Raw genomic sequence first — 127,188 nt, forward strand, 5'->3', positions numbered from 1 at the left:
TTCTTCAGTAGTTTGTGCTTATAATGTGTATTCTGTAGAAGACGACATGTTTTGTATGTGGTGTTATTAGCATGTAAGACCTGGAGACATGCTATCATACAACACTGATGAAGTGCTTCACACGAGATAGCTGTTTGGGATATGTGTAATGCCCAGCTGCTTGGACATTTCTACTTCCGAGCCCCCTTTAAAACATCCATTTTTTTAGATCTAAATGTTTAAAACATGTCAAGGTCAATATCCGTTAACCGTCTTCCTGCTATTTTAAAATGCCACAGATCTCCTTCAGCTTGAGCTGAAGTCAACAGTTTTCGCCGATGCAGAATTAACTCATTTTCAGTGCAACTTCAGTGTCTAATCTTTGGTTTCAACCAGGTAGCCAAAGCAGAGCAAGTACCCTACTGTGCTATTTTGACCAGATTAGGGTGATTATGGCTCAGAACTATTGATGTGTTATTGAGGCTGCGATGGACAAAAAAACAGATGACTCATAAACACATGATGTGAATGCTGACAGCCTGTTGCTCGAGACTAAAAAGAGGTTGTTTTTTGAGCTGTGACTCCTAATCCTGATGACCTCCTAATCCTGATCTCTGCTGGGGTCGCGTCAGACTGTCGAGGTGGAGCAGTCCCACTGAACTGGAGGGGGTCAAGCTGGCTGCTTGAGCACGCAGGTGGTGTTTGAAATCAACTTGAGGCGCACACAAGAAGAGTTTATTAGATCTGAGGTGGGGATCACCACTCAGCAGCCATGTAACTGACAAAAATGACAGATGTGACGTTTGGTGTGAGGGCTCACAGAGCTCAAACAAGGCTCATTCAAAACAAGAATAAATGGAAACCAGTGGCTGCCGTGGAAAGACAGAAGACACAACACAAATCCTCTAAAAACCGACATCTCTTCTTTAGAAAGTCTGGAAAGTTTATATGATTTTCAATTAAGGAGGCAAAGCTTGTGAACACATGGCTATGGTCTTGCACCCATCAACAAATTACATACTGAATACTTTAAATCATTGGTTACCATTTTCTAAAGCATACCAAGTGTTTAGCCTGATTTATTGGAACAGGCATTGTTCCATTCATTTTTACTCAAGTATGACATTTTTCTTGGTCAGAGTTGAACTTCCTCGAACATTTCTCTGCCATTTGGTTTCCTGTCAGAGGGACATGCTGCTACGCTGTGCGGTAATGCTGCTTGGAGCAGGAACTCTTCCTCTGTGGTGCCTTCAAGGAAGCTTCGACTTCCAATATTTACATGTTGGCTGTCAAAAAGCATTGCTTTCACAAGCTATGTTGTCGGGAAATCAGACCAGGAAGAAGAACAATAAGCAAACATGGATGTCCTGGAAATGACAGTGAATTTGGCACAGGCATCAAAAAGGTTACTGTTTGGCAGCTGATTCTTAAGTGGTTTACAAGGCGAAAACAAAGTGAAAAAAACAGACATGGCAACAGAAATAAGAATTAAAATAATAAAAACAAACAGTTTTAATACTTGTGATAAACTGACTAAAGTTCTTGGGTCTCCACCATGAGATATGGCTGAAAGCTCTGGAAAAAGGTAGTAAATGACCCTTGAGTTCAGAATATTTCATTTACAGATATGGTTAACTCTAATTCAAGTGACACTTAAAGGTCCAGTGTGTAGGATTTAGTGGCATCTAGTGGTGACGTACAGATTGAAACCAGCTGAATACCCCCTCACCTCATCTTCCCCTGTGGTAGCCATTAAAAACGTGAAAGCCGCTCCCTAAAGTCAGTGTTTGGTTTGTCCGTTCTAGGCTACCGTAGAAACATGGCGGTGCATCATGGCAGACTGTGGAGCAGGGCCTGTTCCCTCTGTAGACACGAAGAGCTCATTCTAAAGTAATAAAAACACAACTTCAGCTGATGATACATGGATGAAATCATAACTATGAATAATGTATTCGACACCGTAAAATATTATTGAGTTGATAAGGCTAACACATTAGCTTCTTACTCAGGCAACAAACACAGAACGACATTATAATCTCATTGAAGTCTTGTCACTTTGTTTGTTTTTGCTATAAACTGCTTCCTGTTGTTGCTGGAAATGAAGCTGATGAGAGCTGCAACACTGAACCAAACAGTGGGTGTGCCGTAAAATGACGACAACAACAAGCTAAAAGAAGCTAAAAAGCCTCATAGAGCTGCAAATGTGGGTTGTAATTCTTTGTGGTACAAGTGAAAAAGAAGCTTTAATATATGTCTACAAAAATAGGTTTCAGAAAATCATTTTTGTGAGGATGTAAGTCTGATCTCTGCAGGAAGAGTCCTGGAGCTTGAAAACACCGATATGCTAACCCTCACGTTTGAAACTGACTTGGGTGCAGCTAAAAGGCAGTGACGCGAGTTAAGAGTGGTTTAATACAGCAGTGTGGTACACTGTGGAAAATGGTGGGAAGCAGCATAAAGTAGCCATGATTTGAAGTGATTAACCTCAAATCTGAACAGTGGGGTATTCGGTCCCTCAGCACAGGTGCATTAGTTTATATTGTGTCTCCCTCTGTAATGTCATTAATCTGCTTGAAGTGCTCTTACGTAAAAGCCCGAAGCTGCACTTTCTGACACTCTTTAGGTGTGTGCTGCCTGCAGCTGCATTAATAACAACCGCACACCACAGCGTAACCTTTACCATATTCCAACTCACAGGTATGTCGGTAACACCCTGTTTGAATTTGACAGCAAAAACAACAGGGTCAAGGTTCAGAGTGATCAGGCTGACTCACTCTGTTATTATGAACATGCTGTGACATTCCTGGCTTATTTGTGTCAGACTGCAGCGTCTGTAAGAGGCGCAGGAGACATCTGAGAGGCAAATACAAGGAGTTCTTGAATAATGTGGCCCTGGAGGAAAGAAGTTTAGTATCCAGAGATGTTGGGGCCTTGTGTGTGAAACAGCCAGCACCCGGGGGCCCCACACCTATCCCTGAGTTAATCGTCAACCACATACGGGAGGGAAGTCACATGAGGAAACACTGGCGGCCTGCATATAGAACATGGGAAAGCAGGCATTGTGGCAGAGGTTAGTGACAAACCCAGGTTCACACAGACCTGTTTGACTGGAAGAACAATGAGGTTCACACATGATTCATCCCGGGGCTCTTCCTAGACGCCAGCGCACTACACTTCTCCACCACAGGAAAGAGGTGCTGGCGTGTGTCAGGGCCGACTGGGACATCCACCACTGGGCCTGCTTCCCCTTCCCAGTGCGTCTGCGGGGCTCGAGGTGTACGGCTCTAAAGAAAGATTTCTTCCTGCTGACATTTACAGTGTTTGCAAAGACAATACTTCAAGTTTTGAGGCAGGGCTTGATGGATGCGCTGCCTCTCTGAGGTTAATGGACGCTCACATTTATAGTAACGCCGCTGTGGACTGTGTGTGGCCTCCAGCCAAGTCCAGGAGGCCAGCTTTCAAACATGTGAGCACTCTTCCACTCTCATGCACCTAATTGAAGCCTGGAAAGTAAATGTGCTATGACAGCGACTCTGCATCACAATACATTCCAGCAGCTCCCCTAAATAGTCACATGGCCCCTTTTTATCCCCAACACGAGCACAAATAAACGACGGGGCAAACACTGGAGGGGCTCCTGCACTCACACTTGCGCCTTGGAAGTGATCTGAGCAGCTACCCTCTCTAAAGCACTCCAAAAAGTTGCTCTTGTTAAAACATGCCCAATCCTTTCCCTGCCAGAGAGCTGTTAATCCTGACAAGGCTGCATGCCCCTAATTCCCGGAAAGCTGAGAACCTGCCGTTTGTTGATGCGTTGTGTAGCTACAAGCACTGGAGGCAGCAAAGTTAAAGCATTCATCCTTCCTTTTAGTGCCACAAGAAAAAAAACAAAACATATATATATATATATATATATATATATATATATCAAACATGTGTCTGCAAGTCTCCATGTGTAGAGAAAAAACTAATCAAAGTGTGATATAAAACAGTAGCGAGGTGGTCATCTTTCTGACACGACCCACTGGATTTCTGAAGGCCACATGCTCCAGTATGTTCAGCAGTTGGTGATTATGGATGCTCCATAAGAAACCCCACTGTGCTGATGAGTCCATCGTAATTAAATCCACCTCAGTGCCCAGCGCTGTTAGAGGGCTCGTCAGGAAACAATGGGCATGGATTACAGTTAAGACTCTTATTATTATCTCCTCTATCCGAGGTTAAGACCACAGAACACCTGCTGCTCCATGTGGACACTTTGCCTACATCATCATATTGCAGCAGAGAAAAGGAAACAGCAGTGTGCTCAGGCATGCAGAGATTATCCTGGAAATGCAGAGGGAAATGTGCCACTGGAGTGACAGCGGCTGACGAGCCTTCACTTCTTAGTCTTCAGGTCAACAAATCTCTCAAAAGCAAAAGCGAGAGTGATGTGAAACACCGTTAATCTGGTGTAGGACCATGTGAGGAGGGAAGCAATGCGCTGGGATTCATGGGAAGGATATTTTGTGATAGAAAAAAGCCCTCATTTACATTCATATTGAACTGTTGATGTCTGTATTGAACTGGAGACCTCTCGGTTTAATGGAAGCATACACACACGACATAAATCCTTCATGAATGTATTAGAATTAAAAATGAAGGATTTCGCACTCAGATTCAGCCGGGAAGCTTTCCAATTAACAGGTGACAGTTTCTAAATAAAGCAACATTTCAAAAAGGGGATGGAGTTAAAACTATTGATGTACAAGCAAACGTGTCTGATCATGTGGTACACACTTATGGTAAGCAGATCGATCCCTAAAGTATCCGTCAATAGGTCCCAAATCCCCCCCAAAAAGGATCTTTCTCACCATCTTTGATCATGTTTTGGGCACATGGATGCTCTAACATGCTTTTGTGTACATGTGGTCTTATCAATTACTTTATTAGTTTGGTGCACTCGCATAATAAACATTTATTTACCATACAAATACGGTATAAACAAATACTTAATTGTGGTCTAATGATGAGCTGATAATTATATTTAGAACTATTATTGAACACATTTCTCTCCTCTTCATGATATTACAGTAGCTGGAATTACTTGATATCGCACTGAAATCAATTTTTGTGGCTTCGTCCAGGCCTGGTAGACACTTGTTCGAGGAACGTCGGGCCTTGTTAAGGATTTCTGCCAGACTTTGCTACTGTCTCCATGTGGCTTTAATAAAGAAAGGCTCAGACCACAGAAAGTAAATGAGCTTAGGTCTGTGCATTAATAACAGCTGAGGATATACTGGAGTGTGAAGGTGGAGGAAAGCATTAGAGGAGCGCAATCAAACTCTGAAGGGTTTGGATTACTCAACAAACAACCACCAAAGTTAGAGCATTAAACCAAACGTCTGGTATTAGGAATACGAACTGTTTGTAATGAGATCTAATGGGATTTAGCTGCCATTTAATTTAGGATCTGCAAACATGACGCTGAAAGAATTATTGGTTGCCTGCTTGCGGAGGCTCCTTCTGATCACTCAATTAGCTTTGGCATAAAGACGATGCTCGGCCCAAAACCCACAGAGGCAAACGCACACATTTCATTGTACAATAAACCTTTAATAAATAGTTTGTCATTAGTTTCCCATATTTACATAATAACCACCATTTACTTATGTTGCCATACTCATTTCTTGGCTAATTTTAGGCACACAGAGAGGGGGTTCAGGCCACAAACCACATTGTACTAAAAACAGGAGTGGCTAGCAGGTAAGTCTTGAGAAATATATAATAATAATTGCACCATACAACCAAATAGACCAAGAGGTGGCCGTCTCCTTGAGCAATAAATATATACATTTACTGTACGTACAGATGATTTTTGTACATTTACAGTCGTTGCTTGGAAGCTGTACGAGTGCACATGGGGCTGGTGCAGAATCTTACCAATTTAAGTAGGATCTGAATTTATGGGTTTACCAATGCGTTGGTCCGATAAATGAGTAATTAAAACAAACAAAACAAAACAACAGTATGATATTCAGAGATTAAAGCAACAGCAATGGCCTCCTGTCTAGTAGTCCCCCCCCCCTCCCAAAAATAATAAAAACTGACAGGTCAAGTCAAAACGTTGAGGGTATGGTGTGGTCAACATGTACAGCTTGGCTGGGGACATTCAGTGACTTCTGTTATGCTCTACGGATAAATCAGGGAGAAATAAGCTTATCAAATGTAACTCACCACGTTGAAATGCTTGTTATCAACTGAAGACCGAGACTGAAAACAGACAGATGGACATTCGATAATTTACCACGCAGCCACGGTGCTGAAAAGATTCCTAAAAACTGGACGAAGATTTAAAAAGCTACAAAAAAAATAGCATTAAAACTTAAATCTTCAGCCAAAGAAATTAAGACAAGAGAAAACAAAACAAAAAAAATATCCAAATCACTCAAGTGCGCACACATACACACACATTATGAAAAAGCAAACCAAAAAAAAAATTAATTTGGCACAAAATATGAGACGTACATTTCTCTTCAGATACAGTAGATGTTAAACAGCATGAACCCACCGTTAGTTACTATTCCTTATTGTAGTTTGGCTATTTAAATGCACTTGAGGCATTTAGAACTGTTAACAGCTGCTGACACAGTACGTGAACAAACAGTGTCACTGATGCCAAGCACCAAAACCAGGCGCAGCCAAAGTTATCCAATCATAAACCCGCAGTTCAAGGTCAACCTACGCCACCGATTGACAAAAAAAGGTAACAGCAGCGGTTCGCACCTGCAGACAGACGCGCTGATATGCACCACCTACAGGCAAGTCAAACTCATGGAAGGTTTTACATTTCTGGATCATATTTACTGACGAATGTTGGGATGACGGCAGTTCACAATCCACTCAGCGTCATCGTGTAACCTCTGACCTCAACCACTGTCCTCCTGGTACTTTTGTAGATTTCTATTAGAAGACTGAATATCCACTGGAGGCCACATTGGAGGCCATGGGTGCTCTGTTATTTCCATGTTTTCATTACTCTGTAAATCTAATCTTGAACTTTAAGCGCCAATTCTTACTTTCGCATAGCTAGATTGTGGAAAGCGTAAAACCTTAAAAACACTCAAAAACATCAGCTTTTATCCAGAAAAACGTGCTAAAATGGGAGCAGCGTTCACCTTCCTTGCCTATAGGGGGCGACAGGCATCTTTTTCCATCTACAAGTTTAAACTACTTGTAGAACCTTTTTTCCTATAGGTGGCGCAAGTTGGCATGTGTAGAACTGCTCTGACAGTGACCAAACAGCTCCCCCTTGTGGGGAATCTGAAGCCTGTTTTAATGTCAGCTCCATGAGCTGCCGACCATCTGTTGTCAGTTACAGTTTGAGAAATGTGCAGTGGCTGTTAACCGTTTGTACGGAAGCTTAAATGTCAAGCATTCAGTGAAACTGTTTCATAATTCATATCCGATTACCACTGTAGAAATCTTCATCCACCACATGACATCACACTTTGAATTATCTACTGCAGCAGCACGAGTGATATCCTGTTGAACCTAATGATATTAATTCAAAGACTCCGTATTAAAAAGTCAGTGCCAACACTGGCATGCTGATAGCGACGCTCTAGCTCCAAATGGTCCAGAGGCTTTCAAAATAAAACCACGGTTCTGTAAGCCTTAACCCTGATGGTGATAAATGTCAGGAAACAAAGCAACAGGAAGGGCATGAAAACAAAAGGAATAAAAAGTGTGTAACGGCTCCGATGGGAGCGATAGCGTAAGATTACAGAGCCTTCTCAGACCTCGGTCTTCATACAGGTTACGTAATTAATATATATATACATATATATATTAAGTCACTTTGAGGCAACATTTGTTTCTTGAATAAGAACTTGAAGCACAACTAGCCTTCAGTTTGAACAGAGAAAAATATACAACCCAAACTGTACTACTTATCTAGAGAATGGCAAGTAAACATTGAAAAACAGTTTCAGCTAATAAAGTGGTCTCTCTTGCACACTTCCCTCTGTAAGAAGTGTGTTGTTTCAACAAAGTGTGGTCTTGCCAAGCTTTTTATATCTGAACTGATTGACCCATCCTGGCCTAGCTGAGGCAGCGCCTCTCCTCTCCCCTCACAGGTATCCAGTTGCTGCGCTTCCCCGCCGCGCAGACAGGGGAAGAACTGTGTTCCCTTCTTGGATGCTTTGACTGAGCTGCGGCCGCGACGGCAAGCCTCTGAACAGATGTTAGACAAGTGCTCCACTAACTGCTTGTTACACTGTCGCTGGACAAACAGGCGAAGCTGCCACTTCACTGGCTACAGAGGAATATGAAGAACCACACAGGAATTTAGTGACACTGGAGATAAACCGCACTCACGCTCTAAACCAATCACTTCTGTTTTGTTCTGCACCGTGACGGGGGGCGGGGGCAAGCTCCACTCTGTTGCTGCTTTATCGAAACCAATGATTAGAGTCCAGCTCGGCCAAGTCACACACACACCTTTCCACCGCAGCCCGAAAAATACTCAACACACTCTCTTTACACAGGGTCTTCAGAGAGTCCTCACAATACCCTGCTTTAAAAAAAGAAACGAAAAGGGCTGCTAAGGAAGGAGTGCCCACGTTTTGTGCTGTGGACACGAACACCTCTTCATGGCACAGGAGCCTGACGTGTGCCTGAGGTGACAGTGTGTCGTCCATGTGGTAAAATGTGTGTATCTGTCCATGTGTGCGGGGGGGAGGGGAGGTGTTTGGTTGGAGCGAGGGTGTCTGCCCCCCTTAGCTGAGGTTATACACTGCTGTCCTCCAGCAGCGGCTCCTTGCCCTCGGCCCCGCTGCCTTGAGGGCTGTGGGAGTGACTCTGTGCCCCGTTGCTGTGCTTCTTATAGGCGCCGGGCCTCATGCCGGGCCCCGTGTGCTCCGGGATAAACAGGGCCACCAGCAGAGACAGCAGCACCGAGCATGCACCAAACAGGAAGGGAGGACCTGGGATGATGGCACTCTGAAGAGACGACAGAAAAAAAAAAAAAAAAGTTCACACACTGCTAAAATATGTGCAGCTGATTATTCGTGCTGTGGAAAAAAAAGAAGCAAATTATTGATCATGCTCACCTCATCAGTGGGGTTAGCCATGTTGGATTTGGCACCTTTCTCAGAGCCGTCCTGGTCGGACAGCTCCACGTGGAACAAGTAAAAGACAAAACCGTAGAGAGCAGGGCCCAAACCGTTACAGAGCCCCCGGATTCCAGTAATCATCCCCTGGACAACACCTATAGACATACACAGAACAATGTGAGCAAAATCTCTGCCAGATGCCAGTGAGAATTGTTGATATCCCTCCATTGATTGTTGAATCAATGGAGGGATATTTCAGCTGGATACCTGCCTGATAACATGAGACCACCTTCGCTATGAGCGGATATGTGTACCTGTGTTAACGGTTGAGAAACTCACCTTGTTGGTCGGGGTCTGCGTTACGCGACACGATGGCGCTGATGGCAGGGAAAGTGATGCTGGACATGGCAGCAACAGCCCCGGCAGCCCACATCATCCTACGACCAGCAACACACATTTGTTAATGACACAAACAGAATTCTATTTGACCTTTCAAAAATGAGATAAATACCTGTCCTTGAAGGGCAGTTAAAGGCCATACTCTGGTCAGAACCTTGTAACTGTCTGTAAGCAAACCGCAGCTATACAACAAACAGCGACCGAGTCTGTAAAGTCCAAAATGTCAAAGCTAATTTCACATACAGCTGTACTTCTTATTTCTTTTATGGAAAACTAAAACCATAACCATGATAACCAGTTGGATGTTTTCCATCATCAATTGACTGCTTTTGTGAACCTGGAAAGGCCTCTTACCTTAATATATAATCAGGGTAACCTGACCTTTATTTAACTTAATTTACTGGGTACTAACCAAAGCAGAGAGGAGAAACAAGGAGACATGTTGTGAATGTTTTCTTTCAGAATCAATAGATATTATGCTCGCTCTGCCTTCCTCCTCCAGGCAAAAACAACAGGAGAAACCGGTTGTTTATGATCTCATCTCCAGAGAAATGAAACTGATAGTGTGACCTGTGTATATGGCTGGTGGCTGTTGGTAAAAAGCCCCTTTCTTCATATTCACAGGTTTCAGGTGAATGAACATGCAAACACAGCGAGCTGTGCTACTGTTGCTGCTTTTAAAAACATGTTTTGAGAGGCACCGAGTCTCAAATTGAAATGTCCAAGAGAGTAAAATACGTGCTCATATGTTGCTCACAAGACCTCATTTTAGCATTTACATTCGTCAACCGAAATCTTTCAAGTTAAAACACTTTATGGAAGCCTTTAAAGAGACTCAGTTATCAGGTTAGTGTCACTTCTGAGCTGGTCACAGTGCCATTGCATAGGGCACTGCTCCCCTCTGGTGGCTTGTTGTGGTATTACAACAACAGACAATAAGAAGAGATTCTAATGAGAAAGAAGGGCTCAGGGCCTGTATGTGAGCAGTGTCGACTGGGGGGTTAGTCATAAAACACAAAGGGTTGATTAGGCTTTATTGATTCTGGTTATTTGACTGTGTTTCAGGTTCTTGGAATATCATTTGATTAGTAAAAGCAAACCAAAGTACAATGAAAGCCTATTGTCAGGTGAATTGACCTCCACGTAAGTATTTTGTGTTATATTTGAAAGGTCAAATGAAAAGGAAAAATAAAAATTATTTCCATCTTGTCATACAAGTTAAATATCTGTCATTTCACTGTGGCTGAATGAGGCCCCATTAACTGATTCACAGGCATTATGACTTCAACTGTGGTTTTTCACCATGCTACAGGAAATGCTTAGTCATCTTCCTTCCTTGCATGAATTAAATTCACTGAGTGATTACATTTCACCGTATCACAACTATCTTTTGTGAAGCTTGCCCACTGAGCTCCATGGATACATGCATAACAAGTGATACAGATGGAAACACGGATGGTCCGAAGCCTTCTTTCAAGAATCAATAAGGGGAAGTGAACATGGAATTTCTTAATGAATCTCTGGTTCTTATTCTTGGTCCTTTGAATGAATGTAGTAGAATGTGTGTGTGTGTGTGTGTGTGTGTGTGTGTGTGTGTGTGTGTGTGTCTGTGTGTGTAGGGTGGAGGTTACTGACCAGGGCTGCGAGCCGAAGCCGTACCACGCCAGCTGGAGGATCTGGAAGCCGAGCCCGAGCAGGATCGTGTTCTTATTCCCTATGGAACGCATCAGGATCCCCAACACCACCGTCTGTACAGACACAGCACGGAGGTCACACAAGACATAAAGTCATGAAGCAAATAGTTTTTCACATCACTCTCGAGCTTTGACTGACGTAGAGCTGAAATGATCAGCTGATTAACTGACGGAGAGAAAATGTATCTGCAGTAATATCTGAAGTAAATGTTCAAAATGTGAAGAACTGCTGCTTTTCTCTGTCTTCTCTGACAATAAACTGAAAAATTTGGGGTTTGGGGGCATTTTTGGATCTAAGGACGGAGGGTATGGTGTGCTGTACAGATACAGATTCTTCAGTACCTGAGCTAGTATTGACAGGATCCCAACAACAGCAATGAAGGCAGCCACTGTCTCTGAAGAGAAGCCTATGACCTGAGGGTGAGAGAGCATTCAGATAACACAGGTTAGGACAAGACAAGCACAGTCAGAGACGAGCACAAATCTCAAACAAAGACCCCCACCCGTTTTTCACCTAACACCACAGAGGACATCTGTTTGTTTGTGGCCTTTTGTAAACACATGCTGTTTACTACTGTACCTTTAAACAACAGAAAGTGCCTCTCTTTCAACTTGTTTTCTCTGGTGTATTTAGGTCAAATATGCAGCATCAGGAGTAAGCAGCTGGTGCGAGGTGTGTATAATTCATGACAATGAATGTGGGAAAGATATACGATAAAGAAACTTCTGCATAAAGGAGAGAAGGAGGAAGTTGTGTATAGCTCTGTTGGCCCTCACGCTGCAGACCTACTTTGCTGTCTTTTTCAAGATGGTCACAGATAAGTGTGACACTGAGTGTGTCAGACTTGCTCGACTGGTTCATCTGACACTGTTTACACAAACTAAACGGTCCTTTTTCGAGCAGTTTAGAAAAAGATCTCAAATCTTGCCAGTTCATGTCAAAGCTGGCAGCTGCTTCCAGATGCTACTGTGGCATTGCATCACAACTAAAGCTGTCCATTTCTGTCTACTGGTGCTTTAAAATACATTAGCTTTCCTGCGTTAGCATTTTGCTGAGACACACTGAAACAGGCTGCACAGCAGACCTGCTGATCCCATCTTAAAGCAATGTAGGTTAAAATGTGTGTTGGGCACATTTCCCTGAGCTTTGCAGTCGTACTTTTAGCCGAAGTATGATGCCGTCATATCGTACATGCACTCTCACTATTAATAGCAAATTGGCCTTCTTAGCAAACTGCAACTTAACCTACCACAGAGAAAGAAATTAAATCCGTAAATAACAACCCAGCGTCACACTGGGATGAGTAGGTGCTGTTATGTAGGTGCGTACACGATGTGTCTAAACAATATTTGTGTGTATAATCCAGTCATTTTTGTGGCCTTTCTGCAAATGTGTAAGCAGGGAGAGCAGAGTGTTACCTGTCTGAGATAGAGGAAGAAACTGGAGTACTGGCCAGCCTCGGGGAGGTAGGAGAGAAACACTGTGATACAGATGAGGAGCACCGTGGAGTCCTGGCCCACCTTACGCAGAGACTGGCCAAGAAAACATCAAGAAACTATTTAACTTGTTGAATAGCTGCATGATTTAAAACATGAGCAACGTCAGCAGCACCTCTGCTGCCCAGTGTCCATTATCACCACGGATATTCTAACTGTCATGTCGATGATATTATGTGAGAAAACTAGAGCTTTAAAAAGCATATAGTCAAAACACCATGGGTGGTGCGGATATGAACTTTGCATTCGAAGGTCAGGTTGACTTTTTTTTTTTAACTGTCTTAAAAGAATATCTATACACCAATATGTACATTGAAACAGGTTTTGCTTGCTGTAATCATTCCTTCTTAACACTAAATGTATCCTCACTCTTTGTTTTGTGAGTTCATCAAATCAACTGAGTATCACGAACAGTTTTTAAAGTCAGTTTCTTTTTTAGTACAAAATTTCCTCCTTTTGTTTTTTGGGGCAGTGTTTCTGTGCTGAGCTGCAGTGGAGAGACAGCAACAAGAAAGGGGACATTTGTCCTAAAAAGGCTGTAACTTCACTGGGGCTGTCACTCTCAGACTGCTGACTATTAGCTTTAGATTAACTGTGGAATTTCTATATATTTATATAGTGGCTTAACCTTAAATCATTATCTAGACAAACATGCCTTTATAACAATGAGCCATCTGTTACTCACAGCGAAGGGGTCTGCCTGCTCCCAGGAGATGGGTGCTCCCCACGACGCTGGCCTCATCTTCTCCGGCAGCGACTCTGGTACGGCCACCAGGATGAAGCAGATGTCGAGCAGGGCGATGGCTGTGGCCAGGATCACCACCAACGTGTCACCGTAGGCCACAGACAGGTAGGCTCCAATGGCCGGGCTGGTAACCAGGCTGGCAGCAAAGGTAGCTGATACCTGGAGGGGGAAGCAGAGCTGAGGTGAGCAAGACAGACGTGACTGATACTGAGAACTTGAAGACAGGCGTGACTCTTCACAGATAAATACTTCTTTGGATTATACAATCATTGTGGAGGTGTTTAAAGACACATATTTTGGTCAACCATCTCCTTACCAAACCATAGGCTGTGCTCCTCTCATGCTCCTGCGTGATATCTGCCACGTAGGCAAAGATCACAGAGAAGGTGACGGCAAAGACGCCAGACATGGAGATGACTGCGAAGTACCACCTGAAAGACGGAGAGCGTTTGGTTTGTCCACTCGGACAAAATAAAATGACTAAAATTCAATCTTTTCACATTGTTCACCTTTGTGAAAGTTATACTGTCAGTAGTTCATTTTAGATCTGAAGTTTATTCTGCAGCTGTGTTAAATTGTGTAGTGTTTCAGCAAAACAAGACTGAATAGCTGACTGCGTAGTTGTCTGTGCTTTGCACTCACCATGGGCTGATCTTCATCAGTGGAATGGGCGCACACGTGAAGAAGACCGTAAGCAGCAAGAAGGACTTGCGTCCCCATACGTCTGACAGCGCTCCAATCAGGGGAGCACTGAGAAATGATAAAAGGCCCTGCAGAGGATGGAGAGAAACGGGGTGGACAGGGACGGACAGGGTGGTGGGTGTATCAGAAAAGTGCTCTGAATGGATAACTGGAGTGAAGTTACCACTCAGACTCACAGGCATGGAAGAGGGCAATGTACAAAACGTGACTTTAATCTATGCATGAAACTGCATTTTTGACTAAAGCAAGTGGAAAATTAACACCAGGCACACATTTTAGCTTTTTGTCTATAGCCACACTAACACAAAAGCAACCAATATCTCTATTATTAAAAGATATTAGAATTATTTCTATTGTTTGGGCAATCTTGGTGCCTAATTATGGACTGTGAAGTCTGGTATCATCGAGCTCTTGTAGCTGGCAGACTGGCAAGAAAAGCTTTTCCCACTCCGAGTAAAGACATGAAGCCAGAGAAAACAATAACAAAGCACCTGAGGCCTGCTGGAGTGAGGTCTGGTTTGAAGTGAAATCACTGGGGACATACAGACTGACATACGATGAAGGCCAGAGAGCACAGAAATCTATAAAACGGTCTTATCTTGCTCGTAAAAATAACATAATATATTCTGTGGCTGGCTGGGGAACCAGCAATGGTTACTGGACAGCTTGAAGGTGTTAACGTGTCACTGAATTAGTGTCAAGCAGTGCCTCGCTGAACAAGAGCACACATGCACAGAAAATCGTACATCTCAAGACAAACGTGGAGCGCAGTGGAAGGATGTGACATAACAGCAGCAGTGGTACATAGTGCAGGCATGCCTTACTGCACAGCTTCATGTGACCAAGAAATACGTACATTTAATACAAAGGGGGCAAAAAATTAGATTATTGCTTATTTCTTACAAATCAACTCCCTATCATTCAGTTACAGTCACTGCCTATCAGACAACACAAATTTTGCTATTGAGATATTGCCAATAAAAAGAGATAACTTGCTCACATACAAGCAGGACTGTGTTTCGGTCAACTTCCGCGTGTCACTGTTGAACTGCCATCATGAGAGAGAGAATATTGGACTGAGTTATTCTGTTTGTGTGTACTGAAGTCTCACCTTGACACCATGGATAAGCCCATTCATCAGGAATGTGTGTTGGGGGAATGTCTGGTGTAATACCTGGAAAACAAACACAGATAACAGCACATGAAACCACTTAATCTACGTAGTCTGCAACGATGACCTGCAGTGGTTTATGTGCTTTGCAGGGTTTCACTACAGCTAAAGAGAAAAACCAGCGTGACGCCATTGGACAAATACAAAATTGTACAGATTTACTAAAATATGTAATTTCCACTCCATTAAATAAATGTTTTTACACCTGTTTTGTAATAGATTCTCACTTTATCCGGTAAACTGTTCCAATGTACTGACATTCAAAAAATTTTGATCCAAAAGTACCAAATCTTTGAACTGAACTGTGCCTGTACTGGTCTCCAGTACGCTCACACCTGTAATCAGTCTGGTGCTGGAGTTAAAAGCCAAGCTCGCACTGGAGATAAACATTCCTCAAGTGAGCACTCATAAAAGCAACAGCCAACCCTTTTGGTCTGTACAGTCAGATGTGAGTTTGGATTCGAAACACATTTTCAGCCCAGTCACTGTCTTTCCACAGTTGTCTCGAACAGGTTTTATGTTCTGGGACTACAAGTCATCCACACTCAGCTCGAACACATCAAAAAGACAGAAATTCATCAGGAGAGTTTAATTCATTCCTGACAGATGCACTCACAGAGTCAGCTGTGCGAGCAGTCGAGTGACTTAAACAGTTGTACAAAGTTTTGGTCTGAATCATCATTTCGCTGCTGTCATGGATGTAAACGACATTCATGGTGATTGCTACACTGAATGATAGAGCACTTTTACATGTTACAAACTGCTCATTGCCCTCTTCTCTGTTGAGGGTGAACAGTCAGTCTGAGTACGGCCACAGAGACAGAGCTTCACAGGCTCGTTCTGATGGAAGAACTTAGCAATGAGAGCTGTGTGATGTCAAGGAGCAAAGGAATCTCACCTCTTTGTCAAAACTCTATGACATGTTACAATATTTGACTTTCAGTGACATCCATTTGATGGTTTTTAGGTGATTAATCATTTTTCTGCAAAACAACTTGGTTATCAAACTATCATTGTAAACTAGGAAGTGCCCACAGAGTGCATACCCCCGCCAAGGCTGCAAAATCCTTTAAATTTGACTTGAATTGTAGAAAATGTTCCGCATTTTCTTAATTTGTTATTTGTCAGCCAGATACTCATTTCCATAAAAAATATGAAATCATAAAAAGTGAGTAGAACTTTTTTGAACATGCTTAGTTTACAGCTGCTGTCCCACAAATAAAAACAACCACAGTAAAACATGTCAGGATACATGCAGCCAGACACTGTAATCCTAAAACCTCTGTGGGAACATAGGTGAAAGGAGTGTTCACATAGTTAAAATCCATGAGCTGTTCAGATCAAAGTCCATGATATCCGTGTGCGGCAAGTATGGAGTGGAGATGTCACTGACACTGATGTGGGAACATAAAACCTTGGTTTACTTCAGGGCATGTGACGCTTGACAGAGGCTGAACAACAGGATGTGGTTATTGTTTAGGGGTACAGAGGGAAAGCTAACGGCATGGCTAAGAATCCCCTCTCTTCCTCTGGGAGTCAGTTACCCAACACACACAGGCTGTGAATGCTCAGTGAAGACTGTTGCTGCTGGATACTAATGAAGCAGCGCGCTCATTGGGAGCAGTGAAGCAGTCCCTCTCATCTTCAAGCGCCCTCTGATTAGTCCAAAATGCAAATCCTGCCTCCGCCCAGGGATCTTGAGGGCAACAAACCCCAAGTAATTAATGCTCCACAGTTACACATACAACAACCTCTTCAAACAACAGACTGCTGGAAAGCATGCGTTGCATAAGCCGGTCTGGTTCACATCATGTGGCTCACAGATGTTTGCTCATCATTTGTTTGAGATACCAGTTTCTACGAAACGAAATTCACCTTGGTAGAGGAAAAACATGTGGGTTAACAAACTGGACAGGAATTCAATAAATGCAGAGCTTGGCAGAAAAATGTCATGTCAGAAAAAGGAAAACTATTAATACACAATCCCTGCTGGTATGAAATGAAACACTCCATCATTATGAGTCATCTTCGCACTTTCCTTACAAATTAGATCTGTTTTTGAGGAAACTACCATCTCAGTTTTATTTTTAATTACTGGCCAATGATTTGCCAACATTTTTCAGGAGCACAGGTTACATATTGGAAAGAACATCCTCTAAAAATGCTATTCGGGTTGCTTGTAGCGCATACACTACTGTGCAGTGCACTGAGGTGAATGTGTGGTGTTTGCCTGGCAGCCATCTGTGCTCTGGCCTGACAACACGAACCAGTGACCCCCTGATAAGCCTTTTCAACAAAGACCTGGTGCTTAGACAATACGATTGTTTGGTGCCCTTTTCATATTTCTCAGTCCATTAGCGCTTGGCATAACATCTGCCAACACATACGCACAAAAAACAAAACTGCGTCAGACAGGGCCTCGCTCATTTGATTAGGAATTCAATCGTTCATAGACACTGATGGGCCTTGTGTGATTCCAGTCAATGGGAAATGCCACTCTTTGGCTACATTTCCAGAGAACAGAGGTGTAGGCGTATGAATACATTACAAACCGTCATGTCAGTTTACATAACAGTGTGTCTTGTGCATTAGGGTTGGGTGATATGTTAAAATTTTTCCAAACCAGCAGCTCAACATTCAGAGATTGCTACTATATTGGTGCAAGTGTGTGAGAAATACAACCAAACACCTTCTTAATTCAAGTTTCTTTCTTTTACCAGACAAGAAAAGACAAGCTTAGCTGCCTTGTTAACTCATCGTAAAACACTTCATTCAAACTCAACATGAAACTGAAAGAAACTCACTAAAGTTGTCTTGGTTGGTCCTTCCACTATTCCAACAATCACCAGTTCTGGTTTAATCAAAATAAACCCTTAATTCATTGAGTTGAATGTGAAAATATCTGGATGTACAAGCCGTTTTCCACCAGTGCCTCTCTGAGCTACTGGCTTAGCTCTCTCAACTCTGTCTGAGCAGTGGCTCTCACTTGTTCATGGAGGCAGACTCCATTAGCAAATGAATTAGCAAAATAAAAGGACAAATATCAAAATCACAAAGAGCCCCCCCAAAAACGGACCCAGCCATTCACCAGTATACTCATCCAATCACCCAATCCTAACATGAGTGTGTGTATGCATCCAGGCTTACCGTGAGCATCGGGGTGGTGAGGAGACCCCATGCAAAAAACTCCAGGAAGATGACCACCACAGCATGGTAAACACTTGGCTCACCGATTCCCTGAGGCTGGATGGAGACAGAGGGAGACATACAAACAGAAAGGTGACTATCTAAGAAGCAACAAACAGTTAAGCATGCAAAGTGCATGTTAATGGTAACACATTAACAGATCGACTGTAAACTGGAATCTATTTCAAGCCAACGTCCATCAAATGATACGAAGACTCTACATAACCTGATCCTGCTGCATAGCCTGCAGTTGGGTAATCTCATCTCAATTCTCATACCCAAGTGTAGGCTGTTCAACAGAAGACATTTTGACTTAGCCAACACAGTGCTCAATGACGAACTAAAGAAGCCACCAATCATATCAGGCTGCAGTTAGGAAATAATAACATCATGAGAACGGTATAATTTTCTACACTGATAAACTTCTACACAACCTCATCACCAAACTAGAACTGAATATAACTATACACTGTACATCAGCTGCCAAAATGAAGCCGTTTTATTTTTGCACTGCCACAAACTAGTCTGCTATTTTTTCTCAAGCACACAGCTTTGTATCTAGTCTACAACATGAGCTTTGCTGTGCCTGCACAGTATCAAAATTGCAAATCCCAAAACAAAACCACTAAGCTGCGTACATGTCATGGCTAATTTGAAAGCAGGCAAACACCGTGGCTCTATTACTCCAGTCATACTTACTCTCTAATTACGCAATTAATGTGAGCGAGGCAACACAGTTAAGCTGTTTACATGACATCTGCGGTATTAGTTATATTGCCTTACTCTGATTACAAATTAATTTTGTTGAGTACAAGTAAATGCAGAGACTAAAGCAAGAGAAGAGGATTCATTGAATTTCACATTCACAGTGTCATCAGTGATTGTGTTGCCTGTTCACGGGGAGCAATATTTCATTTGATTTTTAAAATCAATTATTAACAAAATGCTTGAGTATTTAAGTGAAGTGTATCTTCATTTTATTCTCACAACCATGTTTAATATAACAGGTAAATACTCTGTGCTATAGTTTACTGTGTCACTCTAAATACAGACCTATATCTGTAATGACTAAAATACAAATAGGCATCCTTTCAATTTGCATAAAACCCATCCCTGGAAGAAGAAGTCACTTCATTACAGCACAGTAAAATCTATCAAAGTCTGTAAGGTGAAGAGAAAGTATAATGGCATGAGGATGGATGCTGAGCTTTGGCAGGAAACGTCGTGAGGTGTGATAATTGCGGAGACTGCAAAGTAGGGCAGGGCCAACTTAACAAAGACACTTGCTGCTAGTTAGTCCCTCGAGTGGTTTGTCATTTCCCCACGTGGAGAGACTGACAGCATCATAGAAAACCAGTCTACAGGTCTGGGAGTGACTGACTGGGGTGCAAGAAGCGAATCAGAGGAAACTATGATCACACCACCTGCTCAACTGAGAAAATGAGGAACAATCTGTAACTGTCTCATTATATGGATGTCGCAACTTCCTCTCCATTGAAATAACAACCAGCTACAGCTCACATTTTGCTACTGACTTGTGAGTGTCTAAGCTGATTAGATGCTCTGGCTGGATCAAGGGCTGGATGTGGAGAGTGAAATCTTAATGGCTGAGTGGTCAGACCTAGCTGTGGTAATACAGTAAGGCAACAACAATCATCTGAACTTAAGACTGCATTGGAGTAGAGAAACATCATGTCAGGTGTTTAAAAACATGTACAGCGGCCATTAGGATGCCAGGGCCGTTACTGAGGGAAAACAACAGTTTCTGGTTTTCTTCATTATGATTACAACTGTGTGTCTTCATATAAATATCCAGCATGTTTGGCATAGCTGTCCAACTGATTACATAACTGATGCTTCACAGTATTTATAACAATCCTGCTATACTCACTCTTTGGCAGTAGCCTAATTTGGGACAATCATCACTTACACCATCTTAGTAATCCAGTTAACTAGAATTACTGATATGGTAGTTAGTTAACAATTTGATCTGCTTAGTGAGGAAGTTTGATGCTTCCGGTTAAGACCATCGTATCACTTGACGGGTTCATCATGCCTGGACTCCAGGTGTCATTGACCGATAGAAGGGAGTGAGAATGTATCAGAAACAAACCCAGTCGGATATTTACCCAATCGTTAACACCATACAGTGTCTATTCTAACAGCTTTTAATATCCTAAAAGCTATGTTACGTTACACAGCTGATGTTAGCCTCGGTAGTAGTAGCCTTCCTGGAATGTTGACTTTACTGCTGTATTTTCTTATTTTCAACCAACGCTACCAAACCCAGGGGCGAAATGTCTTGCCCTGGCCCGTTTATAAACCACATTGTTGTCTAGGGATCTCTTACGTTGTCTGACAAGGTACCTTACTTTGTCTCTTAAACAATTAGCTAAGTAGTACAAAAGGTAGCTAAAAGCTAGCTAAATATATTAACTGTATGTTGCAGCAGGGTAAAAATAACCCCACTTACACACATATGCTAGTGAGCTAATGTTAACCTAGCGCCAGTTGGTGCCTCTTAATGATGCACTGACACGAGTAATTTCAACAAGCTTTGAACAAACGTGAGGTAACGTTAACATTAAGTGCTGGATTAAGCTAGGTAAGCTAATATTGCAGGGCAACTGAATTACTGTGGAAAGATGAAGAAAAACAAAGCTAACGCTGACATTAGCCAGCTAGCGTTACCTGAGCTGACGTGTAAACGACTACAAACGCAGGCCGCTAACATTCGCGATAGCTAATACTAGTTCATAGCTAGCTGTGTTAGCCAGTTAGCGAGGCGGACACAGCTAACGGTTAACATTATCCACTGGAGCAAACAATCGACCACGGAAAACCACGGACAAATATGGCTTTGAATGCTACGTTTTCATCAAATAAACAAGGTTGCTAACTTCAGCGACTGAGAGCCAGTCTGGCTCAGTGGCAAGCTAAGTTAACGAAGATAAATAAATATTTAACTCACACTTCCTCCATCTTTTATTATAATTTTCTTTGCAAGAAGAATGCTGCGGTTCAGCCGCTTTTTCTTCTTTTTCTCCCCCGTCATTGTTAACTTATGTCCATTCTTGATGTCAGAGGGCCATCGTTCCACCTATCGAAAGTAAAATAATCTACAGATTTCGGCTACTATGCTCATAACGCCCCAGGAGTCGGCTTCAGGCAGCTAGCAACGAGCTAACTGATGATTTCTCATCCCCACCTCACTTCATTCCGTCTTCCTGAACTAAACATCGACCCGCCCTCCCAACGCAACTTCGTTCTACGATTGGCTGCCTGTTAACGCTACAAACCCAACCTATGCATCTGATTGGTTTAGAAAAACGTTGGGTGCTACTGATCCTCAAATGGTGATTTGTGAACATCACACCGCGGGTTTGGTGTACAAAGAGGAAATCCCGTATATGGCGAATTGCTGTGTTTACGGAGGAAGTGTACAAGATGTTCAACGAAACTTCCCAGAAGCCAATAACAACGATTCAGCAATTGCATACACATACAGTTAATATATATAAAAAAGTTCCCATTCTACAAGATATTTGAAATTGATTGCTCAATCTCTTTAAAACTTGATAATCCTCCGAAATTCACTTTAAAACGACTGTCATCGATCAAGTAAAAACAAATATAACCAGTTTCAGTGATCTAAGTTTATTTATGGGTAATAAATACCACATGCTTTGTTGCAGATGGAATGGAAGTCCTACAATGTCTCTTTCTTTTACATTAATTTTTCACATTTGTCTAAAAAGTCTAAAAGCCCTTACATAGAATAGATAAATGTCCTTTTCTGGTACCTGAACCTGATCATTGAAAGCATCCACTCTACAACTACACCATTATTTATGTAAATACTTTTATACCTGTGCTTTTATATCTATTATATCATTGTATCTTTCTAGATTGTACTGACAAAAAGTATAACAGACAGACTCTTATACACTACAATCAAATACAAAACTGGGACACAATAATAAATGATTAATATCTGCTTTGCTAATGTTGTTAGTGTAACAACAGATTCAAAATATCTCAAAATGTGCTAAATTAGGTAGACTCTCTTTCCATTTATACAAATTAGGTTTTGTCCATAGATAGACAAATTAACTGAAATATTTTAATTCGTGTAAATGAGCACATCAGTGCATTCTGACACAATATCCATAATTTGAGAGGATAAGCAAGAACTACAGAAAACAGAATCCATGAAATACGTTTCAGAATAGATAGGAGTGGTGCTCACTAAGTTTAGATTCCTGGCAAAAGTACGTGGAGGGAAATTATTCAAAATGAAACCTTTTGGGCTGGACAGCTGCCACAGGGTGTGTGCAGCTGCAGGAATTCATAAGGAGTCACTAAAAAGAACTGGATGATTGGACATCTGGAACGCCTGCTTTAGTACAGCTCAGACTGGGGATGTTGAATCACAAAGAACGAAAGCCTAATTTAAAACTTTCTTATCTAGAGAGAATAATTTTACCAAGAGCAGAAAGGGTTTCTGACCAGCCTGTAGTCGAAAAGGTTTGCTTACATTAGTTTGAGTTTGGGATTCATATTTAATCAGGATTCATGACTCAAGATTAACATTGACAAGTTATTACATTTTTGAAATATATTTCCATTTTATTGCAGTTACACTACAATGACATGTCAGTTACATTAAATAGAAAATGGTTTGCTTAAGGTATTTTCATTTATGATCTCACTGACACAGGAAGCATCTTTTTTTCCCCTTTACAATGTGAAGTACAATTTTAGCTTCCTCACATATAGAAGTTCCATGGTGATTCCAGATGTGATATAATCATCTCATTTGTTATTCAAAATAAATATTACGTAGTATCAAAATGTAGCAAACCATGGAACAAATGTAATAAAGTATTTCAAGATACTAATATAAAATTGGATTTTTTTTTTTTACGTTTTCTAAAATAACTGATACTATTCAAGCTTTCTCTTCTCTTTCACTATTTTTTTTTTCTGGTTTTTTATTTTGACCAGATTTTTCACAATAATATGCTGTATACTGTTAAGACACTTGTTGCTGTCAAGTGTAGCCATCTGCATTACAGCAGGAAACATTGGAAAATTGTCAGTTTATTTCAGGTGGTGACAAAATGCAGACTTCACCCCAGTATGCATTATTCCTACCCCTCACAGAATGGACGTGCATATTTTTTTAAAAAATTATATGCATAGACACATCCTTTACTTGGTGAAACAGCACAGCCTTGCACTGACATGGAAAGTGACAGAGGGAAGTATTTTCAGTCAGTCTAAACTGCAGCAACATGACCATTCCCTTCACAGGTATAGTGAATCAGTGGTCAGTCACAGCAGCTATTTCCCAGAGGAAAATGAAAAGCAGAAAAAGACAGCTGAGACATTTCAGATACACAACAATACACTCAATGAGAGCCCAAAATGTAACGTCAATCTGTACAACAGAGAATCTGATTCTCCTATAAGCTTTTCTTGTACACTTCACTTACTGTACAAGACATTTTGTCCACAAAACACCATAAACTGCCATTAGTACCACAGTGGTCGAGCTCACAATAATGTCCATTAGTAAAGAATCTCATATCCTCAACTGCTCCTCATCACAACGCAGCTGGTCATACAACTTTACAGAACTGGTCCAAATACCTTTTATAAAATGTGTTCTGTACAATTCTGAAACATGTTTAAAATCACAAACAGTGTCTGGCATGAAGAGGCTGAGGAGTCCTTGCTCTTGGGTCTTTCTCCAGATCTGTCATAAAAGCCATGAAGGGACTGTCCGTATGATCTCCCATGAAAATACATATAAATTCTCAAAGCACTTTGTTTCAATAGCAGCACTGACAAATGGGAATGTCTATAAAACAAAGTGCACAGTTCCTTTTTAACACAAGCCTTCTATTAACACATACTCGAGAATATTCCAATTATTACAACTTGTGGTGTTCTGCTAGATCTTCATCCTCATCGATGAAAGGGATGTCCAGGTCGTCAAAGCTCCCATTCATAGTCTTGCCAGTGATCTGGGGCTTGTCGGCTGGGGACGCGCTGTCTTGGCTGGGCAGGAAACACATGGATTGGGTAACATCTGACTTTAGTCCTGGTAAAAACAGCCTCTGTTCATCATCTGTCTGAGCCATCAGACTTCTGACTCTCTGCGCCAGGTCAGGAGGTTTCGGCGGGCATTCAGGTTTCTGGGTCTTCAATTGCATGGTCACCTTTCCTGGAAATCCAAACATCAGAAAATATGTGCTATAAGCTTGTAGTACACAGACAGTAGTTCAATGCCTATATCTAATCAGATCGTCTGCTCTGTGACTATTTTCTCAGGGCGTCAGGCGACTTCAAACAAAGAGCTTGTTGGATAATCTAAAGGCATCAGTATGCTCTAAAAAAAGTATTTCATATACACTAGAGGGGCTGTGTTCGGCAGACAATCTGAGAATGACGCCTGGATTCTTGCCACACTGTGTAGTGGAGTGATCATGAGGCAGGGTTTGAACTTCTCTCTCGAGCTCTATTTCTTCTTCACATAATTAATTCCATTAATTGTCATGTGAGCGACCAAGCGCAACAAAACGAGTGTCTTTGAGGACATGCCAAAGACACAAATGAGTTCTATGGCCGACTTTAGCACTGCCTGATAAAACCTGTTGGACGCCACATTACACGACCCACTGCGGAAGAGGAAGGTGAAGGTACCTTACCTCCCTACTGACCTTCCGAGTCCAGGCTCCCCAGGCGGTCCTCCAGGCTCTCTGAGCTCATCGATGATGATGTGTCCAGGTTGTCATTGTCAGAGTTCTCTTGCTCCAGCTCGGGTAACCTGCAGGCCAAGTCCACCCTGAAAATAACATAAGAAGATATTATTCAAGCTCATTTTAACAGTGCATTTGGCTCCAATGAAACAAATCTCCGCTTACTTTTCTTGCTTGATGGACTTGATCCGATCGATGAGGGTCCTCTCGGTTTCATCATCTGTCTGTGTTTGGTCTGGAACGTCCAGCTCTGAAGGCTTTTCAACAATCTGCAGAGATCAGAGCAGTGGTTGGTCAGCTGATAAATGAAGACAATGGCTCCTGTTCCAGAAGTTTAGCTTGAGTCATTTAAGTCCATAAAGCTGGAGACTTTGAGTTTCTTTAATATCAGTGTAAATGTTTGGATGTTAATTTCCTGAATGTTACTTTCCTCACACTTATATGAAGTTAAAAATAACTGCTGGCAGACACAGACAATCAAGAAAGCGCCTGACAGTGAATTCAATACCGTGTTTTGTCTCCTCAGTTTGAGCTGATTGACAGCCAGGGCCTCTGCGAACTCCAGCTCCTGGATATTCTGCATCTTCTCATTGTAGCGCCTGAGCTGCTCAGAGATGAGGATCTCCACACACCTGCAGACAACACGGTCAAAATGAATTCACCTACACCAAAAGGAACTTCACCTAAAGAACGCGTGCAGTGGTTTGACTTCAGCTTCTTGAGCAGGCAAGAAAAATAAATATCTAATCAAACTTCGCGGAGAGAGTGGAGTGTTATGGGAGTGTGCAGTTTGACTCACATTGTAGTCTTGGACACATCCTTCATACCAAGGAAGGGGTCCTCAATATCAGGTGATCGCAGGATGCAGGGGGCAAACACGATAGCGAGAGAGTTTGGTGACATCTTATTGTGCTCCTCCTCCTTTGAAACCCTAAAAAGACACACAGATCAAGATCTCACAGGGCTTTTCACAGAGAAATAAACAGCAGGATCAACTAATCAGCAAAAAATATACTGGGGACCTTTTTGTTTTGCCAGCGCACAAGACATGAGCATTACACATGTTAAAGAGTAGAAGCAGTAGGAGGGAATAATAGAGATCTTCTTCCTACCGGACAAGGTGAAAGATGAGCCGCTCTAACGTGTTGAAATTAGCAGGAGGAAGTTCGTCAATCTTTTGGTATACGGCCCGTATTCTCTCAGCTCTCTCTGGAAGCTCTGGGGGTAACCAAATACGGAGATCAATAAACTTTAAAAAGTTGTCAGAGTAAGCATCCATATTAGTTTTATCAATGCTAATCAGACCTTTCTGGCTTAAACTTGAAAATTTAAATACTATCAATATTTACTCACCCACAGCGTGCAGGAAGTCACTGTAGAGGGAAAAGGTCATGAGGGGGTCCGGCAGCTCTCTGAGCCAGCGTTTAACCAGACCTGTGATGGTGTGGATGGGGTAGTTGTCTAAAGATGTTGCCTCAGGATCTGATGCCACAACACAGAACACAAGCACAAGCACATTATTCTATTGGTATTGTTATTATTACTATTAGCTGACTGGATCTGTTGGGCTCCTAAGATAACATTTTGTGCATTTCAAGCTTCAGCTGGTGCACTAAAAATTTCTTACTAGTCTGCAGAATCTGGTGGAGCTCCCTCGCTCGACAGGCCGAGCCCGACTTGCGGTAAATACCCTCCGTGTAGAGGCCGTTCATCTCCACGTGCATCAGCAACAACTCCACCACTTTGGGCACGGGGGTGGCTTTACTTGTGAGGACACACACATGCACCCCAAAGTGAAGGGAACCTGGCATACTGTCATCCTGTCAGAGGCAAAGAAAAGAGGGGTATTCATGAGAGATTAATGGACAGGGAGTCTTGAGATATTGATGAGTATGTTTTAGGGTTACTCAGTCATACTGTAGTATTTGTAGGAGTACTTAAAATGTCGGTTCCTACCTGCCTGGCACACCGTGTCGAGCAGTCTGTGATGATTTTGCTCAGGCATTTCTTATGACATATTAACTTGCAAGCTAAAATGAAAGACAAAAAAAAAAAAAGGTCAATTTAATTGTGTCCCTCTATTATTTATTCTAAAATGCTGCTACATTTTGTGGTCTTGCAGCTCTCTGAACTCACCACTGCACATGTAGGCTTTCTCCATTCCCCAGATGTAGGAGCCACACAAGTCACATGACTGCATAATGTTCACCTGGTATGTGCTGAACAGGTGATCCAGAGGGCTATTAGGCTGTAGAGAGATGAACAAAGAATGCATTGGGATGATCCACCTGGATGTATAATGGAAAAACTTAACTCAGAATATTAAACTTACACATTTGTCCTTCTTCCTCCTCTTCTTTGTTGTCTTGGTGGCCTGACAGAAGCCAGATGTGAGACATATGAGTGAGTGATCAGAGTTTAGAGACTGACAAATGAAATAAAATTGTCAAACCTACCTTGGCTGGCTCCAACTCCACTCGTTTTATCTCGCCCCTGATAAAGCCGTCCAGCACAGACTGAAACAAGTTGACCACCAGCGAGACTTCTGTCTTATTCTTGGACCCTGCTAACATGCTCACTTTGTTGTGGTAGCCCTTCATCAGATATTTGTAGCTGATCTGGGGCTTCTGTTGGTCACAAAATGTGAAGAGAAAATACTGTTAACGACCACTTTCCAACATTTCTAAAAATGTTCCTAAATGATCATGAAAGGTAGAGATGTGCTATTATAAGACTGTTCCCCCTACAAGACTAAACTTTATATTGTACAAAGGAAGATGCTGAACTGACCTTCACAGAGTACATGCCTTTAATGGTCTCTCTGAACTGCATGGTGGCTGTGAGGAAGATGTTCTCTGTTGGCGACAGCTCTTTTATTCTAGTCCGCAGCTCATTCACCTGAGGATAAAGATGAAGAAATAATGAACACATAGAAACTGGATTTTTTTATTTGATTTTCACTTTCATTGGATGGGGAGAGAGTGGTATGACGTGCACCGAATGTCCCTGGGTGGAATCAAACGGGGAACAGTCATTTGGATTGTGCCTTAATTTTTCAGCTGCTAAGCTCAAGGAATACAAGATTATTTAAAAGAAATATCCAGTATTTATTGTCCATCCTGTACAACTTGCTTGATTGGTTTCCAAAATGCTATGTAGGAAAAAACAACTATTCCACTATGAAATTGTACAAAACTGGACAAGATAGAATTAAACACATAAATAAGGCATTATAAAATACAAATATAAAATATACATTTACACACGGGTAGATAAAACTGTATAAAAAGGACCTCTCAATGGTTTCACTGGAATTACTGTAGTAATTACTAATTTGGTTTTGAGATTGTGTAAAATAACTGGGCTGCAGTATGTAGCAAAAGTACAGTAAAAAGATGTGAGCCATATGTGTGTCAACACTCCAAAGTGGCATAAATACAACCTGTATTGTAAACCTGCTGTGTTTCAGGTGATGATCTCACCTGATTGCCGAGGAATTCGTCCAGATTCCGCAGCTCTTTGGGGTCGGTGAGCTCACGGTCCAGAGAAGCATTCCACTGCATCACCCGCGTCGCCCGGCTGATTCGAATGGTGGGGTTTCTTTTGACCCTGCTGTCCTGGTTTGGCATGTGGTAGGGGTGTGGGGTGTAGCTGGGCAAGGTGACTGTACACAGACAAGGGAGACATGGCATCATTAGTCTGACATGACTGTTGACAATTTAAACACTAAAGCTACTTTATCTACTAGTGATGTTGAGGGTGCTTTCAGGAAACATCTAAATACATTTCTTTGGTCAGTGGAGTCTCTTTAAACTCCCCAAAACTGCGTTATGTTATGATATAAAGATGTTTTACACCTGTTGCTCATCTGCAAAGAGCCTGCAGATGGCAGTAAGTAGAGAAATGTGTTAATCAATAATGTATGATGGTAAACCGTGACCTCCACTTGTAATCAAATGAAAGCTGTGACATTCTTATTCTTTCCTCTTCCCTTTAGATCTTGCCCTTAAGTAATTTCCATTTTGTTTATACTATTGTACATAAATGAACTACATGTGCAAATATAAAACATCTGCATTATACAAATAAATACATTAAGGTTGCTGCTTTGGGGAATAAGTCTTTGAAAACTTTTGGTTACCTGCTTTATCTGATGGAGAGTCATTGTTTGGGGAATTTTTAAGCGCCCGCTTTTTCAGGAATCTACTGAGAAACCACATCCTGTAGAAAAAACGGTCTGTATCAATATCATGCAGCAACATATCAAATACGTTACGTATCATTCAAAACAAAGTTTGGTTCTGAAAACTCAAAACCTTGAGAGCTTCCTTAAAACTGTGCAAAGAGTTTTACTTCTCAGGGGTTGTGAGCTGTGATTGGTTCGATTCCTGTTGTCCCGAGTCCTCATTGGAGCTCCTCGCTGGTAGACTGAACCTCGACCCATCATGTTCTGATGGTATCTGCAACAGTACCAAACCACACACATGCTCTTTTTCAAAGTGTAAAACTTGCAAACAAACAGCTCAGTAAACAGTTGGTCCTCCTTCCCCACCATGTTCCCCTGCAGCAGCCCCACCACAGCTCCCCCATCACCAAACCAGACTGCATAAACATAATAAAAAATCAGCACGGCAGTTGTAGTCCTTCACCATTTTTATTCATCATGCAAAGCTTCACTGTCTCCTGCCACCAACTGAGCTTTTAACTTAGTCTGCTTTAGTTAGTGTGAACAAACTTAGTTCATATATTAATAAAACCGTGTCAGTGTGTTATGAACATTTCTTATTTACACACACAAGTGAGATTTAAAATACAAATTCACAGTACTCAAATCTTATTCCCATGTTAGATTCATCATGTGATGTGATGTGATGTGATGTGATGTGATGTGATGTGTGTGGCTCGGTGCACTGATTGTCTGAATGCTTTCACTTTTGCTTCAGATTTCTGTGAGCAATCAGTCAAAGCAATCAGTGATATCCCAGGGATTTTTACATTACCGTACCATGATTGTTGCTATAACTTGAAGAATGTGGGTTCATATGAATGCTGCCATATAGTTTAAGGTCAATATACAAGTTGGTATGTATAGTTAAAAAAGCCTTGAGGTGGCCAAAAAAAACACTGACATAAAAGCAAGTCGTAATAGTCTATAACTCTAATAGTCTGAACTACATCTGCTGACCTACGGCTCATTTGCGCAAAGAGACGAAAAAAAAAGATAATTTTGTTTTTCGGAAGCAAGAGCTCATTCTTTGTTGTCCTGGGATGCAGGGCAGAAATATGAAGGCCCAGAGCAATGCAACCTTCAACAAATTTGGGGCATACACATGCAAGGCCTGCATGCAGAGGAGAGCCGCGGTTGGTCAAAGCGTCTCTTCGGTCAGTACCTTGACCGCGGATTTGAGGGCCCGGACATCCACGCTACTGGCCGAGTTCTTCAGGGTGGGCACATGGGGGCTGATGGGAGGCAGCGGAAAGCTCCAGTACTCGCTCTCCTTGGAGCCCCCAAAGTTAATCATCAAACCGCTGCGGGCGTAGGCTAAGCGCCGCTTGCGTTTGGGCTGCTTGCGGTAACGCACTCTGACCTAATTGGGCCAGGAAAGGTGATGAGGCACAGAGGTGGGAGGCCTTTGCTAATTCATGTGTAAGGAGCCTCCATTCACGTGTTTGTCAGGTTACACCACACATACAGTAACCACAGTATTTTGAAAAGCCAATGCCATCATTTATTGTTGTGCAAGACACTAACAACTATATGAGAAGCAAACGACACAGTGTTTTGGATTACGCAATAACATATCACCAAAGCTTACCTCACTGGTAGAGGGTGAACTATCAGAGCCTGATGAGCTGATCCTGGACAGTTCATCAACAGACATGGACTTTACTTTAAGCCTGTGTTGCAGAAGGAAACGAGAGCACAGCTGTGTGGTCTATTGTGGAACGAAAACACCAGCATCATTTTGAGAAATCACTGCCACAAAAAAAAAAAAAAAACTGGTTCAGATGCTTACTGATAATCATCTTTCCTGTTGTCCAATCGTCTCCGTATTTCTGGACTTGAGTCATCGCTCTGCCTTTCCCTCCACCTCTCGGCCTTCTCCTTGATGCCGCCCATGTCCTTGTAGCGCTGAAGTGGGCTCTTAGAGGGGCTGGTGGAGCGATCATCGCGGCCAACTTTAGGGTCCAGTGGGAGGGAGAGGGGTCTGTTGAGAGGGGGAGGGGATCCTCTGCCCTCTCGCTTCTCCCGGCTCCTGGCCCTCTGTGCAGACTGGCCGTTGACTGGGTCAGGCTGCTCGGTCCTGCTGGGGCTGAACTCCACTTTGTGCTGCCTCCTCAGCTCACCTTTTTTCTTCAAGCTGTTATGTAAGAACCGCTAAATCAGACTGGCAATGCAGCAACTGTATCCATAATAGAAATGCTGATGGTTTATCATCTGTTTTGACTGGAAATTTACCTGAAATGCACATAAAGTAAACTGAACTACAATGATCTCATTGTCTAGTTCAAAGTACTGGATAAAACCTGGGCAGACACTAACCCATCACATAGCTTGTCACAGATACATTAGTATCAAGATGTACAGTATGTTGGCCTGTTAGTAACAAGAAATGCTGATGGTTTATAGATGTTTTTCAATGACTTCTGTGTTTCAAAAGAGAAGCACACCCTTTAAGCTGGTTATTGAATAAACACTGAGTCAACCTGTGGTTATAAAGTCCTGTATTTCAGTTGGGTGGATGGTGTGTGGTGTACTGGCATGCAGCACCTTAACCCAGTACACCAAGTTATGTTAACAAAATAGACCTAATTTTTACACTTTGAATTTACAGTAATCTCTGGAAACCTGCATTAATACAGGACACATGTTGAAATCATGAAGTTGCCTTTTTACATCTGTTAAAACAGGTTAAACTCGACTGAAGAGAGATCTTATCATATTCAAACAACGCAGTGCAGGTTGAATGGCAGGTATACCTGTCCCGTCCAGACCGGGGTTTGGACGTCTTCTCCTCGTCCTCCTCCTCATGCTCTGACCTCTTCAGCGAAGTCCTCCATGCCGCCTGGATCACTGTAGCAGCTCGGTTCTGTTTCTCATAAAACTCACGCCAGCTCCTCTGAAAAAACATCAGCAACCCTCTTGTCAAATTGAGTCTGCTGTTGTGTTCTTCATTTGAGACTAGCTATCCACAACATCCCTGGAAACCTGTGATTGGATGAGTGTTTTTATTGACTAGAAGACCTCATGAAGAGATTTCCAATTGTCTTCTATTGTACAGTATTCTATATTATAAATGGTACCTGTATAATCATGGTGGCATCTTTCTTTTGCAGGAAGTGCAACCTCATCAGACAGGAACGGAACCAGCGCTGCAGGACGATGATGTGACGCATCACTTCTTTGTTCACAGTGTCTTGGAGCAGTTGCCTCTCCTTCTCTTTGAGGAACACCTGAGTAGATGAAAGAGAGGCATGATGAGACAACTGGTACTGGGTCATGTGAGGTACATTTCAGTACACGCATTACTGCTTAAGTCACTTTAATGCATTTTTATAACTTTATGTAAATCATGAAGTCTTTTTCATCCTCTGGACATTCTGATACACATGACAAAGGTGAGTTAAGATCAGAATAAATTACAGATATACTAAAGAATATTTACCTGGGTTTTTCCTATTTGATAGGTGGTCTTATCCAGCTCCATCCTCTCGAACAGTTCAGTTATGTGCTCTGGAGTTCCCGAAGCTCCATTTGGAAGCAAAATTCTGAACTTCTCAACAAATTCCTGTCATCAAGAAATCAGATGTGCAAATTAACTTTCATCTCATTGACAGGTCCAGAAGTGATAGATCAGTAATGAGAGACGTGTTTTTTGACTTTCTCGCTTGCTCGATCTCTAAATTTGAAAAACAACCCGTATTTCATGCTAGCTTAAAACAAATATCTGTATCAGGTTGTGTTGTGTATGGATGCTAGCATGTTGTCCGAATTGCATTTACACCTACCTAAGATTCAAACACAATGCAGGCCAGACAACCTCCAAATGTGGTTTGGCACATTCAATCACATTCTGATCATGATGCATTTACCCCTTTTCTTTACCCAGATAATGTGTCCAGATACAGATCACAATTCAATACCAGATGTAAACGGGGCCACCATTAAATCATCTGTTGAATAATTTGAATGGTCACTGCAACCTTTCTGACCTTTGATGTGAGCGGCGGTCAAGCTGTACTGATTAGAAGACCTTGGGGCCTCTACATTTCTTCAGATACGCTTGTTAAAAACTGATTCTGACTGGAGCCTCATTTTTTTTTTAACCTTGGCTGCACGGGTGGAACTACGCTACTGGAAGAATTGTTTGTCAAACAAACCCTTTGCTGAATCTGTGTGTGGAGTTTTGCTTCCTGGTGCCAGTACTTGTAATCCAAAACATTCATGCAAGTGTTGAACAGAGGGTGTTTCTTTTTTCATCAGCTGCCCACCTTAAATGTGTATTTGGCGCTGTAGCCAGACTTCTGGATGTGAACCATCTGCAGTATGCCCATGTACTTGATTTGCTGCAGCACAAGTTCATCATCAAAATGCAGCTCTTTCTGTAAAAAAAAAACCAAAACATTCCCCCAAATGATGAACTGTGGTTGTACAGCCTAACATGCAGGACTAAGTTTGCCAGGATGATGTTGCAGATTCACAGACGATGTTACCTTTTCAACATTGGAGCGAATGCAGAAAATAAAGAACGGCTCGGCTTTTTCAATCGTCTCCATCAGTCTTCTGAGTGAAGCCTGTGAGACACAGACGTGCAGTGAGTGATCGTTGATGCTGAATTCTTCTGATAGTACATTAAAAAACCGGCAGTCAACATGTTAGAGACAAACATGCACTGGTGTTTTGCAATACTGTGCCACAATTATGCACTGCACAAAAAAGCAGATACTACAGCTATAGCTCAAGAAACATTTGTAAATGTTTTATTCCAGAATGTTGTCCTGTATATCCCTTATTTACTGAGAAGAAAAATGCTTGAAATTCAGTTACAGTGTAGAAGTGACTCACAACTTTAAAAGCCTCCCATAAAGTCTGACATTTGTCCAAGCAATAAACTGATAAAAGTGAGCATCGCTAAATCAAATAGTGGATATTTCATTTTCGGATGACACAATGGCACCTTTCCCTCCACAGACATGTACGTCAAGATGGACTTTATGACAGAACTGCAGAGAGGACAAACCTGAAACTGAGTGCTAACTGTAGCCGGCTTTGTCTTCCGATGAGGGTGGAAGATGAATTTACTGGTTCGGTCATGTGCAGCGAGATCAACAATATGTTGGAGTGAGTGCAAATCCATGAGGTTCTGTTTAATTAAAGACGACAAAGCGAAAACAAAAGGACAGACACATGGATGAATGAACAGAGTGACAGACAGATGAACTGATCAAACAGAATTGATTGATTATATCACAAATGTACAAACATCTACGTGGAAGTTCTGCTTCTGAAATGACTTAAAAAGCTTCATCAGCACACTTCACCTTTGGAATGAGCTGCTTCTGTCGACCGCTTCTACTTTTCCTGCAGAAGATACAAACAACATGAGGCTCTGTTCAACACACAGCTCTGGAAATATGAGGTGAAAAGGGGAAGTTTAGCATATCATGTTATGTTTAAACTGTGTTTTAAATTAGGCCATATGCTCCACTTACTTTCTCTTTTCGTAATTGGCAAAGATGTCTTCAAACACGTCAAGAGGCAGTTCATCAGAGCGATCGAAGGAGAAATCCAGAGTCAGGCTGTTGCTGTGAATGTCAGAGAGGTACTTCATCAGCTAAGAGGCCGTTTTTCCTTTTAAAGGTGTATTTGCCTTTTGACAAGCATGTGTACAGGCCTATGCTCATAGTAAGTCACGTACAACGTCCCATCTGGATCATTATTTTGTCTTGCGTACACAGAGGGAATATTAGTTGTGTTCTGGGACCATTTCATGTATGTGTGTTTTTTTAGTCATGGATGGAAACCATGATGATGGTGTTTCTTCTTGGGAAAGACTCCCACCACAGTGTAATTAAAACTAGAGCCAGATCACAAGATCAGCTAGCTTTAAAAGTTCCTCATACCAACTCTGAACTGGGGAAGACTGGTTTGTTTCCAGTGCTATGCATCGTACTACTGGAATGAACTGTGACACAGCGAGAGAATTTACAGCTTAATTAGCTTATTCTTCTAATAATATCTGTGATGGTTATAACTCGCCTGGAAAATTTTTTCTTGTAATGATGATCCATGTGTATATGTCATTTGTTCTCAGGTCTCTCTTGCAAAAAGATCTTGATCTCAATGAGATTTCCTGAATAAAAAAGCTTAACTAACTAAGACTGAATGACACGATGAATGAATAAATGAAAAAACAGAAAATGCCAGTCTGATTCAAGACCAGTGGTCAGTTTGAATACATTCGGTTGTATCACAATGAAAATCAAGTGCAAGAGAGACATGTCAGCGGCAGTAAAATCCACTATAAATGCACCAGTGTAGAAAACTTTACCTTGACAGTCTGTCCACAGTACTGCTGCGCTGCTTCAAGTCTTTAAGGGACATACGGGAGTCTTTTCTGGTAGCAACTGTGGTGACAATACAAGTCAGTTGTACAGTACATTATCAACAGAAAAAAAAACATGCCAGAGAGATGAAGGGTGACTGAGTTGTTCACAAAAAGTCAGTTAAACAAACATATAATTCCTGACAAGCTGTGACTAGTTTGTCCTGCAAGACACATCCACAGTGTTTTTTGCTGGATGCAGCTGAAAAAGCAGCTGGATGAGCAACTAAAGCGACTTACTCAATTCTGCCCGCTTGCGTCCCATGTTCTTGAATACTGTGAGGATGCGGATGGTGGCTCGGAGGACCCCCCATCTGAACTGTGCTTCTGGGCTGGATGCCACCAAGTGATGCAGGAACGCCCGCTCACTGCTCCGTAGAAGCGATACGACCTCAGGAAGCATGTGCTCGGTGTTTTTCTGACGGAAGTCCTGAAGAAGCAGAAGAATCATGATTACGGCGCCGAATGCTTTTATTCCTGCTGTATTCACACAGGAGGGAATCTGTGGCGCTCCACTTTCACTGCATGTATTCACATCTTTAAACTTCACAGGGCAACAACAGCGATCCCGGGGGAGGGAGCAGCATTAATCATTCACTTAGTCCACAAAGATTTTCAAGGATTTTCCCAGAGTGGCTTATCTACCAAGGCTACTGAGACCCTCACTATGCTACAGTGGTCGAGCTGAATGATGGAACGTACATAAACTGAATTTCAAATGTAAAATTACTCTTTACTTTGTAGAAAAAAGCTGTTTACGGTGTGGGAAAAATACTCCACCTTGATGTGATATTTAACTCTCCCAGCAAAGTGCTGAATGACAAAAGTCAGCTCTGTGTTTGAAGAAGTTACAAAGAATGGATTGTCCTGATGCTGCAGCTTTAACTTGTCCAACAGGGTTTCATCTGTGGCCTGAGGGATGCTGAAGATACACAAAGAGAAGGACAGAATATCAATACAAGCATGTAATATCTGGGAAACAAAACAAGACTGACTTCAGTAAAGAAACAGTAGGTCAGCAGCAACAGAAATGACTGCATCTGTCGACTGGGGGGCTGGACAGGCCACGTAATAACCCAACATCACATGCTGATATGATGATATTATGATATGCAAGAATGAATGAGTTTTATTTGATAGTAATTTGAAATACTCATGTATGCCACGTTGATCTTACATAAAAAATAGATCATCATGATTCAACTGTATCATCCAGTAACACTTCCAGCCTCCATGACGTCACTCATAGGTTTCTGAAGGGCCATTGTGAAGCTCAGTGACAGCGGCTCTGACCATCAGCATCTTGGCAGTGCCCGACTCTGCCTCACTCCCAGTTTATCCAAAAATGGAGGTGGAGTGTGAGTGGAGGTGAGGCGGAACGAATGAAGCCTGGTTGCTGAAACCTAGCAGCTAGCTGTCACTCACTTGTTGGCATTTATTGTTCAATACAGGAACTATTCCTTGGACCTTTTCTAAAAGATCACAGCTAAGATCAGTCAGACAGGCCAGTCTGCCACGACACTGTGTTTGAATGTCTTTCGCCTGGATGTTCAGTGTGAGAAATCACAGCAGGGACGTTAACCTACCTGCTCTCCTTATCGAGCAGGTCAAAGAGTCCGGTTGACTTCTCGCTGATCAGCTGAATGCAGCCACTGTTGTCAGAGTAGTCGATGTTTTGCCAGGTAAGGCCCTCTGACACGTAATCTTCCTGGAATGTATTTTAATTAGATAATCAGGTTACTCAGCTGAAGTAAATGTAGATTGGCTTGTCTCAGAACAGAACTGAGGACATAGAGAAACATGCAGAACCATCAGATGAAACAGCCACAGTTTTAAGACTCTTTAAAGCCAAAAATAATCCACAAATTCGAAACTGAAAACAAATGAAAGCACCATGAAACACGACAGTATATCTGAGACCATATCAGCACTAAACTTTGATAGTATAATTTCAGATATTTTAAGACTTTTTCAGGGCGGTAACTGTGAGAACACCTACCTGCTCAAGCTTGAAGATGTGCTGGTTGATGTAATACTGCATTTTCTCATTGGTATAATTGATGCACAGCTGCTCAAAGCTGTTTGTCTGGAGGTTCTCGAATCCAAACATATCAAGGACGCCGATGGACAAACACTACAAACACAACAGCAAACAGGACAATTCTTAACCAGCACACAAAAAGACAGCACTGGATACTTGATAATGTACTTAATTAGCTGCATATTTCCTGCTGAAACTACAGTGTATTTTTGATTAATAATGCAACTATGATCTGACTTCAGATACATGTGTGTAGTACTTCAGAGTTGCAGGAGAAAAATAACAAGCAATTGATGATAATTTGATATATTTAAATAGAATTTGACTTTTAAATTTGAATTCAGAGTAACTTTGAGGACGACTGAAAACATTTCACCCTCTCATTTGACTAAAACTGTCGGCCTCCTTCAGTCAAAATTTCACTTTTTTGTCCTTAATAGTGCAGCCCCAAATTACATAACGTGACTTACCGAGACTGACTCCTCCATGTCTCGTCTATTGAGCATCGCATGGTTGATGTGGAGGATGATCCAGTCAAACAGAGCGCTGTACAAAGACTTGGCCATGGAGTCCCGCACTGTGGAGGCCTGAACGCACACAAACATCAAACAAAGCCAATTACAACTTCAACTCACATGAACACAAAAAAGGGTGGTAACAACTTTAAATTTCATGCTGACCATGATACCAAACAAAACTGAGCGTTATGCAATGTGATGATTCGTCATTATACATAATGACATAATAATTAATCTTTGGGGGCCAGCCCAAATACTAAACTACCTCTTGTAGTGTGTACTGTGAATCCACGCTGGCGTTGGCAGTCACTACTCTCCTCTTGGTCAAAGTCTTCACTAGTAGCTCCTTTTTTACCTACGAATAATAAAAAAACTGTTAAGACATCCCTACGATACAGTAACATTTTTAATCCACAAGAAAATCACTACCAACTTCTGTATTGACAAAGAGAGCAGGCTGAAACATGTTCGCTCTTAAACAATACACACAGCTATTTTAGGCGCAGTGATGACGCACTGCACAAGTTGCTCTGCTCACTGAGTCAAAATATTTTGTAGCTAATAAGATTTTCATTTCAAGTGTAGGGTTTTGTTGAACTGGCACAACACAGGAAATCAACTGGAGACTGATTTAGCAGCGCGTATCTTAGCTTTCATTATCAACCGTTTAACTTTAGGAACGTACTTTGAGGATGACGGACAGCGTGGACAGAACTTCAGCAGGTCCGACCTCCAGGACTTCAGCGTCCTCTGACAGTGTGTACGTCACGTTGCCCAAGAGCAGGATGGCAGAGAGGATGGAAAATATGCTGCATAGTGGAAATACACACACACACATACCCACACAGATGGCATTAGGTGGGCTTAACACACCTGGCAACCACAATGGAGGTCCTCAGTTCTAGAATAACAGGTGAACAACTAATTGCAACACTAAGTGTTTAACTTGGCCATCCCACCAGAATCCAGTGAAACTTTCAATTGAACACTTTCTCGATGATCAAACTGAATTTGTGTTCAAGTATTTCATCCATTTCAACAACTAATCTGACGGACTTGTTTCACTTATTGTTAACTATCTGTCCTTCAAACCGGCCTTCAGTTTCAACACGCTCCAACTTTATCTAATAACTTTTCTCACACTGAATATTGGCATCGTATGTCAGCGCTTGTGCACATGTAGTCAACTAACAGTGTCTGGCAGGATAACATTGCTGTGTTTATGTAAACATATCAGTGTTGCCTTCTAGCATGCACATCTAGTGCTGCAGAAACTGTAGCTGATAGCAACATTATCCATTTTCCGATATTATCAGCTAGAAAGACGAGCTGTGCAAGCAGTCAAAAGTTACAGAGTAACTTCAACCCATTGTAAATGTAAGTAAAAGTATGCCTTATCTGAACTTTCATATCTATTTCTATTTTTATGCACTTTACTTTGTGCACAACCAAATCTGCACTGGACCTCTGTGACTGCTCGAGCAGTTTGTTAAGGAATGTACGAACCCTTTATTAAAGACAGATAACTTCTACTTTCTGCCTGTTATGTTTGCAGTGTTACTGTACACTGCTTTGTGGATTGATTCACTGTAACAGTTACTGCGCTCTCAGTGTGTGGTTATGCACCAGGGAAGCAACCTGAACAGGTTATAAACTATGCTGCCAGTGCCTTTATGTGTACGCTGTGTCTCGAGGCTGTCGGGCGCTTGTCAACATGCTTGCTGCATATTTTTCCCTGCTTGACTTGACAAGCTCTGACCTGTCACTGACACCAATGCAGACAGCAGAAACTCTTCGACAGTGAACACTTCCATTACAATGTACTTTGCCTACCTAGACTGTTTTTAGATTGGTGCAGCTTACTGAGAGTTGTGCAGCGTCACTGTAAACACTGTGAAAACAGTGAAATGTTGCTTGCACAGCTAACATTTATTGAAATCCCTCCTCTTTGAAGACTGAGTGCTCTCCTTTAATAATACACGTTCCTGAGACGGTCTAAACCTTCAGGCATGTACTGTTGTGTCCCTGATAACAAATCCCACGTTATTGACAGACATTTTTGGCCTTAAATACTGAAAATTTCCAAGTCTTATTGTTTTTTTTAGAGACAAAGAGTTTTGCAGACACATTTTACACCGATCCTTTTTTACTGACCTTCCCTAAAGGTTAAGTACAGGTACACTAGCTGGTTTGACCCCAGCCTGCAGCATTCCAGTTGTGTTATTCATTATCAAACTCGTACATACTGTTTCTTAGTGGAGGCCAAGAAGCCAACCATCTCCATAGCTTGATGGAGCCGCTTGTACTCCTGCCCAAGTTTCTCCTCATCGTCTACATGGAGGTCTTCCTGCAGGACAATCGGACGAGACACGGAGAGAAAGAGGTGGTGAATATTAAGCATGGCGACAGCGTCAATCTAGTAGTTGGTCCACGCTGCATTGTCTCCACATACAAAATGGCCCAGGTTGCTTGAAACTTAGAGACAAACTTTTTTAGGTGGTGCGAGTACATTTTCAGTCCACACCAGGGTTCAATCAAACAACAGCATTTTCAAAAGACATAAATAAACACGATTACATAGACAAAGATATCAGTGGGTGTACATGGTCCTAAATTCTAAATATAATCAAACGATTTTGAGGGAAAGCAGGTGCGCGGTAATCTCAGTTAAGGGAGGTAGGTTTACAGTTTTATGTGAGTGTCTGTTTATTCACTGCGCAGGGAAAACTTTGACGGGCTGCAATTTACTCTTGAGAAGTTTCTAGATGTTGTGGGTCTGTTTCTATACACATCTACCACTGCTTTACCCCATCTGACACCATCAGTCACACATTATGTCTTACTGCTGCTCCTCCCCTTTCTCTACGACTGCCTCTGTAAAGTGTGTGGATCAGACGTACCTGCTTGAGGTAGAAATAATCTTGCGGCTTTAATAGATGGAACTCCTCCTGCTCGTCTTTGGACGCACCCATCAGCAGATAGTAGAACACGTGGTAGTTCCTGCGGGTCACAGAGCGCCGATACAGTCAATCAGCGCTCAGGCTGGTTTCATTTTATCTGTTACTTACACAGTGCTGTAAAGGCTGTTTGAGCCTTCTCCAATGTGTTGTGAGTGTTGACTGCTTTTATTCGAGGTCAAGGTTCAGGTACAAATTGGTGATAATGTGAGTGAGGTTTCTATCAGTGAAGCATTCATTTGTCTCATTTATACCTTTCACTCTTATCTCTGGATACCAGGCGGGACTTTTCTAGTAGATACTTCTCAATAACTGCCCTGCATGAAACAAACAAGAAATGAATGTCAACAAAACCTGTGAAGCTTGACGTGGTAGCCAACAGAAAAGAAGAAAAACAAACTTGAACACAGAAGGTTGCTGAGAAAAATGAAAGGCCATGTCTTACCCTCTGATGACACCACTCTCCAGATAGTTGAGCTGGATGAACTTCCCAAAGCGACTGGAGTTGTTATTCTCTGAAGTCCTCGCGTTGCCAAAGGCCTGTTTAAAACACAGGGAACATAAGTTTTCCCTAAAATAAACAGACAAATTTGTGGCCATGTTTCTCACAGACACTGGCACCCAGGCCTAAACACTTTTCATGTTTGCAGAGCAGATATCAAAATAAATCACTTTGGTTTGTGGGTGGCAGGAGAGTGTTTTTGTTAGCAACCTTATGCAACATTGAAGATCAAGTTGGTAAAACTCCGAACTGGAGCTGCAACTAACATCGATCTTCATTATTAGTTATTTATTTCAGCCTCTTTGCATGGACTGTTGTTCTCTGTGTTGTCCTCCAAACCACTCTGCTAGCAGCAGCACGGACTCTGCTCAGCCGCTCTGTCACACTTTCTCAAAACAATAAATTAATTATCAAAATACTGAAAATCTAAGTCGACTAATGGATTAATCTACTAATTGTTGCAGCTTTACTCTGAACTAATTTAGAGGAAGCAAAACCACTCTCATCCAAGAATGACTCAGTATTAACACAAATGAGTCGAAAGCTGAAAATACTACAAAGTACTAACTGATGATCTAACTGATGTACAGTAAGTACTTTGAATATAAAACGATGTGAAGGAATTGTATAAAACTGAACAGCATAAATGCATTAGGTCTCAGTGTTTTCATCAATAATGCAGTTGAACCCGGAGACTCACATCTATTATGCACATGGTTAAGTGGCTACAGGCATTGAAAATAAAAGTGTTATTGAGCAGCCTTTTGTTAAGTTATCAATAAGGTTTCCGCGTAAATGGAGAGTTTCATTCCCACTTAAAACACGGTTCCGTCTTCAGAGGTTTTTCTCTGTGTGGTCTATTACCAGTGGAAAATTTCTTTCTCTACCGCAGAGCCGATAAAGCTGGAAAACTACTACCCCAATCATCTGGTGACCAATAAGTTAATCAGCAATTCAGAAGGAACTATCAGTTGTCTGATTGATTAGTCAACCAACAGAGAAGACTGACAGCTATCTTAACAACTGATCAGTTTATCATTTGAAATTATTTATCACATAAGAAATGCCCAACATTAACTGGTGAGCATTTGTAATGACCTTCAAGCCTAAACAATTAATTGAAAACTAACTGTTAGAACTGATGACGAACATTATTGTTGGCTGCAGCCTGAGAGGAAACGTAACACTGATGTCACAGTTTGTTATTCTGTGACTGGAGACAGTAACTAAGGTTCACTAACAACAACACAAAAGACTCCACCCAGGCAAAGTCACTGGGAAAAATGCCGCTCATTAGCTGCAGCTGACTCTGGATCAGCTTCTACTTCCCAACAATTAACCTGTAACAACGGAAAAGAAAAATACAAACGCCAGCGTCTAAGGCATCGTTTTCCTTCATTCCACTGTGAGCTGCTGAGGGTCGTGTTGTAACAGGTCAGAGTAACGCTCATGCAGACTGAGCTAGACCTACATACTGTACAGATCGCACTCTGGCAGGTAAAGGGTTGATTCGCTGGAATGTTTGAAGACAGCACACCTTCGTAAACACAGAGAGGCACGCATGGTTTTCATTTTCAAACAGATCAGACTTTCGTACAGATGTCGAATATGGCGGGGAAAGGGAGGAAAGGCATGTGGAGAGATCAGTGAAGCTGGTATGAGGAAGAAGGAGAGAAACAGGTGTCCGCCAGATCCCAGCTGAGGGGCTGGATCCTCTGGAGGACACCATCATGAGGAGGGCCAGGCTGAACTCGCCCCTCTTTCCCAACAGAGACAAAAGCTATTCATTCAGGGAGACCTGGTCCTGTGAAATCAACAAAATTCCACATTTATCACCGGAAATTTGGCCTCAAAAAAGCAACCAAAACCCAAAGTCTCACGATACCCGACTTAACAGAATAAGCTGTGATATTTCACTTTGACTGACAAAGTGGCCGACAATTTATTTTTTTAAAACTGATTTAGTAAGTGATTGTGGCAAATATTCCCTGGTTCTCAGTTTGATGTCACCTTGGAGTCTTGGTAACTGTGATGGGCATTTTTCACTGTTGTCTGGAATTAATTCAACAAATAATCTATAGTTTCGCTGATAAAGAAAAGAGCCATTAGATTCAGCTATAATCCATACAACAACCATTTATATGTCATGCTGTCTGATAAACTACAAAGTCAGTCAGGCTGCTTAAAAGAACAAACAATGTCTACTGTGCACCATCATCACCAGTTACATATGATGACGGGTTTTGACTGGATGACCCAAAGAGTGATTTTTACCCTTTTATATTACAGACATTGTTTGAGGCCTTAAGGTTTAGAAAATAATCTTGCGTATCATGAATGCTTCTTCTGCTTCTTCTTATTCTGGGAAATGTCTTTTGACCCCTCAAATTGATCCTGCTACCGCCTGAGTTGGTCTTAAGCCCCACTTTGGGAACCACTGGTCTAGTTCATTTAATACACTTCCTGATGATATAACAAATGGGACAGAATTCTTGAAAGCAAACCTCAGAGAATCCACGATCCCTGACTTGAAACTCAGCGGAGTGAAGAGGGAAGGAAGAAAGAGTGCAGGGTTTAAGCAGAGACAGAGATTTTTGTGCGATTTACACTTTGTTGTGTCGGTTTGCCAGCAGACCTGGCTGAGCCTGTTCTGACACGTTCCAGTTTCTCTCCTCTCTCTGGTGCTCCCTCAGACAACGCCCTGCACATTCGCCCTGTGGAGCTCAGCTCTCTGCTTCCTGATCACCAACCCCCAACACAAACCTGGAGCAGCAACAGCCACCCAGTCAGTCAGGTAACTGCTACACCTAATGAACGCAAGGTGCCATCACCTGCTGCAGATCGCTCTCTGATTTTAAAAATTAAACAACTTACAGTTTGCTTTCCATTATTCATCATGTATGTTTTAAAAAGGCAATCAAAACATGAGTCAGGAGCTGTTACGTTGCACCAGGGTGACTAAAATCACGTGTAGTTTCCGTTACGTACTGATGTGAGATAACATTGAATTACAGTTTGGAGGGAAAGATAGTGGTCATGATGTTCTGATTTCGGATAAAGAAGATAGTAGTAGGGTGTGACTCATGTACACAAAGGGAATCTCAAGATGGTAACAGGCATTTTGCAAAACTACAGAACCATAAAACCCACAAAAAACAAATTAATTCAAATTAATGATTCTCATTACTAAAATAGAAATCTTATCTATATAGCTTGGCCTCTACTGATATTCAGCTTTGCTGTAAACACACTGAACAAGGCCTCCACTGGTTTAACCTAAGGCTAGATAATGTGTCATGACCTCTGTCTTCAGTAAGCTTGTTTCTTCACAGATAAAAAAAATGTAATCATACCAGGATCAATCACAACAAACCACTTTCTGTCTTCAAGCTAAAAGTCTCGGACTGTCTCCTGAGACAAGAACACAAAACAACAGAATGCCAGAAAGCTCAAATGACAGGAAAAATACTTCAACTGTTGCTTCTTTCAAGGAGGAACTTGTTGGACTTGTTCACAAAAAGGAAGAATCCATATTTAGACGCTGTCTAAAGAAAAGGCGGGCCCCTTTGTGTGTGTGGGCTTGTGATCAGGAACAAAGTGGGCCACGATCCTTTGTGTGAAAGGTTAGATGGTCTATTGATGGATAGATAAACCGTGCAGTGGTGCTTTGGAAAACAATGTGAATAAAACAAGTTTTTTGTTTTGCAAAGGGTACAATGCGTAAGAATCAGTCACCGGTCGAAGGTCAGGCAGGAAATCACCAGAGGAACCGCTAACTGCTGCTCACTGTACTCTTTGCTGGAGTTGTCCATGGGTGTAGCTACTAGCTGTCGTTAGCTAGTTAGCTCAGTTAGCTGTGCAGCTAGTGGCCCTATTAGCTGGCTTGAGTCTGGCCAGACTGGACTTTGCTTCTGTTTAGTCTGAATGAAGTGTGTTTTATGATGAGTTAACAAGACAATTAAGCTAATCTTAATTCAGATGGTGCAAGTTAATTTTGCTTATTTTTGAGACTACAGAAGCTAAGAGGGCTTGTGAAACGTAGCAAACTCGCCGCCTGCATACATCTTCGAGCTGGGGCTAGCTGGTTAGCATGCTAACTTCAGCAGATAACTCTACAACACGATACACAGACGTCTTTGACGTAAAGTCAGAACTGTTACCTCTTCACATTCTGTTGATAATGTTCTTTTTTTGAATGTTTTAAACTATGCACATGTTACATATTGCACCCTTAAATGAACTGAAACCAACTACAGCCTTCCTCCAGGTTGCTGGGAAAAGAAATAACAGTGTTTGTCCCGTAAAACACAAGGTTTTAAGTCCCAGGGAGGCAGGCATTTCCCTAAAAAGACATTTGGCCTAGTTTCAAGTCAGTTATCATTTAAACACATTGTGTAATCTAACAGTCAACTGAAATAGAAAGCGGATTTCACAGGAAAGTGTGGGCAAGAGTTGCTGGGTCGCTCACTGACACTGTTACGGAAACACAACTGACATGAAAGCCAACAAAGAAACCTCTTAATGTGCGAGACTGAAACTGAAGTGACGTGGCAACAAAGTGGGAATTCCCAGTGGACAGACAGTTTCACTCTTCGGTGCTCTCTGATTTGATGAAATGACTGTGAGAAGAATATTGCAAAACAAACGGATGATCAAAACTCAGCACAAAACAGATTTCCTGCCTTCGTACTCGAACTGGTGAATGTTTGCGGTCCTTCATGATCTGTTGCATTTTCTCTGACTAACAAGACACAGAGTCTTTCATGGTTCACATCATGCAGCTGTTTTGTGGTTATTGTTGATTACACTGATGTCTTTGTTGCAGGAAGTGCAAAACAAAGGGAGGGGTTTCTTATTTTTATACACCAATTTCTATTTGTTAAAAGAAGGGACATCTAAAAGGGATATGAGACTAAAGACGGCACTGTGTATGATGCAAATGAAGTTTCATTTAGACTCTGAACCCTGACCAGAGCCACAAAACAAGAAAAATAAAAACCCATCCAAATTAATCTGGTGATGAGCAAATTCATATCATCACCATGATTCTGTGAAGTCCCGATTCATGGCTCATCGCTGTCTGCATTCTGCAGCAAAGGCAAATGACTAGCTGGTTTAAGTGACTGGTTTTGTCAACTGAACTGAAAACACCCCCACCAGCTGGGGCTTCTTAAACCATGCATGCAAGTTAGTGGGGTCAAGTGAGGTGAAAGATTGGGGCTGGTCTGACAGCTGGAAAAGCCTGAAAAATATTTTCAATTAAAAAATGGAGGGTCAGATCAGTTTTTCATAGCATAGATAAAAATATCAACCAAGAGTACAAAAATCATAAATTTATACTAATATCAAGCAGTAAATACTTAGATTCAAGAGGCAACAGCTAGGAAATGTTGGAACATTTGCTTGATAAGTGATATTTTTCATTCAGAGTGTGGTAATTAATGAATCCTTCTTGACATATAGTCCAACTGAAAACAGCACAAAGATGATATATATAAAGTTTGACCTGATCAGCTTCATTGATTTTTGTAAATGTGTGCTTGGTCAGCAACACGTTTCAAACAAGTTGGGACAGGAGCAGCTAAAGACTGGGAAAGATGTAGAATGCTCCAAAAACACCTGTTTGGAACATTCCACAGATAAACAGGTTGACTGGTAACAGGTGATAGTGTCATGATTAGGTATGAAAGGGGTATCCTGGAAAGGCTCAGTCGTTCACAGGCGAGGATGGAGCGAGGTTCACCACTTTGATTGATTGTATTAATGATATTACTACATGGGCTCAGGACCACTTCGGTAAACACAGTTTGCTTGCACATGATCGCATTTTGTTTATTTACATTTTACACGGCGTCCCCACTTTCTTGGAATCAGGGTTGTAGTTGCAGCTCTAGTTTAAAAATGCGATGACCTGACCTCTCTAAGACTTGCAATAAGATATTAAGAAGTAAATCCTGAAACCAGAAAATGCTTGACAGTTACTTAAATCTTTAAGTTAAAACTGTGGACTGCTACAACAGACTTGCGGTCAGTGGTTTTAGCAGTTGGCCAGCTTTGCATCACAGTGACCTACCTCTAGCACCGGGCCAGCCCCTAGGATGGTCCGTTTCAGCCCACTGGAGTACGTCTTCTGGCTGAGGGCAGTCAAGCAGTGGATGAGATAACTGCTGCTTTCAGTTTTCCCTGAGCCACTCTCACCAGATATCACAATACACTGGTTGACCTGCCTGCTCAGCATGGCACGGAAGGCCACGTCTGCTAAGGCAAATATATGAGGGCTCAGTTTGGCCAGTGGCTGGTTCTCGTACATCTTGATGTACTTGGGATTGTAGTAAACAGGCAGGAACTTATTAGGGTTGATGGCCATGAGGATGTTGCTGGCGTAGGTGTAGATTTTGAACCTGTAGAAGCGCTGGCGTAAAACCTCCACGATACTCTCCTCGGTCACAGTCTGGAGGTTGCAGAGGTCATCACAGTCCTCTCTGCTAGCTTCTACTTGGTTGCCTCCAGTGTTTGCTCGCTGCAGGATGAAGTAGTACCCGTGAGTCTGATGGTGCCACTTCTGTGTCTCTGGTGGCCACTGCAGGACTCGCTCCAACAGGCAATCCCCTGCCTCCAGCGGCATCTCCTCTCCGCCGCTCTTCCTGACCTCCAGCAGGCTGTACGTCCAGCTGGTATCCAGGCCCAGAGTGACCACGGCATTGTGGACGACCGTCCTCGCTGTGTCCTCGCCGTTGATCTGCAGGGGACAGTAGGCAGCTGTGTCCTGAGACAGCCTGGGGTAGATCTGCACAACACGGGTCTCTTCATCCTGTTCAGAGGCCCTGGCTCCATCTGTAGCGCTCATCCTGATATGCAGAGATACAGGCGGCCTTCAGCATAACTCACTGCCCCGACCCGCTGCCAGCATCCACTGCAGAAACACACATAATGTGATCAAATGTCAGTTTAAAATGCAGAATGGACAGAAGGTATTTAGACCAAAGTCCAGATTAATCTAAACTTAAGCCCGTTTGCATTTCAAATACAGTAAAATACATTATTTCTGGTATAAAGACGTCCTTGTTTGCCTTATTTCCACCTACCGTATCAACACGTTAATTCCTACTGTAACTATAATCGCCATTTCCTCTTATGCGTAACCACATTCCCACACAAACATCCCCCCAGGTGACAAATGACACACGGCACCAAGTGACAAACAGGACTGAAATGTCAAAATAAGATTCACCTTTGAGGGAAAACCACTCATTTCATCTTTAAAAGCCGAAAAACTCCTAAAAACGACGAGTAGACAAAGATCGCCGCACCTCCGGTTAGCGTTGACGAACTCCAATCACAACTTCAGGGAAAAAAAAAAAAAGTTTCTTCACCTGAGCTTCCCAAAGAAGGTGAGGCGACAAACTGCTTATTCACAGTTTTAAATGATGGAAAAGTATTTTCCCGGCAGTTCGGCGACGTTATTCGTCGTATAAATCACAGTTTCTTATGGAAATTGGGGATTAACGTCTCCCCGTCGTCCTGGTCGAGAAGTTTGGCGAACGTTACTTCCTAGATTTCTCCACACGCGCACACACACACACACAATGACACACACAACCGTCGACGAGGTGGAAATAAATGGATGTGTTTCCCTTCGCTGACATGAAGGATGTCACCTTTTCGTCAACAGGAGATAAAACTGCAGTGAAAAAAACACCGCAGGGCCTTAAAACAGACAGAGAGGAGGTGACACGGTCGTGTTTCCGAGGAGGAGAAGTTAATAGAGAACGATACGAGTGACCAGTTTAATTGACCTCGTTTATTAATACAGGCGAGCTGTGTGGCTTGAGCACCACCTAGTGGACGTTTTGAGATGTTACAACCACGTCGTAGCACATACAGTAATAGTAAATCGTTCATTTGGAGAAACACACATAAAAGCCGTTCTTACAATGAATAAAGCGATAGCAGTTTAGGAAAAAATATGGAGATATATGTATTTAGGAAAATAAATCAAAACAGAGGTAATTGTTCGTGCAAATGAACCCTTTGGCAGTGGTTTAATGTAACTGATTACATTTACATTTTTATGCACTTAAACTAAGAAATAATGATTTTTCTTTCACAGACCTGAACAGAATGGAAAAGGACAGGAAGTTCGTTTTTGTGTCACCCAAAAATACAATAAACACAGTCAAACCAATCACTAAACTACAAGATAAAGACAATTAACACAACAGTCACAGTCAAAATCATCAGCTGTGCAGCAATATATGTGCAAAAGTTGATGCCGGATGCCGGCAGGGGGATATGTTAGTGCTACGTGCTCATTATATTGAGTGCACATGGCACAAAAGACCACTTATTTTTCTTCAAATTTACCTTCGGTGCTCTATAGTGTTGCCCAGAAGGTGTCGTTTCAAATTCAAAGTGGAGAAGATGGTCAGTGCCATTAACTGTCACAGCTGATGTGCAGGGGAAGAGGAATACAGGAGCAGGATCCAATTGCAGACAACTGAGGCAGATCTGGTGCAGTTCAGTGTTTTACTTATAAACTGAGATACACAGTTCAGGGGGGTCAAAAACCAGAGGGCAGTACAACAACAGCAAACAAGTCCAATAAGGAGCAGGCAGGAATCCAAAGTCCAGTAAACTTGCCAAGGGTCAAGCACACAGGTCAAGCAGGCAGAAACAGGTTCCAGATACAAATTTCAGGGTAACAGCTAAACAGAACACAAGTACAGCGGCTGAAGAGCAAAGACAAGATGCACATGGAAACATAACCTAACAATCTTACGGGGAACAAAGCAACTGAACTGGCATGTGAGGAAACTGTTGAGTAGAGAATGAGGCGCAGGTGAGGAGCCGGTGGAGTCGGCCAGCTAACTGCAGGACTGGCGAGAAGTGGAAGGGGCGTGTGGACGGGAGGAGGGGAAGTCCGAGGGCATCTGGTGGAGAGCTGGAGAATGACAGGAGCCGAGAGCAGGGGAAAAGGTTGAAACGTGGAACTGAGGAGCATATAGTGACATTAACAACAGACAGAGCTTTAGGTGATGAATTTTTAGCAGCAGGTTTTAATGGCCTGTGTGATGTCCCTGCGTCCTGAAAGTAGAAGAAGCGGTCAGCACTCTTAAAGCCGGTCCAGAGGCTACAAATCCTTTCGACACTTTTAATTAACATTTTGGCCTCAAACCATCTTGTGAAAGTAGCAGCTGGAACTTAAGGGGTTGCTTGCTCTTGAAAAATAGTGTAACATTTATTCATAAGGGGTTATGAAAAGTTATTTTAAGGTTATGTTTAGCAGAACGTGGCTTGTAGAGCTGCTCCAGGTGATGACCAATCCCAACAACATATTTCAAATAATGAAAATAATCCTGTTGGACTATAATGCTCGACAGGGACTGAAACTGTGCTTATCATGTTTGACTTTCACTATAATTTGGTTTTACTATTCTCATTGGATACCATATCTAGTTAACACATGTGATGGATACAATAAAAGCACCTGCACAATATAATGTAAATCAATGCAAATCTGAGCTGAACCCTTTGTGATGTGTATCATGTTGCTACTATTTGCATGTAAGGTTCATCAGTTAAGGTCATGTTCTTATAAATAAACATCTGCCATTTAAAAAAAAACCCACACAAACACAGGCAAGAGAAGTCTCTATCACATTTCATACCCAAAGACAGTTTAAAGTGCTTTACATACACATTTAATAGGGAATATAGCATCAAACATTTAAATGCAAAGTGAAGGAGAAGAAACGATTAAAATGCATATAAAAGTTAAAAACCCAGAAATGAATGCAGCACAGGTCAAGCTGTAAGTGCAGAGTGGAAACCAAAACTGATCCAGCTGAAGTAAACAACACAAAAAGGTTCAAGGTTTCTTTATTAGTGTGTTGTACTTGAGATTCAGCATTCACAGCAGGGCTCAGTTTTTGACATATTTTAACCCGAAAAACAGAATCTGTGCACTTTTTTACATCCACTCTGCACCTGCAAGTGAGGAAAGATAATAATAAGAGCACAGCCCAGTCTGTGTTTCATACTTTCTCAACATGGGTTTAGAGCTGGGTGCCACAGATATGCAGAGTTATTACAGGGTAAGAAAAAAATCAATATGAAATTCTGGATGAATTTTCTTTCTCTTTTCAGGCAAGGCTATATTAGTATTTTTTGCATGTCTGCAGATTTTTTAAGTAAATGAGTCCACAAGAAGATGGCCCAAGGTGATTGTTCACACGGCACCCTGACAGCGGAGGACATGCAAAATCAATAACATGTCCTATGATGACCAGTTTTGCTTATGCTAATGCAGCGCCTGTCCACTCAGGTATGTAATGACTGCAGAGGTGTTGAGCCAGTGTATCCCAATTTAGCGAGGAAGCTCGCAGACACAATGACAGCTTATTATGGTGTGAGGAATGAAGAGAGGCAACGTAAAGTGTTACTCAGCACAAATCAGCTGCTGTTGATAACGACTACCTGCAGAGGCAGCCAGATTCGCCCACACAGGAAGACAAATTAAGACACACACACATACACACACGCATCTTTGTGCCAGAATTGCAAATTCATCACTCCTGACAAAATACCTTCAGCTGTGATAAACATGTTTGTGGTCGTTTACGGTGTGCTCCCTCTGATTACTTTAATGGGATCGTGGCGGCCTCATTAGCGCCGTTGGTGTCATATTAGGTGTCACTCTTGTTCCTGCTGGACTGAGCCAGTTCTGCAAAGACACACTGAATCCAGTTCAGTAGGCACAGGAGTACACAAACCCAAAAAAGTCCACATTATCACACAACCGCAAAATGATTGAGAGCACAGAATTTAACAAGCACTGGTTCTATTTTAAACTGTGAGGCAAAGGCAGTCCATTGTTTGAGCTCTGGCATTGTTTTTTTTTTGACTGAAATCATCTTTATCCTGGAAAATCTGCAGCTTTTTGTTATTATCTTTTCCAAAAATGGAAATATAGTGTTGAAAATGAGTACATAGACACACACTGATTTGACCTTCTTTCATCCATTGGGAGCCGTTCTTCTTCTTCATAAACCCCCATAAATCAGGAGGAGCTGACTACTGTACTGTGTGTCTGGACATGCAAAAGTTTTTCCAGCATTCCTCCTTTTACAGTACAGGTGGCTTGGCTTTTTCCCTCTCCTGTGCATCCCTCTCCCCTCACCTCTCCGTTTGGGGACAGCTGGGGGCTCTCAGGTATGTGGGAGCTCATTCTTTCATGTCAGACACTGAACTTAGCCACTGTGAACAATTCCTGTTTGGTTCAATGCTCACTAATGAGCTAAGTTCTGCATCTTCAGAAAAGTCATTCCGGAGCGGCATTCGCAGCAGGAAATCTAACATTTTTGTGTGTGTCTCGCTCTGCAAGAAAGAAATCTCTATACGACTTGTAAAATTATATGGATTTGAATGGAGATTGGGGATTGAAGTGATGTTAAAATCACGCTCAGTCCTGTAAAAGTAATAACATCTGCTGCTTTCATGCTGTGACTTATCCAAATGAGAAGTCCAGGTCCACTGCAGGCAAAGAAGCTATTAAATATGGAGAGAAACAGGAAATTTGCTCATAAAAACAAACTACATTAGTCTGATATATTACACTGACCACTAATATGAGTGTAGAATGTGTGGAGACATAAGATGAGTGGTTGGCCAAAGAGTCGGACCGCAGTTTATTACCTTCAAATGCAATAACTGAATGGGCTCTTTTCATGACATGCATGTGAGTAAAGCAAACTGCATCACATCACTCCTTGAATTCAGCGGTGGAAGAAGAATTTAGATCGTTTACTTAAGTAAAAGTAAACACAATCCAGTACAAGTAGCAGTCCTATAGTCAAAATATTGTGTTAATAGCAAAATTTACTTAGAATATGAAAAGTAACAACACCTCTCAGTGTCATATCATTACATTAGAGATATAAGATAATATTAGATTATTATAACTGATGCATTAAACTTGTCAGCTCCATTTTAACCCCGCAGCTGGTCAAGATTTGTTTCTTTATTTGTTTCAGCATTTCTTTATACTTCAGACACTATTGGAAAGGTTAACAATTCATCATATTTTCTGAAAGGTTTTTCTAAGTAATAAGCAGCTATAGCTTCAATATTTTCCTCTGAAATGTGGTGGAGTAGAAGTATAAAGTGGAAACAATCTGGTGAAGTGCCTCTATACTGTACTTAAGCACAGTACGTGAGTAAATATGACATGATGCAACGTGATAAGAATGTGTACAGCTACTTTCCACCACGGCTCAAATGTCAAACCAGGCCCAGATGCAGACCCCAGCTTTGGGCAGACCATATTAAACTGTATGTAAATTACATGATCTCCGGGTGTTTTATACGCTTTAAATGCAGATATCGTCTGTCGCTGTTCACACAGTGGGTGTGATGCTCTCCCTCCCCGCCTGTGACGACTCTCTGCCTTCATCGTTTGTACTCAGATAGTTTGCCTGAGCCTCAGGACATGGGCTCAGTTTTCAGAATAAACTGTTAGTCCGCCCAAACAGTGGTGCCATGACATCACCGCTCGGTGGAAAACAACTTGCTCTCACGTTCACGCCGCCTCGATCTGCAGCTTTACAAGCAAACTTGCTGCACACAGAGGCTTCAGCTATGTCTTGATATTCTACAGTTTACTCCTTTTTGATCATTAAGATGCCAAAATTTGGCTCACAGGATCATGTTTAGACTCTTCCCACCTCCAAGCTGCACCGGTTTAATGTCAGCAAACAAGAATAGGACTACATGCGAGGATAACAACACTTCACAGTTTTGATCAGAGCATTCTCTAATTTCCTCATCACTTCTTTATTGTCGCTCCCCACTTGGATTGACTTTCACACTCTCGCAGCGATGCAAATCTTGTAAACACAACCCAAGAGTTGGATTAGTTTCAGGGGTATCAGTGTCCAAGTGAAGTTACCTGAGCTCGACAGCCATTATGTCATTTTTCACCCTGCTTAAGGAGAAGAAAAGGCAGCTGCAGCCTTTGTCATCCCGCCACCTCCTTCTTTCCTGTGGAGAAAACAGTGTGACGATCCATCTTGGGATTAAACAAGCAGGATAACAAAGCCTCCGCTCTCACTGCCACACATGACTTTTTTTAAACCTTGCAAGGCTTGTTCAGCTCAGGTTAATGGTCGCTTCTGGAGGGGAGACGCAAGCAAGGCATTTCAGAGCTGCTGGAGTTGTTAAAAGAAGAAGTGGGTGCAATAGGAGGACAGAGAAAGGCAAAAAGAGGGGAACTGAGGGGAAAGAGTGGCACACTCTGAAAAGTCTATACAAGCAATTAGGCAGCGGTGCATTCAGCAAAACTGTTCCCAAATAAGAAAACATGCACTTAAATGCATCACGGTATAATTCCAACACATGCTATTGTTTCCACCCTCCATTCCTCTTCTGCTGAACAGCTTTGGTACCAGCCTTCATGCATCTAGTCCCAAAAGTGCCCGCAAAGGTTGTGAATCTCAGCTTACCTGTTTGAAATGAAGAAAGCGGGATGGCAGGATGGAGAGAGGCCTTCGGTGTCGTCAACCCTGAACACTCTCTGCTTGTTCCACTGGGTTCTGTTGCGCGTTCTTAGCAAGGCAGCGCCGCTTTCCGCTCCTCAAGCTGTTCAGTGTGAGGTGTGGGTGAGCGAGGGGGGGAGCGTGTGTGAAAAGAGAGAAGGCACAAAAGGGGAGGGGAGAGGAGGGAGGGGAGGGGAGAGGATGATGGGACAGGTGTGGAATTTACACACCCTGCTGGTAGCGCGCACTATTGGCATATTTGCCTCAGCGCGATGAGTCACCCTTCTTGTGGTGGAGAAGAATGTGGGCTCCTGAGTGAGAGGGAGACACAAATATAAAGGAATACGTTGTCTGCAGGATGAATTGTTGTTTCACTCAGGAACAGCCCAGGAGTTTAGTTTTAAAGATCCCTCCAGACATGTTTTAAGATGTATATAAAATACTCTGCCTTGAATAACAGTTTGTGTCTGGAGAGGTTTTTCCACCAAAAAAGTTCAACCGTCTTGTTACAATCCTGAAAATGGCGTCTCCCCCTCTTCCCTAATTTAAAATTACAGAATCTATAAATATGTAATTATTTTTCATTTCCCAAGTTTAACTGTTGGACACAAGATGTCTCCTGCTTCAATGAAAAGTCAGTGTTTGTGCACTGGAGGCTTCACGTTTCCACATCACACTAGTGCAAGACGAATACTGGACCAGAACGGGCTTCCAAAATAGTTGTGATGCCACAGATCGTGCTCATAGGCCCACTCGTTTAAAACTGGATTTTCAGTGAGCACAGAGAAACTTTCCACCTTCAGTTCATGAATGTGAAAACAGCCTTCAAGTGTCAAACTCTGCACTGTGAAGCTCAAACACTCAACTGGAGGAACAAGAAGAAAATGACTTTTTTGAGTAGAGGGGGACTCTGAGTTTTGAGATAAAAACACATTCTATTAGTGCTTAGAATAACACAATAAACACAACAAAGCAAGGGAAGGATGAAAGCCCCAAAAGGCCTTTTAGTGACCTCTATCAAGCTACATATCTACAGTCCAAAAAGCATGGCTATCCATAGGTGGCTTATGACGTAAAAACCAAAGTAATAAAACAGAATTCAGAGTATTTGTTAACAGGTTTTACTTTAATGGATGAACCTGGTGCTGTTCTTTATTTCTGTTATTGTCAACAACATGTGCTGAGTCAAACCAAACAATGAAATGATCCGACGAACAAGTCTTGTCTGTGTGGCGAAAGCCTGATATAGATTATTCCTCTGTGCTATAGAGCTCTATTATTGTCTCCAAAGCACATAAATTAACCACACGGTTACACTGGGTGACATGTTCCTTCATTATAATGAGCGTGGCCACTGTAGTTTGTTTTGAGTCAATCCCACACACACTCTCCTGCTGCCAGAAATGCTCAATAGAGAACCAAGTGTGTGTTAATCCGCAGCAGAAAGGTGGACTAACACACAGTCGGTCTTTTCAAAGATCATCAGTTTAAAATGCACAACAATGTCAAAACTACACGATTCCTTGTTTCTTGTCATCTCTCCTCCCTGTGATACAATCTGAGAGATGTTTGTCCAAAGACAACGATTTAGAAAATAAACCTAAAATTCACTTTTTGTTTCCTATGTGGCAAACACTGCTTGTCTGGTAGTTCTTTCCCCTCCATCACAGGAGGGCCCTCATGTCAGTCACCATACCCTCCATGTACATTCTGCCCTCTCTCCATCGGGATGATTGTTTTGATTTGACGGCTGCAACCCGATACGCAGCGCTTCCATACATGGCTGGTACCTGTCACTGTCCCTCCACAGCGGGGCAGCGGGGCTGAACAAAAAACAGGGAGGCTGTCTCGAGTTGTTTTTCTCCCCTCGCCTTTTAAGAGCACTCTGCAGCGCGCTCCTCTCTGGCCCCTAATGCACCCGGTCCATTTAGCAAGGCAGAGCTGTGAAACCCAAGATCACAGGCATAGTCAAAAACAATTTCACCCTCTGATTGAGCCAATATCCACTTTACATTTTGAGGAGAAACAGGAATTTGATATGTGTTACTGCACATGTACAATATACAAGGTCTGCATCTTATAACCTGTGACAATTTGTTATTATATATGAGATATTCGTCTGTTAAACCTCAGAAATGTTAATTAGCTTTAAATATCCTCTCTTTGACCTCACAACCTCAGCTACTTAATCCACAAACGTATTAGCAGAGAGGGAAAACGCACATTTTCTTAGCAACTGTGCCTCAGGGGTCACTGGTTTGGAGCGAGCATCACACCGAGCACAAAGAGATGAGGCGGCTTCTGTGTGAAACCAGATCCAGTCTCGAGTGATGGGCAGTGCATGGCAGGGAGTCCTGGATGCATTAGCCCAGGCTAATGGGCTAGCTGGCTCCGGGAGGCCTGACTGTCCATTATGTGCGGCTATACGGCTGGAAGAGTTTGATGGTAAACTGCTTTTGACTGCTCTGATGTCCAACAAGCCCCTTAACTTTCATCTCATTATGTTCAGCTGATGTCTCTAATATTTCAGTTCACAGCAAAAGTACAAACGATTGTTTTTTTTGGCATTTTGTTGCAGGGGAGTTATTTTGCCTTTTGTAAATATTACATTTTTCTCTTAATTTTTCTTATGCTGTGTGTGTGTGTGTGTGTGTGTGTGTGTGTGTGTGTGTGTGTGTGTGTGATTAGCCATGCCTGGAGCTTGGCTGTGTGGGATGGCAATGTGGGTCTGTCAGTCAGTCTTTGGTCCAAGCTGAAATAAGTAAACAATTATTGGATGAGTTTCCATGAAATTTTGTACAGATATTCATGGTTCCCAGAGGATTAAATCATCTGACTTTGGTAATCCTCTGACTTTTCTTCTAGCGCCACTATGAGGTTCACTACTTTCAATGGGCTGCCATGAAATTTGCTACACACAGTTGTGTTCCCCTCAGGATGAATTCAACTTTTTAATTAATGACATCTGGTGAAAATATCTCCAAAACTCTGTCTTTGACCTGTCTATGACGTTCCCATCAGCCCCAGCTGCTGCACTTTATGATTAGTGCTGATTAGCAAATGTTAGCACCCTAACAAGCTATACCTGCCAAACAGACATGGTGAGAGAAAAAGTGACTGTTAACAGCTTGATTGAAATTGGATAATGAGGGACTTGTGGGTTCTCTGTTCTTTCAGTGGGGTTCAAGACATTTGGCATCAACAGAGAGCAAAGCTGACGACAGTTAAAAAGGCCAAAGAGATGAGAAGGAGCAGCTCTCTAAGCAGAGACAAGTGGATTGATCTGTATCCTTTACTGCATGCAAAGCCAACAGGCAGTTTGGACAGAGTGCGTAATGTAATAGAGCAGAGGAGAGAGAGAGAGAGAGAGAGAGAGAGAGAGAGAGAGAGAGAGAGAGAGAGAGAGAGAGAGAGAGAGCACTCAGGCTGCAGGGTTTTGGATGTACTGCAGGACTTTGGAGGATGTGCCATAGAGGGTGCTGTTGCATTAATCAAATCTGGAGGTGATAAATGCCTGAATAAGAGTTTCAGCAGCCAAGAATGAGAATGAGGGACGGAGATGGGCAGTGTTGTCGTGGCAGAAAAGGTTATTACACTCAGCAGGATTATTCAGGATAACATCCATGAAAAGGCTGAGCGACATAGTTTCTATGTTCAATTAAAGGCAGATTTAACGATTTTCATACAGCTCTGAAACACACCGAGGATCCTCGACATGGGGAAACACAAATAGAAAGCTTAGTCATAAATGGTAAAAAAAAAAAAAAAAAAAAAAGTAAGAGTAAGAAAAAGTCAACTCAGTGAAGTAATGAAACGTTAGGAATACACGAAGCAATTAAAATTTAAAGCAGATGAATCAACTGAAACAAGAACAGCTGGAAGTGAAACAGGATTAAAAATTTAAATGAAACATTTTAATTGCACTAAGGAGAAAAAAAATGAGGTTGATTGTTCTGCATGTCATTCCAGGTTGCAGGTGCACAGTAAGAAAAACTCGATTTTAGGATTTAAGAGATTTTAAAAACACATTTTCACATGAAACGGGGCAAAAAAAAAAAAAAAAAAGTGAAAACTAGTGAATAAAAAAAGTTTATTTGTAACTGACTTGATGTTCATGGCTGTAATTTATTGCTGTAAAAAGATGACTTAGCAAAACTGTCAAGGATCATGAGTGCCACCTATCGATCATGTTGAGAAATTTGATCTACTCCAGAGGCACCGGAGATCATTTCAATCAATTTCACGCCTGCTTGGTTAAATAATGAAGGCGAAGAAAAACAATTTAGCAATGTTCTACATGCAAGATCATTTACTTTGTGAGCAGCTGCAGAATGTGCGACACATTCATCCTGATATCCTGGACCCTCACTGGGATCAGTAGATATCCAGTTGCTGACAGAAAAGAAAACAACATCTGCGAAAATGGCTGGGCGACCTTCGACCCCCTCGGGGAGTGGCTGGAGTCAGCGACACTTGTGCATTCCAGGCTGTCAGGTCGGCCGCTCGGCCTCTCCCTGCGCGTCTGTGGTGCCAGTGGTATCACACAGGAAACGCAGAGGAGCTAATTATGTTGAGTAAGTGTCTCACTCCAAAACAAGTACTTCAGTTTGCGAAGATATAAATAATCATCCAGAAATTAGGTCACAGTGTGTTTTTTTTTCCCCAAATGGTGGATATCTCACTCTTTTATGAAAGAGTGGAGTTTTTGCTAAACTAAAACTTAAGTAGGTTTCATGTATGTTTCACTGACATGCCTAAAAAAACAAAACTATCCTCATACATACTGCGTGTCATAGCTGTGTCCCAGCTCCATCGATTAATTTCACAAGTCTTCAGTTATTTAGTTTGACAATTTTCGGTTTATAGACTAATCAATTAATCGACTAATTGTTCCTTCTCTAAATTCAATGCTACATAATAACTGCACACGGTACATAATATATACTAATCTGCTAACGTTTTTGCTGTAAGCATAGACAGAAAATCAACTTTTTACCATTTTATGCTAACAGGAAGTGATGCAAACGGCGACGCCTCTGCCAATTCATCCCCACAAATAAAAGCAAAATGGTTTTCAGAGATTTTGCTTTTAGTTTTCTGACATCTCTCTGGAGGTGTTGCACCATTTGCAATTTCTTTGAATGCTTTGCAGCTGTGAGTGCCACCTCCACACCTGACCTCCATTTCCCTTATGCATTGACAAAAGTGTACAGCAACACTTGAAAAGCATTTTTTAGCGTGCACGCTGAATTTTTTAAGTGCACTTAATTGTGGCACTTTCAACGTGAGCACACAAACATGACATGTTTTGATTAGAACGATTTCGACTCTCACAGGTCTTTTTTAAAGAAATGAACCATGAAGGGAGAAGTAATCATCATCATCCTAAAAGTCACTCAAAATGTTGTCGACGCTCACCAAAATGGCTAATTTCCAAATGCTCAGTGAATGTTGATCATTCAGAAGCTCTGTCAGGGAAAGCATTGTGCGACTGACGCCAGCTGCTGGTGGGCAATGGCAGAAAAAGGGAGAATTTCATGTATTTTTCAGGCCCACGGTGAGGTTTTCCTGTTGTTGTTGTGGTGTAGGTGGCAGTGAAACAATGCTCTCAGATGGCACATAAACAGCACATCCACTCCTCTTTAATATTCTACTTTTGAATGTGTCTAATAATTTCTCTTTTTTTCATCGCACTTTTCGCTGAGATACTAAATTTGCTTTATTATATCTTGTCTCTGATCTACCAACAGCAGAATTTCTTTCCTGCTTTAGTTTGGTTTTTCTTCCATTGCAGCCAGTTTCCTGTTCTTTCATCCGTGTGTCATCAGTGCATTGCTGTGTTGTTAGTTTCTAGTTAATTGCTACTGGAGACATTAAAGATTTCATACCAATCAAATGGTCAAAAAAATGTAAATCAGCAATCAGCTTGTGCAGAATAACATGTAACCACTGAGGAAAATGAACAATGGGGCACTGGTAGGTGAATCCTTGCCTTTGAGTACCTGTTCCTGCTCTGTTCATACAGCGGAAATTCAGAAATAGAAGAAGACTTCAAGCATCTGTCACAGTCTGATCTTCAGACCATGGCTGAGGACAACAAAATTCATAAAACAGTGACAAAAATCAGAATAAACACTAATTAAATAATGCATCTTGCCTCATTTTCCAGGCTTTTCCTGTTTTTGCTCACCTGTACAACTGAATATTTCAGGGTTTTGACTCTCTTAAATCTCCTTAACTCGTGCAGCATGGTGTAATTTTTGGAAGTTTGATAAACGAGGCCCCGGTCTCTGAGTTTAAAAGCTGTCTCAGATGGTCTTCACTACAGTTTGAACGATGGCTTGGAGGACAGAAAAAGACTCAGTTCACACAGACAATGCAATATGAGAGCTGCGGCACTAAATAAGACACTGCCACTTAGGAAAATAAGAGAGGTCGCAAAGCTGCAGCCAAGATTGAACGTTGTGTCAGCACAGTGTGTTAAACCACACTCCCAGGCTTGGCTCTCGGTGGAGCTGGTTCAACCAAGGTCTTGCAGGACTGCCCATCTTTCTTTAATGGCTGTTTACGAAGCATAAAACTTTCTCTCGACACCTCCGCTGACCATCAGTAGCCCTTCTAACGCTAAGGCTGCATGAGGACATCTTTGGAAACTTTCTATAATTGAGGCCACAAAGCCCTTTTAATGATGTTTGATCTATGTTGGCACATTTCTCCTCAGATTAGATGTGAAACAAGTAACGGCCTCACCAGCAAGAAACTATCGCCAGCGTCTCCACAGTACATCAGAAAATGATTTATCTTTACCATCTGCTGTACATTTCCATTATCTCTACACAATGAAAGACAATGCGCGCTGCTTAAAACTGCCACAAAAGAGCAGCGCTTATATTCTTTCAGAGCAGGCCTTTGTTTGAGGCCGGTTTAAAGTCACTATTTGAAGCGGGTGTGAAACAGTGAGAAGCAAATGGTGATTTTGACATTAACTGGTTACCTCGGAGGGTTTTGCACATTATCATAACGGATGTGCAGTTAAACACAATAGATGCTGAGCGGCTGTCAAGTTGAGTAAGGCTTTGATTTGTCCCTCAGCGCACCGTTTTAAGAGCACTGCTAGTCGTCTACAGCGGGAAAATACGAAGGCTGGAGGCTTCACAGTTAGTACCGAAATGCAGTGGTGGACAATAAATGATTCAGCTCTTGTTTGGGGTGTAAACATGCGAGATTGCTCTGAACAAATGGGCCGCCGTGATCTTGAAGGTCAGGGGAACGTTGAGAGCATTGCTTGCTCTGTCCTGGTGAACTGAAGCTTGGAAAGAAGCAGGACAAAAGCTAGAATGGACTTAATACTTTGTGCTTAATATGTATTAAAGCAGGGATGTTTGCACTTTATATCTCACCTGCATCTGAGAATGAGTTCATCGAATCTGAATTGGGTTTAATGAATAGAGCCTCTTATATCCTGAAATGCTATGAATATCTGGGTATCTTATCACGTAAGTATGCGGATGCCTCACAGCAGTTACTCCCAACCTTTTGGCTTGTGAACCACGAAAATAAAATAAATCATTGTCCACTTGTAGACCATTGTCAGGGGTTGCACAGCCATGTCTGTGGGCTATGATCAGATCAACAAAAGAGGGACTTACTGATGTTTTGTTTCTAACAATTTTTAGAAGTTTGGAAGTAAAACTAGTAATTCATAAGGAAAAAACAAAGAATGGAGAAACGTCAGAAACAATATGTAAAATTTTATGAGGCATGAATGTTTTTTTAGCCGTGCTAGTGACACGGCTCTGAGGGTAGCTGTGTTGTTTGGTCGGGCCCAGACTGAAATATCTCAACAACTATGAAGTAGGGTATCATAAAATTCTGTGCAAACATTCATGGCTCCCAGAAGACGAACCCTTAATGCCTTTGGTGGCTTCCTCTAGTGCCACCATGAGGTTGGCATTTTTGGTTTGGAGTGAAGTGTCTCAACAACCATCAAAAGGAGAAAATTCTTTTGTTTCTGCTTTAATTGTCTCGTAATCCCTCAGATTTTTCTAGTGACCCCATTAGAGTTGTGAGCATTGCCTCATAATATGTGGCAACACTTGGGAAGCTGATTTATGTGTTTCTTACCCCCAAAGTATATGTCAGGATTTCCAATGACAGAAGATAATGATGTTCACTGGATTTTTTCTGTTATCAGACTTTAGCTGTTCTGCAGGTACATATATATATATTAAAAGCATTGCTGTGCTGTTTCCTTCCTTCACTCACTCAAGCAAAAGCACATAAACTACTTCAACTTGCTCTAAATGTGGAACACACGTGCCATTTTGCATTTTCATTTTCAAAGGTCTCAGTGTCTTTTTGTGCTAGTTCTCTTGCTTCTCTGGTAGATGCTGACCTTCACACTGTCGCCTTAAACACAGTGTTTTTCCAGATATCAAAGTGAGAATACCTGCTCTGGTCGGTCGTCACAAAATCTTCAAAAAAACGCACAGAAATTTACATTTTTACACAGCAACTGCCATTCTTAAGCAACAGAAGTCGTCTATTATAGATTAAAAAAAGACAGACATAAATGAAACAGCAATAATAAACCACATATGTAATACTTGATCATATTATACTCAGGGAGAAGTGTTATCCTTGACACTTTAAGTGCAGGACTTTTCATTGTAGCTGTGTATTTTTACAGTATCTTAAGTAAAAGATCTGAATACTTCTTCCAGCACAACTCAATGGACTTTGGCAGTGGTCATTTCAGATTTTCTGCAGTGGACTAATGACCGAAGGCCCTGGCATTGAGCTGTTTAATGAACAATGTGATGTGGGCTTATCTGGGTCAGTGCATGTTACTGCTGCAGGTCAGATGTGAGTGAAAAGAAGTCTGTCTGTTCCTGTTTTAGACTCCGTGTCCCAGGCCGTGAGACGACGCCAGGCCGGACTTTCATGTCCCAGACCGATGAGTTCATGGTGCCACAGCATTTAGTCGGCAGATAAAACAAAAGGTAAGAGCCAGACTTCAGAGTTCAAAAGGATGTTTTTATTTATACCCTTCATGTCATTTTGTAGACGCTGGCGGCGTTTGTAGTGTTTGAGTCTCGTAAACACTTTCTTGACATCTCGGCCTTGTATCTGTCAGACAGTATCTCGACCTCTGGACGTTTCCTTGTCAGGGGATCTTGTCATGGCTTTTTAGCAATGTGGCTCTATGGATGACAGTGTGTGTTCTGTGGTCCACCACTTTTGTCCAGACTGAAATATCTCAGCAACAACAGGATGAACTGCCATGAAATGTGGTACACGCAGTCATGTGCCTCTCATGATGAATTATATTTGTTGACTTAACTTTCTGTGTATTGCAGGGCCGCCCAAAGTGGGGCTTGTTGGACAGCCGTAAGGTCTGATTCGGCCCATCAGATGGTTCTAGTGGAAGAAAAACTTAATAAAAAATATGCTGGATCCTTAATCAATTAATAAAGTTGTATTTTTCTCCAGCTGGTCCATTAAATCAAATTATTGTTATTATCAAATGTCCTCCTCAGCCCTGCAAGCGATTTTAGTTGTTACACCTATGTAACGGTCTGATAAGCACTGATTTATCAAAACTTAATAATTTAGTGCAAAACTTCTGATTGATCTCCATCTCCACTCATCCATCATCGTGCCTGGAAAGACATTTATCGTCTCTTCAGCTCACACGGATCTGCTCCGTATGAACCGACTTTCACTCGTCTGAGGCGGTCTTAACTGCTAACATGCCCTTGCATTTGCTGTGACGTGTCCTTTTGTGCTGTCAGCGCAGAGCTGATAAAACCCCTCTCCCATGCCCGCCATCTATCTCTCCTTCCCCCTTGTCACCATTCAAGAGCCAAACAAGGTGAACAAGAGCACTTCTTTTTCCCTCTCCGCACTTTGCCCCCACGGCAAGTGCAATCTCACGCCAGCAGGGCAAAATGAATCATTTCATTCCCATTTTCTTACTGTCAGCCATGGCAACAGCTTTCTGCAAGCCATCTCAACTGTGCTTCTCAAGGCAGCGCTCTCTCTCCCCCTGTCATTATCCTGTCCATTAGTGCTTTTTGCCATTGTCATTTGGATTCCAGGCCAGCTGACTCCCGTGTGGTGTCCTTGATGCTTGCCACATAGAGACAAATTAGCTCATTGTATGCGGATCCGCTGTCTGTACAATGTACTGTGTGAGATAAGTTGCATGTAATAATGACTGACCATGTGAAATAGTCTCAAGGACTAAAAGCTGTAGATTTCATTTTGATTCTAATAACGAAAATGAAGATGTATTGACTCTTTTGACAGTAATTATCCAACCTCGGACAAAGAATGAAGGAATAAAAGCAGTAATTTGCTCGATAGTCTACTTTTGTTCCCTTTAATGCAAGAACACGTTCAGTCTCTCAGCTTGTAACGTCAAACTAAAACCATTGTGCTCTCTCAGGGACCAACTTATCTTATGAATTGAATGACGCAGCGTTCTTGTGGCACCATGATGCAATTGGGTTTCCTGGCTCGGAAATAGGGATTGTTTTATAATCCTCTTCGGAACAACCTAACCATTGTGTTTCCTTTAAAGCAGGACGTGCACCGACACACCGAGCACTGATATGAGATATGACCTCACTGGGTGTTAGATCCAACACGTTAAATAGGCTTGACACTGTCACTAGTCACAATCCCACGGTGGAGAAATCATTTCTGGCTTCCTCAGTGAGTCCTGTCTGACTGAGGTAAGATTTTTGGACATTAAATACCTTTAAGATACTTCTAAGCTGTGATTTTTGACACTTAAAATACATAATTGGTCGGTATTATTCTATCTCCTCTTTCTATAAAAAGAATATAATATAATTTTAAGGCTAGATGGACATTTACCTGTTTCTTGGTGATGATGACTCTGCAGGAAATAGAGTAATTTACTCACAATAGAAGATCTTTTGGGAGTAGCATTAGACTGACCTCATCTACAGATGCAGGAACTGTTCACTCTCATTAAGGAACCCAGTGTGCACCGACTGTGCCAAAGATCAGGGATACTGACTCGTTTTTATTCTTGTCCAATGTCATGAAAGCAGGTAAAAGACATGGATTTTCTTCATGAGGACAGTTTTTAAGGAAAAGGTGTAGATGTACAAAAAAAGCACTGATGCATGAAAAGGCTCCTTTTTGCTCATCCTGATATTGATCAACTAGTTCCAGATTTAAATTCAAAACCCAGCAGTTTTACACTGTAAGTCCTTGTGCAGTTGCTCAACTTTATGTAGCCTTTAACTCTTGAGAACTTTGACTGATTTTATTAACTAGAAAAGGGTTTTGTTAATGTTTATATTCCTGAAAAAAGTACAGTTTGGGTGTCAGTAGTGAAACTCAAATATTGTATCAGTGGTGCACAAACGACACACAGCCCTAGTGACAATATTCCAGGATATATACCTGTTTTACACAGTGAGTCATATAAAAACACTGTCTGGTCTGACAACACTGTCCATGCCTTTCCCCGAAGGTAAAAATACAGTAAATAATAATACACTGCATATATTTTTTTGGCATTTTGCCTTCAGTTCACAGAAGAGACAGATACGAAATATGGTGAGAAAGCAAGGAGGGCGGACTTGCAACAAAGCCTCTCAGCTGAAATTGAATGTATTATTATATATTGAGGACATATATTGAGATATATTACTTTTAGACCACTTTTCAAAGACAGAATCTTGACAAAAATGTCAGCAAAAGGGAATATAGATATAGTATATTAGAAAGAGCAATAAAACACTGGTGAAATTGATTAAAGGGCTAAAGGGATTGAGAGTTTTAAGTGTGATTTGAACATTTTGGCTATTCAAGTATGATCTGACAAGCTGTTCCATAAAGTTTGTTTCCTTTAGGTTTACTGTCAGTCTGGGACTTTGTTGTTGTTGACTGAGGGACCGCATGGCTTTAAATGTTCGATATTATATTCTGGAGCTTTTTCACGAAGTGCCCTTTAGGTAATAAAAATGAATTTAAAATCAATACACACACTGGGAGCCAGTTTGATGAGGCTAAAACTAGCCTGTACAATATGGCGACATCACAGACAAAACATTGTACCACTGCAGTGTTTCTTGGAAGCCAATACATAACAAACAGTTTCCATATTGTGCGATGTGGGACACTCGAGTCTGGATCAGTAAATATCTGGGTCCGTGCATCAGCAGGAGGGTAAACAGGCCACACGCCATCTGACGCATCCCTGATACCATATTGAGCTCTTGCTATAGACTCGTTTAGACGTATCCATATGTGTTAATTAGGTCGTCTTGACCCTGGCGAGGACAGGAGAGCGCAGAGTGGTGAAGTATGGCTCCCATTCTCTTCTCCATGGGTGCCCTCCAGTCGTGCAGCCAAGCGGGAGGTGGGCAGGCCAACACAAAAAAGCGTGATGTAAGAGCTGCACAAGCTGGGAACTTTCTGAGGCAACACACACACATGGAAGAGCCATCTATATGTATGGGTGCAGACAGTATGACAGCTACAACCTTTGATATTCCTTTTGTAGCTCATAGACAAGGATCTGCCAGAGGAATCCCTACTGAGAACTGAAATGCTGATGACAGGCTGAGGTGTTGCTCTGTCTCCTCTTATCGACTTTCTCATCCTTCTGTCTGGATGTTATGTATGCATACAGTATATATGAGACAGATAGAGTTGGAGTGCAGCACTTCGATCGCGGGGTGGAAAATATCCCAAAACGTCTTACTCAGGTGGAAATTTTGTGACTTTAATATTTTGCCCAAGTCAAGGGAAACTTTACAAAGAGCAAAAAAAAAAAAGAAGAGTTTGTTTTCAGCAGTGAACAATGACGCAATTCCCAAGACGCTGAAAGGACACAGTCGACTAAAAATAAATAGATAAATAATAAAGTAGAGCCAGATTGCTCCTTTTTCTTGGTTGACTGATCGTTGTGGGTGGCTCATCCACCGGCCATTTCACAATGGGCTCAGTTTCAGGTTCTGTGCTTATTGGGAGACTACGAATGTTTGTGTAGTAGCAGTCAAAATGTAGTAAGAATGCTTGTGACATCAGATTATTGCACCTTGTTGATGAGCGATATATTGTATTCTGTGATACAAATCAAGCATCAGAGATTATGTCATGTGTTTTATACTGACTGACTCTGCAGGTCCCTTCAGATTTATGCCAAGATCAGACTACAAGACATTTTTGTCAATGACAATGGCCTATACACGGGTATAGACATCTGATTGTTGTTCATAATTGGTCATGATGCTGCTAATTTGTTGGCCACGGTAAAATTAGGGTTAGTTTGTAAAGTCTGATCCTGGCATTATAGAGTTTTCTCCTTTCAGCTCTTTTTTTGGTTTTATGGTCAACAGAATAACTTTTGGTTCACTGTCAACTGTCAACTCTCATAGTGCTCTAAAGCAGACACAACCTGCCCAGCTTCAAACAGCAGACAGACACAGTTAGCAAGTAGCTGGTGAACATAAGCTAGCTAGAGTCTGATATTTCCCTCAGGAGTTGGTGGAGACCAAAGAGGGAGCTAACAGAGACTGAACACTCACCAGGTGGACAGAAACACCAGTGATAATGTCACTCAGTGTGTGCTGGATGTGCACACAAGCAGCTATTTGCTAACATGTTAGCCTTGGCTTGTTTCTGCTGGCCCCACGTGGCCAAAAAAAAACTCATTAACTGTACATTTAACCTATTCACAGTCTCTTAATTGCTTATTATCATCACAATAAACTTTTATCCATATCTCCCAGCACTGTGGTGTGACAACATATTTGCATATTCTTGCCCTCCTGTGAAATTATAAACTCTATATGTTACGGTAAAGTCACTCCAGCTGCTGTTTCATCTACAGTAAGAGTCTCTCCCAGCAGCTGGGACAAGACTGCTCATCCTCCTGTTGGGATGGACGGATCTCCTTCATCTTCCTCTGCTGTTATTCTCAGTAGTTTTTTTTTTAACATCCCATTGTTTTCAAAGCTCCAGTTATTTTCTTTGAAAATAAACTCATAGCTGTCTTCAGTCACTGTGGATTAAGAGCCACAGCACTGGCACATCATGCTATTTTGGAAAGAAAGATAGACCTTGATTGCTCATCCTGCTTTTCTAATTTTGTAAGAAGAAGGTTTTTTCCCCATCTGGAGATTATGTTATCTATAGTGAGCAGAGATTGATTTATAATGAAAAGCATGATGGGTTTAACATGGCTTGAACACACGGTTCGACTTCTCTGACAGTGAGCTGTTTAAGCGGCATTTAAACTCTATTGTGTGGAGTTGAGAGGGAGAAGAGTGCATATTTTTCTATACAGCGCTACCATAATGCCTGTGCTTGCCTCAGCAAAGTGAAGTTTTGCCCAACTGTTGAGGTGAAAACAGTTGAACCGGGACAATGGTAAAGCAGGAATGACAGGAGAGTCGAAAGACAAAGAGGGGTAAAGAGGGGAGATACAGGATGGTGAAAAAAATGTTCCCCTTGTACAAAGGCAGTGGCTCTGTCTCCTTGACTCAGAGTGCTGTCTACTCACTCGTCTGTGTATGTTAGAAACCCCACCTCCCCCAGTGCTTTTCTCCTCCCCTCCCCTCCCCTCCTCTCTCAGTCTTCGGCCAAGGAATCCCAGGCAGCGTTTAATTGCAGATTGCAAAGGCTTTAGTTGGGCTAATGAGCTCAGCACCGGAGCTGGGACTCTTTCACGCACTCCCTGACAGACAGAAACCCATATGGAGTCCTTTACCCGAGGAGCCTCACAAGGCGGCTGGATTCTAGGTGGAGGGGAAAGGAGGAATGCATATATTCAGGTACAGCCGACTATGTGAGAGAATATACCAGAGGCGAGAGACGGACTAAGAGGTGGAGAAAGAGAGGAGAGCGGGAGAGGGGAGGGGAGGAAACGGGAAATACACAGCCAGAGAGAGAGAGAGAGAGAGAGGGAGAGAGAGAGAGAGAGAGAGAGAGAGAGAGAGAGACTAGAAGCCTGCAGCAGCAAATGAGACAGAACAACGAGGCGGGAGAGGTAGAAAGAGAGACAGAGAGGGAGGGAGGTGGAGAGGGGCCCCGTGTAGGAGAGAGGGCTACAGGGTGAGGAAGAAGAAGGAGCAGAGAAAAGTTAGAAGCAGGAGAACGAGGGTCCAGGGTAAGAAAGGAACAGAGATTAACAGCTACGGGAGAGAAGAAGAAGGGAAACAACAGACAGGAAGGAAGGGGAGGGAGAAGTCTTGGGTAGAGAGGAAAAAAAAAAAAGAGCTGAAGAAAAGTTTTCTTGTGGGAAGACGCAGATGAGGAAAACAGAGCGAGTGAATGACTGGGCTGGAGAGAGCAGGGACGGGAGGAAACCAGTTGTTTTCTAAGGCGTTTTCCACACAAGCCTCTGGACTTCTTTGGAGATGTACACAGAAGGCGCACAAACAGCGGGACACCACCGATTTCTTCAGCACATCAACGCCTCCACCCCCTGCCCCTGCCAGCACTGCGTCCACTATGAGCAGCCAGCGTACGGCCATCACGGTGGGCCGGGATACCAACCAGCATCAGCCAGACAGACAGACCACCCATCTCTGGACTGCAGGAGAGACATCCAGGCTCCTCGGGTTAAAGACGTAGGAGGGAGAGCTTTCGTAGTGGACAGAGTAGAGAGAAGCGGTCATCGCAGCCCACAGAGGAGGCCTGTGTTCGCAGGGCCGGGCCCTTACAGCCTTTCAGATGACTTGAGCCAAGTTTGCCCCTGGGAGTTGAACCCTGCCCAGTGGAGCTACCCGCCGGAGCCTGGGGTGAGACACTACCCATCTGTCAGAGAACAGTGTGGCTGTGTGGTGCGCAGCGACACCAGGGCACACCCCTTTAACGCTGGGATACCACATCCTCTCCCACATCTTCAGGTCAAAGGTCAAGGGTACAGGCACAGGAGGACTGTCAGGTATTTTTCAGTGGATGAGGAGGAGGAGGGCTGTGGATACACCTCCGAGCACTGTCATTTAGAGCCACACAATCCCCATCTGAGTCATTTAGACAAGCCAAATGGCCACTGTGGACCGAGGCCTGTGTTCTTTGAGGAGGGGGAGGAGAGAGATAGCCATCAGGACCGGGGCAGACTGAAGGGTGGATCAGAGGAGGGCTGTAATGGACGCACTGGCTCTCACAAAGGTTTCTTTCCCACTGAAGTCCCACAAAAACACTTGAACCAAAGCAGACAGAAGGGGCCCTTCGTCCCTCCCTCTTGCATCACCAGTCCAGAGCCCTCAAAGTCGACAACCAACGACGACAACCGGCGGCAGGGTTTGGAGGTGGTGAAGCAGAAGAGGAGGCAGGATTTAGTGAGGGATCAAATCCGACAAGTGGTGACAGATCTGGAGGATGTGTTAGGTGGTTTGAAGCAAGTTCACGTGGAGATGAAAGAGGTAGGTGGGTCCATTATTATAGATGTTTACCCTTTATGTGTACATCAGACGTCTGAATACAGTAAGAAGGTCTGCATCAGGTGCAGATGTCCCAGCCTTTTATCGATGCTCCGCTTGATATTATGACATTTAAAGTGATTAACACAAAGCTCCGATGCTGACAAAAGCGCAGATCAGATTGACACGGGTCGTTTATCTGCAGGCGTACGTTCATGAGAGCATATCAATATGTGTGTGTGCAGGCCGACTACATTGTTTGTGACTCACTCATCATCTCTTCCCGAAGCAGTGATTGAGAACGATTTGCACTGACCTTTTGCAGAACGCTGCTGAAATTGGCAGCGTTCCGGCCAGCACATTAAAAAGCCTGGCTTCAAACTGTTACTAAATTATGCCTTGCTCTTACAGTATCCATTTTGCATGCAGCTGTAAAATAGCATTGTTTCACAGCTGAATGCATCCGTGCAAAGCCTTTGCACTGTGCTGAAACAACATTAAAACTAAAAAAAATCGTCCTGATTGTGAACTGAGAGAGTTGGGAACCGAAAGACATCAAGATAAACCACAAAACCAACAATTCAGTCATTTCAGTGGATGATTAGTGCTTCAGAGACACTTGCGCAATGTACATATATCCTATTTCAAGTCAAAGTACTGCATTTAAATCCCAGTACAAATACAAGTGTTATGAAAGTGTTAAAAATGGAAGTACTCATTAATGAAAACTGGCTCCTGTTACTGACATATCATACATGACATCAACAGACTTTAAGTACTGATGGATCATTGCATAGTCTGCATTGTTCTCTTGTAGCTGGTTGAGATGGGGGTAGCTTATCTACTTTATGTACAACTAGAAAGTCAAGTCCAGTGGTTCCCAACCATGGGGCCCCTCCAAAGGGTCACAGGATAAATCTGAGGTGTTGTGAGATGATTAACAAAATGGAAAAATGCGAGTACAAGTCACTTAGTTTCTTTCCACCGCTGCAGTCAGGACAAGTACCAACTCTCTTTATTGTCATTCAGGTGGTCGAGCAGATCGATCGTCTCACAGCCAGTATCGACCTCAGTGAGGAGGCGCCCTGCATCACTGAGGGGTCGCTCAGTAACTTTCACAGTTCAATTCATCCGGGTGACCTCAGGTTGGTCCCGCTGCCCAATCACAAGCCTGCTCCAGTCCAGGCACCGCAACACATCGATGAAGACCGCATCATCTTGAGAACTAACTCTCCCTCCCCTGTTCACATGGCATCGGTCGTCAAAACCAGCCGCTTCACCCCGCCCAACCACAGCAAGGACGTCAACCACGAAAGGTCAGGTGTGAACGGTCACCCGCCTCACCTGTATCCCACAAGAGACTCCAACCACATTGGTCAAACTCACCCTGAGCCCCACCCACAGAGCCTAGACCCGAAGATCATTATTGGCAACAGCACCTCCAATTCAAGAACTCAGAAGCCTCCTCTGTACCCTCAGAACGGGCGGTGTGGGAAGGGCCCGTACCCGCCCCCCAAGCCTGTGAGGACCCCTGCCTACCCCGGGAGAGGCCGCCAGAACTCCAGCATGGTGTGAAGGAGGGGGGTGGTCTGCCCCAGTGCCATGGAGGCCTGAAACATGAGACCCTGCTGCAGCGAGTGGAGGTCAGAGTGGGACCAGGCAGGGGAACAACTCATGGTAGGTTCAGATACAGGAGGACTTTTTTTCCCTCTTTTACTGTGTTGATGTTTCCGTCAGCGCTCGCAGCTGATGACGTTTGCTATGTTTACCGGCAGCGTAGTTTTCAAAGTCAGTAAATGAATTGCAGTGTTCCTCCCTACTACAAAAAAGGATTTATGTGTGTGTTTGATGTGCGTGTGATGTCTGTGTGTGGGCGGCGGCGGAGGTGGGCGTAATGCGTCTGCTTTTGTTGATGTCACATGATTTCCCAGTCTCTGCCACACTGCAAAACGTGTCCGTCTTGGCAAGTGAATTGAGAAATGAGTGTTTACGCTAGAGTTTGGTTACACATGTGGTCAGAATTAGGCAGCAGGGTGAGAAAATTTCACTTGCTGGAGTAAAATCCTACTTTTTTTTGAATAGATCTGAGGTATTTGTGATCTTGCAAAACTAGATTAACCATTGGATATTACACATTTTTAAAACACAACTCTCAAGCAGCGGCTTAAAACTCTTTTGATTTGTTTTTCTCACTTTAATTGCTGAATATGAAGACAAGCTGGAGGATAAAATCTCACAGACCTCTTTTTGCAGTGTAAGTTAGTCACAACTTCGAGGGAACTGAGAGTTGGCAGGAGCTCAGATGTTTTTGGCTTAGGAAGACCCCACAGCCGCTTGACTCCAATCATGTGACACAAAAGAGGCGTCATTATATTTACAGGATGAACATAGCTCTGACTCAGAATTGGCATGATTTACTGCTCGGGGTTGATGAGGAGGAACTAAACCTTTCTTCTGGTGCCACAGTCAGATGTATCATTACTGACTGTGAACTAGAAGCAGACTTAATAACAAGATGACATCTGTGAAAAAGTCCCTCCAGCAGAGGGGAAAATTAGACACATACAGTTTAGTATTCCTCCAAAAAAGTCCACCTTTACAGATGCTGCAGAGGCAGGCGTGCACGTTTCTGTACTTCCCTCTTGTGCAGACTATGCGTAACTGCAATCTATTTTTCTGGCCTCTCCGAGTTTGGAAAGCACAGTCTGGTTTTAATCATAAAACCCCTTGGCCACGTGCCAGAACGGAGTGAGGCAAACTCTTGGTATATTTGTGACGTCCATATAAACATAAGCACAGCAAAGCGCCTCCCCACATCATGCTGCAGAGAGAGACACGCTTCCAAGGCCGGAGCTTCGGGTCGAGGCTGGCAGCCGGAGAAACGGGTCAAAAAAGTGCATGTGCTCGAGCTGTAATTTCAATAGTGCGATAAATGTTTAATTAATTTGTTATTAAAAGTTTAATCAAAGTGAAACGCAGCTTTTTTTATTCAACACCGTCCTTTCTTTTCACTTTCCAAGTCTTTCAAAGCACCAATGCTGGTGACATTTTAAAGACCTGAATCATCTGAATTAGTCACCCAGAGCAGGTTCAATGTTAAAATGGCTAGCACAACAGATTGGGTGCTAAGCAACCCAGCCGTGCACACACACGTTTGGACTTCTATGCTTGCGAGGACCCTCATTGACATACTGCATTCCCTTATACGAACTAATCTGATCTTAAACCTAAAACCAAGACTTCTATTAAACACCCTTTTTGTTTTTTTATTCAGGTAATTCTCTTTAAGAACAGCGTGGTTGCTATTCATAACAGAGTCCATGAATTCACTCATATAACAACAAGGGACGATAATCTGGACATGAGCATCAACATTAATAAAAAGTACAAGAAGAAAAAAAACACGAAGTCACAGAAGGGATGTGAAATGCATCCAAAATAAAAGAAATGATTAAAATTTTAAGACCGTATTTCTACATAACCCAGAGAGAAATAAACTTTATTTTCAAGTTGTAAATCTCTCATCCTCCCAAACACACACACAAACATTTCTCCGTCTGTGCTTGTGAGGATCCTGATTGACATGATACGTTTCCCAACCCTGACCCTGCTCTTAATTCCTCAAACAGCCCTTAATTTATTCAGAATTTTTCATTGGTGGTTATATAACACACGGTAAAACTAATTAGCTTAAAAAAACATTTCTGCATAACCCAGAGGAAAATAGGAAAGACGTATCTATAAAGATGATCATCAGTTTGGATGTTTGTATTAAGAAGCAAAGCTGGATTACTCACCAGCCTCTAATAAAAACTGCGCAACTGCCCCATCTGCCTGCCCCGGGCCCCCGAGGCCCCAAAAAGCTGCAGGTGTGTGTGTGTGGTTTGTAGTGATTTATGTATTTATATTAACTGGAATGATAATGGGTCCTGTGTCAAAATCAGTTTATAGTGTCCCCACATGGTGCACATTCCTAAATGAATATGTGTTTAATTAAATTACCACAGACTGATTGAAACCCAGCAAACTTGTGGTCAGGTAGTATTCCTGTGTACGAGGAGTACTGACTTCTGCAGCTCTGGGCAGAACTGAACTGGCATCTGAAGTCTGTTTTCATGTCTGTACTTGATGAAGAGGAAACGTGTTAAGAACACAGTGAGAGTCTAGATATTGTAGATTTTATACTATTATTCAAGTTATTTCTTCTGGTATTTGATTGCTTTCTACTTTATATTTACATGATGTATTTATATGCTTTTGTTTGCTCTGAAGCTTCTGTTGCTGCACAAACCTTGCGATTGAAGAATGGGGCAGTCAATCGGGGGCCAGAGCTCATTTTTTGGCCTTCTGAGTTAATCAGGCCATGATTACAAGTGTATTTCCCTTGCAAAGACACTTTCCATAATGCCCTCACTGTCAAGGTCTGAAGCTAATCTCGATCTTCACAATGACAGAAGTGCATTAGCAAACACACACACACACACACACACACACACACACACACACAGAGAGAGCTCTTGCAACAGCAAAACTTAATAAAACCTGCTTTACAGTGCTCCTCCACAAGCAGGGCTACATTATTCACAAGGATGCACGCACGCAACCACGCACACGCACACACACACACACACACACACACACACACACACACACACACACACACTGGCACACTTTCAGTAAAGTCAAGATTAACACTCTGTTTCTGTGGTTCCATCAATGAATGACATTATAAGAGAAGTCTTGAGAAGAGGCACAGTTTGTACATACAGTATTGGTTCGGGGAGCAGCGGTGAGTCACCGAGCTGCTGAGTCCTGAATTTAAATTATTTTTCATTTCTTTCTTGTTATGATGTTTCCAGCAGGAGCTGATGCCACTGAGACAAGCTGTCAGCCGGTGGAAAGAGAGCGCGGCCTGAAGGTGGGGGTATTTCCAAAGGGAAAACTCCCCCAAGAGTCGACCCACGACTGTATGTCATGCAAGCACAGAAGCATGGAGGAGTGGCAGTGAAACCTTGTGCTGTTACTGGTGATGTAGTTGCAAACAATGAGAAGGATAAACTGTGAACTGCTACTCAACAACCACACGTAGAAACATGAGGGTATCTTTTCATGACAGTGTTAATTTATTTGTACTATTTTTTATTGTAAAGAAATCTATTTTCAGGCAGCTTACTCCAGTTTGGATACTACCTTATCTACTGTATGCTACATTAAGATTTATATCATCTAAGCTATTGTACAGATATTTTACAAATAGACTTTAGACTGTTTCTCTCATTGCTACATGGTTGGTACAGTATGTAAAATGAATAATCTGTAAGGAGGCAGGAAAGCTGGAAAGGCAGAGCTGAGATTAAATTGCAATACAATAAACTCTTCTGCACTTCTCTCATGCAAATCAGCCTGACATCTCAGTTATCTAACTCCAGAAATGTTGCATTGGTCGCTCATGTCCCACATTGGAATATGAAATAAAAGAAAAGACGTCAGCATTTCATTGCCCCTGACTCTGGGAAAGGATTTATGCATCTGCGCTGAGTCTGATAGACGTATCCCAAAGGGTTGTGGAAGTTGTAGAGCTACTTCTGAGGCTGATCTGGAGACGGCAGTGGGTGATCTGTCATGGCCTTATTCTGTCAGGACGTCCCGGGCCAGTCAGGCCAGCATCTGTGTCTCTGTTTGTTTAAATCTTGTCTGAGATTTTCACCACTCTGCTCTCACAAGCTCCTGCTGCTATCAGAACGCACCGCTTCCCCCTGACAGCGAGTATAATCCATCCACCTCACAAAACATCCCTCACTCCCTGCATGGCTTTCTGTCTGTATCACTGATGGTGACAGATGGAAGACAGCACACGCAAGCTGTGAACTGTCCTGACCACTTTGTCACCCGCTGTCCGCGTACGCAACCTATAGCAGTTGGAGTAATTGTGTTACAACGGCAAGAGTCGATAAGTAGCTGAAGGTTAGATCGATGGGTGAGGTCAAGTGCCAGAGGCCATTATTACTTGTCAAGATCAGGCAGCTGTTTTCAGTGAAAAAGCTGTAAAAACAACGCACTGTGCACTACCTGCTCAGCATCAAACGCATGGCAGTCGCAGTTAGAAACCAGCTGGGGAACACAGTGGAGCATTTAACAGCTAAAGAGCTGAATATTTCCCCCAGGGGTTGAAACTGAGAGTTAAAAGCGAGCGAATGTTGGTCTTCCGTTTGCCAAAAATATGAATGATTCTGCTCTGTAGCTGCTGGATGTGTGGCTCTATAAGCAAGAGTTCACCATATCAACTTAAAAGATGATGATGTATGTCAATGTTCTGCTCACGGCTTGTTTCCAGCTCTGTTATCGGAGGTTTAAATATGCATTTCTGCTATATCATGCTTAAAGATTGATGCTAAACCTGCAGTCAACATTTGGCAATGAGGACAAACCAATATGTCCGACAAACGGTATCTCAGGTAATGCGTTGGAGCTGGAGATGTTATCGTCTCCAAATAAGGAGAAGAACAAAGCTGCTGTGTTACCCTTAACCGTGATGCTAAGCTAGTTAGTCGGGCATACCAGCCTAATGCAGCTTACACAGTTTAATCCTTTCCTCACACTTTTGCTGTCGTGCTTTTGGTTTTGAAGAGGCTAAAATAAGACACCACATTACAAACTCCTTATATGCAACATATCGCTTTACAGCCCCATGCACACCGCTTCAACACGTGGAGGTATCTCAAGTTTGACATACGGTCACTTCGTCCATATGTCAGACAGAAAAAGATAAAAACTAATGCATTGATTAAGGGCCTGTTTATTCTGTCATGTACTTGATGAAATAAAGCTGATTTTGATTTTCAAACCTGGGTGTAATTTCCTTGTAGAAGACATTTCTTTCTCTTCTTCCTCCTCTTCGGAATCGGCTTCCAGTTTGAACATTTACGGCTGAATTACTATTTATATTACAACAATTGGTGGTATACTGTGGCTACTAAAACAGAAAACAAGCAGACGTTTGTGTTGTTGATGAGCAGAGCCAAAGGTGAACAGGTACGCTCGAGCTACAGGTGAGTGATAGAGGGGAGGGTGGAGACAGAGGCAGAACAATTTGCATATTCATAGACATACTAAATGAAGGCAAAGGTGCAGAGTTACAATGAGTGTTTAGAGTTTTGGTTAAAGCCAAGAGAAGAACTTTAAAAGCTCACACAGCTCACTGTGGAACTTTAAGTCAAAGTCCAAGACATTAATCAGTTGCAATAAACATGAAGAATTTCATTTACTTTTTTTATAAAATCAATATCTTCAGAACTTCACAACTCACAGTTCGCAGGACTTTCTGCAGGATTTTCTGCCTCTGACTCATGCTTTCACTTTCACTTTCTTCAGCACGGCACCATTTCATGGTACAGGTACAGTGTGATGTTCTGACAAAAAGAGCAGCAGCGATGGTGTGGACAAAGCCATCGTTCAGAGACTGAAAAGTTGAGGGTAATTGAAAATAACAAGCAACATTCCTGGACTGATTCCTGTCGGCTGCCTTTGTTTCATTTCCAAAAAATAATGAGCTGCTCGGGTTGTCCATCTCTACCAGCTGCCAGCTATGTATCTCTACCAGCTGTCTCACCTACTCATACTATGGAACACAGTGCAACATAATTTTATTGTAAAATATGCTAATTTTCAGTATTCAGTAGCTTTTAGACAGACGAATCAATGTTACATGCCTACAACTCCTGAGGGTCAAGTGGGAGGGTAGACCAGACAGGTGGAACTGCTCTGGAAGATGTTTTGGAGGCTGGTGACATAGGTGTGACTGGTCAGGAGGCTGATCAGATGCCAGGACACATGGACAGAACTGCTTAGGAGGTTGGGCAGGATGACCAGACAGTGCAGACAACTAAGAAAATGAGCAGAAGGGTGAGACTAGTGGCAAAGACAGGACCTCTTTGGGCTGGGCAGGAGGCCGGTGGCGAAGGCATAACTCTTCCAGAAGTCATGCTGAAAGCCAGGAACGTAAGCAGGACCTCTCTGGAGGCCAGCAATGAGGCTGGACGTCAGGGCCAGCGGCCAGCGGCTGGAGATCTGAGCTGTGGGCCAGCAAGAGGACTGCAAGACTGGAGGCCGGCTGGGAGACGGGGGTTGCTGAAACACAGCCACAAATGACTGTTGCAGGAGAGGATCTGAGGACTGCTGCAGCTCAGGAACTGGTGACCACTGCAGTTCAGGAATGGGGACTGCTGCAGGTCAGGAGCAAGTGTCAGCTGGATCACCGACTGCGAATCAGAAGTAGGTTTGACTGGGCCGCCAACAGGAAACCAAGAGCAGGTGTTGGCAGGGCTGCTGACTGTGGAGCATGCAAGTTGTAGCCCGACTCAGAAACAGATGTGGCATTGGCCGACCCAAGCACCAGGGAGACATCAAGCGGGGCACTCGCCAAAGGGACCTCCATGGCACAGAGCTCGTGTGAGGACATGGAGCTCGACAGCTGAGAAGCACAATGTCGGCAGGATCAGCGTTTCCCTCTTGAGGACTTTCCAGAAAGTAGCCCCAGGCCAGGATCAGGCAAGGACTAGATTTGTGCTGGCGGACTGGTCACCTAACTGGAGGCTAGGTAGCTTGTCAGTCTCTGCAGGGCCCATGACTGGTCGATTCGTACTGTCACAAAAAGGGCAGAGCAGGTGCAGCCAAACGCAGGAGAGGACAGGAAGACAGGATCAAAAGCAGAACTATTTATTGAAAATTAACAGAAACTGAGACACAGGAAGTGAGCAGATGATTGGACAAAGACAACTGAAACCTGGACAAAAATGATGAGGTGTAGGAACAGAGATGGGGAAAACAAAAACAAGCACAGAAAGAAATATAGAATAGATTCTATATTTTGTTTTTACTCTTTCTGACAAAAAACATTACAGAAAAGGTAGATGCTGAATTTCTCCACCAGAATTATACCCCAGAGATTTGCATAGTATATTTTAAAAACAGTTAAATGAATGTTTAGAACAAGAAAATTTAACAGATTTTATTCAATGGCCAGTCCAACGTTTTTGAGAGGTTGAGGATGCACTTATTTCAGTGTTTTCTTGCAGGAGCAAAGACTAAATATCTTTATAGCTTTGTCATGAACTGTGTCAGAATATTTTCCATATTCCAGATACAACACCACTCTGCTTGCTATTCATGGGAGAGGTCTGTTTTGGCAGGGAGATAAAAGTATGATTTTAAAAGACTTTTCTTTCAACTCTTCTATTTGACTCCAATCTAACTTTTAAAAACAAGTGTCTCATGATAAGACGCTGTGTGAATGCCAAGTTGAAGTAAAGAAAAAAAACAATCATCAATCCTCTGAGAGATTGCGTAAAGGTCTGCAGGCCTGGATCTCAGATAATGTCTGCGGCACCTAAAGCCCGGTGGGCTTTGAGAAAGGCCACGTCTCGGCCTGCTGTCTGAGTCTATGAATCTTGTCAGGCAGAAGGCACACCGGCTGAGCCGCTGGCCGTGCAGCCTTTGTAAATACTGGAGTGGCTCTGGAATGTCAGACTGAGATTCAGACCAAGAACAACACGGACTCTTAGTACTACCACCTCCTGTTTGTCCCATCTACCCAGAAATAACACGAGTAGGATGCTGTTAATACCACAGAAGTTCTGTCCAACAGAGAATTGTTTCCTGGTTCCTGTTAAAGTTCTGGATGGGAAACTGCAGCATGATGAACAACTGCAGTCTCAGAGGCCTGATCCTGAACATTGACTTGGTGCTAATAGATCCAACCAGCCTCTGAAAACACAGAGCCAGGCAGGGAGAGACAGTAGCAGCATTAAAGTAATGAAATGCAGTTCTAATAAAGGACATAAAAATTAACTACAGTATGATTTATTGACCGGAAAAACAGCATTTTACTGTCCTGTGGTTTACAGTTTCTGGTACATTTCGGTCAGAAGTGTGAACAGTAACCACACCCAACAGTGACTACGTTTACATACACAAAATGTTCCAGGTTTTTCTCTTATTCTGAAAAAGACAATATTCCCACTAAGTTAGTTACATAGCTGATGAGAGTAAATATTCCATTAATACTCCTGTTTATGTGCAGCCATGCATACTCAGATTAACAAACACAGCCTCCCTCTTTCCTTCTTGGAAAAGGAAACCTCCTCATATCCAAGTCTTTCATGTTTAAAAGTGTGTTTCTCCCTCTGACCAGAAATGTGCGTTTTTTTTTTGCATGCATTTGTACCCCAGTCTTGCAAACTGTTGGGCAATGCACAGAGCTGAATGTAAACAGGCAAGAAGCTGTGTGTTGCAAACTGCGGTAAAAACCCCAACCAAGCTGCATATTCTGAATGTGCCATACACATGACCAAAGAATGCCCCTAGAACCCAAATAATGTCAACATATCCCACATGTCTTAATCAGAAAATTCACTTGGTTGCTGCAACCTCACCGCTAATGCCAATAAATTCTACACACTGGACCTTTAAATAAGTTGTCTAACACCATTTTAGTCCAAGTAACACAAGTTAAATTCACTGATTATGATTTGGGGATTTTCAGGTTTATCTTTGCAGTTAACAAAACACCCATTTTTCAAAGACAGTCAAAAGAGGGATTCATTTTATTGTTTGTTGCCACAGACTGAGAAGCCTCACAATCAGAGAGCTTTGCCATGTCCGTTATGACTGGAGGCTTCCTTTGGACGTTTCAAAGTGAACAAAACAGATTGGCCCAGAGAAAAATTAATACGAGTGTTTGAAGTAAGAGATGAGGAGCTTACAGAAAGACAATACAGTGGATCAGCAATCAAAGAATAGCAAATCCTTTGAGTCATCCCTCCAAATACCACCCAAGTCACAATACCACCCAGCTTGAAAGAGAAACAGAATTCATCATCAGTCCCGCTCGACGATGGCTCCTCTGTGTTTTGTCTCAGCGCGCTATGTAGTTTTCGCTCTGTACATTTACGACGCTGTGTCTGCTGGTTGTGTAAGTGACCCCGGGTGAGGAAGTAGCCCAGCATGTCTGCCCTGCACGCCCTCGCTGGTCTGTGGCTGACCTCAGCGCTGTTCTTAATCTCAACAGGATGACAGAAGTGCTGAGGAATTTCTCTGCTCTGTGCCTAAACCAACCTGTCGAAACGCTCCCTTCAGGCTGAGCACGTTCCTCTGTTACGTCCCCGCCGGCTCTCACGTGGCCCCGCTTTGTTGAAATATGACCTGCAAATACCAAACTCTGGCCTTAGTAACCTCTCCAAACACTGCCCACCTACGTGCAGATGCATCCGGAAAATGTCTCTCCTGGCCACAGTATGTTCAGTGTAGGCTGCAGGCAGATGGCAAAACCCATCCCCTCCTCACCTTACCTACCTGCACGCTGGATTGTGTTTGTTGAGGCCAAATGAGAGGTGCCAACCTTCTTCTTTCTTGGCTTATTCGGTGCTTGTGTAAGGCTAACGAGACACTGCATCCAGATGTTGGTGCGAAGCTCCGCAGCTGAGCAAACAGTCACTGTCTTCTCTACGGCATGACATGTTTAAAATGACATGCTGGTCCAAAAAGGAGGAGACCAGCTGAGCTCTGAGGATCACAGTTGGCCAAACACTCATCACCTTATTGCACAGCTTAAAGTTCAACATCCCTTGAATTTGTGTTGGCTCCAGGGAAGGCAGCGATGTTCTGACTTATAAGTGAGTTCAAAAACAATCAAGTTAAGGGAATGCAAAGTCAGCAAAAATCAAAAGGTTCCAACCAAATGAAAGAAATCCTGCAGCATCTTTGATTTTATTAGGTGGATATTGACTTCAGTGGGAGATCTGGTCAGTGTAAAACAAGATTTAACTCAATGAGCAAAAAGGAAAAAAAACACAAGAGAACAAAAACTAAATATTCACATATACTCGCAGGTAGCGCTGATAAACAGCCAACTATACCACTAAGCAGCAGCCTCGAGTCCTCTGCAGTCCACAGTCTTTAAGCTGTGCTTGATTGTGATGAGTCCCAGGTGTGTCTGAACCAGCTCCCAGCCACCTGGAGAGCCACGCCCAGCCTCTGCCCAAAAAAGGAAACACAGGAAACAAAGCCCCACACCTCTCCACAGAACACAACCTTACCACCGTTAGATAAATCGTCACAAAATTAGGTACACGTATAAATGTCCTCCTCATGATGAAGAGTTATGACTTCTGCTTTTCAGCTTTTCATTCAGCTCCACCACCAGGCCAAATTTTTCATTTGTGCAACACTTTGGTTTATGACCAAATACCTGCAAAACTAATGACATTCCCATCTTGCTTTGTTTTTACAGCTAGTTGGCAAATGCTAGCATGCATGGTAGCCATTGTATGTGCTTAGCATCAGCATGTTAACAATGTCACTGTGAGTGTGCGAGCTAATGTTAGCATTCAGCTCAAAGCACTCACACAGCTTCGTGCATGGCTGTAGGCTATTTACCTCCGGTAAGATCTAGACTTTATCCCTCCGGTGCAGCGACCCTTTGCTGAAATAGTCACTGTCTGTAAATATTGTCCCGAAAATTCCAAGACAGACAGGAATGGAGTCGACTGAATGGGAGTTGGGGGGATTTTCCAGACACTCTCAATAACATAGACAATCTATTCTGGCAGGGAGGCACCTTGGCAACTTCCAAGGTAAACCATTTGAATTGCGCTTAATCTCCCCGGTTCGCTGCTTTCTTAAGCTGAGACTGAGCTCTGTTTCGTTGTAAATACCCGACATCTGTGCATTTAACAGTGCATACATTGTCTGGAGCCTGCATGTTTTCCAGCACATCAGTCAAAACCGCTTCATGATATATAAAACGTGTTTGAGGGAGTGATTTGTTCAAGGTAAAAACATCTTTGGATCAGGTGAGGCATTACCCACTCCAGACCGAATACAGTCTACGCAGGTTTAGCATTTAGCTCCTGTCAGGCTTTTGCTGTTTGAAACAGTCTAGTGCTTGCTGTGAAAACACATTTGTCCTTGGTGAAAACATCTTTGAATGACTCTCTGGCAGGTTGTGTCAGTCCTCCCACACAGACAAAATATCCCAGTGCTGTTAACATGCCTGTCGCCTTAGCCTGTCCCCAATGGACCCGAATGAAGCCACGATGCGATGAGTTCTGGGCCAGGAAGGAGTCTTTCACAGCAGCTGAGAGACGCCTCTCTTTCCACGCACACAGGAGGAGACAGCGAGAAAAGGCCTCCATTCATCGTGCTCTGGCTGTGTTTTAGTAGATATGGCACGGCTGTATAAGATCCTGCGGGTTGTGTCTTCACAAATGCCTGTCAGCAAACATGCCGCCAGCTTCTGCCTGCGGGCCTGTTTGTCTCTGAGGCCAAAATCTGCATGCATCACTCAAAGTAAAGCTCCTCCATTCAACGGGATGAAATAGAGATTGGACAATCCGCCAGGGACTGGATGTAAAACTGTTAAAAGAATCTGCTCTTTAATTATTCTTGACATTTTTATAATCATCCATACAGCTACAGAAAAAAATCTGCAGAGATCAGTAAATCAGCTGGAACAACTCTGATATGCTGGCACTTTGGACGATTAAACTGATGCCTGCAGGTATCATCCACAAAAGAATCAGGAAGAACTGTTCTGATAATAAACTCCTCTTTTCCTCAGTAACACCTTTATTGCATTAAGTCCAACATACCAACAGAATATAATAAGGTTTTCAATTTTTCAGCAATATTAACAGTTTTACATGACATTTTCCCACATTTTTCATTCACTCAGTTAAACACATGCACACATTCTTAAAAACATACAGTATACCCTCACTATTTAACATAAAAGGAGATATTTGCAATTTGCTAATGTGACCACCGAGTGGTTAAAGGATAAGTCCGGTGATATTCTGTATTTTTCTTGTTGTGAATGCATACTATGAAAACCAGCAATGAATTTAACCCACTAACGTGCTGTTTGGTCTTTTCACGAGATTTGTTGACAATAACAAAAATACAGAATGTGTAAGCCTTTAAATAAAACTGTAAAAACTAATGATGTGCTCATAACAGTAACACAAAGCAGACAACACGTGGCAACAAAACACACATTTCAAGCAATAAACCAGCTTTCAAGAAATAAACGTATGTGAACACAGTACTTGTATTTGTTAAGGAAAACAGAGAAATGATCTTTTTGCATCACGGCACATTTGTAGAAATGCATAATCAAGTAAATCTGATGATCTCACCAGTTTAATGTACAAAATTGGTGTAAACTTTTGCATCTATTTCCAGTAAATGCGACACAAGACTATGTAGCACTTCACCAATTGCACTTTTTGTTAGTCATAGAGTTGATGCTGCTGCACAGTACAGGGGGAGATGTTTGCTGCAAAACTCCTGCAGAGAGTGCTTGAAAAGGAAGATTTCAACCCCTGAAAATAGAAGAAAAAGAGATGAAAATAGAGGCATCAGACTGGAGACACATAAGAGTCGATACAGTCGGCATCTCTCGGTTGTGATCCGACTGCTTTGTCCTTTTTTTCATATATTTTCAATCCTGTATACGACTTGTTAAATGAAAATAAGTGCAACAGAACCACTCGTACCTTGTGACTCGACAGTTGCGTGTCTGTACGTAGACTCCTGTGTACATCACATCACATCTCACTACGTTGTTGGTGAAGTCTGACTCCAGGACGTGGAAATTGGGATTGACAGTAACCTGAAATAAAATCAGAAATAAAGAGAGTGTGAGCAGCTCCGCCGGCAGGTTCGTTCAATAAATCTCTCTCACGCTGAGACAGAAAGTTGATAGAAAGTTAACCTGACCCGTGTTACCTTCAAGATATAGTTTCCTGGAGGCACATCAGTGATGTCGATCCACTGACAGTCGATGTTGGCAGCGTAGATGTCGTGGCATCCTGGGCTCAGTCCCTGAGGACACAACCCCAACCCCCCCAGTGTGGTTTAAAGCTTTGACTCAGGCGCTTTAGAAAACTTTGACGACTATTTTCCTACAAGTGCTGCAAATGAACCAGGTTTGAGTTTTAGTTATACAAACAGTTCTTTGGAAGCAAAGCCGTTACAAGAAACCAGCACTAAGCAGCCCAAAGCCAGAATCACTAAGCCCAGACAACAGATATAATAAATATTCCCATGTCCTCAGGATGTTTTTTCTTTACTGGCATTCACTGGAGTTTTACTTCTAAAAAACATTTCTCAGAAATAGATCTGGAGGATTTGCCAAAACCTCCAAAAGAAAAGTAACTGTGCAGCTCAGAGCCTAAATACACTAAGTAGTGTTTGACAAAATAAAAAAATAATCTTCTTCTGAAACTTTGAACTCCACATCAAAGATGCTAATCTGCTCTATCGCATGCAAAGTGATCCCAAATGATCGACTGAATCTATGCTAGGTCGTTACTTAGTTGGCTGGCTGTGATTAAAATACTGACAATCAAAATCTTTCTCTTTCTTTCTATCTTTCGTATTTTTCTTACGTATTTTTCAGGACACAGCCTGTCTTCTGAGGCTCTGGAGGAGGTTTGACAATGTGGAAAAAAGTAACATCCCTTGAATAATCTCAGCTGGAGCTCACAGACTTTCAACAAAAGTCCTGCATTAAAAACTAGAAGTGTGGAGCTTGAAAGACGCAGGTGTTCAGTAAGCAGGGAGGGTCCTACAAAAGACGTCATCTAGTTGCAGAGACTAAAAATCAGAATATTTCAAGCCTCTGAACTTTGTTGATAATTTGGTGACTAGCTAACACTTTAACCACCACATTATAATGGTCTCCAGCTAAAGCTGCTTCAGTTTATTGCTTCCTTCCTTCTTCTAAAGCTACTGTTCACCAGAACAAGACTGACAAGCCCTGATCTGCCATAACTTTCTTCCCCTCACCAAAGAAATCTTGACGTCAGTGACATTAACTGACTGATTAAAGGTTGTAGAACACGTACTTTACATACTGTGTCAGTGGATATTACCTGTGTATGAGACGTACAGGCGTAGCGCCGCCTGAATCCGCTGTCACAGCCTGTGTCCTCCAGGCAAAAACTGGCCTTGTGTCCCTCGGCCACTTTCCGTCCAGTGACGACGTCCAGCAGGTCGTAGTTGCTGAAGGCGTCCATGCTGTGGTAGTGTCTGAGGGTGTCAAGCAGAATACAACAGAATTGAATGACTTGGCTCAAAGAAAGTTTGGGAATGACTTTAAGGCCACACAATCTTATGCTCTTGAGTGACTTTTTGTCCTATCAGAGCTGAGTGGAGCCAATCATAACATTAAAATGAGGTGAGGTCACTGCACTTGGAGGCTGAGTAAACTCACTGGTGACAGCTGTGCCAGTCCCACTGATATCTGGGCTTGACAGGAAGGAAGTCTGTGGTGCCTTGGTTCTTCACTTTCTGGGGGAATCGCAGGAGGACTCTGAAGTCGATGTCTCTCACGGCGGGTCCATAAGCCGACCTTGGATGGATCACAGGGGAAACGGGCATAAGCTGCTTTGGAAAGTGCTACTGGCTGAGCTCCCGGGGCTAGTTTTCTGGAGTGCAAAGGGTTTGTTCCATCGTGCTTAATGCTTTTGGGAAAACCAACCCAGAACATTTATATCTTGGCAGGACATCATGTTGGAGAATCATCGCTCCATATTAAGATCAAACAGTTTTTGTAACTCTATCAACAGAAGGGTTATCCTGCCACATTGAAAGTTAGACAGAAAGACAGTAATTGAAAGTTACCGTAAAGCAGCCAAAAGTTGTGCGAAAACAAGTTAAATTAACCTTCAGTGAGCCGTAAAACAAAGGAAATATTTGTGTGTGTGTGTGTGTGTGTGTGTGTGTGTGTGTGTGTGTGTGTGTGTGCGCGCGCGCGTGCTGAAGAGGTGAATCACTTTTGGCAGTTCACATTACCTGGCCAGACAGTTCTCCTCTGCAGCACAGCGGAGTGCATACATCTGCATGCGCTGGATATAAGCACCTGCTTGGATGGCATACGGGTCTGGCACGAGGTCTGGCAGTCCTGTGAGAGGAGAGTAAAGGGACAATCCAAGGGTGTTTTCTTTTTGTCATTCTGAGATCTTAATGTTGCCAGTTTATTCATTCTGCGAACAATTCACTGAAATAGACAGAGTCTGGGCTGAAAATGAGAGGAGCTGTTTGTGTTTGTTGGCATAATTCAAAGTGTTTTACATTCCTGAGCTGTCAGTCTGGGATCCAAAGTCCAAATAAGATTTTTTTCCCCTCTTCTCATTCAGTTTTTTCCTCTCAATGAGCAAGGCCTGACACTGGCTTTTAAAATATTTATAAAACCAGCTGATTTAAAACGTGTTTTTTTATGCAGTGGATAATTATTTAGACTGAGAAGGTTTAATCCAAACTGACGCGTCCACTGGACCATCATGTTAGTCTAAGATCATTGAAATTCATGTCAATTAAGAAGGCTAAGGTCATTCCGTGTAATTAGGACACTTAACTTACCATTTTGGAAATATCTTGTTCCGTGTCCTGTGCCAGGCGGACGGTGCGTGCGTGCCACTGACCTCCCTCTTGTGGGATACATGTTGTAGAAAACAGAGTTCCTGTGGTTTTTAAACGGGTTTCGAGGGTCGTCGTTAACCATGCCCTCTCCATTACCGCCTGCCTCGTTTGAGTCATCCTCACTAGGTACAGGGAAAGGAGAAGGAGCCTCAGGTTCTCTTTCTGTAGTCGGGGGGTATGCTGGGATGGAGTGATCTGTCTGCGCGGGTTGCGCGGGGACAGACATCGCCTGTGGAACCCGGCGTAACTGTTGGTATTGCGCACCAGGACCTGGTTCTCCTCCTCTGGTGTGCAGTGCAGTAGCGTCCAAACTCCTCGCCGCAGAGGCGTTGATGGGGTTGCTGTGTTCAGAGTTAACGCGTCGTGCACCTGGATAACCCGCAGCTCCTGCTCCATAAGGACGCTCAGGCTGCTCTCTGGTCCCTAACGCACGACCTGTAGTAGGCGCGTACTGTCTAACAGCGTGTCCTGGCGCGATAGATCCTGGTTCCACAGCGTGATCAGTCCTGAGCTGTCTGGACTCAGCCTGTCCGGGTCTAACAAGCGTCGCTCCTCTGTGCGCTCCCGACATTTGGCTCCTGGTGCCATCCCTCCTGCTGCTCACATAAACCCTCGACTGACTTCTGGACCGAGCCGGAGCCTGGTACTCTAATCCTGTGCTCATTAGGCTATAAATCTGCCCGTTGTTCTCCCACTGAATCCGGTGCCGCCAGGGGCCAGCTGTGCGCTGCTGCTGCCCAAAGATGAGGGGGAATAGTCCTTGGAACAAGTATAAAAGTAAAAGTGACCATTTTGCCATGGCAGTAAAAGCAGAAAAAATAAATCCCTTCTGTAAATCAGTTAGAAATGAGGTTATGAGATGAATTACGCGCACAGATGTTGCTTTGTGGGGAGTGGATGAAAAGCAGGAGCGCGCTCTCAGTTCCAGCTTTTACGCAGAGCCACATATCAGTTCTCAGGAGGACTGACAAGTGGAGCGGAGAGGAGGGCTGGAGCCTATTTTCCTGGTCTTTTATCGAATTCAGCCCAGTTACTTGAGCGAACTCAAACTTTAGAAAATTTAACCCATGCCTTGCCGTGGTTAAATTCTGTTACACAAGACTTACACAAGGACGTTTGCTAAGTCAACTTTACGCACCGGTGTGAGCTGAAGTCATCTCAATGTAACCGTTCAATCTGGGACCAGTCCGCCCAGCTGAGGAAAAAACAAAAGTCATCTGATGAAAAAAGTCATTTTTTTGATTTGACCATCACGACAGTCCTCAAGTGGAAATAAAAACAGCGGAAGAATTAATTCAAGTGAAATTTGTTTGTTTTCAAATGTTAGAAAAACTAGACAATGTACATATTTCATTTTCCCCATGTCATTCACAGAGCTACCACACACGGTCCCTTTATGAACATTAATAAATACAAATCAGATGGTAGTTTTGAACCAAATCTACTAACACTGCACTGTTTCTGCTGTGAAGACACTGCGCTACATGGTTTCACTGCGGCACTGCCGCTCCACCACACGGAGGCAGGCTGCATCTACTGTTTCTGTCACATCCTGCAGACACTGCTGCTCCTCAGAAGCCTTTTATCATCCAGTATCATCCTCAGAGACTCTGCAGGTCCAGCGAAGAAAAACGCAGACATACATACTGAATTTGCTTTGTATTTTGAGCATGCGTTGTTTGGTTACATTGTTTGGGCTAAGTTCCATATTGATAGCAGCAAATTTAACACCTGTTTAAATATTTTTTATAAGAATTATTTCATCTGACAACGCAAAAGCAACTAAACGTGCAAATGTATCCTTAACTCCCATATTTTATTTATTTAATTTCCAAATTTATAAACAGAATTAATTATTACGCATTGCATATTCTGTATTATTGTTATTATAATTAATAACTAATAACTTTGTTCTAACTTTCAGTGTCTGATGCTATAATCCTACATACATGAGTCAAAATCTTAAAAACCCATTCAGACAGTTCATTTCTTAATTTTGGTCTTATTCCTTTGATGATGCTTGTTGGTGGTTTTCTTTGAGTCCATCCACAGTATTGACTCACTTTTCCCCCATCCATCTTTAACTGGAGCTACCACAGGTGCAACTCAGGTTCAAAGGTCAACAACCTTGAAATATTGTTGCTTCGTGCCAAAAGCAATCGACAGTTTGTACGTGATACAGTAAACGTGCAACACACAAATACGTGCTTCATTATACCCCCTGATTACTGTAACCAGCTTAATGATTAAATGACCAGATAACTGCCAGCACAGCTCACCCACATTACATTTCCTCAGCACAATCACACATAAAGTACTGTTGTCACACAGATTCCTGATAAACATGAGGTGACAGCTTCGATTAAAAACTAAACATGAGTATTTTCATGTTTCAGTCACATTCTGGTTCCTGAGGATGTCAGACAAGCTGAGGTCATTAGTTATTATTATTATTATTTTAGATAAGGAGCTTAGTTTGTCTGATCACATATGGAGTAACACACACACACACACACACACACACACACACACACACACACACACACACACACTGATGGACAGAGGAGTCTTGCAGTATTTGTCACCTCTCAGATGAAGTGCTAAATAGGGCATCAGGGCGGTGAGCCGGTGTACTTTTCTATTCTTAGTCAAAGAAACCTTCCCCTGGTGCAAAGGGCGACCCCGCCCCGCTCTCCGCTGCACTCCACATTTATAAGAGCCACAGATCCTCGGCACTGGTTTGGCACAAGACCTCCCGAGCAGGACATGTAACCCACAAAATGTAGCCAGTAAGTATTAACGTCGAATTGAGTCTTTCTTGTGTGTCTGACCTGAAAGTAAACAAATCACAACAAATGTTGCCACAAAAACTAATCTTTACTGTAAATTAGGAATGTTTGGAAATAAAATAAACAGTTTGTGGTTGTTTTCTTGGTACACCTACAGCAGCAGCAGCAGCAGCAGCAGATCTTTCCCCGTGTGAAAGACTAATTCTTGTACGCTTTGAATATATCTTATCCCATGAATCTAGGTATCCAGGGCTGCTCACAGCTTTGCTTCTTGTGAGATTTAACGAAGACGATGGTCTTAAAATGGTTTTACCACAAGAAAACTTCCCCACAAGGAATATACCTGTTGTCTTCCCCTGAGGCCTCACACTGCCAGTCTGAGGAGTTTACAACTAAATGATAGATCCAGAGGGTTTACCACAGATCATGGGGAGACAATGCAGGTGAGATGCTGAAAAAATGTTTGAGCAGAAAGTTGTTGTGGAACGCTCTCCCTTTATGTGGACTTTTCCTTCCCCCTAAAAGCCAAACTTGTGTTGATTTTGCAGTCTAACCTGAGTTAAAATAGAAATGTCTTTTAAATGATGAATTATGCGGAGCTTGACAGCTGCAGGGCGGCAGATCGTCAGGTTTCTTGTGACACATGTCTTGCTTATCATTGACTAACCTTTGCCAAAATCAGCGCGATCGACTCTCCTCACGTTTCAGCTTGGAGCAACACGCCACTGTGTCGTTCTCCACGTTTTATTGGTCGATCTACACGTTACAAATTAGTGTTAAGGGCACTTAATATGTGAGCTATTAAAAACTGACTAACCAGTTACCCTTAACCCAGACTTTAATACAGATACCTGCTGATGCTATGAGGTTATCTTGGCCTTTAAGCTTTAATACCAGTGACTTCTGTATCAGAGCAACAAGAGTTATTTTCAGTATTCTGTCTTAAAGTAGAGAGTTTAAACTTATACGTAGGTCAAGTATGAAGACACTGGTTTTCTGCTTTTCCTGGCCCTAAATCTAAATCAAAGCTTTTTTAGTTATTCATTTTCACTATGAGTTGTTTTTTTAATGTAATTTCACTGTATTTAATGTACAGTATAAACTTTATGTGTTCATTTGTGAGAGGCAGCACACATTAATTAAAGTTAATGTGAGTCAGATTTATACAACAGGCTCATCTACATGTTGACTTTATGCACTGAAAAAACAGCACGTACGACAGAAAAGAGATAAAACAAAATAGTATTTAAATAAATGAATAAAAAGAGCTACAACATGAAGTTTAGTTTAGTTCTCAGTGTGGATTGTAGGTGATAGAATTTTGTTTTATGTTGGTTGAACTGTGGATCCACTTCTCGCTTCAGATCTGTTTCATTGGAAAAAAGTTTCTGAATATCATAAAATTAACTTTGGTAGTTTTTTAAGGAACCGTTGCCCCATTAACAGATAAAATAAAACGGAAAAAAGAGCCTAGATAGGGGGTGTAGATAATCAGTAAGAGGCTGCCAGGTGTTGTTCCACCTGTTTTATGGTATTGATTGTTTAACTGTTGGGCCCTCAGTGCAGTGCAGTTTTTTTTTTAGCACTAAGAAAGAACAGGAGAGGAGCTGGTGTTGCGTATTTGCTGTCAGTGGTTTTTAAATCAATGCAAACACTCAGGATGAAGTGCCTGTTGCCTAATCAGCCACTTTATGGCCTTTAGAAGACTGAATCAAGAGACTTGCATTCAAAAGCAGCATATTAACATTTAATAAATGCTTTACAACAAACTATAATGTGGTTATAAGAAGTATAACATCTCCTATGGGCATCCAAAGTGGAGGCAGGTGTATTAAAAACTGACAACATAGTAAAACATTGGTGTTATGATTTAAAATATGTAACTGCTGATACATTAATTAACACTTTAATGTCCTTGTCCATGATTACAACTACATTATAGCTCAGCATAAACCGTGTATTTTATAATGATTATAAATGCTAAAATCAGACGTTACACAAAGATGGATTCAGTTGTTCACACATGTGAAGTCCCAGCGAGGCAGCCATAAATATTCCTGTCATTCATTCAGCGGCATAATCACAACTGTTCACATGCCTCCGGGGTCCCTCGCACAGGGGGGTCTGCACAGCATGTGACAGCCACTCATCTCCTGCCTCTCGACCCAAATATGGACGCCCCAGCTGTACTTCTGGGGTTGCCATGGCGGCGGGTGACGTGGGAGCACATGCCACCCCGCGAGGGTCTCACCTTACCCTCCCGGCGGTGGCGTGTGGGGACAGGCCTGTGAGTCAGATCAGGCTGTGGAGTGTAGAGTGGGTGTGCAGGTCAGTAAATGGCTGCGCGCGCCTTAAATATATTCCTCAGGCACTTAGCCTAAATATAAACCGACAGAGCAGCGAGCCTCCGCTCCAGACCAACTGTTAGCATGTAAAGATTCCCAGATATGTATCACAAGACCCTGAACTCCCCCAACTGTGGCTCTGCCAGGTCTTGGGACAGAGCTGACTGGTGTACAGTGTGAGGTCTTCTATATGATCAGATGACGGAGCGATTCAGAAAGAGACCACACGACACTAAAGATTTACAGATAATCTATGCTACACTGTGACAATAAACCCTTTGATGCCTGAGTGATGACTGCTGGTCAGACATTCGTTTAATGGCTCATGTAATCAGCAGCAGATCCAACTCTCAAGGTCACCATATAACTCACAGGAGATTTGAAATTGAGATATCAATAAAAGTGAACATTTACTGCTCTGCGTTTCCCCTCGTTTCTGTGCACAGTGTTGGCTGAGGGTAGAGCGATGTGGGCGACTTCTGAAAGGACATTTTATCCCCTGCAGAGGTCACGACCTTTCACTTCATGTGTGCCTTGATTAAATAAAGATGGCCGAGTGGCCGTCAAGACGGAGATTTACTGAACTCCTTTACCCTGCAAAGCTCCAGGTCAGAATAATGAAAGATTCTGTGACCGCAGCACAGCAGGGAAGCCTGATATGACTTCAATGAAAGGACCAAGGCTGTAGACACATTCAGTGTGTTCTGGACGATTCTGTGTGGATGCACATAAAGAGAAAACTTCCAGACAGCGTTTGCAGAAATATATTCTGATTTAATGCTTTGCAGGTGGACGCTGTGTTCTGATAAGTGCTCCTCAGCAGCTGACAATGACCTTTTTCTCTTAGCTTCTTCATTATTACATACCCTCAATGCTGTGCTGGCATGCCTGATTTTACACTCTCATAGATACTGAACTCTCACTGGCACCCAAAACTGAAAACCTGTTAGGTCATGATTAGACTACTTCTTTTCATATTTTATATATTAAAAGCTGAAATAATAATAAGCATTGAAGTTATGGATAAAGTGCTAAAAAGAAAAAAAAATACGCCCTCGTCCCTAATCCAGCTCCAGGCATTAAAGTGAGGTGGTGATTAAAATAAGGTGCCTTTAATGAATGTGCATTATGAAAACACACCGATTCACACACACAAACAAAAAGGCTCGTGTTTGTTGTCTTTTTATTCAAAGATATATGCTCAGATGTTATTTTCATATTTATATACATCCTAACAGTTAAGACAGTTAAATGAAGCTTTATTAGTCCTTTCTTTTCCCTTCCTGTAAACTGCAATAGGTCATCTATTGTCTTTCAGAGGAAAACTCTGATCCAGTTCCAAAGACCCTTTTATTGGGGCTCTAAATCTAATGTGGGTGATAAGGAGCCTCATTCAGGAGCCAATCAGTCACCCTCAATGTGCGTAAACGTTTGTGTTGTAAAACGTGATTCTGACATAGATCTTCATGGGAACTGTGTGGGTGTGAGTGAAAGGAGACAGGAAACGTAAAGTGGATTCAGTCGTTTCATTAAGTTGCCGTCCTCCTAGCCAGCATTTTATACTTTCACATACAACAAGATCAGAGTTGTGATCCGTCCCTGATGTTAAACACTGGGCAGTCCAGAGGTGACTCATCTTTTAGAAAAAAAGTTACACAGGATTATATAAAACACTTCTGCCATTAGTTCTTAATAAGTTACAGGATTAACTATTTACAAATCAGGCTAGAAGTACAGAACCGCCGTTCCACATCGAAGCAAAATGATATTTACAAGTCTATACACAAATCCGCTGTGATCCTGTGATGCTGCAGAGAGACAGAGAAGAGAGAGGAGTCACTAAAACTGAGTGAAACAGGCATCACTGATCTGTTAGTGAAAAAGCAGAAGACATTTTTGAAGTTTGTATTTACCTATAAAGTGTTCAGCAGGGAGTTCTGAACGCTTTCATACACTTTGTTGTAGATATCTTCCTTCGATGTCATCCCGTCAAGGTACTCTGCCCGAAAAAGACAAATCAGAAGTTAACAGTGGGCAACTAAATCTTTATTTCTAAAGGGCTGCTTTCATTTGGCCGTTAAGGACGTGGATAGTTTGTGCCAGAGGAGAGGAGGGGGCTTAACCTACCTAGTCTGTCACAGTTGTTCTCCATCTCCTTCCTGTGCTTCAAGTACATGGGCCAGACGTGGCCGTCGAACAGGCCTGGGGGGTCGGGGACTGTGTATGTCCTTGTACTGCGGAAACACAACCAATCAAGCCGCGTTAAAGCCCGTCACACCTCGTCTAATGTTTAAGTGGAATGTGTCAAAGTCGCTCCAAGAGCTTGTTACCTTCTCCTCCTTTTGCACTCCTCATAAGGAATGGAAATGTAGAAACATTTGTCATAGACGTCAATGAGAGGCCTGCAGAGGGGAACTCAGATTAGTGAAAAGCTTCAGAGGGCAGGAGGCCTGTAGTTTACACTTTAGAGCCTGTGTGAAAGAGTGAGATGACAGATGACCCACTTGTAATTGTAGATGAGGAAGCCCTCAATGATGAGAATATGGATTCCCTTCTCCTCCGAGGCTTCGGGTGACAGGCTGACGCCGTGTGAGCGAGCAAACTTGACCGGGTTCTCCTGCCAGCCTCTCACAGTGTTCACCATAGCCTCCATGTCCAGGGCGGTGATCACTGATACAGAACAAGAAGACAGGAGAGAAGAGCAGGCTTCACCACACATGCAACGAACACTCCTCACCAATGTGCTTTAACACACATTAGTCACGGTTAGTGAATGTCTGAAGCATTCACAGAATAGATGATAGAAAAATCACAAAGTTTAGGATTGATTGGTTACCAAACTAAAGAAATGTGCAGGAAAGAAAAAGTACATTACTGCGTGGTTTTCCTACGTGAAATCCATTCTTACCATCCCACTGTCTAAAGCCGTCCTCCCCGACTTCTATTTGATCGGGTTTCTGAAATAACAGTCACCAACAAAACATTGCTGCAACCTAGTAACCAGCCGGAGATGGTCACACCTGGACAGGACAAGTCAAGGACTCGTCTCCACCAAAAGTGACGCACGGTGACATTTTTTGGATGCGGTCAAAATGCTTTTCCCAATGTTGCGCTTGCGAAAAATTCAGTTGCAATTCCTTTGGACTAAAAAACTTCTTTTGAAATATCTTAGAACTACACTGTTAGTGTTTGCTGTTGCCTTTTTAAAGATGATAAAGATGAAGAAAACTTGTGTAGCAAACTGACTCAGACTCCTTTTCTTTTGAGGAAAAAAAAACTTGCGCGATGTGGAAATTGCGATTTCGAGAAAAAGCGGCATCAAGTCACTTTAGTTTTAAAGCCAATTGGTGATCAGCGGTCAATCAACCTGTACTGGCCCTGAATGCAGCACGGAAACGTGCATATGGTGCAGATAAAATCTTCTGGCTTCTTTTAAGCCAAATTAGGTTAAAGATGATGCAAAAAAGCTGGTTGCACAATTTGCAATGTGATTGGACAAAGTCTGACTTTAAGTGGGGACGCTCGGCCCTTTCATTGGCTGTCCAGGAGACAATCAGCCAGATGTATTACTAGGCTACTGAGATGACAGGACATCTGCAGGTCAGAGTGTCTGGTTATTTCTGAGCACAAAATATCCTCAAGGGTAAATTTAACACAGCAAGTGAATTTATCAAATATGGTACTTACATCATCAACTCATCATTAACACATTAAAATAGTCACTGTAGCTTTAAACTTAACATAGCAACTTTAATTAGCTTACCTTGAAGAAGTCATCCTGATGAACCACACAACAGTTGGGTAATGTCTTTAGCAGTCTATTTGTTAAAGTGGTCTTGCCACCGTTGGTCACTCTGAAATGAAAATCCATGTCACGCCACACAGAAGAGTTACACTCTGGGAATGTGCACATTTCAACTGATAGATGAAAAGATGAATCCTTTAAATGAGACTTACCCTCCAATGCCGATGATTAACTTCATTTTTGCTTCTGTGTATTGGTCACCTGTGGAATTCAGTAAATAAAAGAAGGGAACCCAGCCAAAACCAACAGTCTGTCGAAGGCTTCTTCTAAAAACCTTTCCCTCTCCTCTGCCACAGATGTCCCCCCCTTTTACTACTTCATTGATAGACAATCTCTTTGCCGGGCATATAAAGGATTTAGTTGCAGCGTCACAGCCTCTCCGGCCAATCGGCCCCCTCTTCCTGCAGCCAATAAGGTGCCGCCTTACAGGGCGCAGCACCAATGGGAGGAGGACTTTGGAGTTTCACATTTGCATGAAAGTTGATCCCAAATCTTTCACCTGCTGTTCAGGGTCAGTGAACACTGGCCAAGCAAATGCACGACAAATCCCACACCAAACCACGTTATTGGGAGATAATAGAGAAATGGTGATGGGGCTAAGCTGTGAAACACAACATTAATTCTGTTTGGAAAGAGGCACAGGCACGTCAGAGAGCTCCTGTAGACTGGTGATGCAGGTCATTCAGAGCTTTTACAGCCTGTATTTATTCTTGATTTCACACACATTTCATTAGAAAAACTCAGACTACAAAGTAAGACGTCATTTAAGTGCAGTGCCATTTATCATGAGGGACTGTGTTAGAGAAGGTGCTGTACGGAGAGCAGGCGAAGGCTGCACGTTGTACAGTCATTAAAATGTAGTGCCGGAGTATACGAGCCACATCCTGTTACTGAGACATCTGTTTCACAGCTCACAGAAAAATCTCATTATTTCAGAGGGAAAAGTTTCCATGCTTGGACAGCTCCAGGTGGCTGAAAACCAGTAGCACTATATTTAGTCGGCTGTTGTGTGGCTGCCTGCTGCGTCACGCATATTTCTGATGCAACCAGCCAGAGTGCATGGCCCATAGACATGTGACCACGGTGTCCCAAGTCACAGCTATAGGTCTGATAACGCAGGTGTATCTCTTTGTAACCCGAGCGCCCGCCGCTTTTTATCAGCCCTGTTTGATACACACCTCCGGATGTGTGCACTCTAACCGCGTGTTCACTGTGATTGTACAGTGTTTGAACAAATATGTTTACAGCCGTAAATGTGACGGAGTTGAACTTTGAGTTCCAGTTATCAGAGCACATGGTTTCACGTTTCACTGCCATGACTTTCCAGAAAAACCAAGAAAAGTGTTTCCTCTTGACACCATGTTTAATATTTTTTTTTACCTCTTGCACCAGAGCTGATCCGCTTCTTTGCAGCTTGCATGTGTTGTAGTAGTCTGAGGTTTGTGAGCAGAAAATGTTTTCTAGTAAAGAATTTGGGATTACAAAACTGTCCCATATAGGCTCAGATATCCTGGGACACCATCATCCATCATGTGAGGCATGAGGTGCACATACTTCTGCCTTCTTAAGACGGACAAACGTTTCCCTTTACAGCAGTTTGGAGAATAACTGTATTACTTCTATATCACTCTCCAACCTATTAACATTTTTCAACATTAGGCTCAGGATTAATCCACTGAGACATTGCCAGGCTTAAAGGAGTATTTGACATTTTGGGAGATCCACTTGCAGAGACTCTGTGCCACTCTCGTGCTTGTCTGATGACTATGGAGCGAGAGCCAGGAGCTGATTAGCTTAGCTTTGCATAAAGACTGGAAGCAGTTGGAAACTGCACGTCTGGCACCAAAGTTCAAAAGTCTGCCAAAAGCTCATTAACATCATCATTGTTGGTTGTTTAATCTGTACCCAAAAAGAAATGTAAAAAGGCAAATGTGTGGTTTTAGAAGGCTTGATGTGACGACTCGTGGGAAACATGACACTGTGAAATCACTGCATCTGACGGTTGTTCATCGAGAAATACTTTCCACATATTTACCCCGTGACCGCTAATCGTCACTTTTACATTTCTGTTTGATTACGGATTAATGTGCTCATTAATCAGTGTTAGAGGTATTGGCAGATGTTTTTTTTTATGACTTTGGAGACACCCAGCCGTCAGTCTCAGAGCCAGAGAAAAATTCTTGGACATGGATTTCATTAATTTTATTGACTGTGCAAGATTCACAATAGTTTTAATTCATTTAGGCGCAATTCAGCCGATAAAACCACAGAAATGCAGCAGGCTGTTATGCAAAAGACTTTCATAATGAGCTTTGCACCATTCTGATCATAACTTCACATCACCACATGACGTTTTCCCAGTAAAACAATAAGACAGCATGAAAAGAGCAGAGTCATGAAGAGCAGGCTGCTGCTGTACTCATCAGTATTATTTCACTGACAGCACACAGAGATCGCTCATGACAAAACCATATTTTGCTGCTGTTGCTTGGAAGCTGCATTAAAACCATATTTTGAGAGTTCATGTCATTTCACTGAACTAAGTCTGTCTGTCATGTCTGAACCAAAGACTCATTGTTTAAATGACTGAAATTACTCAATAGTCTTTCAAAGTTAGCGGTGAAAATGTCGAGGGGCCTGCAGGACGAAGAGCGGTTTATTATTGGTTATGCGTTGCTCTGATGCCTTGTGATTGCAGTAATGTGGCATTTAAAAATAAAGAAAGGTCACCTCAGCGAAGCATTATGTCCAAATGACCCCTGTGAAGAACAGCACAGGACTGTCAGGTGACACAATGGATATCCACTGACTTGGCCGACACTCTCATAAATCGCAATTGTGCCCCTTAATAACTGTCTGTCAAGGTATTCTGGACCAATATTCTGGACACATTTAGAGGCAATAAAAGAGATGAAAATATAAGCTGTAATACATATGAGCGGCCACTGCAACGTAATGATGACAGGAGCTTGTTTTATTCGCTCATTTATTTCTTTTTTTACAAACAGTAAATGGCACATCTTCATAAATAACACGTTTAACAATTGATTTGACTCTCTTTAAATATATTTCATTTCATTTGTAACAACATATGATTTACACCTTGTAAAAGTACTTTTTGAAACATGATGGCAAATGACTTAAAAACTGACTGTAACAGTGATAGAAGGATAGAAACAAGCATGCCACCTGCATATCAAACGCTGGAAAACTGGAACGCACGTTTGCATCAGTAACATCTACCGTAGGTCTAAGAGGAACAATATCAATGCACGTCATTTGTCATGAAACCAAACAATACTCATGCCATTCATATCAAAAGCCAAATATCTGTGCAAACGCCTTTCTCAAAAATATATATACACATTATGTACACTCCGAAACAGACGATTCCCGGCTTCAGTGTCGATCGTTTCTCGTTAAAATAATTGAAGTCATGCTGTAGATAAAGCCCAACTTGACATGCAGGGGGCAGGTACTTTTTGATTTAACTCTATCTTGTAATGCTTTGGTGTGAATGAGCTTTTGTTCAGAAGCAAGCATGTCACTGCAGGTCATCTTTTTAGAGGAATGATTGTCTTGCAGCTAATGAGTCCCGTCAGGAGATTTGATCCTGTGCAGTAAGCGTGTGATGGTGGTCCAGGCTGGCTCCAGTTTTAATGAATGAATGTCCCCCCCCCGCTGGTTCTTCAATGTAAAGCTCTGTAACGCACACACCGACAGTTTAATGCTCTTTCGTTCTCCATTACTTCATTCCGACAGCCTGAAAGGTGTCATTTAACATTTGTGCATCTCCACATATACAATATTCCTTATATAATCCTGAAATTTCTCAGTAGGCATGTGCAAAATCTCAACTGACTCCAACTTGACACATATCAGGTTTGCCTATTTATTTTTCCCCTGCTTCCTCCCTTGGCATTTGGTGAAGAGATGGTGCCTGTGTCCATTCCTGGGATGCTGCCCAGTCCTCCGGCTGATAGCTCCTTTGATATATGGAGGCTGATAGGGACAGTCAGCAGCACAGACGGGGGTTGGGGGGGGGGGGTTCTAAAATAACCCACCCTAACACACCCCGAGCTGCTGTGGCGGGTATTTCCGCCGATTTCAGGACAGGCTGTGCGTCGTGGATCAATTTGCCAGACTTCAACAGTATAAGCCATCAAAAATAGAATTGATCGGCGATGAGCAGGCAGACTTAAAGAGACGAGCAGCTGTGCCTTATGTAACACGGCGTACGGAGGGATACGATGTGTGAGGATCAGCTAACGTTTCCTGGAGTCGCACACACAATCTGAATCTAAAGAACTACAACATGACTTGGCAGAGGAGAAAATGAGCGGGGCTCAATGATGGACAGTAATCACACTGCTCTGTATTTTATACTTCAGTCTTTGGTCTGCTGCTCTCAGATAAGGACAAGTCTCAGAGGCAGGGAGGAAACACCGTTATTGCTTTACTTTTTAAAATTTGTACTTATCTAACAGTTTGAGGCAATTTTCAGCCTCATCAGCGCCGAAATTAAAGAAACAGGTGTGAGACCAATTATCCATGAATGAATGTGTGCTTTGACTCAGACTTCTAAAAGAACAGATTTGACTGATTTCACAATTATTTTCATTATTGATTAATCTGCTGATTATTTTCTTGATTATTTGATTAATTGTTTGGTCTATAAAATATCAGATAATTGTGAAAAAATATTTAACTTTTTTTTTTGTAATAATATCCTAGAGCTCAGGGGAGACATTTGATGATGAATTGTCTTGTTTTGTCCAAAACCACAAAATACTGAGTTTACTATGATGTAATACAAAGTAAATCAGCTCATTTTTGCACATCATTCAATATAAGGTTTAAGTTTAAACTACCTGAGCCCTGAGTCTCATTCTTTCTGCTCGTGGTCTCACCTGATTGGGTCTGATACTGTAAACTGGATCTCGCAGCTCCTGAACCTCAAACTGACCCTTTGTGACCCAACACTCCAGACAGGCCGTGGTCTAACATTTGGGTGATTTACTGTATGGCCTCTCCTCTGTGTGTGTGTATGTGGTAGAGAACATTTCCCTGGATGTCAGAGATGAGTTACACGGGGCTGACATTACAAACCAGCGGGGATGGAAAGGCAGTTAAGTCAACGCGAGCCCTTACCTTAATGTCAGATGTCACGGCCAACTTCTGCCATCACTGACTTTGGCCTGGAAGTGACAGATTAAAGTCAAGCCATAAGTAAATATAAACATTTTGCTTGGTCATGGAGCCATATTAGGCTGCGCTTTCTGTTGCTGAAATACATCCACATGGCTGCAGAAGCGGCTCATGTTTAATCCAAAGAGAACGGATGCACAGATTTGCTATTAAGCCTTTTACGTCACATTTTCTTGAAGGGAGCTGCTTTAAATCTTAACCGCCTAAATGAAATAACTGAACGACGATATTTGCACATGAAATGGTTTCAGACTTCTAGCAGCCACCAGTTTTAAATAAGAGAAACGTCTGATCATTTTCCATGTTCTGCTACTGTGGTGCTGAGCTAGAAAAAGGTTTGATTTGTCCAAAAATGGCAGTGGACTGAACAGTATGTACTGCAAAAAGGAGGTCACCTTTCTTTAGGCGGTGTTGAGTTGGTCTGCTGCTGCTCTTGCTCAAGTCTGTAAGTACGACAGGTTAATATTTAGAAATACTACACAGATGCAGGAGTAAGAGTAATTCAGAGGTTTTTTTTTTTTTTTTCAATAAAATCACATGAAACCTACTGCTCACCTTTCCCGTTGTGCTCTTATCTTCTCCTCATCATACCTTTAAAAAACCAGAATAAAAATGTTGAACTGATGTGTCATTACATTAACATTTTAAGAAATCTTGCTCTGCTGTATGCTGAGGAGCAGCTGACTGTCATATGGGCGCGCCGAGGTGGACCTGGATCGTCTACTGTTTCTGCCGACTATGCACATTAAAATAAACACTGACAACTATACATTAAAGCAAATGCTAACAATTACTAAGTGTTAATGAGTTAACCACAGCTTGGCTCTGGTTCAGTTTGATCACTATACTGTGAACATTCTGCCAAGGTCTTATTACAGCAAGCATGCAGCTCTGAACATAAGCTCAGATTGACCCAAGTGTCTCAACAGTGACCCTTGGTGGCTCAGTGTACTTACTGCAACACACACTCAGGGATCTGCACATGCTCCATGGGGATGATCTGGCTGAGCTCCTCCAGGGTGTGAACGTATCGGATCTTATCCATGAACTTCACACTGCAGAAACCATCGGCAACATCAGAAATCATTGTCAGAAATGACCCCCTCTGAAGACGCAGAGCTCTCCTCTGTCTCTGAAGCTGTCAGGTAACAGCTATGCGTTCATGTTTTCTGATGGTCTGAATCGACATGTAGCCTGATCGTTATGTCATATCCTCTCTCTGTTTATTAGATTTGGTTGGAGAAGACATTCTCAGCCAATAAACAACCCAAAGAACAGACGGATGGACTATGAACCACACTGAATGGATCCTCACCTGATGAAGGGTCTTGAGATGGCCAGGACGGTCCGGATGAACCACGTTGGGTGAGCGATGATGAGACACTTTAGATTCTTCCTCAGTCTGCAGGAAACATTCAGATTTATGTGTGTCCTCATCATCACTTCTATCATAACACATCACAATGTATCATGATTTATCTTTAGCATTAGCATTAGCTTTACAGTCTTGACTGTGTTCTCATTTCCATCACATCTGCCCAAACAGACATTTTGTCAGTCTTACTTCCTGTCAATCATTTGGTAGCATCTCTTCAGCCAGCTGATGCCGGGCATCTTCCTGCGAGGAGTTGCTCCGTTCATGTAAACAATCATGTAATCTTCTGCCACCAGCAGCTCCAGGCTGCTCACGACGTACCTGAGGACGGAGCAAACAAGCTCACATCTCACTGTGCGATAACATACAAGATGAAACACATTTCACATGGATCTGGTGCAGGTATGTGCTTCACAGGGTTCAGTTCTTGGTGTTAAAATGAATGTTGTTTAACTTTTCCAGCTTTCAGTTTGAGCATTTAACATTAATAATCATTTCAAACATGATTTGGCCGGCAAATCCCATAGAAACATCTCCTCTAGTTATGCGCTTTGATCAATTATGCTGCAGAAAAAATAAAGTGGAAGAATTCTGAAAGGGCTCATTATACAGCATGTTACTGTAAAAGAGTCCTCTCAGAGATCAGACTGGATCTTACAGGAAGAGATTCTCCATGATGTAAGTGTAGTCCTCACAGCCGCTGTCAGGGAGGTGGCAGGCAGCAAACACGATGATGGCATTCAGACCTTCACCGTAATAACCTGAAAGAGGAGAGAGACGAACACTCAGTGCGATGCCAGCTGCACTGGCGGAGGTGTGACTGCTCACACATATTTTATCGCAGTTGCTCACATACGTTTCGTTGCTTTCAAAGCAGCTTCACAGCTTTTCAAGTTTTGCAAGTGGGCTCAAATTAAAATGTGTGTGCTTTTTGCATGCTTGTGAGTGGGTGTTGGTTAGCATCATTAAAGTGACATTTTTAATGTGAAGCACATGAGTTTCCCTTGTGCTTGAAATGTACCGTATAAATACGTTTGCTTCGCTTTTCCTTATTTCCTTCATGAGTTCTAATGTTCCGTGATGTTTGAATGCTCTTCCATGCTTTTCCAAACCGATAAGATCATCACAATCCTGGCGAAAACACTACCTTGTAATAACTGGGTAGAAGTCTTCAGACTTTGATCCTGAAAATTTCATTTCATGGCTCCTAAGATGAAATCCCTGAAGTGTAAGTGTTCATTAGTTACGCCTTGCTAAAGCTAATGCAGTCTAACACAGCAGCCCTGCAGTAATGAAGATTCAAATGAATGATCATTTTGAGGTGATTTGAATTGTGTTGTTTTATACTGACATGGGTTTCTATTATACTGACCGCTCCATTCATATCAAAGTCAGCATCTGTATTTAATTAAATACACGCACACGCACACACTCTTTTACTAACCTCCGTGTGTGACCACCCTCAGGTACGGCCTGATGACCTGCATGTCAATCCGCTGCTCCTGGTCACCGATGATCACTGTTCGCCACAGACGACCGGATGAGTCTCTCTCCTCTTCACTTTCACCAGGAAGCCGCTTGGCAGTGGCCACGGGAGTGTCATCTAGACACAAGGTGACATGAAAAAGTTGTTTAGCCATCTTTCCCCACTTGCCTCAACATTTCTGAAATCAGATGAAGTCAGCATGAGGCAGAGTGTGTCTGGAAAGCCAAAGGAAGATAACACACGATGTCTGAGGCAGGACTCAAACCCTGGACACTGCAGATAACACGATTTGCTTGTCAGGTAAATCCCAACATGCATCCCTTAACCTTAAAAAAACAAGTGCCTTCCTCAACACAGGCCCTCTAGATGTTTCTAAGATTGTGCGTAACGTCTGACCTTCCCACTCCAGCTCGTTGCCGTTGTTGATGAACTCCAGCGAGTCCGTCTCATCCGGAGTCTCGATGTCATCTACGTTGATGTCCAGGTCGTCGGGCGTTTCCAGGAAGTCATCTGACAGCACCGACCCCTCGCTCTGATCCAGGGAGAGGTTCATGTCGGGGGCGACCAGAGTGCGACGCTTGCGCTGGGCCATGGACTCACCAACATTTAGGGTGGTGGGAGGATCTGGACAGGCAGGCCAGGAAAGTTTAGATAGTATACTGCACAGTAAAAAAATACTTTACGCTGTGTATTTATCCCACTTACTGGTTCTGTTGTCAGTGAGGCCACATGAGGAATCAACGTCTCCATCCTCTGGAAGCGGCCTGCAGAGAAAGACATGAATATATAGAATAAACCCGATGACAACTCCACCAAGGAAAAATGACACATATAGGAGCTCTAGTTCCTCTTTAGCCTATTGTTTTCCTGCTAATGATTGATTTGGCTTTTTTTTTATTACTGTCAGTTTTAAGCTTTAACATTTAAAATACATTGCTGTGATAAAAAACTCAAATAAATTACAAAGTATGAGCAGTCATTCCTAACATTTTGGCCCTCAACCTTTTATTTCTGAATAGTCTCTATTGTGATTTAACTACAGTGTGTCCTTTGAGACAACAACACCAGTAATTACCACCTCCCCTCTGACATTATAATAAGACGGCTGAACCCTCAGTCCTGGGGGACAGGAGGGCTACATTACAGTGGATACCACTCATACAAACACATACACAGACAGAGAAGGACACGCAAAAACACAGACGTGCATGCATAGACAAACACGCCCTGAATAGCCACAAGTATGGGCTAGCTGATGGAGCTGCGGAAATAATTGCTGTTATTATGCTGTCAGTAGCTTTGTAGAGGTGCGTTAAAGACGGTGCCATCAACAGCGGGGAGGAGAAAAACAATTTGCAGGGTAAAAGCTTTCTTAAACGTTTCATTCTACAGCAGGAATCAGGTTTAAACCGTCTGCAGCTATTTTCATTTTCATACTTGTGGAAATAAGAACTGTGATGTGTCTCTGTTGTTCCCTGCTGAATTGAATTACTTCCTTTGCATTGTATGAGCTGAAGCCAAATGGCTACCAGGATACCATGATCACATTATATCTTACTCGTATCAGCATGACTTGCAGCAGACAGACATTAAACATGGAGCGTACTGTGATGTACTGTAGATGAAAACTGTAAATCCACTGGATGTCCTTGAATAATCAGTTTCCTGTGTTGGTTTTCCTCCTCGGCACAAATGATTCCTGCCAGTAAAAGAGCGTGGGCGGCCGACCATTTTTCTACTGCTGGACGCCGTGATGTGTTTGACTTCTCTCCCTTTTTTCCTCCACGGTACATGCTGTTTTTGCTCGCTGACATAATACAGCCTCATCATGCAACATGTAACAACTACACTGAGGACAGAACACACCTGCTGCCTGTCAGCATTCAGCACACACAACGAATTTCCCATCACAGCTGGGCCTGGTTGCCGAAGCCTGTGCACGCACACGCACAGCCTATCTCTCTCTCTCACACACACACATGATTACCTGGGGAAGTCCTCATCCTGCCACTCGTCCTTAACCTCCATGCTGTCCATGCGTAAAGTGGCTTCTGCTGTACCCATCCCCTGTGAGGGAGGACGGGCTTCAGCTCACGGCGGCTGACAAACAGATAAAACAATGTGATTCAGTGGGAAGCCAAGTGGTACAACCTTGTTAAAACACGCAGTGCTTGTAACGGTCTTAAAGGGGCACTCCACCCACTTTACACCACCCTGATGACTTCACCAGGATTACCCTGAGGTTTTGCCTAAGACTTCAAACTGACACAAAGTCAGTGATACAAATTCAAGGTGTGGACTTTGAAAGATGCTGGTGCTCACCAGGAGGGTTTAATCAAAAACACTGTGCAGTTGCATTATGGGAAATGTAGGACACAGATATTTTTGGAGCTTGAACCATACCAGAGAGGAGGAATTAGCCTTTTTTGCGTCAGTTTCAACCATCTTTTTTTCAGCCAGTGTTTCATAATGTAAATACAACCTTATGGAAGAGATCTGCGATATACTGCAAGAGCAGCACTAAACAGGCCGAGTAAAAGGCAACTTATCCATAATATATAGCTTTCCTGCGCTGTAATTAGGTGGTCTGGAGAACAGCTAGGAAAGATAATGAATTTGTAAGGAAGAATCCAAACAACTATCTCTCCAAATCTGGAACCTCTGTTCTTTTCTAACTAATATGACACACTGCAAATGTGAGATCTGATGGTTAGTTTACAAAGTTTACAATTTCTAAAAAAACAAGTGCTAATTCACTGTGGGTAATTCATGTAAAATGTCATAATCAAATTAAAAACATGGACAAAAACTAAGTCCCAGTGGATTTCCTTTCTCTACATCTCTGGGGAAAAGAGACAAAAATAAACCCCACATTGCTCATACAGCCCCTCGGGGTGATTCAAACAAATCATACATGCCGTCATAAAGCAGATGGTGATCTCAACTTCCAGATTTTACATAACCAAACGAGGAATGACAGGAGTTTTTCTCAGTATGTGACATAAAGCCCTATAGTGTCCTGTGTTTGGCTCAGTTGTTGCAGGCTGGATCAGTGATGCACAGAGTGAACATCATGTGTCTGTCTCATGTCAGAAATGTGCGCATTGGGGGAGGAGTGTCCTCCCGACATGACTGTCCCAGCCCAAGTTCATGTCATAGCAGACGTTACCACAGTCCATTTGTCCACTGGGATGGCACTGATGTGCTATAGTGAGACACATCAGAGCCTATACTGAAAAAAAAGACCCAGCAAATGTGGGCTAAAAGGCACAGGCCTTCAGGCTGCATGCTGCGTGTTGTGATTGGATTCTAAATAATGGAGGAGAATATGTTTACGCTGCATGAGGAAGCTGCAGTGTTTGATGTGGGATTGATAGGGAACTCCTTAAAGGGCACCTTTAATAAAGACTCTCCTTGCTAAATCACGCTTTGAGTCACTGTTTTCACACTCTAATCTCTCTGAAACGCATTGATTATTTTCCCTGCTAAATTAAGAATGAAAGAGGAGTGTGAGTGGCTGAGATTAAAGTGGAAAATTCACACACAGCAGATCAGTGTGTGTATATGTGTGTGTGTGTGGATTGTTGTCCGTGCAGATGTCTCTTGCCAAGCCTCAGCTGCTCATACATTGAACTGCTGATTGATGGACACAAAGTAATGTTGCAGTAGCACGTGTTTGGTGGGGATTTGTGTCCAGATGGCAGAGCAGCCTTCTTTGCACAAACACGATCTCGTGAGCCATTCGCTGTGCTGCGCCCGTCAAACCAAACACCTAATAATCTGTCACAGAAATGGAAAGCGGGGAGCCTGCCACGTCTGTGACAGAAGCTTCCACTTGAACGAACACCACAGTGTTCCTTCCTCCTCTGCATTATGAAATCATTTACATGGCTTGCAGCTTGGAGATAAGCATCAATAGAGCCACTGATGTTAAAGGGCACGGCGAGGCGAGACGTCACGCTGGAGCCTTCCTCAACTCGTCTGTTGTTTGGCTTCAAATCTTCTGTTTTCCTCTGTGAATATTTAGGACTTGATAAGCAACGATCAAAGCTTGAAAAACATGTGAAAACACAGCCAATCTACTTCATCAGGACTGTAGTTTGACCGAGACCAAACGACCCACCAGCTGATCAGATTCTGATTCAAGTGTTGCTGATTGAAAGCAAGCGGCCATCTTTTTCTAAAAAGAGAAACTTAAATATGTGAAATAAAGAAATGTCTAAAAGAAAAGAGGCCGTTCATGTGGGTTGGTTGTGTTGAGGCTGAGAAATTACATGATCAGGATGTTGAAGTGTGTGTGAGAGGAGAGGAGCTATTGGCTGCCATCCTTTCCTGGTTTGACAAATGCAAACAGACACTCTCTGTAATTTGAATCACAGAAGCAGAATGAAAACAAAGCGTCAGATATCATATCACTGACTGGGAATGAGCTGCCCTGAAGGAGAGAACTCACAGGCTGCAGTTAGGACGACCTCCTCTCTGCTGTTTTGCTTTCAGATGCTCCTCTTCCTTTTCTTCCTCCTCAGATCTGCCCGGGCTGAGTGAGGGTCATCACTGTTGACGTCTGCAGGCGGGACACTCGTGTGCTCAGGACCCGGGCTGCTGGACGATCCCCGCTGGTCGCTGATGCTGAGACCGGAGGCTGGGAGAGAAACTGCGTCCTCCTGCGGAGAGAACGGTCGGCAGAGTCAGGGTCATCACACAGCGAGCGCCATCCTGCTCTCATCTTTTCAGCCTCCTCTGCCGGTCAGATGCTGCTTTTTGGACAAAAGTTAATCCTCTCCCTGCGCTTTTAGCTCTCCCATTTACTTCTGCTGGTCTCTGTTGACTCCCCCCTCCTCCCTCCATCAACACTAATGCCCCCCCACCCCCAGGCTCTAATCCTGCTGTGATGATGTCACCCGTATGGGAGCCGTGTGATGGCGGTTATGTAATCACACCTGCCTGCCTTCTCTGCGGATGCTCGGAGTCAGGATCGGCTGTTGTTCGTCTCCTCGCGCTCAGTCCATTTTCCATCCATCATTTCACACGTTTTTATCCTCCCGCGAGCTGGAAAAGATGGACGATCCTACCTCACCGCTGTTCCCTGGCAACAGCATCCTCCTCCCTTACATACAGCCTCACTCTCTCTCTTGCTTTTTCTCACCGTCTCTTTTTAAGCTCTCTCTCTCCTGTCGAAACCCCTCCTCCACATGATTCCCCCTCCTCTTCTCCCTCTCGTTGGCTGTGACGCTCCCTCCTTCACCTCCCCTCCTGCTCTCCTCACAGCTGCACTGAGCTCTGGGCCATGTCAGTGGCATCTCTCTGACATCGCGGGGAACAGCCAGTTTCTTGTTCTGCTCCCGCCACTGGCTGTTTGGCAGAACAATGCATTTCGGGTGTGTTTGCAGTTTTCCATTAATAACGCCACTTTGCACAGCTCTGAAATACATGCCCAGACATGTGACTACAACCATTTGCGTTCCCACGGATCCAGCGCAGATGCTGAATTCAGAGTATATATCTTTGGCTGTTCAAGAACACACCAACATTGTTTTAACGACTAATTGTGATAAATAAGTTAATAAACTGTTTTTCCAAGAAAGGCTGTCAATTGTGGCAATCGAGTTTCAGTTCCAGGCAAACATCGTATTGTCTTAACTTTCATTAACTGAGGGACTATAAAATATTAAACAGCTTCATGTGAACTATATCTGCATTGCCCACGTGCAAATGGGTCACTGAGAACTTGTTTTTGTCTTGCACGTTGACTTCTCTGCCACCAGGTGGCGGTACAGTGTTCGCTATAAAGTGCGCATCTGCAACATAACAAAGAAGGAAACTGTGCTGCTCTGCTCATCATGGGCTGGGCTGACCTCTGGATAACCTCAGTTAAATCCTGTGTTATATTTTCTATGGTTAACACATGCTAACATTTGCAGTGATTTGATAAAAGTCCTGTAGCCTTTTAAAGATTCCATGTGGAAAATTGCAGAAAAGGTTTTATTATGACATGTAAGCATTGGAAGGGCAACATCAGATGCAAGAACACACCAGTTACAGCTTTCTCCCCAAAAGTCCTAAAGTTTGACATCTCCTATCTAACATACTGTAACTCCTCTTGGCACTAGGAGGCACAGGGGCAGCTGTTTCACACACGAGAAGACCTGCCCCCTTCATGAACTCTGTTCCACTAACATCTGCCTGTAAGCTAAATGAGTATCGACTTCTACTGTATCCAGGGAAGTAAGATTTACCTCATTAATTAAACAAAGACAAAAAACAAATATTGTTATCATTAAGCAATAACATATCACATGAATCTCAGTCTTTGGAAATCAATGCAGTCGAGCCTCGTGAAGCTCACAGTGGAAAGCTCTGCAGCTCGTGTCTGGACAGATGCTGCACTACACCCACGCCGATACAGTCACCCAGCACATTGGTGACAGTCCGTAGACGATCCCTATCGACAAACATACAGGAAGATCTGAGGTTATGGAAGGAATTTGTGAGAGGGACTTGAGCACAATTACACACAAGTTTAGGGTGATTTCAAAATGTTAAGTTGCAGGATACTTTTAGGGTGCAAGGTGAAATCAGTAACATTATTCACTGGATTAGTTGAGAATGCTCTCATAGTGTGACAGAGCCTCTACACTTCAATACCTTTGACTTTTTCTACTTCCAAAGACCCTCACTGATGCACTCACTAAACCTCTAACTCCCAACCACATGCCTTTCCCCAAACTTTCCCCTAACCTTAAGCTGTAAAACCTCAACCATCAAATGATCAAAATGTCCACACTTTCCAAAAATGCTCTCACACTCAAAATCTGAAACTGCTTTTGGTCACATGAACACTTACAGAATCCAGTCAAAAATCAAGAGCAGTGATATGTCCTCTTTGGGAAGTCCAACTGACGACAACACAATCAACATGGACACCATGCCAGCCTGTGGGATGCCTGCTGCACCAGTGCTTGTAGCTGTGACAATCAAACTGAAGAGGAAAAACAGTGATTATGCTGAAGCAATAAGAAGAAACTCACTCACCTCTATGGGAACTGGTCCTACATAAACTAGTGAACTTAGTAGTTAATCATGGAAATTAGTTATTGGCTTGATTGAAAGAAAAAAAAAAAACACTTGAACAGTCTGAGCTTCTCAAGACAGGAATTCTAAAACTAGTAAAACTACAAGTGTCTTTTGAGCATACCTGAGGACAATGATCTGACCCAGGTTAAACTCCATTTTATTAATCTGGGCAATGAATAAAGCAGCTACACATTCATAGAGCGCAACACCATCCATGTTCATTGTGGCCCCAATAGGGAGCATGAAGCGTGTCACGTGCTTGTCCATGGTGTGATGATTTTCCATACAGTAAAGGGTAACAGGTAGGGTTGCAGAACTGTGAAGAAACCAATACAGTAAATGAAGGAAGCTGATATTCCACCATTGTTCATATGCCTGCAGTGTGTTATATTTATTATCAGGACTCTGGTTCACCTTGATGAGGTCCCAAAGGCAGTGGTCAGAGCCTGGAGTACACCCCTCATAAACCTGAGGGGATTCTTCCTTGTGATCATGAAATAGATGAGGGGCAGAGTGAAGAGGCTGTGAATCAGCAGGCCAGTGATCACAGTGAGAGTGTAAAAGGCAACTCCACGACCAATCTCCCCGGCGTCTGTCATCTTCACAATCTGTCCTGCCAGCAGGAAGAGGGTTCCCACTGGACAATACCTGTGATACAGAGGTGAGACACAGCAGAGGACAGGCAGTGAGAGGTACCCAATGTAGAGGGAGTCAGTGGGTATACCAGGAGTTCAGAGCTGGCATGACAGAGCACACACAATACTGAGAGTGCACACAGATTATCACCAAGACAGTAAATCACAAGCAATGGACTTCCGGCATGTAATGCACATACAACTGTTTACCAAGTGCTAAAAATCTATCACAAAGATAAATAAAACACAGCATGTAATCAGCACTATGATCAACAGCAAGCAGCATAGGTGACTGCTGCTACGCCCATAAAACTGATAGCTAATGAAACAAAATGGTGCATTAACAAGACAACAGCCAGTTCATCTTCACGATAGCCTCACATGCTTACCAGATGACTATGTGGACTAGACGCATAATGGTTTTATTCAGGCACTCGAAGACATCCCTCAGAGGTTTCCCCTCAGTCCCCATACTTCCCAGAGTGAGGCCGAAGGCAACAGAGAAGAACAATAGACCCAAAATATTGACTCCGTCTGAGGTGCCTTGCTCAGGTACTCTGTCATCTATAGATACAGCGGACAACATATTAAAGCAACATACAGGAGACTGGATTAGACAAGCATTTGGAGCCAAAATAAAAAACAGAAAATACACACAGAAATAGAAAAACAATCTCACTGTTTTCACTTGTCTCAGTCATATTGGTGACATTTCCTGGAGAAACACGACTGGAATAAACTGTTTTATGCTGAATGAAAAGAAGAAGCAAATGTTGATGGTTAATAAGTGCGGAACAATGACAGTGTAATTACACAAAAACAAATCGTAGCCTTTGCCACGCTTCCTTACCTTTCTGAAACAAGCTTCCACCAGATTTGAGGGAATCATGTTTCTATAAACAACACACATCAGGTTTTTAACTGCCAACTCTATCATTACATGTTGGCTGTAATTTACTGGAGAATGAATGTCCTGTAAGGACTTTGATACATACCTGAGAAAATCTAGAAAGGAATCTACAGCTTGCACAGTGTCTGCATCACCACTAGAGGACACTGCGGCCGTCCTGGATGATTTCCCTGGTCGGATCAGGACAGCTAGGGTGATGCCAGTGAACGCAGCAATAACTGTGGTGACCATGTAAAAGCTGAGGGCCCTTAGCCCAATTTTCCCATAAGCCTTCTTGTCCACAGATGACACTCCTGAAATAAAGAGATATGGCTGTAATGACAATTTGCAATTTGTGAGGGTGGCCACCTCCACTGGTTCCAAATTAAACAGAATTTAAAATTTGTTCAGTTCGTTTTGTTTACTTTTTATGTCCTGAAATGCTTCACCAAACACTGGAAGGAGTTTTCACACTCAGCAGAATATTCAGAGGTCATAGCACATCTTTATTCTTGCAGAGCAGGAACATGCAGTGTTATCTTTTCCAGTTGCACATGCCATTTAGCTCTGAGGGGCACTTGGCTTTGCCTGGTGCTCGCAGCTCCACAGCAGCAACAAGGATCCCCTGCACAAATTCTATTGCGCCATCGGTGTGTGAATTCATATGCACGTCGCGTTGGATAAAAGCGTCTGTTGTTTCAGCTTGTTAGCCATTAGCTCACAGCACATGACTCCTTAACACTGCCTCTGTCAGAATGCGGTCTTGTTTGAAAGCTGCTTGTTGGGCATCCAAACATCCAAACTGTTTGCAGCTGTAATGACACTAATGATGCCCTTTTTTTTATCACAACTTAACTAATCAACAAAAGAAAAATCTTTTCTGTGTCTACTTGTGTCTTTGTTGACAGGCTCCATGAAGCATTGACATGATATCAACTGTGATGGAAAAAGTTTCTATTTTTTTTCTTATACGGCTGTATATATGGTAAGCCTTCCCCACCCCTGCTCTATTTAGTGGCAGTTTTAGGACATTTCATTCTTAAGGCTTACTAACATTTGTAGTAACAAGTATTGTGACTACCAGTGGTTAACTATGTATTTATCTACTGTGGTGATCATTATCAGGTAGCTATCACCATGTGTTATGTGAGTCAGACCACTTCTTTTTTGAAAATCATACCTGAAATTAACCAAGCTAAAGTGTGGATCTAACCTGCAATCAGACTGGAAATGATGAGAGGAAGCATCATCATCTGCAGGATTCTCATCATCAGTTCTCCAGGAAGGGTTAAATATCTCATACTCCTGGCTGACATGTTAATGTGTCTCAGAGCAAAGCCCAGGCCAATACCTCGGAGAAACATAAACAGGAGTGAATAAATCGGCGTGTCATTAAAGGCTGAGTTAAAAATAACAGACGAGCCAGTACACAGAGCAGTGCTGGAGAAGTTACATATTAATAGAACGCAAGCAAGCAGCAGGTTGCAAATTGTCTTCACAATGGTATGGTTGATTAATAGCAGACTAGAATATAATTTCCAGGCTTTATGGGAGAATGAAGTACACTGTGTTTGGAACCCACTTACCTAAGGCAACAGCAGCCATTGTAAGAACAACAAAAGCATTTCTCTTGAGAAAAGCCATAACATTAGATCCATTCTGGCGTGATGACACATATCCCATGGATGCATTGTGTGTTTGGTTTTCCTGGGGTTCTGTAACCTCTACTGAGTCCAACACAGTCAGTTCATTAGGGCTTGGCAGCATGTCTTTCATAAGTTGTCCCTTCAACCAGTATAGACCACAGAAAGATCTAGGTGTTTGGTTTCCTTCTAACATCAACAGAACAAGGAACATTAAGACATCAATCATTAATAGATTACAAAGATTGTCTGAAGACATAAAACCTAGAATATACAGCGGGGAAGCAGGTTAAAATTGTGAAAATCATTCTACAGTTACGAGACCTTAAAGGTGACAAAATCATTAACATGATATTCAAACCTGTCTATGGAAGCAACAAGCACGTACTATGAGAAGCGAACTGAAAAATTCTTCCGTCCTCCTCAGTATTTTGGTGGTGATAGAAAAAAGATCACTGTCAAAGTACGATTCCTTGATCAGTCTTACGCATGAAGCCCGGTCACCACAGTAAAGACAGTACGGATTTAATCATCAGCTTTGTGGGTGTGCCTTTTCCTCAAGTAATATGCAAATAGTATTCAATTTGGAATAGATAGCAACTACACAAACACCTGGAACTTTAATCCTTGTTATCCCCATGCTTGGAGAAAGTAAAGTATAAAAGTAATTTTCAGAGACATGAATCATCACTTATTTATAGTATGAACTGCTGAAAATCACTTACAGGCAAGGAACTGCATGCTCACACACTGAGAGACAAAGAGGAACTAAGAAGCACGAAGAGATTCAAAGAGGTGAGAAAGGCATGGTGAGGGAGCTGAGAAAGCCAGCACCGCACCATCGTTCATGGATGAGACCATGACTGGCTCTACTTCTATTACTGACAAAGGGCTGTGAGCCACTCCATCTTGATACAGCAGTCTGTCTCATCCCACCCACATAGACACACAGCTGTAACTGCTGTGAAAAGGTGCCTCTGTTAAACATTGGTTGGACGTGCTCTGAAGACTTACGCTATCAAGTTATTATTTTTTTCAATTTGACAACGTGTTGATCAAAAGAAAATATCAAAATGTCCATATAAAGCTCTCAAACCACCCTGGTATAGATTTACAAAACTTTCATAGCTTAATATGCTACGTCTGCTGGATCTCCTGACCTTTGAGGAGAGAGGATGGCATGACACAGAAGAAGAAGAAGTTAGACAGTTTGGCTCCAGTCCACAAAACAGAGAAACAATTGAGGCAGATCTTCTGTAATTACGTGATCTTAAATCCAACAAGATTAATGTACTGAGGTGCATTAGTTCTGTGTTACGTACACAGGTCTTAGGTCACAGAGGTGTTTAGCCCACAGTGTCCCTAAAGTACTGAGTCCTAGGAGGACAATATATGGCAGCAGCACTGGACATGAGAGCTGATCAGGGAGATTTTAAGTATCTTACAGCTTCCTGAGTCCCCTTAAATCACAAATCCACTGGTGACAGAGGTACCATCAGGACATGCCATTAATCCACAAAGTATATCCTTTAACTTGTGTGCACACTGCTTCATGTGTGACTGTTAAGCATTACACTGATATTACTAAAAGCCTGTGACTTGCCAAAAGTTCGCTCATATCTGGTCCAAAATATAGTGAAAGACCAAAAATTTAAATTTTCATCGGATTCCCAGCACCTAAGTCTACTTTACCAACTTCTAATAATTCTGTAGTAAGAAATGATTCTATAAAATTTGAATCTCTGCGTTATTGTATTATATGTATTATTGTATTCTATTATTGCGTAGTGTTATTGCATTCTGGGTTATATTTGTACTTCTTGTTTTTATCTGTGTTTCTCACACTGCCCCCTGTCTACTGTAGTAATTACTGCTGTTAATGAGGTAGACAGCTGTAGCCTACATCCTGAGGGTCTCTTGTTGAGAAGGCACAGCAAAGACTCGCTCATTGTCTGTAGGCTTCCAATTATGAGCTAAGCTCTTTAGCAGTTTTATTCCAGCCACTTGTTATTGATACAGTTTAATCATCTTGACACACAATCGCCATGATTTCAATTTGGGAAATCTGAATAGCAAGCAGCACTTGTTTGTAATTTGTTGCTGGTGTTAATTAGATTTGATTTTAGCATTACCTTCTCACTTCCACTGGCCGCCGGCTTCCCTTTACTCTCTCCCTGTAGGACTGAATAACATCTATTTGTACTGTGCTATGTCATCCGTTGTGAATCAAATGATGGGCACTAAGTTGAAGAGTTTTAATGGAGGTAATGAAGACGACAGTAAAGCAAGAGTAGATGTCCAGAGGCATGTCCAGGGAGGAGTTTGAGGAGGACCAGAAGCAGCTTGTGGAAGAAAAGTGAGTAAGCATACATGCTTAGATTATATCTTCATATTAAGACCAACTACAGTGTTAAAAACATTTAGGACTGTTTCAATAAATTGAAGAGGATATTTGCTTAAAAATGCTTAATCAATGTATGCTTTGTGTGGATGTATGTACACATACCAAGGATCTCGAATAACAAACTAAAATTGCTAAATATTTCAGCACGTTGCACAATAGCTAACACTGACCTGAATTATTTCATGAACAAAAGTCAGCATCATTTATATGAGACTGCTTCATGTTGAATTGTGGAGTGGAAAGCAGTTGGAAAGAGAAAATATGACCTACATATCCCTTAATCTGGGATTAGCAGGTATGATTAGTATTACTTAAAGCAGGCTCCCACTTTGTTTGTTTGTCTCAGAGCCACAGATATAAACACAGACAGAAACTAAATAAAGGCCTCACATCTTCAGGTAGCAGTGAAGGAATGACACAGTGTCGGTACACAGCACCTTCTTTACTCTAAACATCCACATTTCAATGTGGACCAAGTGCACCCAGTGTAGCAGGGTGCTGCTGTGAACCATGTTGGTAACACTAGAAACAGCAGGGTTTACATTTTCCAGCTATGATTCATGGTTGTTACACAGAAGCCTCCATCTGTGTTTCCAAGTACTGACACTGGTCATTGACGTTGAGGTTACAGTCATATAACCACAAAATGTTGATTCAGAATTGTTCCACAGGTTTTAACTCATAATCCAGATGTTTGGTAAAAAGGAAGACAGCCACAAGATGCTCTAGTTTGGAGAAGTAGAGTAATAATACAATAAAGCACGACTTAAGCTTGAATATTTTGTCTGGAATTAACTGTGAGTGATTCATTGTGGCTTCCAAGAATTTTCTGTCGTGATTATGACGGTATTACACTGATATTACTCCTTTAATACTGTGAAAACTTACCATAATCTTACTTTATTATTCTATTGTAATCGTAAAGATGTTGTATGAATATCACCCCATTACAAATTGCTTTCTAATTTCTCACCACATTTGATATGTGGACAGCAACATGTTGCTCTAAGGGTGGACCTAAAACTGCCAAACTGACATTAAATAAGAGGAAAAATGATTGGTCTTTTCACATCACTATCTGCTAAGTTGGTGTGGCTGAAACAAAGGAAAGATTTGTTTACATAAGTTAGATCAGACACACCTTTCAATGTAATGTAGTTCATGACAACACAACAAAAAGCGGAACATAATACGTTTCACAAAGACAGGTTTAATTACAGAGCTAATGATGATTGGATTGTATTCGACTGAACAGGTGTACCTAATAAAGTACAGTGTATTAGACTAATGGTTTCGTGACTCTGCACATTCAAATCCAATGAATCTTGACTTGGACTTAACTGTGAGCAGTCTTTGACTTGTTTTGGACTTACAGTGGATGCAAGTTTGGATAGAAGATCATTTCAATTCATCCAGGCAGCCATCCATCACAACAATATTTTTTGCTATCTTATATAGGACCACAAGATTGCAAGATGAACCCTCTCTCCTTTAGCTAGCCCCTCCTGCAGGGGCAAATATACCAAAAATCACAAGAAATGAAGTATCCTCTCTGTTTAACAGTCCATGTACTGGACAGTGCAACTCTGTGGCTGATAAAATAACATCATATGAATTTTGCTTATCGTCAAATACTAATCCTATTATACCCCTGTCTTAATAATCAACCACAAAATGTTGAATGCTCACATTTGCAACAAACACAAAAGATGACGATGATTTAAATTTTTTCTGAAGTGTGTTGGTATGAATTAAGCAGTTTGAACTTGGTTGCCTGTGTCACTACGTGTGATGCATGTGTGACATCAACGGATGCAAGTGAGGCTTATAAGGTAGCTTTAGGTGGGGGTTTATTTCCTTGGGGCTCAAATTAGCCGGAGAAGCAGATTAGGCTGTGTGTGTAATAACTTGTCAGGGCTTGGTTTCAAGACACGACTATTAGAGCTGTGGTAGGAAAAAATCTATAATAACCTTTTAGTATGTTGTATCTCAAGTGGTCTGAGAAAACTGGACTTTTGCACGTCCTCTTGGCTCTGTTTTTCCGGCTTGAGAAAATCCAATCGCAGGTCACTTCAGAGAGAGGGTTTTCCTGTTGGCTGTTCTACCAATGGGGTGGGTGCACGTCCGCTCACAGTGAAGGTCCAGTCTTGCACAGCCAGATCTATATCCATACCACGTTTTAGTGGTGTGCAAGCACTGGAGAAAGCGAAAGGCCTGATTCCATGGTGGAAAATCCTGCAGAAAATCCAGCTGCTTGTAAGAAATTTCCAACACGTCCTTTGCCAACAACCATGTAGAGTACAAAACACGTGTGCACGCGTCCTGCCTCCACATGGAGCTTCGGGCTCATCATGTTTGATGCTATGGCACTTGAGTCGACAAGTGGCAAAGAAGCATTGTGATAAACAGTGATGAATAACTTTTGAGGGGGAACAGTGGTGTGTATGTGTGTGTGTGTGTGTGTGTATGTATGGTGTACTAGCTTCTAATCCCAGTGTTAGACTATGTCGCAGCCGCCTCTGAAGCCCAGGGTGCTGTGAAGTGCTGGAGAGGTGTCTCTGAGAAGAGGAGTCGTGGTGGCATTGTGCATGTTCAGCTGTTTCCTACAGCAGCTTTAAACTCGTCTTTCAGACAGCGTGCTTTAAAACAATTATTTACTCACCTAAAGTAATGCTGATTGTGATGACGTCAAGTTCTCATCGTCCAGCCGAAAGTGTGTCAGTCTGTATAAGACATAGTTATTTCTTTGAATTCAAGTGAGGGTTCAATAAGATTTAATTTGAAGATTATTCAAGCTATATTCCTCATCTGACTAGACTGTACAGTAAAAGTAAAAAAACCCTTTAATTTTGCATCTTTAATATTTCATATATGTATAGATGTATGGGTGACACAGCAGTGTATGGGAACAGAAGGTGAGGGAGTGCCGCCCTGGCCAAGACATCAAATAACCACAGATCTGTGCCAAGCTGCAGCTCCTGAGGCAGCTAATCTTATTAAAAGAGGGTCAGGGCCAGAGCAGACCACCCTTAAATAGAAACAGGTTAGACGCAGTACCAACATGACCACCCTATAGCACCGATGACGTGTACGTACGCTTACAGCAGTGAGATTATATAGTAAATGAAACTACTTCTTTCCTGGCCAGATGGGTAAATCTGGTTTGAGGAGGTGAAAAAGTCACGGTGTATTTTCTGTTTCAATTCAGTTACTGTACAATCCCAAGTAGTTTATTTATGTATTTTTACTACAAATTTTGAATGAAAACAAATGTCTGGTATTGTTCCATAACTTCCCCCTGACCTTAAACAAAATGATTAACCCAAACTCAAACCAGATTAACCTTAAAGCTGCAGTAGGTAACTTGTATAAAAGTAATTTTTTGTCATATTTGTTAAAACTGTCCCTATGCCCAGACAGCAGTACATGAGACATGTAATCTGTGAAAAAAAATGACTCCATTGGTCCCTCCTACTCCTCCTACTGCAATTTGCAATAATCCACGGCACCCGACACAAAACAACCAATCAGAGCCAGAGGAGCCTCTGAGGGAGTGTCTGACATCTGTCAATCACTACTCACACACGCTGCGAACTGCCCTTTCCTCTGCTCATGCTGCCGGCTGCCGCTCAGTCAAACAGCTCTGTGAGCGGTGTCAGGAGGCTAGTGAAAGCTATGGCGGAGCAACAAGCACCCGCAAAGGAGAAACTGCCCAAACCGCCGCTGCCAACAACAGCATGTATGGCTAAGACAACAAATAACCATAAAGCTAATATGGTGATTGTTTCAGTAACACTCCGCAGTGCGTACGGTATGTTAGCGACTGTGATGTAGCGGCTGGGCAGAGTTAGCTTGTTTCTGATGCTAAGGCTTACTGGTTGTCATGGCAGCCGCGCAGACGCCGCAGGGAGGAGGGGCTTGGGGGCAGGGCATGAGTGTAGCAGAGAGGGAGGGGGAGTGATGAGGAACTTGTGTTGGTTCAAATTTTCAGGCTGTTTTGATCTTACCTACTGCAGCTTTAACCAAAGTAATTTAACATGATCCTCACACACGGAACACTGACCTGAGGCACGACCAGAGTGAGGTGCCAAGCCAAAGTCACGCTATGAATGCTCCAATTTGTAAAGCTTAAAGCTTTTAAAGGGGGAACGTGAATGGCTCCCCTTGTGCCTGCATCAACTCTCCATGCTTTTATAGCAAATGAGGATTTTCCCTTGATTCACTCCTCCTCACAAATGAGACAATTTGTTTTGATTTTACAACATTTCCAAGTTTGAAATTTTGATTTTCAGCACATCCGTGTTAAATTCAGGTCAGCGGTGCAGACCCTCAACTGAAGTACCTCTGTTCAGTCAAGAGGTACACTGGGGTTTTGCGTACTTTCATATTTCATTCGGTGAATCTGTTCTCAGTTGTAACATGACAAAACACAAGCCCAAATGTCATCACTCATATCTTTGTGAATAAAGATGAGGATGAAGTACATACATCTACATCTAGACTACATTCACAGATCCACATGAGGTCATGAGAATACAGCACTCATAAGAAAAATCACAGCAGCGTAGTGTGAGTGGTCCTTAATTAGAAATAAGATAATGTTTCATGGAATGATCTGTTTTCCCTTGCTAACAACATTACTGCACTGTAAAGTGGTAATGCTGCTGAGGACAAGACACTGATCTATCTTAAAGGGAAGCTTTACTGAGAGCCACCTGCTTCTTGTCTACCTTTACTTAACCTTTTAATGCACTGTGCTTATGCTGGGACACATTGTTTGGGTTTAGGCTTCTTGAACACAGAGATAAGGGACGCATTCCAACGTGCAACAACATTCATGCAATTGATACAATAAACTGATTGTGGATTGAAGATAAAAATAACTATTAAGTTGAAGAGTAATACCACTTGATTCCCACTCCAAATATTGTTGTGTCTATCATTGTATCTACAAGCTGCATTTGGTTATGGAGGGCAGATCTTAAGTTACTTCCTTATCTCAATTTCCCAGTTCATGTTAGAGCTAATTGGCTTTGTTTACAGTATGATGATTCTGTGGCTTTCTATCTGAAACTGCTAAAAATTAAACGTCCCATCTTTGAAGTTATCCTTTTTGTGACGTTCAGTCAACAGCTATGCTGGTCAAAGGTTAATGAGGACTAATCTGTGTGAGTGGAGGAAAGGTTAACTCATTTCTCTGTTATGACAGGTCAAAAGTTTAAAAGGTACAGTACCTGAATGTTCCAATTATTGTGCCTAACGACTTTGTCTGCATCAGTTTAATTATCCATTACGCAGGCTTTAAAGTAGCATAGTAGTAGAACAAAAGCATTGGGTTGAAAATAAGCAAATTTAGGAACTTACTGTACAGCCATCAAGGGTGCACTTCAGCTATAGTGTAGCCTGATCTCTCCGGATGTGGTTTATATGTGCATCTGGATTTGGCAGGGAGTTGCTTGTACCTATAGAAAACATTATAGTGTATCCAGTATAAAACCTTTTACCCTTATATCTGCTTGTCCTCTCTGTTATTTGACAATCAAATTAGATTATTTGTTTTGGGTGATAAAAACACATATACCTATATGTGAGATATCCTTAACTGACATTTTAAAATTGTTCAACATAAACTTTAAAGCGAATAAAAGTTTCAAATCTTTTGAAAGTAAATAAAGCTCCTGTTACTAACTGGCTCATACAAAATCATGATGAACCAGACTGTATAAGATGTGACAGAGTCGTCATTTCGGCTCAAGCTGGTCACATGGCCAGCCTCCCAGCATTTTACCCTCCCTTTCCATCATCTCCCTGTCATCCCCCTGCTGCTCACCATCCCCCTTTCCCCCTGTAAGCTGACACAGCGCCTTTAAACATTAGCCGCTTTCTTGCTAATAGGATCTCAGGGGCTTAAATTGTCATCTGATAAAACTAAGGAGCTTGATAGCTATGCTGCACCCTCTTAACCAATTTGTACTCAATTAGGATAATGGGGAAACAAGCAAAGAGGGACAGCTTTAATATATTAATGTGATAAAATGATTATCAATTTCCCTTGCCTACGACTAGGGTGGTATTAGGAGCATCTTGCAAGTGTCATAGTAAATATTAGCAATTAATGAAGAGGGCCAAAGAGTAAAGGTCATCAGAATATATTTAAATTAGATTTAAGAATGTGGTAAATATTATCTGTCCACAGTGCCATAGGGTTCCTGAGTACAAATGTCCAAATACAAAACCTAAGAGAATACCTTTTGTCTTATCAAATATCTGTAATAGATAAAAAAAAATGATGCATGTGTATCATTTCAGGGCACCTGCACACATTATACACGCTGACACCCTAAAACCATCAATGGAACTAATCTATCATTAATGTTGTGAATTAAAGCTGCGCCTTTCTTGGTATGACATGTCAAAATGTTCGCCAGGTATGTTCACAGCAATTCAAAGAGGTACTCCAATGATTGAGTACTGTGTTTCCATAAAGATTTTAGTCCCTAGTATGGATTCATCTCAAAAAAACCCCTGATCCTACATTTCCCACAATGCAACTAGATGACATTTTATTCTTACACCCCACCTGCCCACATCTGTACTCAGTGCATACTGTTGTATATTTTTCATCTAAATTTCTTGGCAACAACTTAACGTACTGAATGACTCTTCTTCTCAATTGCATCACTAATTATGAGACTAATTATCATCCGGTAAGTCCATTGACAGTCTTATGGTATCAGCTTACTAAGGCAATTAATGCTCCTTTCAATGCTTGGCTGAATATTTTGAAATCCTGATGCAATATATTTGACATGAGAGAACCCAACAGAACACCAAACCCACCAGTCATTTAAAAACTGCAGACATATGATAATGCCATACTAATAAATGAATTAATTCATGAAGATAATAGGCTGTTCGTACATGCTCTTTTGCTCTTGTGCATATATTGAAAGGAAATGGCCCTGCAAAACACCTCACAGGCCTGACTCTTTATTGTTACCATATGGCAGCAACCTCATGGCAAATCCCTGCCACAGGGGCATCTTTAAGTTCTTTATTTCATTATTCTAGTGGCAAAGCTTGTCACTCACAGGCAAAAGTAATGGGCTTTGCAGACTCTGCTTTCCTGGAAAACAACCCTGACAACCAAGAAAAGGTGTTCAGCCAAAGTCACTTAACCCAAAGCCATTCTGTTCATCGAAAGCAATGCAGCCCAGTGTTGACAGATGGCTTTAAACATGTTGGCATCTAAAGTTCCTCAGCAGCTTAGGCATGTGCCAGTCGTTTAGACAAGTGTCAAGTCCTTCCTGACTCCTAAGAGAAGATGTATCCATGGATGGAAGCCCCTCACTATGGTCTTTCATATGTGTCAAAAGATAAAGCACTGACCACACTATCGTGAGGAATGCTTGTACTATGCAGAACTTTCACCGACTGCTATTACATGCAGTACAGTTAGGTATTGGTAGATTGCACTTTCATATATTTTTTTTTTCATTGTGGCCATTTTCAAGAACAATGCCTTGTTGTAAAAGCAAACCAGGTACAATGCGTGGCAGAGTATACAAGGGAATACTTCTGGAAATATGGTAGCCCCTTCCTTCAAAGCAGGCTGGGACAACAATGTAATAAATTCTTAAACCTTTAAGTTTAATTCATCATCAGGGTTTGACTCGCAAACCGACGACCGAAGACATATTTGTCTGAATACAGGTAGACCACCCCAAAAATTGTGGGGTGTTTAGCGGATATGAACACATTCAATAAAAAAGAACATATGCTCTTGAAGTGGACTGGTTAATGCTGGGGATTCAACTCAATGTGAAAATCTACCTAATATTTGATTGTGTCAACAACATACTGTGAGAAAGAGTACTTCCTACAACCCTTTTGTTGGCTTCTTTGTTCGGTGTGCAAAGAACTCCTAAATATAGCTTCAGATAGGAGGAGTGAGGTCAGAGGAAATCTCTAGTGAAGTCTTTAGGCTCATTAAGGATGGGATTGATCTCTGCAACACCTACTGTAGCTGCCACAGCTTTGGTTGTGCCAGCTGGCAAAGGAGAAACATGCAGGCTGCAGGATAAAACACTCCCGATGCCCCCAACCCAATTCTACTGTGAACTATCAGAGGGTGAGCAACGACAATTCTTCGTGAAACAGGCTGTTATTTGCCATGCATTTATTTGAGACGTGGAAACAACACGATTGTATGTCACAGTCTGAACAGAAACCAAAGGGGTGATAAGG

The 127,188-nt window shown here is 42.4% G+C and overlaps 7 protein-coding genes across 15 annotated transcripts; 1 reads left to right on the plus strand and 6 right to left on the minus strand.

The window, feature by feature from the left end:
• Positions 1–5,553: 5,553 nt before the first annotated feature.
• slc71a1-2 (solute carrier family 71 member 1-2) lies at positions 5,554–21,657 on the minus strand. Its single transcript, XM_076745335.1, has 12 exons — positions 21,440–21,657; positions 18,430–18,525; positions 15,223–15,285; positions 14,052–14,179; positions 13,726–13,840; positions 13,350–13,568; positions 12,587–12,700; positions 11,510–11,581; positions 11,109–11,221; positions 9,414–9,511; positions 9,072–9,229; positions 5,554–8,961 (listed from the first exon to the last, which is right to left on the minus strand). The coding sequence occupies exons 1-12, from the start codon at positions 21,521–21,523 to the stop codon at positions 8,749–8,751; spliced, it is 1,473 nt and encodes a 490-aa protein (XP_076601450.1). The 5' UTR covers positions 21,524–21,657; the 3' UTR covers positions 5,554–8,748.
• A 1,552-nt stretch (positions 21,658–23,209) lies between these two features.
• Positions 23,210–49,517, minus strand: LOC143329718 (myosin IXb). 4 transcript variants are annotated; one of them, XM_076745738.1, is made up of 41 exons: positions 49,234–49,517; positions 47,934–48,773; positions 41,804–41,898; positions 41,613–41,675; positions 41,302–41,401; positions 40,648–40,748; positions 39,087–39,210; positions 38,667–38,756; positions 38,354–38,470; positions 37,842–37,976; positions 37,429–37,550; positions 36,623–36,764; positions 36,083–36,272; positions 35,789–35,864; positions 34,950–35,042; positions 34,779–34,818; positions 34,478–34,600; positions 33,951–34,031; positions 33,729–33,839; positions 32,903–33,025; positions 32,541–32,690; positions 32,217–32,356; positions 31,253–31,597; positions 31,052–31,133; positions 30,626–30,823; positions 29,589–29,695; positions 29,377–29,456; positions 28,718–28,899; positions 28,026–28,133; positions 27,692–27,862; positions 27,568–27,609; positions 27,372–27,483; positions 27,192–27,265; positions 26,863–27,055; positions 26,589–26,717; positions 26,348–26,453; positions 26,035–26,166; positions 25,744–25,867; positions 25,401–25,504; positions 25,197–25,321; positions 23,210–24,700 (listed from the first exon to the last, which is right to left on the minus strand). In XM_076745738.1, the coding sequence occupies exons 2-41, from the start codon at positions 48,705–48,707 to the stop codon at positions 24,408–24,410; spliced, it is 5,697 nt and encodes a 1,898-aa protein (XP_076601853.1). In that variant the 5' UTR covers positions 48,708–48,773; positions 49,234–49,517; the 3' UTR covers positions 23,210–24,407. The 4 variants fall into 4 exon arrangements, with proteins under 4 accessions (XP_076601853.1, XP_076601852.1, XP_076601854.1 ...); XM_076745737.1 differs by having other exon boundaries at positions 49,092–49,517; XM_076745740.1 differs by having other exon boundaries at positions 24,618–24,700; positions 25,185–25,321; positions 49,092–49,517.
• Positions 49,518–70,033: 20,516 nt separating this feature from the next.
• Positions 70,034–76,943, plus strand: LOC143329834 (uncharacterized). Of its 2 annotated transcripts, none has more exons than XM_076745940.1 (3): positions 70,034–71,810; positions 72,837–73,484; positions 76,667–76,943. In XM_076745940.1, the coding sequence occupies exons 1-2, from the start codon at positions 70,800–70,802 to the stop codon at positions 73,380–73,382; spliced, it is 1,557 nt and encodes a 518-aa protein (XP_076602055.1). In that variant the 5' UTR covers positions 70,034–70,799; the 3' UTR covers positions 73,383–73,484; positions 76,667–76,943. The 2 variants fall into 2 exon arrangements, with proteins under 2 accessions (XP_076602055.1, XP_076602056.1); XM_076745941.1 differs by having other exon boundaries at positions 76,670–76,943.
• Positions 76,944–85,417: 8,474 nt separating this feature from the next.
• Positions 85,418–90,247, minus strand: LOC143329369 (protein-lysine 6-oxidase-like). Its single transcript, XM_076745220.1, has 7 exons — positions 89,229–90,247; positions 88,662–88,770; positions 88,081–88,218; positions 87,740–87,896; positions 86,592–86,687; positions 86,360–86,475; positions 85,418–86,185 (listed from the first exon to the last, which is right to left on the minus strand). Exons 1-7 carry the CDS (start codon positions 90,085–90,087, stop codon positions 86,179–86,181), a joined length of 1,482 nt encoding a protein of 493 aa, XP_076601335.1. The 5' UTR covers positions 90,088–90,247; the 3' UTR covers positions 85,418–86,178.
• A 5,344-nt stretch (positions 90,248–95,591) lies between these two features.
• LOC143328889 (nicotinamide riboside kinase 2-like) lies at positions 95,592–101,049 on the minus strand. Of its 3 annotated transcripts, XM_076744336.1 has the most exons (8): positions 98,380–101,049; positions 98,186–98,276; positions 97,331–97,379; positions 96,927–97,092; positions 96,753–96,824; positions 96,550–96,656; positions 96,336–96,421; positions 95,592–96,230 (listed from the first exon to the last, which is right to left on the minus strand). In XM_076744336.1, the coding sequence occupies exons 1-7, from the start codon at positions 98,403–98,405 to the stop codon at positions 96,336–96,338; spliced, it is 597 nt and encodes a 198-aa protein (XP_076600451.1). In that variant the 5' UTR covers positions 98,406–101,049; the 3' UTR covers positions 95,592–96,230. The 3 variants fall into 3 exon arrangements, with proteins under 3 accessions (XP_076600451.1, XP_076600450.1, XP_076600452.1); XM_076744335.1 differs by having other exon boundaries at positions 98,186–101,049; XM_076744337.1 differs by lacking the exon at positions 97,331–97,379 and having other exon boundaries at positions 98,186–101,049.
• A 146-nt stretch (positions 101,050–101,195) lies between these two features.
• Positions 101,196–111,654, minus strand: LOC143328888 (caytaxin-like). 3 transcript variants are annotated; one of them, XM_076744333.1, is made up of 14 exons: positions 111,237–111,654; positions 110,750–110,960; positions 108,284–108,396; positions 107,002–107,060; positions 106,693–106,920; positions 106,255–106,413; positions 105,469–105,571; positions 105,000–105,131; positions 104,751–104,837; positions 104,392–104,490; positions 103,991–104,026; positions 103,831–103,878; positions 103,379–103,425; positions 101,196–101,929 (listed from the first exon to the last, which is right to left on the minus strand). In XM_076744333.1, exons 3-13 carry the CDS (start codon positions 108,358–108,360, stop codon positions 103,386–103,388), a joined length of 1,068 nt encoding a protein of 355 aa, XP_076600448.1. In that variant the 5' UTR covers positions 108,361–108,396; positions 110,750–110,960; positions 111,237–111,654; the 3' UTR covers positions 101,196–101,929; positions 103,379–103,385. The 3 variants fall into 3 exon arrangements, with proteins under 3 accessions (XP_076600448.1, XP_076600449.1, XP_076600447.1); XM_076744334.1 differs by having other exon boundaries at positions 111,241–111,485; XM_076744332.1 differs by lacking the exon at positions 111,237–111,654 and having other exon boundaries at positions 110,750–111,127.
• Positions 111,655–112,638: 984 nt separating this feature from the next.
• On the minus strand, positions 112,639–116,670 carry LOC143328887 (excitatory amino acid transporter 1-like). Its single transcript, XM_076744331.1, has 10 exons — positions 116,481–116,670; positions 116,108–116,245; positions 115,001–115,208; positions 114,856–114,898; positions 114,685–114,754; positions 114,395–114,569; positions 113,785–114,018; positions 113,492–113,686; positions 113,141–113,275; positions 112,639–112,738 (listed from the first exon to the last, which is right to left on the minus strand). Exons 1-10 carry the CDS (start codon positions 116,668–116,670, stop codon positions 112,639–112,641), a joined length of 1,488 nt encoding a protein of 495 aa, XP_076600446.1.
• Between the last annotated feature and the right edge of the window lie 10,518 nt (positions 116,671–127,188).

The sequence above is a fragment of the Chaetodon auriga genome, chromosome 12 (assembly GCF_051107435.1).
Source record: "Chaetodon auriga isolate fChaAug3 chromosome 12, fChaAug3.hap1, whole genome shotgun sequence".
Lineage (NCBI taxonomy): Eukaryota > Metazoa > Chordata > Actinopteri > Chaetodontiformes > Chaetodontidae > Chaetodon > Chaetodon auriga.

What these genes read in the sequence shown, in the direction of transcription:
- slc71a1-2 (XM_076745335.1), bottom strand. Translation starts at nt 21,523, where the DNA reads ATGACGGGGGAGAAAAAGAAGAAAAAGCGGCTGAACCGCAGCATTCTT. An exon ending in AGCAGGCAGACCCCTTCGCT is followed by an intron (nt 12,701 to 13,349) that starts GTGAGTAACAGA and finishes TTTCTTGGCCAG; the next exon opens with TCTCTGCGTAAGGTGGGCCA. An exon ending in GGCTTCGGCTCGCAGCCCTG is followed by an intron (nt 9,512 to 11,108) that starts GTCAGTAACCTC and finishes TGCTGGTCGTAG; the next exon opens with GATGATGTGGGCTGCCGGGG.
- LOC143329718 (XM_076745738.1), bottom strand. Translation starts at nt 48,707, where the DNA reads ATGAGCGCTACAGATGGAGCCAGGGCCTCTGAACAGGATGAAGAGACC. An exon ending in GATGTGTCCAAGACTACAAT is followed by an intron (nt 25,868 to 26,034) that starts GTGAGTCAAACT and finishes TGTTGTCTGCAG; the next exon opens with GTGTGTGGAGATCCTCATCT. An exon ending in AACTGAGGAGACAAAACACG is followed by an intron (nt 25,505 to 25,743) that starts GTATTGAATTCA and finishes TGATCTCTGCAG; the next exon opens with ATTGTTGAAAAGCCTTCAGA.
- LOC143329834 (XM_076745940.1), top strand. Translation starts at nt 70,800, where the DNA reads ATGTACACAGAAGGCGCACAAACAGCGGGACACCACCGATTTCTTCAG. An exon ending in TTCACGTGGAGATGAAAGAG is followed by an intron (nt 71,811 to 72,836) that starts GTAGGTGGGTCC and finishes ATTGTCATTCAG; the next exon opens with GTGGTCGAGCAGATCGATCG.
- LOC143329369 (XM_076745220.1), bottom strand. Translation starts at nt 90,087, where the DNA reads ATGGCAAAATGGTCACTTTTACTTTTATACTTGTTCCAAGGACTATTC. An exon ending in AACAAGATATTTCCAAAATG is followed by an intron (nt 88,771 to 89,228) that starts GTAAGTTAAGTG and finishes CTCCTCTCACAG; the next exon opens with GACTGCCAGACCTCGTGCCA. An exon ending in GAGGAGAACTGTCTGGCCAG is followed by an intron (nt 88,219 to 88,661) that starts GTAATGTGAACT and finishes GATCCATCCAAG; the next exon opens with GTCGGCTTATGGACCCGCCG.
- LOC143328889 (XM_076744335.1), bottom strand. Translation starts at nt 98,335, where the DNA reads ATGTGCACATTCCCAGAGTGTAACTCTTCTGTGTGGCGTGACATGGAT. An exon ending in CGGCTTTAGACAGTGGGATG is followed by an intron (nt 97,093 to 97,330) that starts GTAAGAATGGAT and finishes GTTCTGTATCAG; the next exon opens with TGATCACCGCCCTGGACATG. An exon ending in GAACAACTGTGACAGACTAG is followed by an intron (nt 96,422 to 96,549) that starts GTAGGTTAAGCC and finishes TTTTTCGGGCAG; the next exon opens with AGTACCTTGACGGGATGACA.
- LOC143328888 (XM_076744333.1), bottom strand. Translation starts at nt 108,360, where the DNA reads ATGGGTACAGCAGAAGCCACTTTACGCATGGACAGCATGGAGGTTAAG. An exon ending in CCTCACTGACAACAGAACCA is followed by an intron (nt 106,921 to 107,001) that starts GTAAGTGGGATA and finishes CTGCCTGTCCAG; the next exon opens with ATCCTCCCACCACCCTAAAT. An exon ending in ATCCCTGAGTGTGTGTTGCA is followed by an intron (nt 104,027 to 104,391) that starts GTAAGTACACTG and finishes GGTTTTTTAAAG; the next exon opens with GTATGATGAGGAGAAGATAA.
- LOC143328887 (XM_076744331.1), bottom strand. Translation starts at nt 116,670, where the DNA reads ATGAAAGACATGCTGCCAAGCCCTAATGAACTGACTGTGTTGGACTCA. An exon ending in AATGGCTGCTGTTGCCTTAG is followed by an intron (nt 116,246 to 116,480) that starts GTAAGTGGGTTC and finishes TGTTTCTCCGAG; the next exon opens with GTATTGGCCTGGGCTTTGCT. An exon ending in GACTGAGACAAGTGAAAACA is followed by an intron (nt 114,570 to 114,684) that starts GTGAGATTGTTT and finishes CTGTATCTATAG; the next exon opens with ATGACAGAGTACCTGAGCAA.